This window comes from Cajanus cajan, chromosome 5 (genome assembly GCF_000230855.2).
Source record: "Cajanus cajan strain Asha chromosome 5, NIPB_CcT2T_4, whole genome shotgun sequence".
NCBI lineage: Eukaryota > Viridiplantae > Streptophyta > Magnoliopsida > Fabales > Fabaceae > Cajanus > Cajanus cajan.
Window position 1 is genome coordinate 67,620,185 of NC_138521.1, and position 144,179 is coordinate 67,764,363.

Sequence of the window (144,179 nt, forward strand, 5' to 3'; positions counted from 1 at the left end):
TTTCTTTGTTTGGTTTGTTTCCAAAGAGTCTTCCAGATTGGATTGATATCATAATGTTGGTGGGTCCCATTTTCCAAGAGGGGCCTCTTCTTCCCCACCACCAGCTAGCACTAGCAGAATAAGTACATAGAAAAATTACTAGTAAAATCTCATAACACCCGGAGCCAGGAGGCCCATCATTTTTAAATCCTTAATTAATTTCATTGAATGATGATTTAGTCATAGGAATTAGGAATTAAACTATTCCATAATTTTGGTAGGATCATGGATGTGGTCCAAGAAAGACAACGGCAACAGGCATTCGCGTTCCCATTGCATTATGCATGAGTACGTTGACACGACGACCCAATTCGTTTTCCTTCATTTTGATCAAATCAATTAATATCAAAAACTCGATATGTTGGCTTAATCGATCATAATGTCGATCAAGGTTGGTCGATTATAGTTCCAATCGATTATATGTACGTTTCATTTTGTTATACTTGATTATAGTCTTACAACCTGTTGTAAAGGTTACGGGAAATATGATTGCCATTTACAAGCTAAGATTATAGGAAGGTAGAGGCGAAGATTCTCGAAAAAAGACAACAATTGAAATAGATGTATATAGGCTGTTAGTAAGTAGTAACCCAATGATGGCATGATTTTTCTTGTGTTCTTATCAAGACTGATATAAGTTCCATACCAATCTTATAACATGCTATCTTCACACTTTGTAAGAAACAATGTATCTAATAAAAAATATGTATTCGATTCCTATTGTGTGAAGAAAAAAAAACACATTAGACCAAGAAAATCATAACACTGGAAATAAGAATAATATATAAAATTAGTCAATTAATCAAAGTCGTAGTGTATTACAACATGTCGGCACGCGCAAGAACGTACGCATGGAAGAATCCAAGCGGCCATATTAATTATTTTCTCCTCCCTTGTCTTTCAACGCTGAAAGTGACAAACATATATAATGGGTATGTTTAGGCACGTTATTTTAATTCTAAGAAAGAAGAAATTGCTCCCAATAGTTCATTTTTATTCTGTCTTTCTAGAGTTATTTTCAAAATCTAATACGCATTAATTGTTTCTATATTTTTAATAAATTAAATACCCCCATTTAAATTGTGCCTTTGTATACAAAAGCTTTTTTTTTTATATTTTTTTTCATCCAATTCTCTTAAAATCTCCTATTTTTCTACTGTATAATTTATCACATTTTTTATTTTTATCATGTTCTTCTTTCTAATAAGGAAAAATAATTTTAAATTGTCTTATCTTCTTATTAATTTTTCAATTTCTTTTATAAAATAAATGTTGACTATATTTTATATTTTGAAATTCAATACATTTATTTTTGTAAATATTTGTTTACAATTTTAAAAGATTCATGAAAAAACGTTACTCGTTCAAAATTTATTACCGATCGACGCAATAAACAAAAGTGAATATATTTTTTATTCATAAAATATAGGGTAAATTTGATTTTTTTTATTCACATATTTTTGTTAATGAAGTTTGAAAAATAACTTAATTATTTAAGCCATTTTGCTCAAATATCTTTAAAAAATGTATCAGATAAAACTCAGCTGTGTTGTTAACTTTTATCCTAAAACATCAATCAACGTGTTTATTGATAAAAATATTATATTAAATTTAATTAATACTGTATAATTAGTCTAATTTATTTTTGTTATCATTGATATTACTAATGGTTTAAATTAACAGAATAAGTTGTTTTTATATTATAAAATTAAGAAATTATTTTAATTTTGAGAGACAAATACAGATTTATTCCAAATTTAAAAAATAAAAAATATATCTCACGATAATGAAAGAGCGAAGCTTCCTCCCTTTGGGGACCGTGGGGTGTATAGTAGAGGGTACACTCTCACGTTTGCTTCAATATTTGTACCAAGAAAACGCGTCCTTTGTCTTTCTATATATCTATATCTCAACGCCGTTCAAGGTTGTGTTCAGAAAGAGATTAAAAGAGAGAGAGAGAGAGAAATTCTGTTTTTATTTATTTATTTTAATGCATTCGTTTTAATATATACTCCATTATAGAATAATTGACATTTAATATTAGTGTATATGAATTAAAAATATTTAATAAATATAAAAGTTTAATGATAATATGTTATTTTATATTATCAACCAACAACTTGCAATAAATAACTGTATGTAATTATATGATATCGATATACATTTGGTTTATTCTTATTTAATATAAAATGTGAGTATAGTTTACTGGTACATGTGACGAAAAAAAATAACTCTTGGCCTATGTTAAAAAGAGAATAATAAATTCACTTTTTAATAGTTTCTGTAATTGTTAAAAATTATATGGATATATTTGAGTAAATTTTTTCATAAATATTTTTAAGAGAAAAAAATATGAAAAATAATTAAAATAAAATTTTCATAAATTAAAATTAGCTTACATATAAGTTAGTGATAAAAGTTTTCTTATATTAACTTTTTAAGATCTTATATTTATTTAATTTATGTATAAACTAATTTTAATTTATAAATTTTTTTTTCTGTCTCATAAAAGTTTTTATAGGGAAGCTCATCCAAATAAACTTTATGCGTAACTATTAAAGATTTGTTTGATTCAATAGAGGAGAACAAATGATGAGAATGTTAATAAAGAGGAGAGGAAATGAGTTAAAATTTATGTTTGGTCCAAAAGAAAAGATGAAAAAGATTTTAATAAAGAAAAAAAAAAATAACTCTTTTCTTAGTTGAGTAAGAGGGGGAAAAATATTTTAAAAATTAATTTACTCTTACTTCTTTATAATTTTTAAATGAAAAACACAACTAAATATATTTTAGACATTAAAGTAAGTATGTTTTAAAAATTTTCATCTCCCTTCCAAATCTCATCAATATTGAGCTTAGAGTTTAGAGGAAAGTTAAAATTAGATAATGAAGAATTTTGTTTCTCTTCATTTCTTTATTCTCTTAAAAATTGAACTAAATAAAAAAAATTATTAAAAAATTAAATTTAGTTTAAATTGCACTTTTGATTTTTGTATTTTAATTTATCGACATTTTTTATCTTTTATTTTAAAATATAAATATTTAGTATCTTTAATTTTAAAAATATAAAATTTAAGTTATATTGTCAAATCGAGATTTATTAATTATTAAATTTTAATATTTATTAATATTTTAGTGATTTTCCATTTAAAAATTAAAAAAAATATAAAATTAAAAATATAAATTAGATTTATTAATAAAATAAATATCAATTACTTATTAAAATAAATACAAACAAAAATATTTTGTAAGTTATTCTTTTAACTCTTATTCTTACATGTAACATCATTAAATATCATGTTATTTAAATAGTGTCATATCACCAAATAATGTTATAATTTAATAATCAACAAATATTTAATTGTTGATAGGATCAAAATTTTATGTTTTTAAAATAAAAAACTAAATATATTTATTTTAAAATAAAAAATTAAAATTATAAATTAATAAAAATAAAGACTAAAAATATAATTTAATATTAAATTTAATTATTTACTTTATAATGCATCTTGTGATAATGTGACGTGTTTAGTGTTTACATATTGTGCGTATTTTTTATTTTCCAAGTGAAATAAGATTGTAAAAAAAACTTTGAAACGTGTACCCCAACTTTATGTATTTTTGCTCTTGTTTTAATTCTTTAAATTTGTTGGTTTTAATTTTTATATATTTTAAAATTTTTAATTTAATCTTTTATATCACCAATAACATATTTAAAAGTGATAAATTATAATAATTATATAATATTTAATAAATTTAATGTGATATTTTCATTTATAAAAATATTAATAGATAGATTTTATATAATAATATTTCACAGATTTAAAAAAATAAGTATAAAAATTAATTTTTTTAATAATTACATAGATTAAAAAAAATTAATTTAAATTTAAAGAATTAAAAATTAAAAACATATTTATTTATTTATTCCTTTGAAATGACGCGCATTGACTTAAGAGAGAGAGTGAGGAAATGACAATGCTCCTCCCTTTTCCGATACTCCAAACAAATACCTACTCCCTGATTGACGACCTCTTTTGTTTTGTCACCTTTGCAGCAGAAAATAATTGGTACTAATAATTTTATATTTTTATAAATAAATCTTAATTATATGTAAATATAATAAATACTGAAAAATGTTTTCTCTATTATTTAAATAATATTCAGTTTCATTTGAAAATATTATTCTGAAATATAAATTAATTTTTAACGTTATTATTTTTTCGTATAGAATTCTTAAAATCTAAACTCGAAGCTTGCATGTGTTGCCTTTGTTTTCCATAAAAACATTTTCTGGTTCATTTATTGAGAATTGGACGTATATTGAATAAGTAATCATTCTTTTTCGATTTGAAGTTTCTGTAATTTGTGATGTTATGTGACTTTGTTTGCACTTATTAACATAACTTAAGTTGAATAATTGAGGGATATCCATCTTTTTTTAATAAATATTTCTCAATTTCTAATAATTTATCATGGTTCTTACACTAAATAACTTAACAATTAGTATTAGAAAGTGATTAAATACTTAAATTATGTATCTACAAATACCTAAATATGTATTACATGACATGCATATAAATGTAAAACAATTATACAATTATAATACTATATAAGTATAGTAATACAATAAATGTCAAATATATAACCTATTTTATTGTAAGTCAAACAACATCTAAATAAAAGCTACACAATAGTAGCACCAAAAGACATCAATTCCACCATCTGCTAAATAACCTTCAATGCTCACCTCCACAAATATATCTCTACTTCACTTTCATACAAAATTTGATCACCACAGTTCAATCACATGTAAACAAATAAGGATAAGCTAGAGTTAAAAAAAATCAACATATACAATTGAAATGTGAGTAACAAGGTATATCAACATATCTCACATTTAGTTAACATTTCACGTTGCAACACAATCAACATTATCAACATTTTATATGAACAATTAATACAACTAAATCAATATAGCATATGCGCAACCATCAACTAATGCGTTGTCATGTATTTTCACTGTGAAATTATCGAACCAATAACACGAGATTATCTCTTAGGGCTTGCTAGATTAACAAGAAATTTGGATATAAATTCACAACACTACATGATTTGTCGGATGTTATCATTTAAATTAGAAAGTCTAATATTTCTATCAAGATATAAGAACTTAGGTATGAACCTATTACGACATTAGTTAACTTAACTTATGAGATTAAGCCATTGACTACCTTCTATGTACTATGTCGATTCGATACTTAGTTAGGCATTAAGTCTCTGACTTCGTATTTTACTCAAATTGGTCACTTATAATTAGTACAACTAACCTTACCTTTATTTTATGATCACTTTATACATGTATGTCTAGATCTTACCCATATACGATACTAACTAAGGTCTTAGAGGAGACTTGACTATCCTCTTTAAGGGTCAACTTTCTATGAAGAGGTTTTCAACAAATTGGACTCTCGAAGCACCACAATACAATATTCTCACAATGAGATATGCAACCTTTAAAACAACCTTTTCTCTAGTTCTAAATCAATCAACACAACTTTCAACACGTCTTAAGAATTATCGACTTCACCATCTCAACAACATACAACATAATGCATCAAGCATATTCAACACAATTGCTTAACTAAACAACATACAACTCAACTCAACTTTCAACCACTCATCATCTATAAACATCATCCTAAATCAATGTATATAGCTTGAACAACATTTATTAACTTAAAATATTCAATAGATTACTCTACTTTACTCATGTTCACCATTTTTGAAGTTAAATAACAAGTTTTTATCCAAAAACCAGTGCTCAACGCCACTCACCCAACACTCGACGCCATCAAGGCAAGGAACATCCTGCCTTATCTACATCTGATGCTATACAACTTGTGTCTAGTGTGGGCAAAGTAGAGGCCTCTAAGACCTCACACCTGGCATTGCAAAACCCTACACCTAACCTCATTTCAGGCAGAAAGTCTCCACGTAACTCATGCTTGACATTACCATAGTAGCACCTGTCATCGTCTAGACAAAATGTTTTAGCTTGGTCACGCTAAAAGCCACTCAATTAGGGACTCGATGTCACCAAGTCAAAGATCTTCCAATGCTTTCATACCTAGTGCCACCAATCCTGCATTGGGCATAAATTGAGACATAGGCCTCTGGTTGGAAATGCACCCAATGCCATGAAGGTGCGCTAATTAGTGCAATGTGCGTTTTACTCTTATGTAGATTACAAATTTTGCTCAATCCACCTAAAACTCAACCAAAACCAAAAATGCAACTCATTTTCAGTAAGAAATTCAACATGCAAGTAAAAATCACTATAAGCTATCAAATTCATCTTCATCAATCCAAAATCTTAAGTTCAACTGCAACCATCAAAATCATGCAATTTCACCATGTAAGTGCAGTTATTTAACATCTCAAAACATAAAAATCACTTCACACCAAAACTCCAACAATTCAACAAACTCAAGGATTTAACTTTCCTTATCTCAAAAGTCTCTAAGTCAAGTAGAAGGAGCGAAGGAAGAAGAAGAAAAAGAAAACAACTTCGAGCGAATCAACAACTTGATTCAAGGTTCTATAGACCCAAATCAACAGACAACACAACTTAGAATGAAATTTTCGGGGAAAAATCACCGTCAAATAGAATTATTAAGGAAGAAGAGAACTTACAAATCAAAGCTCATCTCTTTAAGTTCCTGAAAAATGAAACTTATGAAACTCAATTATATAAACAGAAACTTTATATACCACCTTCCCTTAAGAGCTAAATTATATTTCTACTCAAAGAAATTCTTAACTACTTCAAAACTTATAATAAATCCTTGAATTTCATAGTTCCTCAATACAAAAAAACAATCAATGAAAACATATAATTAAATAAAATAAATTACAAGTCTTAAAACCTAGTGTCACATGATTAAATATATTAATTAGATAAACATACTCACAACTCAAGGATTAACGGATTAACTTGCACAATGAACCCTAAACTCAAGTTAGCATGTTATATACTTTTTTATTCTAGGATTAATAATATGTCCTTTACATTTTGTTTTGATATATGAAAGAAAAATAGAGGACGGAAAATGAAAAGAGAAATTGTATAAAGGGTAAAAGTTATTTGTAGTTTTTCTAAAAAAAAATAACTTTTGATCTTCTAAAATATCTTTTTTTATTAAATTAATCTTTCTAAAGTTAAATATTCAAGCTGATTTTTTTTTGTACTTTCAAAAGGACCGGCTTTGCACGCACATGTATTTTTTAGTAAATAAGGATTAGTCTCAGGAAATATCACTTTTAAAGAGATTAATTTAATAAAAAACTAGACTAAAAATGAATTGGTAAAGTTTTATAGAATTAAAAGTAACTTATACCAATAAGAGAAAAATAAAAAGTAAGGAGTGTGAAGTATATTTAAAATGATATAAATATCTATAAGTAAAAGGAGACAAAAGTAAGGAAATAAAAATATAAAAAATAAATATTGTATCGAAATTCAGAATTAATTTAAAATATCTATTAAATAAAACAAAATAAAATTTATGTTTTTTTTATTTTATATTTTTAGTCAAAAATCTATATTATATATATATATATAGGGAACATATCAAGTGAGAAGGAATTTATTATGAGAGGTGAGAGGGTTAAAATATAACTCTTAGATTAATCAAGTGAGAGGAAAATTGGAGTTTAATCAAGTGAGAGAAAATTAATCTAAGGCTTATATTTTAACCCTCTCATCTCTCATAATAAATTCCCTCTTACTTGATATGCTCCCTATATATATATATAGAGAGAGCATATCAAGTGAGAGGAATTTATGGTTAAAATATAACCCTTAAATTAATCAAGTGAGAGAAAATTTGGGATTTAATCAAGTGAAAGAAAATTAATCTAAAGGTTATATTTTAACCCTCTCACCCTCTCATAATAAATTTCTCTCACTTGATATGCTCCCTCTATATATATATATATATATATATATATATGAGTTAATTTCACTTAATTTTAATCTCATGTCTTCATTCCATAAATTTGATTTCCACGCTAACGCAATCACGCTACTGACGTGGTCAGACTATTGCACTGAATGAATAAATGAATGTGTAGAAAAAGTTTTAATTATCATAAAAATTACCCCTAATAGATAGGATATTTATCATCTCAGTAAGAGTATAATTACAAGTAATTACCAACAAAAACTATTGATCAAGTTAAAAATAATTAATTTCGCTCCAATTCATCTAGATGCTGTTTTTTGTTTGTATGTTTGGTTTAAATATTCTTTTGCCATTTATTTAATATTTGACATTCACCGTGTAGAAGCTAACTAAAGTACTTATAATGCTGCAAGGACATCAACATTCAACACAGTTTTCTGTTTTCATCAATCTAGATTCTGAAGTATCAACGCTGACAACACACAAAAGAAACAAACGATGTATTCACACAGTGTTCTTTCGAATTGCTTTCTGACTAATCACTAGGAATGCACATAAATACCCCCTTTTTCTGTATATATACTTAAACAACTGGGGCATGTAGTTTATTTCCTTGTTATTTTGTATGTATGTGTTTCGTTTGCATTTTGAAGTTTTAGCCAGATAGCACGTGAACAAACAAAAACTTGCCTTAAATAAAGAGAAAAAGTCAACAAAAATTAAATCTAGAAAAGAAAGAGAAGAAAATAATAGAAGGAAGTGGCAGAGGATGCAATACACTACAATCTACATTTGTTTGAAGATAATTAGCAATTGCTATCTAAAAAGTTTTGTATAAAGATTAAGAAATTAAAATGCAATTGATGTATTTTTAATTTTTCTATAAAAACTTAAATCAAAAGTACTTTAGTGGTTCTGAAATTATTTCTGGGATGTGTCGGGTGATGAAAAACGAAAAGACGTTTCATTCTGGAAGATGCCTCAAAGTTACTTTTCAAAATTTATCACCATCAAATGCTGGAAAGTCAAGAGGGGTAGCCGCGTCATTTTCCTTTAACCCAACGTAGACTTGGGATACTCGGTTCCCATTTATCAAATAAAATAATTAAACTCGTTCAAATGTTTGGGCTTTTCACCCTCGCCAAACCGCAACCACCTTTCTCTCTATATATATCTCAACAAAGTATAAAAATTCCATATAGTATTATTAAAGAACCAAGACAATACATTATAAGACTAATCAAAAAGATAGCAGAGGAAAATCAACACGCCTAGAAAAGAAGCTGCAAACCACACCATCTCTCTTCTTAGTTCCCACCTAATATATATACTCCCATCTACTTCCAAGCCTTCCTCAAACGTATATCTATATCTCTCTTCCTAGCTTAAGAAACATTATTTTGTAGCATAGGAGTCATTAGATTGTGGCTAATTCACAAGGATAAGTGTCATGAAAATCGCATGGGGATCGATCTTCTCGAGTTGTTTCAAGGGTGATGAGTCTGTGTCACCTTCTCCCAAGCCCACCAAAGTGGTGGCTACAAAAGGTGGTTCTTCTTCCAACAGGGTATCCATAACGGACTTGAGTTTTCCTGGCTCAACGCTTTCGGAGGATCTGTCCGTTTCTCTAGTGGGATCTAACCTCCATGTTTTTTCACTCGCGGAGCTCAAGATTATAACGCAGAGTTTCTCTTCAAGCAACTTTCTCGGTGAAGGGGGGTTCGGGCCCGTGCACAAGGGCTTCATTGATGACAAGCTTAGGCCTGGTCTTGAGCCGCAACCCGTGGCCGTCAAGCTCTTGGACTTGGACGGTTCTCAGGGCCATAAAGAGTGGTTGGTGAGTACCCTTTTAAAAATGATATTACTGTCATACTTTTTGGTAATTAATACATACCCTTGAAACTTTTGTGAACAACATAGACTAGTACAAATAATGTGTCGGATGATTTCCTTGGTTAAGAATCCTTTTCGCAATAAGTGCTAATTCTGAGTTCTGACTTCTGACATGTGACACAGACTGAAGTTGTGTTTTTGGGTCAACTAAGGCATCCACACCTTGTGAAGTTGATTGGATATTGCTGTGAAGAAGAGCACAGGCTTTTGGTGTATGAATATTTACCACGAGGCAGCTTAGAGAATCAACTTTTTAGAAGTATATACACAACCAACCACTTATTGTTACTGTTGTTTGATTTTGCATAGTGTGGAAGAGTACTAAACTTTGGATTACAGGATTTACGGCATCGTTACCATGGTCAACAAGAATGAAAATTGCTGCTGGAGCTGCAAAGGGACTGGCTTTTCTACATGAAGCAAAGAAACCAGTCATCTATAGAGATTTCAAAGCTTCAAACATCTTGTTAGACTCTGTGAGTAATCAATCACTTTCTCGATCTGCCAACTGGCATCCTCCAGTGATCCATTTGAACGATTATTAACTCACTCTCTTTATTTATTCTTCCAGGATTATAATGCAAAGCTTTCTGATTTTGGCTTGGCTAAAGATGGTCCCGAGGGAGATGACACCCACGTTTCAACTAGAGTGATGGGCACTCAAGGATATGCAGCCCCAGAATACATTATGACAGGTAAATAATAAAATTTATTTCTTTTTTATTATAACCTAAGTATTGGAATCCGCGATGATTAATCTGTGTTGGTAACCGCGTTTTTTCTATCCAGTAAAATTTGTTTTTCTGCTTCAAAATGTGTCAAAATTTAGTTTTAATTCTTAGAGTAAAATTGATTGCTAACTCAATTGTGACATGTACTTTTGTTTTTGCATATGTATAGGACACTTGACAGCAATGAGTGATGTGTATAGTTTTGGAGTTGTCCTTTTGGAGCTTCTAACAGGAAGAAGGTCAGTGGACAAAGGGAGGCCAGCAAGAGAGCAGAACCTGGTGGAATGGGCCCGGCCCGTTTTGAATGATTCTCGAAAGCTCAGCAGAATAATGGATCCAAGACTTGAGGGCCAGTACTCTGAGATAGGGGCAAAAAAAGCTGCTGCATTGGCTTATCAATGCCTCAGCCACAGGCCAAGGAGTAGACCCTTGATGACCACAGTGGTTAATGTTCTCGACCCACTTCAGGACTTTCATGATGTCCCAATTGGACCCTTTGTTTACACAGTTCCAGCTGATCAAGAGAGTGAAACACCTAAAGAGAGGAAGAGAAATCATCATCACAACAATGGCCATAAGCATGATGAGGTCAATAAAGATAATAATGCAAATGAATGTGAAGCACCTAGGGAGAGGAGGAGGGAAAATGGTCACCATCACAAAAGTCATCATCGCCACAATAATGGTCATAGGCATCATCCACTTAAATCGCCAAAGTCACCAATTTCACAATCAGAGAATGATCCACACCAAAATGGTAGAAGAAGTGGATCAAACTCATCACCTGATACATCCATTGCATCAGAAGGAGCAGGGAGCATGGGTTAGTAGACACATACATCATACTGTAAATATATATTTTCTGGTGAATTATTAGAGTTACATGGTGTGCCACGTACTAGTACTAGCCTTCAAGCGAATAAGAGACAAAAAAAGATGAAAAGAGAAGAAAGTGCAATTGTAAGGGTCCTTGCATGGAAACACATGCTTGAGTTTTTTTTTTTTTTTTTTCATTTGTTTATTTCTTCAATTTCCGGAGGAAATTAATTATTTTGAATTGTGTATATGAATTTTTTCCTTGATGAATCAAAAGACTAGTTCAATTCAATAATCAGACAATTTCCAACTACGAGTTGAACGAATTTAAAAATATCGCAACAAAAGCGAGTACAGCTAAGTAGTTTGACCAAAAGACAAGTAAAAAAAAAAAAAAAATCCAATTGCCAATTCCATATGATAGTAATTTATTTGGTCAGAGTGCAGGACAGTTGGAACGCCGCCCTCATAATTATTTTCTAGTTTACAGCATATAAAAGATTCATTTTATTTTTTCTTTTTAACTTTTATGATATGATGACAATTATAAAATAAATAAACAATTAAACAACGCTGTATGAGACAGCAACATAATTGATTAAAGAAAACAAAGGATCATCTAATAATTTAAAATTTCATTAGCAACTGGATATATTTGCATCATATATGGGCTACGGGCAGGTGTTATTTAAATGGAGAATAAATTAATCATAGGATTAAGTACAATTAATCCATCTTTATTCGAAACTTATCAAAACTATTTCAATCAATATGATCATCAATTCATCATTATGACCTTCATTGACTGAAAATTTGTTATTATAGAGTGATTAAATCTTGAAAATGGGAACTGGGTTTCTCTACCAAAATGAAAGATAATTGTGAAATTATGTGGTCCGGTAGGGAGTAGGGAATATCGTGCATGACAGAATGACACCAACTTCACCTAGTGCGCAAGTGGCAAAAAATCAGATGTTTTAGGCTCACAATAAAAGCAATGAGCCCGACATCCTGTCCACAAGGAACCAAACAGCAAAACTATATTATGTTGATATTTTCTAAATCTGATTAGATTTGCCAAAATAATCAAATTATATAATATTTGAATGTATGCGATGACCTTGGTGGATTTGACAATATGGGTTGCTTCTACAAATTACGTGGGTTTTAAAACATGTACGTGAATGGAATATTTTTATCTAACTTCGTTAATCGTTTAACATTATTAGTTAAGATGACAAACAGTTTGTTATTATTTGCAAAAAAAAATAATTCCACATTAGAGTGCTGCTAAGGGCTAATTGTCAAAATATTTAGGCATCTAGTCTTAGCATTAACTACTAGCATTTTTAAATTATTATTAGAGAGCAAGTGGTCATAAAATTGAAATGAAACTTCGTCAAATTTTATTTTCTTTTATTTTGAAATGAAGACAATCTTTGAGACAAAATTATCTGCTACGTACCGTGGCTTCTTTCCAGGTAAAAAAGTTAAACAAGTTGCCTTATGAAATGGTACACAATCACGATAAATGCTGGCAGTAATTTTTTTTTATCACTTTTTTTTATGTAGGCCAAAATTTATTAAAAAAATTATAAATTTTGATAAAATTTATAGTTCTGGTCAATAATTATAAAAAAATTATAGAAAAACCATGATGCAAAATTCCGGTCAATAATATTTTATAATTTATAGTTTTTTTTACTATTAAATTAAATTTTAAAAATATTTGTGTCTCTTGTATATTTGAGTTATTTATTTTTATTCTATTTTATTGGTACTTCTCGTTGATCCTTACAAGTAGTATACTTTAATTTTCATTGTGTTATTGTTCTTTTTATTGAGTTATTACTATGTTGACCTTTCTCCCATTAGAGTGGCATTAGAGCTATTTAGTTAAGGAGAATTTGGCTTGCTTGATGGAGGTACATGTGAAGATAATTTCTTTGAATGAAGCAAATTATCACACGTGGAAGGGAAAGATGGAGGACTTGCTATTTGTGAAAATTTTGCATCATTCTGCCTTTGTTTCTAATAAGCTAGAATTCAAGACTTTTATGATTATTTGTCCATTTAAATTAATGAAATGAAATATTAAATAATTTTAAATTTTTTTGAAAATTTGCAGAGTTTATATATGTATTAAAAACTTTAAATTCAACGATTGAATTATTAAAATTTGATGTAAAATATGAGTATTAAACAGAGTATATATATATATATATATATATATATATATATATATATATATATATATATATTGTAAAAAAAATCAATGAGCTAGGTATGGGGATGGGACAAGGAGTTAGATACCCAAAAATCGAACTTGCACCCATACTCGATTTCTCAAGTTGAGGAAAACCTATACCCTATCAATGGTTTTCCTTATCAAAAAATAAGTCGAGGTTAGATGGGTATCAATGGGTGCATGTTTAGTTATCATGCCTACTAAAACATGCAGTGAGTTGCTATGGGTAAAAAAAATTCTTGCAGGATCTTAATTTTATTCAAGATAAATATCTACTATTTGTGGATAGTCAAAGTGTTATTCATCTCGATAAGAATTTAACTTTTCATTCAAGATCCAAGCATATTGATGTGAGACATTATTGGATATGTAATGTTGTGGATGCTAAGTTGTTGAAGCTAACCAAAATTCAAATTAATGATAATGGTGCTGATATGATGTCTAAGGCGTTACCAAGAGGAAAGTTTGAAGCTTGTCATAAGATCATTGGTTTATCAGTCATCTCCACATAGTTATGAGGAGGAGATTTGTTGGGTTTTGAACTTCTTTCCTAAATGGAAAATAGACCCAAATGTGTAAGTTCATTATGTCTCACTAAGCAAGTGGAGAGTAGTCAAGTTAGAGTAGAGAGAGTGACTCATTTTTAGAGAAAACAACAACAAAATATAGAGAGAAGAGAAGAGAAGAGAGAGTTTCGTTGTTGAGTTTTATCAGGTAGCTATTTTCAATTTGAAAATAAAGATCCTTTCAATGTTGGATCAAATTGATTTTTTGATAGAAAGTTCATTGGACTTGATTCTTCATTTTCAACGATTGGATCATTGAATGAAGGTCTGAAGTGGGAGAAAAATGTCTCTAAGTAACAACTCTATTTTTTAGTTTTTTCATCTTATTGCTCACTTGTAAGCAAGCGTACTTGACATGATTATAAACACTATTTAATACGTTTTTTTAGAGACTTTCTTGTATCATTTGTTAATTATAGTGAAATTTTTCTTTAGTCTAGACAATTTGTATTTTTAACCTTACATACAGTTTTCTTAAAAATATTTGTATCTTTTATATGTTTGAATTATTTATTTTTGTTTTATTTTGTTCATGCTCCTCACTATTCTAGCAAGTAGAAAGATTTAATGTTCGCTGCCTTATTGCTCTTTTTCCATCACAGCTTTCGGCATATAGTGGCCTTTAGCTTCTTTTCCCCTCATTTACTCTATATTTTGACACAAGAAAAGTATACGATCCAATGAGCAAGATCACTTAGTTTGGTAAACACGCTTTTAATTATAGTAGCCAGCCTCCATGCCGGCATGGAGTTAGGGAGCCTTAACGACTTTCCAGCTGAATAAATCTGAACAAACAGTTATGCTTTTGCAAAAATATATATAAGAAAACGGAAGAATGGTATATGGTAGTGCATGTTTGACAAATATGATAACTGTTTTTGCAAAATCTGTGGGTGTCTCAACAGACGTATATGCCTACATGAATTATATTAAAGATAAATTAAGAGCTAGCTAGGTCGTATGCTCCTATTCAAATACTAATAAGGATAAAGATTCTTCCTCATGTTCAACACCTACTTAATCATAATTTAAATCATAACTTTCGTCAACAATATTATTTACATTCCTTATAAGTTTTAAAATATGGTTTTTCAACAAAGGTAGTAGTAGAATCAGGATAATCTTGATATCTGATTTACTTTCAGTAATTAGGATAATATTATAATTGTGATCTCTAGCTTTATGTTGGAATCAATAATTTTTGTCACAACTAGGAGTGTTTATGGATCAGTTTTTTGAAAAATCCGAACCGAACTAAATCTAACTGTTTTATAAAAGTGGATCGGTTAACCGATCTATTTTTTATAAAGTAGATCGTTTGGTTTTTTTAAAATATAGATTGGTTTTTTTGAAAATTGATCGATTCGGTGCAGTGCAGTTATCCACTTTTTACTTACATATGGATCGGTTTTTTTAAAAAAGCAAACCGATCCACTTTGTAAAAATGGATCAGATAACTGAACCGGTTTTATAAAATGATTCGGTTCAGATTTTTTTCAAAATAGATCGGATTTTTCAAAATGGATCGGATCAATTCAGATCAATTTGGATTTTTTCACACCCCTACCCACAACACAAAGGAATTATATATAATTTTGCTCATATATATGTAGTCCCAAATGCTTTTCCCATGGATGCATTGCATGTTAAATATGATCTTATTTGGTGTAGTTACTGACCTTTGAAATTGGATCAGCAATGACGAAACTGTTCCCTAAGTCCATAAATTCAACTTTTGGTCAAAACGTGGCAATCTAATTCAATCCCCATAAAAAAAATATATATACGTTCTTTGTTTGGTGAGAACTAAGAATGACTTGGGTGGCAAAGAAAGGAAATAAGTTATACATGTTTATTATTTAGAGGCACCCAGCTGCTGGATGATTTGTGCTTTTGTTACATTTATCAAATCACACAAGCACTAATTACTCGGATTTGGACTTCTAGCAGAAAAATAACAAAGAAGTAGGAGGAAATGAAAAGTAAAGATTGCATAGCTGCGTAACAATACATTAAAAAAAAATAATCTTATATATTAAACACAAATTTCTACTTTTCATAAAAATCTGTTTAGAATTTTTCTTCAACTAGATGATTTTTATAAATTCTTTTTAATTTCTTATCTAATTTAATTTTTATTTTATCATAATTATTTATGAATTAAATTTTATTTTTTAAAATAAATAAAATAATATTGTAATATAATATAAATTATTTATCATAAATTTAAAATATAATTTGTATATTTAAAATATGTATATTAATTTTAATTATAATTTATATATTTAAATATAATATTTATTTATATATTATTTATTATAAAGTTTATTTATATATAATAAATATTTAACTCGCACATTTCATAAAATAAAGTATCAGTTAAACTATTTTTTTCATTATCGATTTCACAAAATAAAGTAAATTCTAAACCCTAAACTTGAAATTTGTAAAGTACAGTATAACTATTTTTTTTAGCACCGATCGATAATCCATTATGAATGAGATATAATCAATTATTGATACTAAGGTGCACACAAAATCGTTTGTTTATAATTTTATTGATTAAACATTTTAAAATTTTACTTTAAAATATTGATTTTTATCTTATTTTATTCTATTATTTATCTTTATTAAATCAAACACTTTTATTTTCATTTTATTCTTCTCTTCTTTATTTTTATTCTCTCTCTCTCTCTCCTCAATCAATTTTAGATATATAGGTCATAGGTAATACCATTCATCTTAAATTAAGCTTAATGCACATAAATTAATAAATATTTATTAAATTATATTTTCACTAACTTTTTTTTAAAATTTAATATCATATCATTCCAATTCTATCCTCTCATTTTTGTAAAAGTACTTCAGTGAACAATTAATGAAAAAATTATATACTAAATAGGAGTATAATTGAGAATAATATATTAATTAAACTTTAAGATTCTAAAATGTTAAGAATTAAAATAATAAAAAAAATTAAAGATTTGGAACGGAATAAATATAATGTAATTTCCAGCTGATGATGTTCAAACATAAACGTCTTCAGAAAATTTAATTTCACTCCCACTGGAAACAACCAAGAAAAATCCAAACTAAATTTGAGAAGCATGATTGGGTCATGCTTTGAGACAATTGCCGATGTGGTTCGGATGTCTAGTGAGTAATGTGAACTTGGGATTAAAGTAATAAAGTATACTCATAATAACCTTTGATTAAAAAATTAACCTCGGTTTAATTAAAAAAAAATCTCCCAACTTATTATAATAATTAGCTATATGGTTTAAAACTGCAAGTCCTACGCGTTTTCGTTGATTCATACATATAGGTTTTTGTTCGGAGAATCTGGAGCATAACCAAATCCTTTTGTGCAGACTAGTTTGACTAAGCTTAATTTCAAGTAGAATAGCAGAACTTAAATTGCGATTTCAAAGGTGAGAGAGAACCACAAATAGCAAATTTATTTGTTCAAAACACTAACGTGTTTGTTTATTTTGCTATATTGCATTTGAATGTGACATAGCAATGTTTCTGGATGGACGTCTCAACATCACAATTAACTATGCATGATTTTCTATTACTTGAATATAGATTTTGTTGCTTACTGTTTCGCATAATTAATCGTTTCAAACGGTTTAGCTTTTTCTTATTTTCTCAACAAATTATACTCTCTTTTTTGTGGTTGGAAAAATACTCAAATATGTTGATAAGGAAAGAAACTGGAGAGAGTGGTTTCTCCGGAAAAACTCACCGACACCAACTACCTACTAGAGGAGAGGGTAAATCACTTAATAGAGTGAAAAAAGTTACGACCATTATCTTGTGTATTTCTTTTAATTCTTCATATTTTTCTTTTCTCCTTTAATTTAGAATTTATGTATATACTTCTTTGTTCTTACTAAAGTGACAAAGGAGTCATGATCAGCATCTTCTGTAATGTACTATACCGAGATGGAAGGCCAACCTCATTGGAAAATCTAGCTCGTGTTGAGGTTGGTCTGCCTAGTTCTGAAGATCATAATTTATACCAACCAGGTATGTAGAAGCGAGAAATCCGGTTCATGCTGAGGTCATAGTACGAGGATGACATGACATATGAGCTAAGAGCATCTGCAATGAAGGTTGCATATAAGCAACCCCATTAGAGATGCTCTAATATAACTGAGAATGTCGATGACACCTCAGCACACAAGTGACATCGAACATCGATGACACCTCGGCATGTAGGTTACATTGAATTTAACTGCTACTAACTTCTCATTGGTAACAGATATAGCAGTTACATCATAGAGAGATCACAAGGTAGGTAATTATATAGAGAGATCAGAGATAGAAATCCATATACTAACTTGATTGTCGGAATCCTTTTTGCAGGTACATCAGAGACACCTGGAGATTGGAGATCGGACAAAAAAGGAGAAAGACCAACCTGAGTTTGGTAAGAACATGTATCAAATACAATACAAAGAAGGAACGTTATGGTTATGAATTTTAATTTTATTCCTGTTATTGTACACACAAAATAAAATATTTTTTTAAAAAAATTGTGTCAAACTAAGATTGAAAGCTATAAGTGCAAATAATTCATCTTGCAGGCATCGCATTAGTGCTTCAACGAGTGTATACACACAGAAGTTGACTATATATAAAAAAAGAAGTATTGGTTGCTAATTTCATATTGTTACGTGGGACAAAAGGTAAAATATATTTTCTTTTATATCACAAGTATTATCTACGAGACAAATAACAATTTTGGTTGAAAGTGTAAAATTATTTTAAAACTCTTCTTGTATAAAAATTTAAGTATTTAAGTAGATAAAATTTGAAGTATAAAAGTAAACTTTAATTAGTGCTAATTATAAATTTAAGTAATGCTCATAAAAGTTAGTTCCTTCTATAGTTTCACGACAGAAACAAAAAAAAACGATCATAAGTACCAAAAATTGGTATAAGTGGCTTGGTGTGCTTATGTTCTTTAATCAAAGGCTAGAATTTTATCTCTGTTTAATTAGAAGTATTCCATTGTAAGTAAGCCCTTGACCAAGGGACACAGGCTGATAAAAGAGGTACTGCTATAGCATAGCAGACAGGTTCTGGCATTAATCTTGGCTCTCTCCACTACGCCACTACCCCTTTTCGTGTTGTGATGATCATTCTCATATTGAATTTCCATTCAAAGTAATAAGACCGTTTCTAAACCAAAACACAGGTCCTTTACTTTTCCCTTACTTTGTTAAAGTGTTTCTTCATTTGTTTGACTAATTGAGCATATCAGTCATATCAGGTTCCTACAAATCGTTAATTTAAGGTGTGTAGTATCGTTACTAATAAAAGATTAAATTAGTCCGTGTAGTTTACATTGTTTTACATATATAAATAAATAAAATTGGGAATTCTACTTGATCTACCACTTTTTTTCTAATTAATGTAATTAATTACAAAGATTAAATAACAAGAGTCATCCTTCTTGCAAGTAAATAATATAAGTCATGGGCAAAGAAACATTAATAATCTCTAAGTGACGGTCAAGTAATTAGTCTTCTATCTATGGCAACGCTTCGTCGCGTACTGAGTCGGCCACGACAAGTAAAGACCCCTAAAGTGTTGAAATCAACTAGCAAAGCTCAACCTCATCCTTCACGAAACCAAACAGAAGAATGCAAAGTAATAAAAGGTTTGAGGGGTTTTCCAGGAACTTGCTATGTTCATACCCCGAAGCCCCCAAGTTTCTTCCAATAAGCGGTATATAAAAAAACCACTACTACCCCAGGTTTGCATTTTAAGTGGTTTTTACTATATATAGTAGGGTACCACCCTTTCCCACAATATGTGAAATTGTGATTTGTTTTTTCTTTTATGTGTCTATTCTGGAAAGTAGAAACCTAGCCTTGATTTCCGGTGTGGGATTTGTGCAGGGTTTAAAAGAGATGAACCGTGACAAAAGTATAGACAAACCAATGAAGCCGCGAAGGCGTCAACGTCTTCCTCAAAGACTTAGAAACGATGGTGGCGGTGGCGGTGGCCACCATATTCCGGTGCTTGGCCTATGTCGCTTTATTCTCGGGGTCATCCTCTTGTCCTTGGTCTTGTTTCTCTTCTTTTATTTCATTTTAGCAGTATGAGAAAGGAATCTTATTACTGCTATTATGGGAAAAAAAAAAAAAAAAAAAAGCAACGCAAGAATAAAGATCTTTGTGATAATTGGACTGGTGGATCAAGTTCCATGCACTTTCAAAAAATTAAGAATTGAGAGGAGAGAGGACAGCAGGTTTCAATTTCAAAACGTCAAATTGTGTAGGTGGTGGGTGTGGGGGGCCTTCTAGGGCGGCAACAAGGTTAGCTAGATTGATACATACGAAAGTGTATGGACCTTGATCCACTAGATACCATTCAAGTATATTACATATAGATTTGGTGATTTGTGTATGTATTTGGTTTACTGGTTTTAGTTATTAATTCAGCAGCTTTTCAATGAGGATTCACTTTATCTGAGTGTCGTTGAAGTATTAATAATAATATAGCATGAGCAAAACAATTAATGGCCATGGGGGCTCAATCATGCAATGTTAATTGGTTCTTTCACTACGGGTAATAATATACAGTTCAACTTTTTCAAATTCATCTTTTCACTCTCAATAGTTAATTAAGCTGGTCTCTCTAAGTAATACGGACCATTATGTATTATATGCAATATCTTAATTTAAGTTCAGAAATCAATCATACTTTTAGTCCCCCATCATTTGATAGGGATGCTGATACAAAAGGACACAATTAGATAACGAAAAGATATAATATATAGCTATTAGCTAGTACATAACCCATTAAATTGTTAGACAAATCAACATAGAACCCACTCAAATAAAAGAGAAGAAAATCAAGAGGTTCAAACTGTACGACAGGGTTCTATTGCAATGCCCTTAATTTACTTTTTTTTTTTTTTTTCATTTTCTCTTCTCTCTCTTAAACTTTCAAAAATTAAAATCATATATTTGAATCAACAACTATATATTAAAGATAAACATCTCTTTTTAAGAACTTCTTTTCGACGAGAGAGTTTTTAAAAATTATTTTTATTTTTTATCTAATTCAATTTTTATTTATAATAATTATTTTAATTTCTCTCTTTCAAGTCTTTTAATAAACGTTTTTAACATGAACAAGAATAAGAAGTTGAACTATTCATCATTTATGTCCACATTTAAGAAATTCAATTTTTTTTATCAATTATGTCGAATTGTTTTTGATAACATACTTAGAGAACACTGTCTATTTTTACCAAAAAAAAATATTCAAAGAACAATAACATATGTAAAAAAGAATTGTTTTGTTCATAAAAAAAATTATTTCAATTTGAAGTTTAAATGTAAGGAATACGTACAATTAAAAGAAACATATTTGTGGGTAATTCTTTTCGCACACATTTTTTCCTTCTTCTTTGTATTCTTCCTTTAAAAAAAAAGACAATTTCTGAAATTGTTTTTTTTTATATATTTTAAAAACTAAAATTTAGAATGTAAAAAAAAAAAGGGGTGCAAATAAAATTACCTCGGTAATTTTTTATTCAAATGTGGTCAACCGTAGCTCTTCATGTGAGTATTTTATCTATTACCATAATGTGTTATCAGACAGTTGTTTAGTCACTCTGTACACATTTCTATTAGTTTAAAATTCATTTACTCTTCTTTTTTAGTTCTTTCTGGTTTTATTTCTTCTTTTTAATGTGAAAAAAAGGCTTCTTGTTGAACCCATGTTTTTCTATCGTTCTAGTGCATTTACGAATCCGTGTATATGTTTGCTCTGGGCCTACTTACGGAGAGGCCTAAAAAACCTTAAAATTAGTTGGCCCAATTGTTGGCAACCCATTGAAGCACCTGCAACTGCAAAGCACTAAATTAGTGGCAACAAGCTTACTGGACTTCGTGAGTTTTTGTTTCTTTTAATTAATAAATAAACAAGCTTAAATTCAAAATTCAATTACATAAATGAGTCTAGTATAAAGTTTATAGACTTGACTTTAGAAGTTCATAAGTAATTGGTGAATGTGCCCGTGTGTATCTTAGTTTTATATAAAAAAGAGACATAGTTAATAAATTGTAATTTTATCTTAAAGAATTATCATCACATGATTTTTATATTCTCTTTCTCTTCATTTAATCTCATTTTCTAACATGAAAATATTTTCAGGCCCCTCACAGTTCCGTCTTCTCTTAACTAGATTTTTATATTTTTCTTTATGTAAATATTTATAATAAAATAAGAGAAAAATATTTAACTTAAATTAACTGCGAAAAAATAATAGAGTATAAAAAAAAATTGATCCCAAGTTCCTGTTATGGAGTTTTGGACTTGAATGATTCCAAGAAATAAGGCCCAACGTATGGTTTTTTTGGTTTCAATTTCATGTTGTGAAAGATAGAAAGAGTAATCTTAAAAAATAAAAATAAATAAAATAGTAACGTCGCCTGAGAGATTCGAACTCTCGCGGGGAAACCCCATGTACTTAGCAGGCACACGCCTTAACCACTCGGCCAAAGCGACTGTTATGATGGTCATTCTCTAGTTAGTTATCATAAAATAGTTTTCGTAATCCATAACTTGCAAGATTTTCTTCTTGGTGAAATCAAAACATAATCCTAATTTGTTAATAGTGGGTCTATACAATTAAATCCCACACCGAAGTTAGTTTGGTTGATGAGTTCTAAACTAACCTATATTTACCAGTATATAATATAGTGAAAACGGGTTACTATGTTTTTTTTTTATGTATTTTATTTAAATAAAAATAAAAGAGATAGATGGTTATAATATCGATTCTCACAATTTTAAACTATTTTATCTCTTAATTAAAATTATATACCATTATTTTTGTTTTAATTATATATAACAAAATTTCACTAGTGCAATATATGTTTATAACATCAATTTTTTTATAATCGATTATAAGAGAATTGATTTTAAATGAAATATATTTATCAATCAACTAATTACATAAAAAAAATATCAAATTTCAAAATAACAATGTATTATTATTTTCTATTTAATATTTGACATTTTTTTATTTTTAAAAATAAAAAATAGTAAATAATTATAAACTTCACTAACTTAATACAGAGATCGGAATGGACTACCTCTTTTCCCTATAATAATATATAGTAATAAAGATGTTAAAACCTCTCATTATAAATAGTAGATTCTCTCTCTTCTTTTTTTTTTTTTTTTTACATAAATAATAATAGATTCTAACTTATTTAAGACAGTGAATACATGACTTCAATATCAACAGTATCGAATCCATGGCTGTAAGTAGGACATGTTAATGTTAGAATCACACTCAGCTGGCTTATTTAAATAAGACTAAAAAATGTATATGGTCAGAAAAAATAAATTAATAGTCTGATTTAATCGTGGGTATGTACAATAAAAACGTAGATACTTTATTAAATTGTTACAGTAGAACATTCTCCAAAATATTATTTTAATGACCGTAATATTTTTTTTTCTATAAATATACTTCACATATTGCTTTAAAATTGATAATTAAAAATTAATATACTTTTATTAATTAAACATTATTTTAACATATTAAAAAATATAAAAATAAGATACATCAGCATATCATTAAATTTTATGGCATATGTTAGCAACAATGTTCTTATAATCTATTAGACTGACCTTGAATAAAAACAAAATATTATTTTTTGTCATAACACATTGAGAAATATAAAAATAATTATAATATATGCAAGTTGTAACAATTAAAAATAAACAAAAGGATCTCTCATTATGTAAATAGGGGATGCACACCACTTGGTTGATTCATATAAACCCGTGACTAAGTGTCAGAAAAAGATCCCACGATTTTTGTTATTTTTATACAAGGGGACAAAACATTGAATGGGAGGCTTACAATGCAGTAGGGTATCTAATGTTGTACTTCATTTAAAATGGTTTTTGTTCATATATTAAGACATGTAAATACAAATACAATGTGATGAATTTCTTTTATGTATAGAGATCTCAAACTTCCATGTGAAGAGAAACTTTATGTAAAGCCGATAGACATTTTTCTTACTCTCCTCAACTTTCACTTATATATGTATGGGTTCTGTCCTCGTCCTATCCTGCATATTCGCATGCTGACCTTATATATAAGGAAGTTTAATTAGTTGTCTTGATTAGTTCTATTTATAATGTAGTTTTCTTGATTAAGTGAAAGTGCATTTATTTTCACAATTGTCATGGTTATACATTTTAAAAGGAATTTATGCGATTTCAAGTTTGAATTAAAAATCAAATTTGGGTCTTTAATTACTTACTAACCTTTTAATCTCACAACTTTTTATTCAAGCAAAATTCTATCATAAAGCAGTATAAAATATGATACATGGATGAAGCATTATTTTCAATCGTTGAATTTAACAATATAATAATCAATGGTTCAAATTTCTTACTTGTTATTTCAGAAAGAAAATTTTTGTATTTTACAGATTAATTCCTGTTTAAAGTTATTGTTTTGACTGTCTACGATGGGTGGTGAGGACGAGGAAGACGACGGGGAGGCCCGTATTTGGAGGTGGTGAGGTTTTGATTGTAATAGATATAGTTGACGACGAGAAAGACGAAAGAGAGACCCTAAGAGAATTGAACGACATGGACGACAAGGAGGAGGAGGTAGCGGCAGAGAAAGGACACGAGGCCAATAGCATCAAAGAGGAGGAACCCGCGCCTCCACTGCGCTTCTACTACCATCGCTTCAATAATTACTTTTTTTACAAGTAACTTTTCATTTTTTTTTTATTTTTTTAATATAATACATATACATGAAGTACCTTTTTCCTGTTAGTATATATAAAATGTATGCGGGTGCTTGTCATATATAGTTTTATTTTTTATTAATTCATTGACTAACTTTTACTTACATGTTCATTAAAAATATGCAACTAAATTAAAGATAACTTTTTTTTTTCTCTCTCTCGTTTTTACGTGCAGAAAACATTTTCTTAAAAAAAAATTTGAGAACAAGCATTGCTACTCAAACCTTTGATAAGTTTTCCAGTTTCGACTATGTATAATGTAGCTATCTTAAATATTCAGATAAAGATTTTCACTGTTTACATTAATCTTATCTTATTCGTACAAAATTATTTTTTATAGAAAATATTTATAATTTTAAAATAATCTTTAATAAGTTCCATCATTGTTTTACATATATAATAAATAAACGTTGCAGACATTTATAAGAAAGAGGGAAATGACGTGAAATAACATTTTAATTATTATTGTTTAAAGGGACATTTCTTTCAAGATATCAGGTTATATTTTTCGGAAATGTTATTCTCACGTTTTTTTTACGAGTTTTGAAAATTGATTTTTGAGAGTTCTTTCCTTATCAGTTTTTTACCTTTTTATCAATTTTATTCACATGTTGAGAGTGTGAAAATATGATATTCAAGAAATGGACATATGTAACTTCAGTTTTTTAATTATCTTTTATTTAAATTATTTTAAAGTTAAAAAAAATATTCTAGAGAATATTGGGATATAACCAAACATATTTTATAAATATACCAAAAAGTTAACATTCCGGTTAAAATATTTCTAAGAATGTGATTCCAAAAAATGTAATTTGACATCTTGATGAAACAAAACGTAAATTAAAGGACAGATTGATGATGAAAGGAAAAGACGAAAAACAATTTTTTTTCCTTTCATTTAAAAGGCTTTAATTCTAAGAAAAATAGAGGTATTCATTAATTTAGATCAATTCAACGATTCTGATTACCTAAATTGAACCAATTAAAATGGTTTATATTTTTTTTTCTAATTTAGATTGGATTCAAAATAATTCAATTAAAATGTGATGTTAATTAGTTCGAATATCAAATTTAAAATTTTGAAATTTAAATCAAATTAACTATTTATAGATTATTTTTAATTTAATTAATTAGTATATTAAATATTGTGCGTCGTTTTCTAACAATTATTTGCGTTTTGAAACATTCATAAACAAAACATCAATTTTGTGGTCCATGATGAATCCAACTAAAATGTATATCTTTGTTTGAACTTTACGTAGCACCTCAATCACATTATAATCCAAGTTTCGACTTTTTCTTTCTTCTATGTCTCTCTCAAATCTTCTTCCTCACCTATTTTTCTTAAATTAAAAATTCAAAAACTTAGAGCAATCTTGAAACATGATGGGATAAAAAAGCATATAATTGGGTTATATTCTCACAATATTAATTCATCATAATACATTAATATATATATATATATACGTATATTATAAATTTAGCATTTGCGCATCTTAATTTTTTGAAAATCTTTCTGATCTCACTTTGAAAAGTAAAATAAAATTGTGTGACTTGACTTTAATTTAAAAAAAAAAATTATTTTAACTCTTTGTTTATGTTCTTGTAAATGTAGAGGAGTTTTATATCCGAAAGTACTTTCCATAATGAGTAGTGACTAAAACACTGTAACATAACCTAAAATTATGTGAAACTTACTTTACTCTAAATCGGTTCTGGAGAGTACTACTGAACTTGATACCACAACATAATTTAATTAAAACATTAAGACATTAAGTATGTGAGTCTTTTTCTTTTATATACGGCTAAACATGTTCAACTCTAACCGACGTGGATGTACTTTATACTTTAACTCTAAATTGGCTTTATGACACTGGATAAGTGGGTCTTTCTCACTTATAACTTTAAGGTGTTGGATCACCTACCATTATTCAAACTTTCAGTACAAGAAATAATTCTACTCTTACATCTTCTATCAATTCCATCGTTGTTGGGGAGTCTTATATCCAGGGATACTTTGTTAGATCTCCAGCCAATTTCACTATTGTTGGAGAGTTTTACATTGGAAACACTTTACATAATGGATAGTGAGTAAATTATATAAGTGAATTTAACACCATTACATAACTTAAACTCTTAAAGCATTAAGTAGGTATATTTTTTCTACTGTTCAACATGTATAACTTTAATCGATGTGATATTTATTTTACATTCAAATTCCAACAATAAAATTATATATATATATATATATATATATATATATATGTGCGCGCAAAACTAAATCAAACACTATTACACTGTTCCACACATGAGTAGGATGTCAATTGTCTAACAAGAAAACTTGTGATTGGACAAATTAATAAAAACCTGTACATACATCATTGAGCTTCCTTGTCGTGGTGCTACTTTTTGCTTTCCTTCGTTATTATAATTGTTTCTTTGTTATTTTGTTGATTTGATTATGAAGCCCGTGAGCGGATATGAAAACAAAAAGAATTTAAAAAATAATAATAAATTACGTTATCCGCATAAAACAACGGAGCCTTTACTTAAATAATACTTGTTAGTTTTTTTCTTCTTATGTTCGGAAGGGAACGTCAAATTATACATTTCAAGAAAAAAAAAAAAAAAAAGGTTTTCATTTGACCTTTATTCATCTAATGGTTCCTTCAAAGTTCCACACATAATGTAGCAACCAACGAATTTTGTTTTTCCTATCACGCGGATATCTCTTAATATATTAGATCAAAAACAAATATTTCGTACTCAAGTATTGTAGTCTGTTGTTATTTCGAAAAAAATTTTCACATGAAAAAAATATATTGATCACGCGTTTCCTATTATATAAATCATTTTTACAATATGTGAATACAAAATACTTAACCACTATATCGTCTCATTAATATATGTGTAATAATATCTTAAAGAATGTAATAAGAAAAAAAAAGACATATTCATCCGGTTACAAATTATTATACAAGATAAATTTATTCATTTTGTTATAATAATTATCTCTAAAAATCATGTTAAGAATGATATTTATTGGTTCATTAAAACCATAACGTAACCAATAACACTCTTTTGGGAATATGTATTAAGTACTATAACAAACACAAATGAATTCTAGCTAAAGATTAATAGTTTGATGCAATATATAGTTAGCATCGTAGCTGTAAATTAAGAGAATATTTGATGGATATGATGAGGGAATTTAAGGAGCATAGTACAAAAAGAATTGACAGTGATTAATTTGCAGTAAATTAATCATCCTCTTGCATGAAGAAAGGACAGGAGGAGCCCCCACCTTGACGCGTTTCCAGCTGTTTACATTATGTTTGTTTTATTATTAAAATTTCTCAAATGTACGTACTGAAAAGATAAAAATAATTATTTTATATTTTAGTGCTTTAAAAAGTATATTTTTACATTTTTATTAAAAAAATAGTTTTCCAAATGCTCTTAATCCATGTATCTCTACATAATATGTTTGTTCTTTCACAAACTCCACTGATGTCATCCAAAATTAGTAAATGACGTTGTTGGTAATCAAGTACTTGTTGTATTAAGATTGGCGCACGTGAATTTGATATTCAATGTTTTAATTCTCCATCTTTTCCCATGGTAGTATCCAAGGTATGCATGAAATTTGGGTTTTAGAAAATATATAAAACTAATTTTTCAATAAATATTATCTGATTTAATAATGTTTAAAATAAAAATGATAAAGTAATATAAATTTAATGTTATAATCTCTAATTTATTTTGATTATATTATACAACTCTTTTAATTTAAAAAAAATAATTCATCTTATATTAAAAAGTGATTTTGTAGAGCATGCTTTGGTCACCTCACTTATCAAATAACATTGTTTTAAAAAGACGTTAATTTTGTCCTTCATCATTTTTAACCGAAAAATCTGTTATCTAATGTGTCACATATTTATCTAGTAGATTTTATCTGATGAACTTGATATTCTCAATTATCAAGATAGCCAAAATAATCGATTCTTATACATATTTAGTCTGTGTTTGGTTTTACGTTTGAAACATGAAAAATCACGTTTAACGTGGAAGCTAACGTGATTTTTCACGTTTCAAACGTGAAACCAAACACGCACTTACCTTATTATGGTCTTAATACTCTTAGACTATTAAAAAGTCGAAATGACCAAGATAGTCATGTACTTAATGCGTCATAATACAAATTATATAATTAGTGAAGAAAACACATTAAAAGTTAATCCATCATTAACAATTGTATTATGATAATCATAACCAAAATTTACTATATTCAAATCAATTTACTTATTTATTGTTCACTTAGATATTTGTTTCGGATCCTTATTTAAACTTGGAATTTTTTATTTTTTTATTTTAGATACTCCAACCATCAAATTCGTCGACGATAGTGAAGACCAGAAATCGCAAACTTCATAGGCTTAATAGTGCATCTTCGTACATGTACACGTCTTTTTTTCTCTTTCTATATAAAAGCTCACTCTCATACCTTACTTAAAACCCTCGTATAAAATAAATAAATAAATAAAGTAAGCTAGTTCTGACATTTACGTGTTTTTGCTTCATTCACGTGTTATTATTTCAATTATAATATTTTGAATATATAATAAACTTTGACGGATGAATTTTTGGGGGTATGTTTAGATAGGAAAGTTTTTCTCAAAAGAAAAAGAGGAAGGGAATACTAAATTTTAAAAATAAATTAGTGTAATATATTAGAATAATGTTTTGTGTTATTCATTCTTTTAAGAAAATCTCCCTGGCTATTGGTTAGTAGTAGTCTTGCTTCATTGACATTTGAGAATTTTGTCTCTCCTTCAATTCTAGATTGTAGTATGTAGACATGCATTTAACTGACAAAATAGTATAAGGGTAAGAAATTATTTTTAGTTAATGGACAAATATAGAGTTCATTAACTTTTCAAATATATTTTTTTAATCCATAGTAATTATAATGATAATAACATATTAATTTGTAATAATTATGATCATAACATAGCTCGAACCAGAATCATGTACATATTAACTTTATCCTCACTACTAGCCCTTTTTCAAATAATGAAAATAAAGCCAACCAATTATTAAAAAAAATGAAAAATTATTTTATAATTTCATTTTAGTTGTTCTTGAAAAATAATATTAATTTAATTATTTTCATTTGTTTGTTATTATTTTTAAAGTTTAAAATTGATAAACAGCAGTTTTAGAAACTGAAAAACTGAAAAACCCGGGATGGGATTTTGAAACAGGAGAGTGTAGAAAAATGAGGATGATGTTTATAAAGAGGCAAGAGTGTGTTGGTGTTGGTGTTGCATTGTAAATTGTAATGGTAATGGTGTGATTAAGCCATGGACTCAATTGCTTTCTCCTTGATTTTTTTCATTCTTCAAGTCACAATGCTATCCGCCAAGAAGACTTACATAGTACACATGAAACACGGCCACGATGCCTCCGTCTACCCCACGCACCGTGAGTGGTATAATGCAGCACTCGATGCTTCTTCTTCTTCTTCTTCATACGATTCCATGCTATACGCCTACACCGCTGCTTACAACGGCTTCGCTGCCACCCTCGACCCTCAACAAGCCCAGGCGCTGCGAGCCTCCGATTCTGTCTTGGGCGTCTACGAAGACACGCGCTACACGCTCCACACCACTCGCACCCCCCAGTTCCTGGGCCTCCAGGCCCATTCTTCTTTATGGGAAGACCTCCACCAACCCTCGCACGACGTCGTCATTGGCGTCCTCGACACAGGCGTCTGGCCCGAATCTCTCAGCTTCCACGACTCCCAAATGCCTCAAATCCCCACGCGCTGGCGCGGCAACTGTGAATCCGCACCCGACTTCGACCCTTCCCTCTGCAATAACAAACTCATCGCTGCTCGCACCTTCTCCAAGGGCTACCGCATGGCCTCCGCTAATGCTAGAAAACCTAGGGACCTTGCCTCGCCGCGTGACAACGACGGCCACGGCACGCACACTGCATCCACCGCAGCCGGCTCCTCCGTCGCCAACGCCACTCTCCTCGGCTACGCCACTGGCACTGCGCGCGGGATGGCGCCGCACGCGCGTCTCGCTGCCTACAAAGTCTGCTGGACCGACGGCTGTTTCGCCTCCGACATTCTCGCCGGGATGGATCAGGCAATCCAGGACGGCGTCGACGTCCTCTCCCTCTCCCTCGGCGGCTCCTCCTCCGTCCCGTACTACTTCGACACCATCGCCATCGGCGCCTTCGCGGCGGTGGAGAGAGGAATCTTCGTTGCGTGCTCGGCCGGGAATACCGGACCTCGCTCCGGTTCTGTCGCGAATGTCGCTCCGTGGATCATGACCGTCGGCGCCGGAACCCTGGACCGCGATTTTCCGGCGTACGCTACTCTAGGCAACGGGAAACGCTTCGCCGGAGTTTCGCTTTACAGCGGAGAGGGAATGGGAGACGAACCGGTCGGTTTGGTTTATTTCGACGACCGGTCGAACTCGTCGAGCAGCATTTGCATGCCAGGCTCGCTGGACTCCGAGAGCGTGCGCGGGAAGGTGGTGGTGTGCGACCGGGGGCTGAACGCGCGCGTGGAGAAGGGAGCGGTGGTGCGCGATGCCGGAGGCGTCGGGATGATTCTGGCGAACACGGCGGCGAGCGGCGAGGGACTGGTGGCGGACAGTCACGTGGTGGCGGCTGTCGCGGTGGGGGAAAGCGCGGGCGATGAGATCAGACAGTACGCGTCGTTGGATCCTAATCCAACCGCGGTTCTTAGCTTCGCGGGGACCGTGTTGAACGTGAGGCCCTCGCCGGTTGTGGCATCGTTCAGCTCTCGCGGGCCCAATTGCGTGACGGCCCAGATACTAAAACCGGACGTGATTGGGCCTGGAGTGAACATCTTAGCGGGATGGTCCGGAGCGGTTGGCCCATCTGGGTCCCAAGACACACGCAAAACGCGATTCAACATAATGTCTGGTACGTCCATGTCGTGTCCCCACATAAGTGGGTTGGCTGCGCTGTTGAAAGCAGCCCATCCTGATTGGAGTCCAAGTGCGATCAAATCTGCACTCATGACAACGGCCTATACCCATGACAACACCGAGTCTCCACTTCGTGACACAACGGGTGAAGAAGCCTTCTCCACACCGTGGGCCTATGGGGCCGGTCATGTGAACCCTCAAAAGGCCCTCTCTCCTGGGCTTGTTTATGATGCCTCCACCCAGGACTACATTGCGTTTTTGTGCTCCTTGAACTACACCCTTGACCATCTCAGACTCGTTGTCAAGCGTCTTGATGCCAATTGTTCCCTCAAATTTACTGACCCGGGTGACCTCAATTATCCATCTTTCTCCGTTGTTTTCGGAAGCAATAAGGTTGTTCGTTACACGCGCACCTTGACCAACGTGGGGGACCCAGGTTCTGTCTATGACGTGGCTGTGAGCGCGCCCTCCATGGTGGGGATAACGGTGAATCCTAATAGGCTTGCGTTTGGTGAAGTAGGGGAAAGGCAAACGTACACGGTGACGTTCGTGTCCAATAGGAGTCTTAACGATTCCGTTACGTCTGATTTTGGTAGCATCATGTGGAGCAATGAACAGCACCAAGTTAGAAGCCCGGTTGCTTTTACATGGACATATTTTTGATTCAGCTTGTCACTGTACACTCGTATTTAAAGCCCAACAGCATAGGCCTAGTGTTGAAAGCAAACGAGCTGCATTTGCTGTTGTCATCTGCCGAAATTGCAATTGTAATGACTGATTTAGTTGCACCCTAGGCTAGTAGTAAAAGCAAATGCAACATGACACCGTCTTTATCACGTTGCATAAATTGCTTTCAGAACCCACCATCAGACTGTTGTTGAATAATGCATCTACAGGGTGCGTTTCTTGGGATGATGGTTTGGTTTGGTTTGTTTACATGGACAAGTTTTTACTAAAACTGTAATAATGAGAAGCATTTGAAACTTGAAGGAAACGTCTAATGAGTACGTTTAGAGTTTTTCACTGATCCCGGGTTCAGGTGGCGAATTTCACAAATATGGAAACAGATCACGGACAATTATGTGCTTGCTCCTGAGCATCCCATGTGCAATGGATGGATTATTTTTCTCTTCCGGTTTGGTACAGGCGTGCAGTGAAAAAGGAGTGCCATGTTCTACCGCAGTACATACTACACACGGTCATTTCAAAGTTAACACTTCCTCTGAATTTCTAATTACTAGTTATTTCGAAGGGTCTTATTCCAAACGATCTCGGCCATGAATGGCTATGAATCGGTGTACCAAATGAAAAGACATTTCCTGTGTCCTGTGTCCAGTGTCAGTTACGCAGAAAAAGGTAGTTCACAGCGCTCACTTATTTTCCTGCCGTGCCATTTCATTATTTCGTCGATCATCATCTTTCTGGTAGGACCACAGGTTTCGAAACTTGGAGGAAAAAAAATCAATAAGACAAAAAAGAAAACACTTTTTCTTTTCTGTTTTTGGAGATAAAACGCTTTATCCTTATCATGTTGTTTTTAGGAAGCTGACAGGGGTTACAATGTGTAAAAACAACACAATCAAGGTCCTTTGCAATTAACACTTGTGCATTAAAAATATGGAACTAATATTTGATTAAGCAGATCAAAGCATGCATTTGTAATCAATATCCATTTTCTACTATTGCGTCATTCATTACACTTGCAACAACAACAAAAGGATCCAACTTATCTGACCCACAATTACAACCGGAGCTACTACATTTGCTTCAAGTATTCATATAGTGCACAATCTAACTTACAACATTTATAACCCTTTATATTTCCAAAATTTATACTCTAGCTATTTAAAATGCAATTATGATGACAAGAACTTCAGATTTCTTTTTTTGCTTTTCCTTTTGGAAAGAATATACTAGCAACATAAACAACAAGGTCTCCAACATGACTTTGTACAACAGCAACATGAGCTTACCTTTGGACAGCTTGGGCAAGAGCAAGTGCAGGTGCATTTGCAACTGCAGCAAGAGGGGCAAGATGGACAAGTTGGACACCCAAAATTGCAACTACTTGGAAAAGTACAACAATTTCCTAAACCACAGCTTTCTTTACAGCATTGTGATTTGGGGCAAGAGCAACAACAGCGCCACTTGGGTAAGGAGCAATTGATGGATGGAAGACAACTGCAACTGCAACTGCATGGTTTGCAGTCACAACAGCAGCGTGGCAATTTTAGTTGTAAAGATAACCCTTCACAGCAGCAACAGCAGCAGCAGATCCAAGAGAGGTTAAAACAGGGCATGCCACTGCACATAAAAAAGTTACTCATGAATCGTGATAGTTATTAAATAAGGCTTACTATGATAAGAGGTGCTACTTCAATGAATGAAATTTAACCATCTTCTTATCAATCATTGTCTGATGCCAACTCCGGCTTATCTCAGACATACACAAGCCACTGTTAGCTGAATGCACGATTCAGCAACGTTGTTTGATACAGAAAAAAATGACAAGGTAACAAAAATAACAGAATCTTTTAAATTAACCATAGCTCAAAAGTGTTGTTCCTCAAAGCTAAACCAGAGTCTTAACAGGAAGAGTCCCTGTCATTAGTCATTAATTTTGTTTTACAAGTAAATACTCAAATAAAACGGGGCAAGAGTGGACAAGAATTCATTTGGTTGAGACTGGTGCTTAACCTCCTATTTACTATATTTAATCAGAAAAGCAGATAGTTACATGTGTGTGGTATCGTTATTATATTTGAATAAAACATGTTTAATCTATTTGCATTGAAACCAAATTTTTGTAAATATTTTTGGTATAAGCAGTTTAAGTAAGGGGATAAACAAGCGGTACCAGAGCCACTTCCAGAAGCGACATGACCGGCGGTTCTTCTTGGTTCTGCTTGAAAGAGAAGAAGGTATAAGAATCATGTTCTCTTTTAAACACTAACAAATGATGAACGATGAGGACAGTTCTTACGAAGGTAACAGAGGATCCGAGTTTGCCATCACATAATCAGCAATCCTGCAATATTGTTGCATTCAATCAGCAAAGCACATTTGGCTAGCAATAATTCAAACATCCGAAAGAACTTCTCTAGTTTCATAATCTAAATGGCATATACATACTCTTCGCAGCATCTTGAAGCTGGCTGAAGGCCCTCAACAGATTTTAACTCTTCCTGCTAGATGCAAAATTGTCAGTAAATTTGATTTTAACACCAAAAAATGCCAGAAGGAAAGTTCACCAACTTAATCTCAATTGGCAAGTTTGACTGTAGTAGTACCATGCTACTAGTTCTTTAAAACCACATCTAATTACCGAGAGGGAGGGGAACAACTTATTCCACAAAAATGCTTTGTATATGAGTGAAAAACCACTCATTTCATCTCATCCTTCACCATTCATCAATCAGCAAAAGAAACGAAAACAGCACTTTTCACTTCTTAGGCTTACCAGCCACAGTAAATTATGTTAGAAAACCTGGAGAGGCAATGAATTGGTAGAAAGATTGAAAATTTTGTCTGAAAATTAAAAAATAAAAAAAGAGTCACACTCATAGTCATAGATAACCCATCTATATACCCCAAACCCTGACAGAGATCACAACATTAATTACTCTGCTTCATGAAGTGGCGATCACGAAAATGGCATGCCAAATACCAATTAGCATGTTATGGTGACACTCCCTCCATTCTCAAAAACGGAAACTTGAAGTCACAGAAAGGTTAGAATTGAAAAGGAAGGAAAACCCACCTCGAGAAAAGTGATTTCCCTCTCGAGCATGTGAACCCTGGCGGCCTCGCGGCGCTTGCCATACAAATCTGGGTACTCCGGCGGGGACTTGGGGGAGGGCGGAGGGAGGGAAGGGACGGAGGAGGAGCGGAGAGTGGGAGTGGCCATTGAAGAGAGAGAGAAAGTGAAATAGACAGAACAAGAAATGGCAGAAGTAGCAGGCAGTAATAGCAGAGGGAAGGGGGCACAAGTAACAGTAATGGTAAGTGACAAAGAAGAAGCGGCAAATGAGGTTAGGTGTGAATACCATACGAGTGTGGCAGAGGCAGTAAATAGGCCCTCTGACAAGGGATAATTAAGAAATTCAATTTAATTAAAAATGGATGCAAGAACTGAAAAGAGTGATAATGAGGGTAGAAAGAAGGTCATTATTGTGGAGTGGACAGGGCACGAGTGGGAGAAACAGATTAAATAAAACTAAGGGTACAAGAATCTGAAGCTCAAGGTAGTAGTCATTTTTAAAATATTTAAGCTTAGTGAGAGAGGCACATCGCATTGCATGGTGTAAGGGAAATAATAGTAATAGTAATAATGGTAAAGGGTGTTAATTATAAACAGTAAAGACGGCTGAGGAAAAGCCTGCGACTGCGAGTGTCTGTACGAAGCTATTTAGGAAAGTTTGATTGAGATTTGAGGATTTGTTATTAAGACTATGAAATGGGTTTGTTTTAAATTCAAATTTGTTTTGTTTTGTTTAGCTTGTGGTGGGTGGTGGTGCACTGAGTAGTGTTGCAGAAGGCAAGCGAAAAGCACGATGGGAATACCTCAGACCGCACGTGACCGCTGCGTAGGAAAGAGAAATAATCCTTGTGTTTGCTGTTTGGTGTTTGGGCGCCACTCTCTTCACCCACACCATTTTCGTAACTAAGCTAATGCCAACTATCAACTTTCAACTTCAACTCCTCAAATCAAATGCAATGCAACCCTTCTCACTTACTAAATTAATTTACTCTTTCAAATTTTCATTAACTATCACTTTACTATCTAAATTTTAATAAAAATGTCTTCAAAATTATAATTTTTTCACTTATTTTAATACTCTCTTTAATATGGTTTATTTTCTCCTTTCATACTTATATTACAGTGTAGTTTATAATAGTATTTCAAATATATAGAATAAATTATTATAACATTTTGAGGTTAATATAATTAATATTGATTTATATAAGTGTAACCATTTCTGTTTTTTAAGTAAATTATTCAAAATTCAATTCATGATTATAGATATGAAATATATTATGTTAAAAGGAAAAATACTTACTTTATATGTATTCCTAGTTTTCGATCATTTTTTTTATTGTGAATACTTCATATTAACATCATAACTAGAAAAAGACCCATGTGATATTGAGATACAATTTTAAGAATCAAAATAACATCACCATATCATTTCATAAACAAAAATGACATATCATTATAATCATATAAAATAATATTCATTTGAAACTTATATGTAATAGATAAAAGTATTAGTAAATTTTAATTTTTTTTTCTATTAATGATATAATTTTAAAATATGCTTCATTTAATTGATTTTTATTTTGAATTAAATATATTTTTAATTTATGAAATTTTTAATTTTTTTTTAATTCTTAAACAAAATTTTGACAGATTTTAATCTGGAAACCTTTTTTCCATTAATAGGTTAACTACCATGTTATGTGATGATGTAGAAGTTTTGTTAATAATACAATATCAATTAGTCTATAGACAAAACAATCATGTGTAACTTTTTATTGAAAATTGTGTTTTATTCTTTATATTTTTACAAAATTTATTAGTAAACCTTCAATAATTCTTGACATATCTTAGTTTCTCATTTTTTTTTTATAAAATTCATTTTTAGTTCATTAATATTTTTTTTTACCGGTCTCAAGTTTTTATATTATTTTTTTGTCATTGTATCAACTACTCAATTTAGTCTTCTAACAAATATCATTGTTAAAATCTTGTCCGTTCAAGATATTTTGTAACTTTTTAAGATGTTATAAATTTTTTTTAAAGTGTAAAACTGCTAAAAGGGATTTAAATTTTACAGAAAAAAATGTAATTAATCAAATCAATAAAAAGATAAAACATAAGATTAAAAGGGATTAATAATATATATATATATATATATATATATATATATATATATATATATTAAAATCGCACGAGAAAAGTGTATAATAACATTATCAAAAAATAAAATCATGTAATACACGAGATTAATAATTAATATATATAACCATGATTTATAATGCATAAATATATTTAAATTATATTATAAATAAATTTTATAATAATATTAATGTTAAAATTAATATTAATACATATAAATTAATGTTAACATTAAGACATATAAATAATAGATTAACCTATTTTTTATATGATATAATAAAAAATAATATATATATATATATATTATTAATAATATAATTAAACAAATAAAATTATTTACATGAAATCAAAAATTGAAAATAAAAATTCTAGTAATTGCATATCTTTTCCTTTGTCTTTATAATTAATTATTTAAAATATATGAAGTGCAATATAATGAATATTAAAAAAAAATGAATAAAATTATTATTTTTTTCATTATGGCTTGTGTTCAAGTGCATGTTAGTACAAATGAATATATATGAGTTGTCTGTCAATTAGTTTTTTTTTATATTTTAAATTCTAAAATTTAATAATAATAGAGTAAACTATTATTTTTATCATACAAATTAAAAAAAACTCATATGTGTATTTAAAAATATAATTGACTAATTTAAAATTAAATTTATTGACTCATTTAACATTATTAATGTAACATGCATACACTAATAAGATAAGTTAGACTTTTAAAAGAGTCATACCATGTTTATATAATAAAAAAAAATTATAATAGATAATAGGTTAATGTTAGACTTTAATTTTATAGAACAAATTTTACTAATATATTTAAAGTCTAATTTTAATTTTTTAGAATAGACTTAACATGTATATTTAAAAATTAACTTGAGTTATTCCTATCTTCTTCTTATGTAGAATGACACATATGTATTATTATTATAAATAAGAAAAAAGTAAGGATTTAATCAACCGAATTAAAGTTTTAAAAAATAAAAGGGGTAATTAAGTTTTTTATTTAAATTAAAAACTTATATCCAGCTTAACATGTAGGATTTACATACAAGATTTTTAAATTATAAAAGAAAATTAAAATACTTTTAAAAATTAAATATTTAATTAAAATTCAATAAAATTACAAGACTCACTAGTAAGTTTGACTTATACTAAATCCAAAAAATAATAACAAAAATGAATAATAAAACCTAACCTTATGCTGAAAAAGGTGAAAAGTGAATTTAATAAATATTTCAATGATAAAATGAAAATAAAATACACAAAATTAAAAATATGCTGTTAAAATATTATTTTAAATATTATCTTAAGAAAAACTACCAAGTACAAACTACTTTAAAAAAAATGTTTAACAAGATCCAACAATTTTTCGAGCAAATAAAAGAAGTAAAAAAATAAACTAAAAATATTTAATTAGTAAAAATACTTCACAACACTACTTAATACTTATTCAATGAAATTAAGATTAATTTTTTTTACTTTATATAATTTTGACTAAATTATACTTTTGGCTTTTGTCTTTTTTTTTATTGATTTTGATTCTTTATCTATTAAAATGTTCATTTTTGTTATTTATTTTTTTTATTTGAATTAATTTGATCTTTTTAAAACAATAATCATTTTTAATTTTGTAACATAATTTTGATTTAATTTTTAACTTATTCAAGATGTGAAACTTATAATATTAGATTCACCTATATGAAAATTATGAAATATAATTAACATTTTAATCCAAAAGAGATATAACATAGAAAAACAATGTGTGAAAAATATATCTATGAATAATTTAAAAAATAATATAAAATTAAAATTTTTAAAATGTTTTATTTTCATCATATTTATAATACATTTAATTTGAACTTCCCGATACTTTCATTAAAAAAAATTACTATTTAAATTAATAACTTATTAGTAACTCATCACATTTTAAAAAGCAATACATTGCATTCCATAATAAATACAAAATTTAGATACGTTTCATAGTTAAAATATTTTTTAATAATTTTATTTGTTTGAATAACCATTCGCATTTTTGCATAGACTATAATATTCACATAAACTATATATTTCAACTCATTTTCTTAGATGTTTGAAAAATAAGTTCGGAGCACCTGGCGTATATTGCAATTTATAAAAGGCAAAAACATTGTTTTGTTTAAATGGATAATGGACATTTGATTTTTTGATACACAAGTCCAAAAATCTGATTTGGACTGGAGTGATTCAATAATTGATGATTGGGCCATAAAGCTTAAAATCATCAATAGAAAATAACGCCCTCTCTTTCATGTTGTTGTTCTATCTCATCATCACCATAAGTTTGTCTTGGATTATTCAATATTAATTAGGGAACTGCTTTAATATAATCACATTTGAGACATGTCTTAAACCTATTTTGAGCTGTAGATGTTGAACAAAAAGATGTTGTTATTGGAAAATAATGGAACGTAAGTAACTCAATAGATAAAAAAAAGAAGTTATATATAACTCAAGTTCTAGATTTCTAATATTATTTGAGAAATTGAAAACAAACAAATTAATGAATGCATATACTTGTAATCAATCAGTTGTCATCTATGGAAGTTCTCCAAATCATGCCATGTTTTTCCATATGAATCTCAAACAACGTTTTTTTTATGGAAATAAAGAAAAAAAAACATATTATAAAGATTCTAAATCATTTTCTAGAGAAGCTAGAACCCCCACAGGAAGGGATAACTACAATGTTTGCACAGGACTACAGGAGAAGAAGATCTGTCCTGGTTGGCTAAGGTATAGGCCACACAATTTGTTTCATGGAGGATTGCCTAAAGCTCCACGTGTGAGTTCTTACAAAAGAGTTGTTGAACTTTTTTGATAATATCCTGGTGTATGTGAGTAGCACAACCTATCTCTCGCATCTGCTAAATAGCTTACACTGCATCTTATTGACAGTCTGTCTCACAAATATGATGGACCAAAGTTCATGATTCCACCCTATCTGTAACTTTCTCGAATGGCTAGAAGCTCAGTCTGAAGAGCATCACCACTTGGATAATGGTTAGAAAATCCAATCACCCAAGCCCCTTCATAATCACGCACAACCCATGCAATGATTCTTTGTTATCCATTTCTAGCCAAACAACAATAATTATACACTTTCTTTGTCTCACCTTCATCTCAAATCATTTTCTCATGGCTTCAACTCAAACAACATTAAGAATTATGGTATGTTTGTATTTAGATAGACAAGGAAAAGGAAAGAAAGATCAAATGACGTTATTTGATAAAATAGAAAAAAAAAATAATTTTATAGGTTATTTTTTTAAAAAAAATAATGGAAAAAATAATATAAACATCTTTAATAAAAAATAAAGTAAATAAAATTAAGGATAATGTATTTTTCTAATATTAAAGTTACTTGTGAATTTTTCGTCCAATTTGAAAAAGTTGAAAATATGAATGTATCCCACAATTTATTTTCTTTTGTTTTACTTTTTTAAGTTATACGTACACTTATACCATGCTATAAAAAGAATGAAAGTGTGGCTGTTTTTTCTTGCTGTTCCTCATATTCATCTTTCTTTCATGCCTTTTCCAAATGTAATGTTAAGGTAAATTACATTATTTTAAAAAAAATATATATAACGCAATTTCATAGGATATTCGATGTATTTTTTTAACATTTTCCTAACTTCTGCTCACTTCATATAATAACATTAAAAATTAAGGAAAAATTAGAAATATTAGCGTCAGTAAAGAGGTTGAGATACGGTATATATAATCAACTTATAAAAGAAAATAAATAAGAACTGTGTTAAAAAAGAAAAGGCACACCATTGTTAATTTGTTATTGTTGGGTAAACTGAAAATAACTTCTCTATAATTAATTAAAAGGAGAAATACACATGTGTATAATCTATATAACCCTAGTTATATTAAATACTTAGGATTATCGTATAATTTGTCTTAAGAAATATTAGAAACTTTATACAAAGGATTTAGTAAACAATTTCTCAATCTGTTATTATTCAAAAAAATCATAATAATTTTTTTTCCACAAAATGTCATAAATATTTTTTTATTGATAAGTAAACTTTTAATATAATGAATAGAAATGAAGTTAAATATTTAATAATAATTAAAATTATGTTAATGATATTACTCTTATTTTCTTTTGACTTTATCATTCCATTTTTCTCTTAAATTATGTTTTAAAAAAAATAGTATTATAACATGTGTTGCACATACATGTTTAGTATATATGATTAAAATTTATATATATATATATATATATATATATATATATTATGTCTGAATATATAAATTATATTTAAAATTAATATATACAAGTATTTTAGATTTATGATAAATAATTTATTATAATAAAAAAATTATTTTTATTTATTAATAATTTAACATTATAAATTGATTATTGACTTTTTTCGTAATGATTATGTATCTGGTACTTAAGGTGTGTTGTGAGACTCTAAGAATTAAGAAACTATTAAGAATCTAGTTAGTTTTTAAGGTTTCTGGTCAAAGGTCTAGTTGACCATGAGGGAGGAAAGTATATAATATTTCTTTTAAAAATTGAATTCCATAAGTTCATGTTCTTCAAAATCTAGAAAGAGAAACTTCTAGAGAGATAGACTATGATTCCTAAAACATTCTTCTTCTTTTCTTCCTTCTAGGTTTCTCTAGTGTGTGGTGATCATTGATGGGTTGTAGATTCAAAGCTTGAAGCTAAGAATCAAGTTAGTGGTATGGTGCGGAGTTTCCTTGAAGCTTGAAGCTTTCTACTTCCTTTTTCCTTTTTTTTTTTGGATTGATTGTGAGATAAGGGAAAGTATGACAAATTGGTTGGTTAATTTTACGAATTGTTTGTTGTTGTTTTCATCAAATGTGAGCATTTATGTGGTTGAAATCAGATTGAAAGGTGAAGGAAAAAAGTTTTTAATGTTTTGAGCTATGTAAGTGATTTAGGATGATTTCAAATAATTGGGGTTGCATGTTGATATGCAACTTAGAAATGAGTTGTATGAAGTGTCTATACTTGTTTGATGTTGTTGCATGCTTGGTTGCATTGTTTTTCAGGTCTAAGGGACGATTTTCATGATCTATATTGTGCAAATTATAATATCACAAGGACACACCTTCATGGCACTGGGCATGCCTTCAAACAAGGGTCTTTATTTTGCTCACGTTGGGCATATAGTTAATGGCATTGGACATGGGGAGAAAGACTCATCTTAGGTTGAAGTGGCGTCATGCATGAGGTGAAAGAACTACCTCTACCAAAATTGGTGTGGGACACCAAAGGAGTGATGATAGGTGTGGGACACTAAAGGAGTGATGACAGGTGTGGGAAGAGAGAATCATCTCGAGTTGGCATGAGGTGAGGCACGAGATTTTTCCACGCCAAGCATGAGGCCCCAAAGTTCCTCTACCTCAGCCATGTGGGGTGCGAGTTGAGTGATGTTGAGTGTAGGCAAGATAAATCCCCCTGCCTCAATGGTGTCGGGTGTAAGGTAAGTTATGTCGAGCGTGGATTGTATGATGATTTGTATGCTACTTTGTACATGATTTGGTGAACACAAATATAAATATTAAGTCTATTGCATGTTATGTGGTTGATGTAAATGATGTACGATAATAATGAGCATTGGTATGCCATACTTGTACAATTGGATTGGTGATGAACATTGATATAATATGTATGGTTGCTATATTATACTTATATGGTTGAACTATTGATAAACATTGGTATGTTGTACTTGATTGAGATGGTTGAGCATTGGTATGCTATATACAACATTGTGTGATTTGATCTCTATATACATTGACCTAGGGTAATGTATATAGATGATGTATGTTGAGGTGTTGGTATTAAGAATGTTGTAGGCACTAAAGCATTCTGATTGAATATTAGGTTTAGAGAAGGGAGTATTGTTTTGAAAGTTGAAGATCCTATATAGGAAATCTTCTTGTGGTGCTTTGGGGGTCAATTGTTGAAAACCTTCATTGAGTAGGTGTGCAACTCTTGAAGTGAATTTTGTTGAGTGTCCCATGAGTCCTTAGCCAATGTGGAGCAAAGTACAAAGTTGAGGGCTATCACCCTTAACAAATTACTAGAAATGTTGTATGGTTCCTCGATGGTAGTTAATGGGCTAATTTTATAAGTAACTTGGTGATCCATACCAAGGTCATTGTATGCCTATGTTCAGTTATACTAGTTTTGACAGAAGAATTGAACTTTTCTAATATAAATGGCAACACCCAAGAAATTAGAAGTAGGGATTGGTATCCCATTTTAATTGCCTATCCGGTGGGTACATTGGATGTGAAAGTGATTGAATTGATTTAATAGGATAAAACCACTTAAACTACCTAGATGTATTAAGAGATTTATGTAAGTAAATATGTAATGATGCATTAGTTATGGTATTTGCGTAAGATGTGGTGAGTTAATTATATTCATATGCATAACATGAATGCCTTGTTGTATGATATAATTGTGGTGTACCTTGCTTTGGTGTTTCAACTTTCAAGCATGGTGATTGTTGTGGATGTGAATCTTGTAGTGTATTTACTTGATTTACATGATGGTGTTAAGTATAGATGTTTCCTTTTTATACTTGTTTTTCGAAAACGATATATATATATATATATATCATTTCAATAATTAAGATATAAATTACAAATAAATAATAATTTAAATTAAATAGAAAATTTAAGGGAATGATTAAATACTAGAAGAAGAAACAAACACTCAATGTCTATACTGTATTAAAAGAAAAAAATTATGAAAATTTATTTTTGAGTAATTTTAAAATAAAAAAAGTGTGAAATAGTTTCATAATACAAAAAATAATCAAGAGATATTAATGGAAGAAAAAGTAATTTAAAAAAATTAAAAATAATAAGAAAAAGTTAAAATAATGTATATGAAAAAAAGAAGTAAAAATAATTATTAAAACGACACCAGTGTAACTTTTACTAAGTATTACACCGCTAAATAACTTTATATTAAATGTGAATTTTAAAAATCTAATTGTTATATTAAAAGTTCATATCTATTAGATTATATATACAAAATTTTATATTAATCCAAGATAATTTGATACTTCATTCTTATAAAGTAAAATTGACGTAATATATTCATTTCAAAATATACTAAAATATGAACACTTTAATTAATTTCAAGTTGTTCAATTTTAACAAAATTTGATATACACATATAAAATGATATAAACTTTCAATCTAATCATTAAATTTATAAAATTTATATTTAATATAAAATTATTAAGTAATGTAATATTTAATAAAAATTAAACTCGTGGGGTTTGAAACCCTCCTCTTGTATATTAGTATAAATTTGAAATTTGTAAGATGAAGGGGAGAAGCGCGTAGAAGGAGGGCCCACGTTGAAAGAGACATGTCATCCCAGCACTTGCCGCTCTTTCCCAAAGTTGTTACTTATGCGGCAAAAAGTTTAATTCAATCATCACGTCTCTCTCTCTTTTTCCGGCGCATGCTAGAATTCCCCAATCAACTTCAATCTAACGTGAGCCCGATCCTCCAATCAATCATTCTCCGGCTGCGTACAACGCACCACCCTCACACTCGTTGTAATTGTAAACCCTAAACTCACACTTACCCTCATTTTTGTAATTGTGTTATTAACACTAGACTTTGTATATAACTAATCTTTATTATCTAATTTAACTCATTATGTTTAGTAATTATTTATTGAATTTAAGCATTTGTAAGTAAAAAAAATATAGTTGGTATATTTAAAAAATTAACTGAACAATTACAACCGTAAGAGGCATACATGTTATATATATATAGTCTCATTGCATACTTTAAAAGCAAAAAAGAAGGGCATTAAGCGGTTTTTATTTTAATTTTTATTATCAATCAAGATTAAATTAACAGTACTATAGTTTGAAACTATAACTATGTGTATATTATTTTAATTCTTATCACTAGATGCAGTCCTAATAATTTCATAGAAAGCCAAACAGTGGTTTGGACAAAACCATCACAGTAAAAATAAACTAATTTTAAAACACAACCAATAAAGTGCAAAGCAGATATTCTAAACAAATATAAAAAATAAAATGTATAATTTAGCTTTTACTAATATTTTAACACTTGTATAAGATATATTTTTATTCTGTATAACAAAATTTTATAATGAATAAACATATTTTAATATATAAATTATGTTATAATAATAATAATAATAATTTTATCATATAAATTATATTTTAGATTTTTTATAAATATAAATTATTATGAATCAATATCTTTTTTAACTATTGATGATTTTTAAATATTAAAATTTAATTTAGAAATATAAAAAAAAGATAGATTAAAATATATAAAAGTTCCTAAAAGCACTCCATCAAAGAAAAATAGTTAAAAATATTTTCATTGAAGAATGACTATAAAGATATGCAAAAACTATTGTTTGAATCAAATAAACTCGTTATACCATATAAACAATGCAAATATAGAGAAAAAGGAAAGGAGGGAGAGAGCCCAAGAGAGATAAGAAAGGATTAAAAATACTTGAATAGTTCTAATAAAAAATGAAGAAAATAAAATATTAAAACTATCGTGTAAAAGAATAAACTAACCTCACAAAGAAGTGGGAAAAGGGTAAAGTTCGAAATATATTATGCAACATAAATAACAATTTTATAAGGAGTTGAATTTAGCTGTTTATAAAGTTTTGCAACGGAACAAATTAAACTAGGAATAGGGAAGATGGATGGGTGAAACTGTGAAGTCGGAGAAATGGTAAACACTTTGTCCCGGATCCGGATTCTCTGTGTAAGGAACACAGGGCCCATTACACTGATTGAACCTAGCAGCCCAATTGCAGCACACAATATTCCTCCATCACTGATACCCACTGATACCAGCCCTCGTGAGAAGAGTCCCAAGAGAAACCGACAGCAGCCTCACCATTTGAAGGATTACATTGTCACGTGTCCTTCATCACGCAAAAAGGGAAATTCTGTTAGGGGAAAATGATTATTGAATATTCCTTTATTTTACATATGCATTGTACTGCAAGGCAATAGCCATTTGGTGCTTATATAGCACTTTTATATATGAAAAAGGGGACAAGCAATAGAGCATTTACTTTTTCCTCTCTGAAATTCTCTTTCCTTTCTGTTATTCTTTCTTTTCTGTCACTGCAGCACCTTTCACTGGTGCTTTCATTGCTTACTCACCATGTCCGATCCACCTCCCCCTCATGAGGAGCTCTCCAAGCTCAACGTCAAACTTGAGCAGCTCCTTCTTTCCCACGCCAGCTTATATAATACACTCCATGACCTCTCCAACCGCACAACTGCTCTTGAAAACCACCCCCCTCCACCGCCAAACTCCTCTCTCCGCCCCCTCAAATTTGACCTTCCTACCTTCAACGGTTCCGACGCCCTCGGTTGGATCTTTAAGATCAACCAGTTTTTCGAGTTCCACCAGACCCCCCTGATCAACGAATCCAAGCTGCCTCTTTCTATCTGGAAGGGCAAGCACTTGCCTGGTTCCAATGGATGCACAATAACGGCCTCCTCACCTCTTGGGACGCTTTCCTACGTGCTCTTGAGCTTCGCTTCGCTCCATCAAAATTTGATGACCCAATCGCTGCGATCTGCAAGCTGACCCAGACCCAAAGTCTCCATGATTACCTCTCTGATTTCGAGACTCTGGCCAACCGCATCTCCGATTACCCTCAGAGTTTCTATCTGAGTTGTTTTCTTTCCGGCCTTAAACCACACCTTCGTCGGGAGGTGACCGCCTTACAACCACCGGATCTTTCCCACGCAATCGCACTTGCCAAGCTTCATGATGATAAGTTCCGATCATCACCCTTCCCACCTTCCCGTTTCGGTAACCCCGTCCGATCTACACCACCGCCCACACACACACCCATTTCCTCTCCTGTTCCTCTCAAAACCCTCCCTCCTCTACTTCCAACCCCACACACTAAACTACCCATTAAGAAACTCACTGAAGCTGAGATGCAAGCACGTAGGGACAAGAACCTCTGTTTCAACTGTGATGAGAAGTACACTAGAGGTCACCGCTGCAAACCTCAGTTCTTACTCCTCACCACGTTCGATTCCGACGACGCCGGTGACACCGCTGCAACTGAGGAATTGCAGTTTTCCGACGAGGACCCTCAAGAGGCTGGGTTGATCAGTTTACACGCCTTTTTGGGTCAATGGACTCCCCAAACCTTTCGGGTCACTGGGTCGATCCGTGGGTACGCGGTCCAGATCCTTGTGGACAGTGGGGCAACCCACAATTTCATTCAGAGTCGGGTTGCACAATTTCTTCATCTTCCTTCCAGGCCCACACCAAGCCCACTTCGAGTCATGGTTGGTAATGGTGAATACCTTCCCTGTTCTTCTTTCTGTCCACAGGTCTCACTCTCTTTGGGCCAACAAGCTTTTTCGGTGGACCTCTATCCCTTGGAGCTTTCAGGTACTGACATAGTGCTGGGTGTCCACTGGTTGTCCATGATCAGCCCATTTGTAATGGACTACCATGGCCCATTTATGCGTTTCATGTGGGAGGACAAGCTGATTGAATTAAGGGGCAATTCAGAGTCAAATCCTTCTCCTATTTCTGCAAACCAGCTTCGCCGATTGCATAACACTAATCGTGTTGAAGCTCTTTTCCAATTAACCTTGGAGCTCCCTTCACCATCCATAACACCCTCTTCCATGGTCACTCACAATCCTTCTCCAACTCCCTCTTCCCAACACCAACCCTTACAATCCCTCATTCAACAATATTCTACCCTCTTTTCCACCCCCACAGACCTTCCCCCACCTCGCACCATTAACCACTCAATCACCCTTGCCCCTAACACTCCTCCGATATCGGTTCGACCTTACCGATATCCCCATTTCCAAAAGCAGGAAATCGAGTCTCAAGTCCAAAAGATGCTTGATATGGGGTTCATCAAGCCCAGCACCAGTCCTTTTTCATCACCCGTTTTACTCGTCAAAAAGAAGGACGGTACATGGCGGTTCTGTATCGATTATCGGGCCCTGAATGCCGCCACGGTCAAGGACAAATTCCCAATCCCAACAGTTGATGAGTTACTCGACGAATTGGGAAATGCTGCTTGGTTTTCCAAGCTGGACCTCTTTTCAGGATTTCATCAAATCCTCATGACTCCTACTGATGCTGAGAAGACTGCATTTAGAACACATAATGGCCATTTTGAATTTAGGGTGATGCCATTCGGTCTCTGCAACGCTCCCTCCACCTTCCAGGCGACTATGAATGACTTATTTCGCCCTCACCTTCGGCGTTTTATTATCGTCTTCTTTGACGACATTTTGGTGTACAACCCCACCTTGCAAGAACATGTCATTCATCTGGAAACCACTTTTCGATTGCTGCTTGCCAATCGTTTTCACCTTAAAGGGAGTAAGTGCTTTATTGGAGTCCAAACTATACAATATCTGGGACATGTGGTCTCTGATAGCGGCGTCGAACCGGATCCGGAGAAGCTTGATTCTGTAAAAAACTGGCCTGTGCCTGTCTCCCTAAAGTCACTTCGTGGCTTCCTTGGCCTTACTGGTTTTTATAGACGCTTCGTTGCTCGGTATGCTTCCATAGCACACCCTCTCACTGATCTCCTTAAGAAGGACAACTTTCATTGGACTGAACAGGCGCAACAGGCTTTTGATAAGCTCAAACACTCTCTTATTACTGCTCCTGTTTTAGCCATTCCTAAGTTTGATTTATTATTTATTGTTCAGACTGACGCTTCTGGAACAGGTATGGGTGCGGTTTTGTCTCAACTGGGGCATCCAGTTGCTTATTTCAGCAAGCAATTCTGCCCTAAGATGCGGAACGCCTCAACTTACATTCGTGAGCTATGTGCTATCACTTCCGCTGTGCAGAAATGGCGTCAATATCTCCTGGGTCGCCACTTTATTATTCAAACAGACCAGCGTGCGATCAAGGAGCTCCTCATTCAAACGGTCCTCACACCTGACCAACAAAAGTACTTATTCAAACTTTTGGGGTTTGATTTCGAAATTCAATTCAAACCAGGAAAAACTAACAACGCTGCTGATGCCCTTTCGCGTCTGGATGGCTCCCCGGACTCAGTTCAGCCTTCTCTGTTGGTTTTATCCATCTCCCACTCACATTTTTCTGAGGATCTTAAGTGTTCGTTGGCCGCCAACTCCGATTTCATCACACTCCGTGATAACATCTCTGCACAACCGGATGAGTTTCCTCACTTCTCCATTCGGGATGGCCTCATTTTATTCAAGGGGAAGATTTGGCTACCTTCTTCCTGTTCCTTAATTCCTCTCATTTTGCAGGAATTCCATTCCACTCCCATTGCAGGACATACGGGTGTCTCTCGCACTTTAAGCAAGTTATCTGCCAATTTCCATTGGGACAGCATTCGCAAAGATGTTCAGGACTTTGTTGCCAAATGTGTCATCTGTCAACAAACAAAAATCCCAACACAGAGACCTCAAGGGCTGCTACAACCTATTCCTCCACCTTCTCGTTGTTGGGAGGATTTGTCCATTGATTTCATTGTAGGCCTGCCACCTTACAAGGGCTTCACAACGATTATGGTGGTGGTTGACAGATATTCGAAGGGTGCTCATTTTGGTATGCTGCCAAAATCATTCACAGCAGTATCCGTGGCCCAGCTATTTGTTGACACAATTTGCAAGCTCCACGGTTTACCACACAGCATCATATCCGATCGCGACCCTATCTTTCTCAGTCATTTTTGGCAGGAGTTGTTTCGTTTGAGCGGTACTAAGCTACGCATGTCAACTGCGTACCACCCTCAAACCGATGGTCAAACGGAGGTTGTCAACAAAGTTTTACAGCAGTACCTACGCTGCTTTGTCCACCACAAACCTACACTTTGGGGGAAATTTCTCTCTTGGGCTGAGTGGAGTTTTAATACATCCGTCAATTCCTCCACGGGGTTCTCTCCTTTCGAGGTTGCTTACGGTTACAAACCCCCTCTCTTGCCACCTCTTATTCCGGGAGACACTCCTAATGCTGCTGTTCAATCAGAGCTTATTTCGCGCATTGACATTCTTCGCAAGCTTGAGTCTAATCTCAAAAGAGCTCAGGATTCCATGAAGAAATGGGCTGACCAATCTCGCAAGGATGTGCATTTTGAGGTCGGTGATTGGGTGTATGTGCGTTTACGGCCCCGTCGCCAATCCTCCGTCTCTGGCACACATTCCATTAAATTGATGAAGAGGTTTTTCGGGCCATTCAAGATTCTGCAGCGAATTGGTGAGGTAGCATATGAGGTGGAGCTTCCTCCTACTGCACGAATACACAATGTGTTCCACGTCAGTCTCCTACGCCCTCATAAGGGTCCCCTTCCAACCTCTCCTCTGTCTCTGCCACACACAATCGAGGAAAATCAACCAGTTTTGGAGCCAGCTGTGTTACTAGATTGGAAGTGGGATAATTCTTCTACTCCCCCTCAGATTCTGGTTCTGGTCCATTGGCTTGGCATGCCCCTTGAAGATGCAACTTGGGAAATTTGGAGCATTCTGCAGCAACAATTTCACCTTGAGGACAAGGTGCTCTTTGAACCCGGGGGAGATGTAAGGAACACAGGGCCCATTACACTGATTGAACCTAGCAGCCCAATTGCAGCACACAATATTCCTCCATCACTGATACCCACTGATACCAGCCCTCGTGAGAAGAGTCCCAAGAGAAACCGACAGCAGCCTCACCATTTGAAGGATTACATTGTCACGTGTCCTTCATCACGCAAAAAGGGAAATTCTGTTAGGGGAAAATGATTATTGAATATTCCTTTATTTTACATATGCATTGTACTGCAAGGCAATAGCCATTTGGTGCTTATATAGCACTTTTATATATGAAAAAGGGGACAAGCAATAGAGCATTTACTTTTTCCTCTCTGAAATTCTCTTTCCTTTCTGTTATTCTTTCTTTTCTGTCACTGCAGCACCTTTCACTCTGACTTTGGGAAAAGAAAGTTATGGTAACTTAATACATCTCAACCGTTAAATGTATAAAAATAAATTAGATTGTGACACGTGTACAACATATATTTTAACTTAAATGTACACATGTCACAATCTGATCATTTATTACAAATCTAACGGTTGAAATGTATTAAGTTACCCTAACTTTCCCTCCACAAAGTCAGGGGATCCATTTCCCTTTGTCCCCGCTGTGTTTGTGCGCAAATAAGTGTGTTCGGGAAATTCATACAGTTAAGGGTCTCAAAAAACCAACCAACTACTCAAAACATAAGCAAATTGTACAAAATATATTATGATATCAAAAGATAGAAGAATAAGATAAGACAAAAGGCACATACACAACGAAATTACTGAAATATGGAAATAAGCTGAGATATGTGAGCTTTATACCTAACAAAACATAAAATCTCTACTTTTTGCTTCTTAAATATTTATTTTAACTAGATAAATAAACTTATTTTCAAAATTTATAAAAAATTTAAAATTATTACATGAAGGGATCACCTTACGTTACAATGGGACCAAAAATAATGATAAGCTTAAAAATAAGGAATATTCATATATAATGGTTACAAACATAATTAAACTTAATTTCTTTTATATTACAACATTTTATTTTTGTTTTTAGTTGTTGATAAGAAAAAATAACTTCGAACTTTGGTTAATCCAAATTAATTTGGGATACTTAATTAAGTAAAAGCAAAAAAGAAAAACCTAATACTTATTCATTTTTCCATTTACAAAATTTTAGTTCGTTTATTTTATGTTATTTTTCCTTTTTCGAAATCAAACCTTAGCTCCGAATCTCACTCAAACTAATAGGCGTTGGTTGGCACCACTTTTTAATTGCTTATTATTTTAATTTCTGAAATATTTATACTTTGTTAGTTTAATTCTTTGAGCAATCAAATTCTAAACACTTCAATTATTTCAACAATTATTCTTGTCGATATAATTATTAGAATGTAAAGCTAATTAAAATATTGTCGCCAAACAAAGAAGAAAGGATAAAATACTTATACCAACTCTTTAGAGTTGATTTAGCCTCCTTAGAATAAATCTTGTCTAAATTGTGAATCTATATTCTAAATCTTGTCTAAATTGTGAATCTATGCCAATAATAATATGATATAACTATTTGTCAAAAAATAATATGATCTAACTAATAATATGATATAACTATTTAGATCTCTCAAAAAAGTTATTTCATATTAATATTTATATAATTTTTTAAGGTTCTATAATTTAAAAAATCACTTTAAAATATCTATTTATAAAAAAAATATAAAATATAATTATTTTTTCAAGGTCCATCTCTAAAATATTTGTATCTTTTATTAAATAATATTATTATTAATTTAAAAAAAATCTCACTTCAAAAATTTATTTTAAGCTTAATAGTATGTTACAGCGATTGAGTTATAAGTAACTCAAAATTCTAATGAGATTTAAAAATTCAATTTACTAAACTTTTATGTAAAAAAAAAAAAAAAAAAAAGTTGAATAGACTCAACATGAAAGTGGCCCTTACAAGAAGCAATCTGAAAAGATATTGCGCTAGAATGAGCACACCTCACGTACGTACTTTCTGATTTCATGTTAGAGTTTTCAGTTTTCCAATCAAAAGTATATATTAACCCAAACAGTGCAGATGGTAAAAAGAATGTAAATACTCTTTAAACAGAAAACTTGGTCATTGGCTATTATTTGTCTGGTATATATTACACAGTATATAGTATTTGACAATTAATAATGATGACATAACTAGCTAGAACGATAAATATTTAATGACACAAAGCAATGTCTTGTCGTGTTTTAGGATCACCTAATAATGAATGTTATGATTAAGACACATGATGCTATCTTATCCAATAAAAAATGAAGTTATAGTCGTTTTAATTATATGGTCCAAGATTAGATTTATATATATAACTGAAGCAGAGCCACACACAGAGGATTCCGCTGTCACCCCAATGCATGGCTCAACATTATTCAGAATATTATTACAAACACTCTCATTTAATACTTGTTATTTAATTATTCTTTATCATGTTATATTTATCTATCACTGCTCACTGTTCTCTGTCATGGCATTTGATATCTACCAATGAAAGAATATTGGAAGAAATAAAGAGACACATGACGTGCTCAACAAGTTCTCGTATCAAAACTCAAAAGCACATCAATTATCCCTCTTTGCAGCATGGCACACAGCCATTTTCTAGAACACTGGAAACACTTTTTTGAAAACCACTTGTCATCTCCCCCGTCTGTACTGTGCATGCCATTGCCACCAATGAAAAGCTACACACATTTCCATTCACCTGGGACTGCCCTTACTACGCATTAAAAAACTCATGTTAAATAGTAATTACTTTTTCTTTTTTAATTATTTTTTAATTTTGAAAAAATTCTTAAATACCATTTTGCGAAATAGTTTTAAGAGAAAATGACCAAAATACAATCAGTCCGTGTTTACGTTTCTCTAATTACATTTTTGTATGGATCTTTAGTATCGAAATTTATTTATTCCCTTCTTTATCTTCTTTGTTGGTTACATTTGTTAATTAAATAATAGGAAAATTATTCTTTTTACTCGTATTTATTAATCGCAAATTATAATGAAGTCATGAAGACAATTTAAAACTTACTATATTAAACCCTTAATGTGTATACATGTTAATCTAATGTATTTTCTTATATATATATGTATATATAAATTGAGTTGTAAAATATTTTATTAAAATTTCATATTTATTGTATAGTCAGTATTTGATAATTTCTTAAAGCATTCGTAATCATCACGTATTCACGTACCATATCAACCCGTGTGTGAGAGAGACACGTGAAGCAATTATGATAACTATGCATAAATATAATCTTGCATACTCTGTTTTTATATCATTTTGTCTAATAATTAATTAATTATCTTCATAGTATAATTAAAAAAATTTTAAAAATATTGAATGATATTAATATTATAAATATATTTTTACTTTAATTTGTCATTAATTTTTTATTATTTCTTATTATGTAATCATTATTAAGTTCTAGGAATTCAACAAAATTGTTTTCATATTGGCGAGGAACGTGGTTAAAAATGGGGTATCTTTTTGGCATAAACAAAGCCAAGCTTTCCATATCCTCCACAAGCTATCTCAATCCATGGCTGTAGAGATTCTTCCACCTCCTTATTCCTTCCTCAAAACTTGCCAAACCCTTCAACAAAGACAAAGAAGGAAGAAAACTTGATCGTTTTTGTTTTCTCGAAAGAACTTGGAATAACTAATAATAATATTCGAGGAAGAGAGAGCAAAGAAAAAGTTTGTAATTCATAATTAAGTACAAATAGAGATAAAGAGAAAGATCACATGATTGCAAAAACAAACATGAAGCCTATCATTGGCAAGTTGTACTGTTCATCGTCTCATACGGTGCTTGTGGTGAGGAAGAGGCCACACGTGGTGAATGGTGGGGGGTTTGTAGTCATGGATTGTAGTGCTCAGAGGGTTGTGTTCAAGGTCGATGGTTGTGGTGTTCGTGGCAAAAAGGGTGAGTTGATTCTAAGAGAAGGAGATGGAGACACTTTGCTCCTCATGCGTCGAAAGGTGTATTTTTTTTTTTTTTTTGATGATAATCGAAAGGTGTATTTATTTACTTCATTTTGTGCATGTGAAAACTTTGTACATAATGTATACTCAGATGTCATATATACTCATATTAACATAGACAAACGTTGCAATTTGAGTAAGAAAATAATTTACATACTATACCATACAAGTTATTGATATTTTTTTTTATTAGAATTGAAGCTTCACTTTTGTATTATGTGTAACAAAAGATTTTGTTAAATATCAACTCATAAAATTCCAATTCTGATTAGAAAATAGTAGTACTTACTTATAGTATTGTATCTAAAATTTGTCTTTTGATTAATAGAATGTTTTGAAATGTGTAGGGAGGCATGGTTGAGGCCCTGAGCATTTACAAGAAGTGGAAAGGTTACAGTGTAGACTATGAAGGATCACGGAAGCTGATTTTCAGCTTGAAAGAACCCAATTCTTGTTTGGTGAATAACAATGCAATCAGAATCTCCACTAGGAACCGAGAAAGGGACTTTAAGATCAGTGGCTATTTCCCGGATAAGTGTTGTAGCATTGTTGACTCTAAAGGCAACGAGGTAGCTCAGGTAAGTTTACAAATTCGTTTGAGTTGAGAGTTACATACAGCAATAGGACATTATGAAAGTAACATTAAGTTGTTACTTAAAAGTGTTGATTGGTGATCAATTTATTAGGTGGGAGTGATGAAGGAAGTGGAGGAATTGATGGAAAGCAAGGATTTGTACCATGTGGTGGTGAAACCTGGGATGGATCAAGCTTTTGTTTTTGGAATCATCGCTATCCTTGATTACATTTATGGCGAATCCACCCACTGCTAAACCTATAACTCATCAGAGCATGCTCTGAGTTTTGTGATTAATTTTTTTATATGTAGGATTACTCTTTCTCCCATCACAGAGGTGTATGTGAATCTTGTTGCCAAATGGAGATTTGTCTTGTTTAATAATGATGAATATAATGTGATCTATTACCTATAAATTCATTCAAGTACTTTATCTCAACTATATAGTCCTTTAAGATAGTTACATTATGACATAAGAGTTTCCACGACTATACGATTTAGAATTGAATACTGGTGTTGTTAACTTTTACTACTATTTATTCTCATAGACTGATATCAAATCTTTGTGAGATTGAATTTGAATATATGTGAAGTTGGATATTAATTGGTGAAGAATGATAGTTGCTCATTAGCAATTTGAAAGTAAAGGACTGCTTTATTCGAATAAATTAAGCACGGATTTGACAAAGTTGGTTTCGTGTTGAATGAAATATTTTATTTTTATTTCTCTTCCAAACTGTGGTTGCTTATTGCTTGGAAAATTTTTAGTCTATCTCACGCAGAGTTTCTCTAAACCCGAACTCATTGAAGAGATTCTCTGGATGATGTTATAATCTTTACAAATTTGCTCTTTGCAAGTGAAGAAGATGGTTGGAACATGTATGGAATTTTAACCAAACTAGACGAGGGGTTCAGACCCGTTATTTTGCTTCCTTCGTGGTCCAGCCACATCTATTCCATTCTAGGTCTAAACTGGAGATCTAACACTAATCCTTAAACAACACAACTACACAAGTACCAAATTATTACTTTGTCTAAAATTTCATTCATACCTTATCTTTTTACATTCTTTCTTGATTTTTTTCCCACTTTTTTCCATGTCACAGAAAACGGTACAAAAGTAATATATTTATGCACCATTTTCTTAATTAGGGCAGTATAAAAAATAATAATATCTTTCTGCAATATTTTCTTACAATTTTCTCTTTTTGTTTTTGCTTTGTAATGAAAATATCAAATAAAAATAATATATTTGATATTTAGTAAGAAATTAAGAAATATTAAAATATATTGTAAGAAATTAAGAAATATTAGAATATATTATAAGAAATTAAGAAATCACACACGTAAATTTATGAATAATTTTAAGACACTAATTATCACACCCATATATTTCAGCCATTTTTAGTGTATGGGGAGTTTCTTAGACTATCACTACACTGTTGAGGCATTCACTTTCTTTGATCATTCACATCACACTAGCTATTCTGATTTAAAATAGATCAGAATCCTGCTTTATTGCTTCCTCCCCCCCTTTTCTTTGTAATCTTAATTTTCTATTTTTCTTTTCATTTAATTATTTAGAGTTAAAAGCTCTAGTTTTTTAAGTGTACATATGCGACAAAAAAAAATTGAACCAAAATATTTTTGTACAGATTACACAAATCCTTTATTTGATTTAATTATTAAAAAAAACCTCCAGTTTAATTTGGTTTTATTAAAAAAATAAAATTATTAATGACCTTTCATTCGTTTAAATTAATATTTTTAAAATTAATTTGAGTTACTAATAATTTTGTACTAAACAAAGTAAAAAGGTTTGCATTTCAAAGATTAATCTAATGTTTTAAATAAACTTAAGAAATTATTTATCAATTTTTTATTACATTTTTTTTGTACCTATTCTTTTGAGTTTTGAGGTTGCTTCCCAAAATCCATGAGTTGGATTGTTTGCAGGGAAATGGGTGCAACAACAAAGGGTTTGGGCTTTCTGAATGAGATTGGTTTGAGTTCAAGCAATGTGGGCTGCTACATTAATGACCAATGGAAAGCTTCATTATTTACCGCCATTTTTTTTTTGTTGGTTTGGGAAAGGAAAAGGGCTTTATTTATTTATTTATTTATGAACTGCTCTTAATTTGGATGTGACATGTGAAGGAGGAGAAGTTATATGGTTTTTACCAAAGTAGCACTAGTTTGAGCAATTATTGTTCTGAATTGACATTGGACTATATAGCTCAAGTGAAGCAACTCTGACACTAGGTTTTTATTATTATTTTTATTATTAGTTTATAATTGCATAGTTTTATCTGACAAAAAAAAATTGTAGTTTTATTTCGTAACATGGTATATGATAGGAATAAGATTGAACGCAGTTCATTATCTAATAATTTTTTTTCAAATGAGAGTGTCATAATCTTCTTGCGGGTGAGATCGTGACATAGATGGTTTATGCATTAGAGCATCTGCAGTAGAGGTTGCTTATAAACAACTTCCTGTGCCACATCAATTTTTTTTCAATTTTTTTTTAAGTATTGGAGTTTTTATAAGAACATAGATGGTTTATGCATTAGAGCATCTGCAGTAGAGGTTGCTTATAAACAACTTCCTGTGTCACATCAATTTTTTTTCACTTTTTTTTTAAGTATTGGAGTTTTTATAAGAACATCTACAATGGGAGTTGCTTATAAGCAATTCCCAACCACTTTAAATGGGTCCTACGTGCCACGTCATTCATAAGCAATTCATACTATATTTTTATAATTTTTGCTTCAATGAGAATTGCTTATAAGCACCTCAATTTTTTACAACTTATACTACACTTTTTGACACCTCACATTATTATAATAATTTATATAAAGAGGAAAGTAAAGAAAAAGAAAGCGGAAAGGACAACAGAAGCAGGCAAGCACCGTTGCTTCTGCAAGACACGGAGCTAAAAAAAATTTTCTTTCTTGTGCCACGTAAGCCTACTCCAATGGGCATTCCTTGTTAGAGACGGTGCTTATAAATACGAAACTGGGTAAGCACCCTCCGTTGGAGGTGCTTTAAGCAATTTTGCTAAAATTGTTGTTTATAAACAACCCCTACTGAGGGGCAAATTCGACCCTATGTGTAGGCTAGTGCTGCTAAAAACAAGGAAAAATGAGTAAACAATTAATTTAGTATCTAAAATATCACCCTCTTTTTTAACGGCCTTTAAATTATTGAAATTGCATAAATAATCCTTAAAATATTAAAATTATGCTGTATAGTTCATCTCTATTGAAAATTCTTTTTAGACTTGTCCCTCAATACTGGTAAAATATATTAATTGAGAGACTAAATTGTTATATATTCAATATTTTAGGGACTAATTATATAATTTTATTAATTTAAGAACTATTTAGGAAAGAAAACAATACTTTAATGGCTAAATTGATAGTTTATTTGAAGAAAAATTCTTCCAAGTAGGAATTGGGGAGGTTCAGTATATGGTTCAAAAGAATACAAGTCAAATTTTAGTGTAGTAATGCATACTGTCGTCAGGGGCTCCCAAATTTGCCTCTTTCATTGTTCTTATGAGGTTCTATTCCCAGTTGCTGGAGTAATATTTGGGTCTCTCGATGTTCTTAGTAGTATAAAAGGGATTGGCAAATTGTTGGTTCATTATTTGTTTTATATGTTTATGATGCGAACGATTGTCTTTCGTACATATCATTAGTATATGACACAAATTTGTGATATTGTTTGGTTCAAATTTTCAACGTGATTTATCTCTTAAAATAAAAATTATTAATTATAACTTTTATATTTTAAACGTTATTTTTGCTTTGATTCACATTTTTATGAACGTTTAACTAAACACGCAGATAATCTATTATATGATGTGTATGAGTGTGATTGACTGCTGTTGGGCAAAGCAGACAACGGAATGGATCAATTATGCCATCTGAACATAATATTTATGTATAATATATTGATGCTTGATTTTTACTTTACAATCCTTCTAATGAGATATTTATTTGAAGTATTTACCGATAAGCTTTTGTTAATTTTTTTAAGAATAAACTACACCAATACTTCTTGAAATTTCATAAAATCATACATATACTTCCTATTTTTTCTACTTTTATAATAATCTCTTTTAACTATTTAAAAAAATATTACATCAATACCTCTTTTATATTACTTTTAACTCCTTTTAATAATTTAAAAAATATTATATTGTGATCTCTCTTAAAGGTGGTTACTATAAACCTTAAAAAAAAAAAAGTGTTAGTGTGATTTCATAGAATTTCAGTAGATGTCAAAGTAGTTTACTCTAATTTTTATCCTACTTTCTCTCCAGATTGTTCTGAGTTTATGTTATTGTTTTCTCCGTATGTTTCTTTACAAGTCCAGATAATATGATGTTCGAGGTTGTATTTAAGCTATGATTATTTACTGGTGTGAGGTATAAACTTTAACTGTATTGACAAGTCTAGGGCATGTATTTTCTTGTTACTATCTTCCAGTTAAATACTGTAGGTGTTTAACCTTCTATATGTGATTAGTAATTGCTAAATAGAATATGCATCTTTTAATTTTATATGATTAATGTGATTTTTTTTTTGTGTGGAAATGTATTACTAGATATTCTTATAAACAGGGAGAAAATATCCTTACAGGGGGATCTGTATTAAAGTCAGAGGGAAATTTTGTACACCAACAATTATTGAGGTTTCCCCAGATGCTCCTACAGTCAAAGAAAATTTGTTTGGAAGCTATAAACTATATGTTATGACGTTTCAGTCTGTATCAATTTTTTATTAGCTTTATTTCGTTTTGAGTTTAGCTTCTGGTTGAACTTTGTGATTATGTTATGTGCAAAAACATTATTTCCCCTTCACATAGTTTGTATTGAAATATGCTTATCAAAATAGTTCTTATTGAGTAACATGGACATGAAAGTTCAATTTTTAGCCTAGCTATTGTTGTGTTTGAGGGAAACCATAGTACCATACAGGTGCTTGCTATTGGATATAATGAACCTGAGAAAATAAATGAGATATGTTGGACATACAAACTAGTAGAATCCTTTCCCGTACAAGTAGAGCTTGAATTTCTTCTATGTTTCACATTAAAAACTTTCTAGTCAGAATATGCTGTTCTAAGACAAAATATGATGGCTTCCACCGGAGAGATTCCTTCTATTTGATTTTTTTTTCTCTAGGGTAAGCTTCTTCAAAAGTTTCCTTTCGCTGGATACCAGAAAGGGTTCTTGGAAAAAGAAAAAGGGTGCCTTGGTGGAATGACCCAGCACTGTTTGTGCGCTGAAAATTGGGTTTTGATGCTGATTTTACAATGAAAAAATGAAAGGTATTGAAAAGTCAAACTCTTCATGATGTTCTTTAGATAATAAATGGTATCTGTGAATTACCAGTACTGAAGTAGCAGAGTCTTGCTCCTTACATGTCTCATGCCATGCACATCATATGGAGGATTAATGTAATGAATTAACCATATGGAGGATCGAATTGCTCAAAATTGTCTTTGCTTTGAAGTTCTTGGCTTTCACCTTGCATTGATGAGGAGTCTTATCTATTAACCATCAATTTGAACAAAGACACTGATTAACACTGAGATGTTTAATCTCCAAAATCTAAGATATGGGGATACCACACATACAATAAGATCTTGTAAAAAAAATATTTTACAATATAATCATTTTATCTGGTTATAAAGAAAATCTTAAAGTAAGATGAATTATCCTTTGGAAAAGATGTATTCACCTTCTCAAAACAATTTGCTAAGATTCACTTTCTTTTCTAAAACAATGAGCCTCACAAAAGAAATGTAAAAAAGTCATTATTTTATATTTTTGTATTATATTTTAAACTTACCTTTTTCTGAATGTTAAATAAAAGTTTCAACATCTGTTTATAATACCACTGCCCTTGAACTGTTCAGGCATATGCAAGTGTTGACTCAAGTGTTTGAACTATATAGAGGTGTGACTCAAGTGTATGAATTGACAAAAATAACAAGCGTAGGTGATTCTTTGCTCTTTATATATTTATTGATCCTTGTGGTCAATGTAGGGTCATAAAAAATCACGTAAAAGAAAACCCATGATGATTCGCACGTTTAGTTCCTGTTTAGCAGCTGAGGTACTAGTAGAAAAATGGGGACAGAAGTTGGCAATGCTCTTAAAAAGCTCTGCCTTATTGGATGAACTAGGCCATTTTTCATTGAAGGTGGACTTGCACGAGGAATAGAACGTAGATTGATTTCATGAGTACTACAAGAGGGGTTAGGTAAACTACCTTTTAAACAAAGTGCATAATTGGAAATTATTTCGGTGACCCATGAAATGATGGATTCCATTGAGTAAAACACTTGACTATTTTGATGATTGAGATATGGTGATAATTTATGAGGCAATACAGTAGCAGTGAGGACAAGTTTAACATATGGCATTGGTTCTTTCAAAATAATCTTCTTCAGATGGAAAATCATTATCTTTTTGTTGGTTCTGATTTTCTCAATCTTGTTTTACTTGAAGTTGCTACTACTCCCAAGTTCCAACTTGGTGCAAATATCTGGCAAAGGCCTATAATTCTCATTTAAAGAATATATAATATTTTGTATTTGGTTTCTTCTGATTTTGATTTTGACAATAGGAAACTCATTTCACTGTTTCTTAGCTTCTAACTTTCGTATCTCTTCTACTTTCTAGCATCAAATGACTTCAAGATCTGCCTCTGAGAAATTATAGTTAGACACCACAATACGTGACCTTATAAGTTGTTGACTCTCTTAATTTTTTAATGAACCTACATGTAGCAAAATAGTAGATGATTTTGATATTTTGCTCTAACAAAAACACGTAAACACAAACTTTGAAAATCTGTAAGTAGCAAACTTAATAGGTTGGAAGAAACGTAGAGTGAATGAGATCTTATTAATTTATTTTTATCTTTTTGATGTTCGAGTGAATGAATTCCAAGTCTTCAACAAAAACACGCAAATGGAAATAAAACGACAAATAACATAATTAATATTGATCCTGTGTGTAAACTGTCCCCACTCCCTCTCTTTGTCGGTTTCGATAAATATTATTAGTATGTCACAATTTGCAGAAAACTCCTGGAGTAGATGCATCCCGAAGGTTCACATCAGGCACAACCATCTTCTTGCAGAAACTTTGGCTCGCATACACATACTAACTGGAGCATGGAAATGCTTTACTTTTCCAACAAAAGTGATGCCACTTTCACTCAGGGAAATTTCCCTGCACCTTCCTCTTGTGTCAATATCCCGTATGCAGAATGCAAATGCCTCAATTAATCAACTTTCCTTAATATCTGTATATATATATATATATATAATTATTAATGAAGTTATTGCTGTTAAACGGCCATGCTGAAAATTGATACAAACAGCTAAGCACACCTGGAATTATTAGTTTGGAAAAAGGTTTAAGATTCTCTCATATTCTTTTATGCATACAGCTATAGCCAATGAACACAAAATTGTTTCTTTTAAGGAGTGCTTGAGCCTTGAGCCAGCCATCATAATGGCAAGTTTGCGCTGTCTTTTTGTTCTGATTCAAACTCATTAGTTACTATAGTTTTTAGCTTTATTTCCTTAACAACAAAGCCTTATATCCTACAGTGAGGTGGCCTACATGATGAATCATACACGTCTTCTTTCCTATCAGTTAAAAATCAAAGTTTCAGATATATTATTTATCATGAGATTCCTCTAATCAACCCCCATACCGAAATAAAAAATTTAACAACTTAAAGAAAAACAAAAAATTGAGCAATAGAAATCAGCTGGAATATTCAGGAAGTTTTATGGTCAGGAAATAGGCATATTCTTTATCTTCCCAGAAGATACAAGAAAGATAAAGAAATTAGAAGAAGTAAATTTTAGAATTTGATAATGAGTCTCTATATACATTGAAGATCATAGAAAAAGGAGCTAGTACTGAAGTCATCATCAGTAGGCCTAGTAGGCCCAGGCCTCATCAAATTTCTAACACTATGAGCACAAGGATCAATTCCCTCAATCAATCTAAACCGAAAGGGCAAATGTTAGAGAGCCTTTGTTATAGATTTCTAACACCTCTCACAATCATAGAAAAACATACTCACAGAGAGTTCTACTTTCTATGCTTCATGCTTTACCTGCAACTGCAAGAGTCAAAAACAAAACAAATAGACCTTTAATTTAACCGGAGATGGTGGAGAAGCAACTCTCCGATCGAATCAAGTGTGGGGCGCGAACTCCATCGACGGAGGGAAGCGCCCCACTGGAGTTGGACCGGAGAGGCCGGGGAGAATCCAAGCTCCTCCGGAGAACGCGCCCCATGACGAAGATGGGGTGCTCTGTTTTATTTAGAACCGTTGATGATCTGAACTCTCTGCAGAAACTGATGTGGCGGTCCAGAGCTTCTTCCGTGGAGATGACACTATCTGATCTCACCACCTCGTGTTGCACAGCCTCCACACAAAGACCGCATAGCCATCGACCCTGGTACCTCTGACGCACCCTTGAGATGTATGCAGGGGTGCACTCTTCTGTGAAACCACACGAGTCGCATTTCACACACTCAACTTCAACCTGTGCCACGCTTTTCACTGAGGAACTCTGAGTCTCTGACCCCGAAATTGCCATCTCTAACCCTCAACTTTGCAAGATCAATTCAATTCTATCACCCAACTCTCTCTCTTTCTCCCTTGCAAGTAATAATATAGGGAGAGGCAGTGAGTCAACACAGATTTATGTTGTCCTATGCTAATAAACTAATGTTAGAAAACTGTGCCACATAATAACTTATATATTAGTATTTTGTTTATTTAGAATAAATAAGCATGATATCAGGGTCCTTGAAATGGATTAGACATGAGTCACTCATGAGCTTTTAACCTGTTATTTTGGTGTTTCTTCTTGCCACGTGTCACTCCATGCATATGGCAGCATGGAAAACTAATGTGATTGGCTGGTAGTAGATCGCTGTCATTTGTTTGATTTGGGCACTTTTATCTAGTTTTCAACCATTCAAGTTTATCCTATTAATCCAAACTTTGTGCCACGATGAAACAAAACGGGGTCGTTGCTTGGCACCCTCCAAACTAGTGCCATCTCACTCCCCAATGCCTTGCACATTTTTGGTATTTGCCAGTGCTCATCTCAAACTATAGTGTAATTAGGTATGTTTCACCTTGCTGAACGTGGAATCAGTTTGATGTCCATTCTACAAAGCATTTTGACTCAATTTTGGTCCAAATTCGTTTCACTTGGTTGTCGATTACAATCTACCATCATTCTTAATTACTTGTACGTATATGCCAAGGAAATTTCTTTCTTTTTTTGAATCCGTGATTGTATTCATTGTTATTTGCTAACTTGTTGGCATTGATTGTCAATTATTTTGACATGTGAAAAGCAGATTGTTGTCTTAATGTGTTTTATGTCTCTTCAAGACTGACGTAGGTGTGCAATTAAACATTACATACATGATACATACATAATATTATATATGTGTATGTACCTGTGTTTATTATCCATGTATGGATTGTGTCTTTACTTTGGAAGTAGTTTCAGTAATTTTTTGGTCCTTAAGGTAGTAGGCATGACCTGTCATACAAAAAATTAGTGTCATTAACTGTTCAAACTGCACTTGATATAGTAAATTTTCAGCTGCACCCGCCATTCTATTCCGTATATCCACGTGCTTTTAAGTGTCACATTGTTCAATTAATATACGTATGAGCAAACCATCAAATGATTAGAGGAAAATAGTTCAAATTACTGGCTCTCTACAGTTCAAATTAAGATTACTTGGTTTTGGGGCTAAAACCAAGTAGTTTCCATGTGCTGAACTGTAGATTCCGAGATAGGAAAAACATGGACTGTCTAATGAATAATATTAATATATGTGTTAACTTTCCTCAAGGCAGAACTTCATTATGTGGCAAAGGACCCACCCAAATGAGAATGGATTCAACCTAAATGATTGCTGAACTCCCAAAAATAAAAATGTTATGTGACAGCATGCACAGGCTTGGTTCTGGAAGTTTCATTTGGTCTCACGTTCCAACTCTTCGGCTTCTCACCCATTAGTTCAAGTTTACTGGAGATGCCTCATCCACTTTTATCTTTAGCTCAAGGTTAAGCAGATGATATCACTATTTTTCGTTTCATAGCCTAAGTTATAGTCCCTGGCTTGCCAAATATTTATGAGCGAAGTGCTTGCATGTTTTGATAGTTTTGTTAAGTTATTTTCTTTCAAGTTTATACCAAAGGACTCTTTTACTTACTTCGGTGCATCTTAAATGTGACAATACGTTAAACATGCCTTAAACAAGTGGTATTTGTGGTCATTGAAGCGCGGGACTCATATGGCTCCTAAGTGACTATCTCATTCATTGTATGAAAATGACATCGCAATGACTCAAAATTAACCATGTGCAAGTTTCGACATTTTTTCTAGAGCGACGTTGACACAAGTGACAAGTGGTGTCGTGATATTGAGGTGTGGCTGCTTCTTCTCCGGATTGGAAGACCTCACTAGTAGAAGTGGCTAGTCTCTTGCAATGTCATAAACAAGGTTTGAATATCTACGGAGAGAGGAGTCCAAGTTTAGTACTCGACTCGAACATAATTAACTCGAAAAGAAGATATATGTAAGAAAAATAATAAGACCTGGGACTTAATCCACTAACAAGAGTAAGGATGTAACCTATAATAAGGGAAAGAATCTTTTCCGAATGGGACCAGTGGCTACAAATGATACATCAAAGAGTGGTGCCTTTTGAAATGCATGCATAAATATTACTTTAATGACTTTTTGTTCCTGGTTGGAGACAAAATATTGAAGTTGTATGTCTGTCGCGATTCGTGAGCAACCTGCACTAGTCTCTTTCAACAAGGTATTTTAGGAAGAGTCAAAATCTGGAGTTAGTGATTTCCTAGCCAATATAGGCATGAAATTGAAGGCTAAGCCACCACTGGTCCATGTGGTTGGTCCCATGACTGCAACACTCATCATATCCAAAACCTGCCTCTGCTGCAAATGAGTTTAGCGGACAAGTAAGCTGTTATAGTCTATAGATTTTTAAGGCTTTACTTGAATCTTCCTATTTTACACGCAGCCACTAGCTGTAAATCTTTCAAATGGTTGATCCAAGTTTAGTGATGATGTGACAGAAGCACCACTCAATGAATATATGTTTAACTCTCGAGTGTTTTTGCACCAAACTTGGTCTCCACTAAATTTGAGTATGTTTGGATCACAGTTCTAGGGTATGTAACTCACTTTTTTTAGTTCATCATGTTATAATTATGCAATGATATTTGTCTTTGAGGAGATATAAAGAGAAAATGATTATATCTTTATTATTTTTATTGGATTATTTCATGCACAACTTCACATTAGTATAAATATTTTTTTGTTTTTGAATTAAATTTTTATGATTTTTTTTTGTCATCATCCAAAAGGTCTCTCAACCAATAAAATTTTATAAACTCTGATTTTTCTTTTTATTTTAGGATACGATCTTATTTGTATCTTAACAATTCTTCTCTCAAAGAAAGGACTTAACCTCCTAATTCAATAGACCTTGTACATCATTATATCATTTTTTTGTTATAAACATGAGTTATTGATTGTTACCAAATTTAACATGTGGCTCTAATACCACTATTAGGGTTATGAGTTTTTTGGTCATTGTTTAATGGGATATATATTTATCAAGAGGAAGGTTATTATATCTTGTTATTTTTATCAATGTATTTGAAATATTTGCACGCACTACTCTGTATTAAAGTGTGTTTGGCTTCTCATTTCAGATGCACCAAATGTCTACTTGTTCATTCTAAAGCAAAAAATGGAGAAGCAATAACACTAATGTGTTAGGATACAATCAAAGTCTCATATCGTTAAAATAATAAAAAAAAAGAGTTTATAAAAATACATATACTTCATTGGTTGAGAGACCTTTTTAATGATAACCAAAAGAAAAATCACGAGAATTTAAATCCAAAGTAGACAATATTTATATTAATATGGAATTGTGTGTGAAATAATCTAATAAAAATAACAAAGATATGACTTTCTTCTCTTGATAAATATATCCTCTTAAATACAAATATTATAACATAATCATAACAGTGGTATTAGAACCTGGTTAGATTCTATTAAATTGTGAGGTTAGGTCTTTTTTGAGAATATTAAGATATAAATAAATTCTTACATTTTAAATTTTGATGTGCTTGAGACTGGCTTATAAACATGTATGTTTATAGAATAATAGATGATTCTCTCATTCTATTACCTCATTACCCTCATTAGTATCGACTCAAATTTATTAAAAATTACGAATTTTATAAGTCTTGCATCTAATTTAATAAATTTCTATCTTTACATAAAGGCAAAATTCATCCAAATTCGTATTTTTTAAACAATAATAAAAAGAGTAAGCTTAATAGTTATATCTTTTGTATCTCATCTATGAATTTTTACTTCTCAACAGTTTTTCAACGCACTTTGAAAGTAAGCTTAATTCTTGATGAGATTCTCGTGTCCTCTCTTGTTGCCTGACACCTTAAAAGCAGTGCTATTTTGTGTTATTCTATATTGATAGGCAGTGTATCAAGCTTTCTGACTTATTTGCTCCTGATGGGTCTTTCTGGGTCACTTAACTTCAGGTAATGTTAATATGATTTGTTAGCATATTTAAACAATGAAGGACCAAACATGAAGATTCAAACCAGTATAAGTCATGGTGTTGAATTGGTTTTCTTCGATATCAATTCCACGGCTGACTTTTTGATTCTAAAGGATCAGTAGGATTTATGCACAGCTCCATGGTATCCAAACAACTAGTACTTCATTTCCAAGCCTAATTAATTAAGCTGGACAATGATTATGCTGGTGAATGTAGCAACATATTGCGAAGATAATCAGATAGTTTGATGATCATGTTGTAAGGTGATGTTTTCTGTGCCTTCAGTTTTTCAACATCATTAAACCAGAAAAAGCAAAACTAAACATTGTGGGGTGCACAGAACTGTTAACTGACAGCTTCAGCTTTTCATTGAAAAGGGTGTGTCTTCACTTTGTATCAGGCATCTTCTGACATGAATGATGCATGCATACCGTACTACCCTGATATTTAAATTATTTTGTGTCCCTTTTCTCCTAGCCAGTTCCGGAACTAGATCTCTGTGATGAAAAAGAAGTTTGTAAAGTCCCTGGAAAACAACCTCGGTCAATTGGCAACATCATCTGATACTACTCATCGTAACAAGAAAAATGAGATAACGTAAATTAAGCAGTGTTATTCCCCATAACATAATACCTGCCAATTCTGTCTCTACCCTCGACAAATGTGAAACTCTATGCAAGATGTATGTATTCTCACAAAATGGAATGAGGAGAATTTGTTTTTAGAAATCCATGAAGGATAGATAGCCACACCTTATAATTAAGGTTTGTTAACTTTCACATGTAAAATTAGCGGGATCCAACAATAATCAATATACTAAAATGCAACAGCGGAGGTGACAGAAAATCTCATGCAGAAAGTAACAGCTGATGCAGATCGGGTTAAGAGTAAGGGAGACAAGATGAAAGAATGACACATGATTCCTATATAAAATTCATCTTATACAATATTAAATTAGAGTTTATTTAAAGTGCATAAAAATAAATGAATAATAGAGTGAAAATAAAGAAATAAAAAAATATTTTTCAAAATATTTTTTAAATTAAATAATTTATTAAAATCTTGATTAAAATCAATAAAACACAATCGTTTTTTCAGTGAAAAAAGATTGACAACCGATTTAAAGTTAACTTTTTATCTGTTGGAGTATTTTTGTTTTTATACTTGTTATAATAGATTTTCTTAGTTGATTTGTAAAAAAATATTAAAAAAATGAGAATCCATACGATTTTATTTCTCTCTTTACTAATTTCTTTGATACTAAATAGACGCACTTTCCATTTTCAATATTTTCTCTTTCTTTTTTCTCCTTCTATATTTCTTAATTTGGTTGCTCTTATAACAACTTCATTTCATACAGATAGAGATTCACTAATTTTGAGAGATTTAATAATTCATATTCTTCATTAAATTTTAATAATTTAATTGTTAAATTAAATTTTTTAATAAATAAATAAAATTATTAATTTTTATAAATTTTGAAAATTATATAATATTTTATTATATATTCAAATCAAAATATAAAATATTTTTATAAATTTACATTAATTTGAATCAGTATAATAAAATATCAAATAGTTTTTTAATTTTGTAAAAAATTATAAACTTTATTTATTCATTAAAAACTTTTAATTTAATAGATAGATTGTTAGTATTTAATATAGACTATGATTTATTGAGTAAAGTGACTCTATTAAGAATTTTTATTTGAATAAATGCTTATTTGAACAAATAACTTACTTAAGAACTTATATTATAAGTGTTTAAAATTCAATAAAATTTTACATTTGGATATACATGTTAACAAAGACCTGTGTAATTTAAAAATATTTGGATGTATAATTATTTAAGCAAGATGTTATCTCATTTTAAAAATTAAAAAATTATAAATTAAATTTTGACCATAAATAAAATAAAAAGTAACTAAATAGTTTTTAAAAATGAGATTATACATCACAATAATATTAAAAATAAAAAAATAACTAATCACTATTCACCTAATTTTAGTTTATAAAAAAAAGTTATTAACAAAATATGAGAAATCAATTATATATAACTATGATTAAAAATTAAGAACCATAAATTTTAAAAATTGAAAATAAATTCTATATATTTCATAAAACTATGGTTAAAAAATTATTATATAAATATCAACAACTAAATTATTCTAGATGTGATAATTTAAAGAAGAGAAAAAAGTTACGATATTTTTTGATAATAGGAGAATATGGATTTTAGAAGGAAGAGATAGAAACAAAAATTAAAGGAGAACAAAGGATATCAATATCACTTTTTTTTTACCCAATTTATTCAAGAACATCCATAATCTCAACTGAACATCAATCTACTTAAATTCAATCGAATCAGCCATGAATCACATATTTGATGATGATTCAACTACATGCAACTCAAAATATAACAATTCAAGCTCTAGCTAGCTTCCTTTATCTCTTAGGAAAAACAAAATCAACCAAGAGAGAAAGAGGGGAGAAGAAGCTCTGCGTGGATCTGAGCTTGGCTTTGCAATATAGCTTGAGGATGAACTCTCACAACTACTCACCAGTTACACAAAGAAGGGGAAGAAGAAGAAAAAGATCTTAAGAATAAGGAACAAAGAGTCAACTTCTCTAAATCTAACTTCACTATTTTAAGAACAAGCTTATGGAACCCCTTCCCAAGCCTTAATGTTACAATAAAAGTCATGTGGTATTTAATTAAGATAATTAATTTTTTAAAAAAATATTAAATGTAGTAATATTTAATTAAAATAATTAAGATTTTTTTAGGAGTACGTGAAAATTTGATAATATTCAATTAAGACTTTTTTTCACTTTAAAAAAGTTTGATAGTATTGAAAAACATAAAGATTGAAATGAATGAATTTCATGAAACTTTTTAATTAAATTTATATATAATTTACTAATTCGACAATCTTACTAAAACTATTAAAAATTTTGTATGACTTTTTTTTCTCGTTTATTTTTTTCCTTTTTTTCTCTCTCACCTTTTTTGCTTCTCTCATTTTTTACTCTCCCTCATCTTCTCTATCTTAGATATTTTTTCTATCTTTCTCCTCTCTTTCTTCTCATGTCTTCTATATTTCATATTGTCTTTCTATTTTCTTTCATCTTATTTATTTATTTATTTATTCTTCTACTTCTTGTCTTTATTTTTTCTTCTATCTTTTTTTATTTATCAGTATTTTTTGTTATATTTTTGTCTATTAATATTGATGTATAATTTATCAATATTTTTATTTTTTAATTATTAAATGTATATTTTTTTAAAAAAATTTATATATTATGTATCGTTATTTTTTAAAACCATTAAAATTGAACAAAACGCTTATTTTTATATTTTTAATAAAATTTAATATTGAAATATCGAAATTTTAAACATATATTAAAAATATATTTTTACAATTCTATAGGTAATGAATATCATAAATTTAAACATATGATTTAAATTTAATAGTATGAATGAGAAAATAAAAATGCATAGATGATTATATGTAGAGAAATGTTAATTAAGAGAACATGAATCCATACTCAATTATTTATCAAAAGATTGAAAAATTTACTAATTATGTTTTCTTTATTTAAACCTTGTCATTTTTGTGTGTAGAAAAATTGTATTATTTTAAAAAATTCATACTATCCTTTAAAATCTAGTAAAATCCTTTCAAATCTTACAAATTCTTAAGATACAAATTCATTAAAATGTATATACAAAATCTTGATTAAAAAAATGTTTTAATTTTTTTTTAAAAGCCTTTATAGTAAAAAAAAAGTGTTTTAAAATTCACAATATTTTTTATTTTAAAATAATTTTATAAAATCTCAATCCAATACATATTTTAAATGTGTTTGGTGCAATGAAAGTAAAAGAAGAGGGGCAATGAAAGTAGAAGTTAAATTTTTAAGTGTTTGGTATAAAGAATTTGAGGAGAAGTTATGGAAAGATTGAGCTTCATATATTTTTTTTCTTACCCTTTAATATTATAGGATTAGATGGAAAGATAATTTTTTTTAAGTAGTCAATTTTATAATATAAAGAAAATTGTGTAATTTAATTAATAAAATCAATTTCAATTCTTTATTTAATCTCATACAAATCAATTAAAAATTTATCATTCGCTTACTTTTTTTAACAAACAATAAAAATCTTTACTTTATTTCTTATTTATTTATTTATTTACTCTTTTCTTCTTTTTAATTCTTTATTTTTTATAAAAAAAATATTAATTTCCTTATTTTAATTAAAATGACTTTAACTGGAAAATAAACTAGATATTAGGAATGATTGTTGTTATCCAATAAAAGATACTATTAGATCTGGATGCAGAGAAGAAAAACACGTAATTTTTTTTTTTTAACCTTTTTTATACAGTAAAAAAGATATTAACTATTGAATTGTTAACGAACGAAGTAAGCCATCAGTATGACCAAATAAATGTTGATTAATTAGTCCATAGAATGGAATGCGTCGCATAATAATAATACAAATATCAAATTAATAAACAATAAATGACGATATATATATAGTTCATGTCTAACCGCGATCTCCGCTGTTTTTTCCCTTATTAATTATTCAGGCTTCAGGTTCAGGGTTTCCCATATTCCTTTCTCTTCAACCACAATTCTCATTCTCCTCTAACTATTAACTATTTAATCTTCCTCACATTCTTCTCTGTTTCGCATCTCGTTTCTTCCAGATTCAGCCAACTTGCTAATTGCCACTTTTCGTGTTCATCCCAATCAGGTGAATTTCTATCAACCTCTCAGATCCATTGATAATTAATGCTGTTGCTCATAGGTTGCTACCTAGCTCGCTCTTCAACTTTTATTTAGGTTTATTTTGATTTTAGGGTTTCTCTGCACGTGTCATAGTTACTTCTACTTGTCCAGATTTTGATACCGCAAATTGTCCAACCCGAGCTAAAACTTTTTTTTTTTTTTTCCCTGGTGTTTTTGTAAATCTGTGTGTTTTTTAATTCTGACAAATGTGAAGTGAGAGCTGGATGGAGATCATCGTGACGTGTATGACTTTCACAATTGAGAGGGTGGAAGCGAATTCAATTGCACGAGGGGGAGGGAGTGAAAACTATTTATTAGCGGTTCGGGGTGATTAAACTAATAAAAACACAGTATTAAGGTTAAACTGTCAAATAAATGGTTGTTGCTGCTTTCAAGTGTGTTGTTGTTAGCAGTTGTCGGTTTGTGAGGATTTACTTGCCTTTATAATGTGAACTTGCTTTTATTGTCTAGTCTCTGCGTGTGTATATCTGTTGGCTGAAAGGGAAGTTTTTTGTTCTTTCTTGTTAGAACATTGTTTATTCTTTTTTGCTATTTTCATAGATTTTAGGGCACTGAGAGCTTGAGATTGAATCATTCAACTCATTTTGAAAAAGGAGAGCTTGTCCTTCACTTCTTTTTTATTTGTAATTTCATGTTTATGCAGGATGAAGGTAGGCTTTAATGGATTAAGGGGTAAAGAAATTTCGCTTATTTCCATTGTTCTCATGTCTGGAACTATCCTTTTATGGTCATGGGAGAAAACACCTGGTCTTAGCACCTTTATTCCTCCTCAAACACCACCACTGCAGCTGTCTTCAGGTTTACTTCCATTTATAAAACTGTTTTCTTTGAAAAACATTGATATGGTATCCTGTCAATATGACAATTTTTTTTTATCTTTATATACATTTGTTTTATGAAGGTAAAAGTGTTGTTTTTGAAAACTATTAATTGCAGATTGAACAACTGTCTGGCGTAGAATTTGTACCCAAGTTTGAAAATTCATGCTGAATAATGCCCTTTGCATTGTTCTCAGTACTGTTTTTTGACGGGTGCTGTTTTACATGTATGCAGATCATTTAGTTAGTGGTCGTTCAGTCCAGGTGCTAGCACCAGATCCACGATTGGATGAAGATGGCTCATCACTGGCTAAGAAAAAGACGACCAATGAGCAAAAGGAACCACATCTCGAGAGAGCATCACTGACAGTTCCTGCACAAAGCACTTCTGGAGAGAACAAGGGTGAAGATGGCTCATCATATACTGAAAGTAAGATATTGCTTTCTTTAATCCTCTATGGTTTTAAAGGGTTTACAATGCCTTGTGATGTGCTACCATCCTGCATCAAATGAGCACGTGAACATATGTGACCTTTATATATGGTGCCTTGTTTATTTACTTATCCAGTTATTTGCTTTAGTGGTTGGAATGCTACACTTAACATTGCACTAAGCCAGATTGATAGGGATAACCGGATAAGTTAAAAGTATTCTTACTGTGTGTTTGGATCCTCATCAAGTAGGATTGGTTTTGGATCACAAAAGCAACTTATAGTTGCTTTTATGTCAAATTCAAGTACATAACATGAATTTGGAACAAATGTGGATCTATGATGCTCAACCAAGCACGCACTTAGATATAGATAATTTCTTCCAAAATTACATCTATTAGATGTCACCATCCTTTTAGCAATAAAACCATTATCACATGGTCTGTGTTTGCTTTCCCTCTCTGTTTATCTCATGTTGTCTTATTGGGGCTTATATCTTAAACTTCATTGAGATGGTGTAGAGATTCCTTCAAGTGTGTCAGATGAAGAAGCAAAACCTGAAAGCATCTTGGAAGGTGGGAAAAACCATGGCGTACAGACTTTTTCCAGCTCAGGTGAGGTGGAGAAAAGTTTGAAACAAGAAGAACACAAGCATAGAAAAGATTTTGTGACAAACTCTCCACAAATAAGCTCTTTAACTGGTGCAAAAGACGAGTTGAATAATGTTACTGAGAGTAAAGGTACAGGTTTTTCCGCTAATCATCTATAAAACTCTATTGGCAAGTTTCTCTCCTTTCGATGAGTTGAAGAAAGTTGATACATGCTTTTAAACTTGTTTTATGAAAACAAGCTTCCTTTTAAAGAATATCTCCGGATATTTCTAAGTAACCTTGTTTTTTTTCCCTGAAGAAAATGTGAAACATTAGGTCCATTTGTTTCAAAGTTGAGTAGAATTGATTTTGAAGGATCTAATTTTAACATAATTAGAATGTGTGCTCAAATTACTTTCAGATTCTGATTTTACATTAGAATGTGTCCCAATAAGAGGAATTGGTTATGAAGGCGAGCCAAACAGGCACATAGGTATAGGAAATAGGAAAATTGATACACATTCTTCAACTCATTTTTCAATAATGAGCTTCCTAATTAAGGGTATCTTCTAACTTTTGTAAGAAACTGTTTTTTATACCGAAGAAATCTTCAAACCTTTTATAAGTTAGAATGTTTACTGGTTTGTGTCTTCATTTTCAAGGGAATTACCTATTATATGGTAGCACTCCGTCACTATTACTTTGAGACTTGAGTAGGTGTAGTTATTAGTTAACAACATAATATTTTCCCATAGACTATTCCTGAGAAAACAAATTTCTCGTATTAGACAACCTGGCTGAAACTTTTTAAATTACTTTGAGAAGGTGTACTGTGTATTCTTCTGCAGGAGGGATGTACCATATGCACATTTATTGGACTATTGAACAATATTTACAAGTATTGATAACTAATGTATGTTCCCTTGTTGACTCTTTATCCAGTCTGTAACTATGCAAAAGGAAAATGGGTCCCAGACAACAAGCGGCCGTTGTATTCAGGTTTTGGTTGCAAACAGTGGCTATCAGGGATGTGGGCTTGCCGCTTGATGCAACGTACTGATTTTGAATACGAGAAGCTTCGATGGCAACCCAAGGATTGTCAAATGGAGGAATTTGAAGGTTCTAAATTCTTGAGAAGGTATTTCATTCTCTTGATCTATATATATATATATATTGATTTAACTTGTGTCATTGTACGATTTGGTGCTGAACTTTGTGATTTTTTAATAATTCAGTTCATTTTAAGCCGTAGACTCATTCAAAATGATTGAAGAGTATGATGCACTCCTCAATTGTCTTGAAATAGGGTTGGACAGTTTTAGTTGACGGCATGTGTAAGCATGGTAGTCATGTTACTACTTAATTTAGTCTATTTTTGTTCTGATCACAAGACTGATGCTTTTTGAGATACCTTTTTAGTTTTGTGGATTTCTTCTGGTTTAGGAAACAAATTGTTACGACTTTCCCATCTACATTTTCAGTTCTTTTATTGGAATGTTCTTGGGTTCAGCAGAAAAAATTCAAGAAACATATGATCACTGATAATAATCTTTGTTAATTTAGGATGCAAAACAAAACTCTAGCTTTTGTCGGAGACTCGTTGGGCCGGCAGCAGTTTCAGTCTTTAATGTGCATGATCACTGGTGGTGAGGAGAAGCTTGCTGTTGAAGATGTAGGAAGGGAGTATGGATTGGTTATAGCTGATGGCTCTGCCCGTCCTAATGGGTGGGCATTCCGTTTCTCAAGCACTAATACTACCATCTTGTACTACTGGTCGGCTAGCCTATGTGATGTTGAACCTATTGATGTAAACAATCCAAACACAGATTATGCAATGCATCTTGATCGGCCACCAGCATTCTTGCGCCAATATCTCCACAAGTTCAATGTCCTGGTTCTCAACACAGGTCACCACTGGAATCGGGGAAAGCTCAACGCTAATCGATGGGTAATGCATGTTGGTGGTGTGCCAAATACTGATAGGAAGATAGCAGTGATTTGGGGTGCCAAGAATCTTACGATTCACAGCATTGTTAGTTGGGTGAATTCACAGCTTCCAAAACATCCAGGTTTGAAGGCATTCTTTCGTTCCATCTCTCCTAGGCATTTTTTTGGTGGGGACTGGAACACAGGAGGCAGTTGTGACAACACCAAACCGATGTCCATTGGAAAGGAAATATTGGAAGAGGAGTCCAGTGATCAAGGTGCTGCAAGTGCGGTAAAGGGGACAGGGGTTAAACTCTTGGACATAACAGGTCTTTCTCAGCTAAGGGATGAGGCTCATATATCACGGTTCAGTATTACAGCGAAGCCTGGTGTGCAGGATTGCTTACACTGGTGTTTGCCTGGTGTTCCTGATACATGGAACGAAATACTCTTTGCTCAAATATAGTTTGCTCATTATGGTGCTCGGAGAGTATTTGGTCGGTGTTGAAAAGGTTACAACCATTCCATGGCTTGGAAAGGGTTACTCACTTTCAAATCCAGTTTTTCAGAGGACGCAGTCATGTGGTTGCAATATGTCCTAGCTGAGTTCGTACTTCAGAGCTGATCTGATGAGATATTTGAAGTCGTACGGTGCAGAGATTTGTTATATCGCATTGCCTTAAAAATAACTTTGACTACGCAAATTTTGAGGTCTTCTGTGGTATAACTTATTTGAGATGTAAATTAACTACTCCATACGGCCTACACATGGCAAGCGTTCAACTGAAAAGAAGGTAGATAGACAAAGATGCAGAATAGGATCATTCGAAGATTTTACCAGGAAGTGATGTCTTCACAATGTATTGTTGTAGCAGAGGTTGAAGTCAATAGAACAGGAAAACGCCCGTGCTCTCTATTTAAAACAATTTGGGCAGGGTGGAACATAATTTATTCATGGATTTTTTATATAGCATATACCGATTCATTTCGTGCTGAATGTGATATACATATATATTCTACGGACAATATTACTAGTGGGGTCTCTGAGTACAATAGTTATGCCGACCACTCTTTTATGTCCTCATCGATCAACTGATACGCCCATGATACGTTGCAACCGTATTTAATAGCGTGATGTTAGTTTGTCTATTAATAATGTATGTGCATCTTCTCTATACCACAATTGAGCAATGATATACATGCTACCTCTAATCCTTCAACTTGCTCGCTGATAATGCTGTTGTATATTTCCTTCGTGGGATTTAGTTGGGCTCGTTGGCACCCTCCCTCTCAACAACAAAAGAAAGTAGAGACCATTTAGAAAGTCTGACATCTTTAAGAAATGTTAACAACATATCTTCTTAACACATCTTTTGGGACATATATTCTTTTTACTATTAATCTAAATTTATTTGAAATCACTTTATTTCGTGAGTCACAGTTTTAATTTAATTTAATTTATTTACAGTTTTATAATTTTAATATCCAAGTATGGTAATTAGGTGATTTTAGTCTAGATGTCAATTTTTCATTAAAAACTTGACTGATTTTGCGGATATAATATTGGCAAATGACATGACAAATAACGCGGTATTGGCAAATCATATGACAGTGGTGTGTAGTAATGTCAATAAAATTGTCAAAATGGAAGAAATGATATTCAAATCTCTTTACTCTAAACTTTACCGACACTTTTGGTATGCAAAATCTTAATTTTCTTGAAAATTTTAAATAAAAAATTTTAGTTTTTCAAGGATAGATATTAAAAAGAATTTTTAAAAATAAATTTTTTAAAAAGTATTTTTATCACATTTTTTTTCATAAAAAAATTTCATGGGTGAGAATTTAACTTTTTTGAGTTAAGGAAATTTTTTTTTATATTTATAAAAAGATTATAATATTCTTTTTTAAGACAAAAAACTTCATTAATATATTTTTTATTCATTATCACATCAAATATGAAAACACATTGATTTTATCAACTAATTAAAATATAAATTAAATTAAATAATTCTTTAGGTATGTTATTTTTTTATCACTTTTAATTATATTATTTTTTAAGAAAATAAAATAAGTTTCATGTACGAACTTTTAATAAATTATTTTTTTATTATTATTATTACAAAATATTTTATTATGAATTATTTTTTTATCACTTTTCTTGTTATTCTAATAATAAAAATTAAATAATTATACAAAAAAAAAATTATAAGATACAATATTTTATACTCATTTAAAATTCATAAATTATAAAATTGCAATGCTAATTTCTTACTATCATTTTTAGCCTCTAAATTTATCAAATTATTTAAGCAAAATATTTTTATATATGTTTTTTCTTATTGTTTTCTAGTTTACTTATATTTTTATTTGATTTTTAATTTAATTTTTTTTTCTTATTATGGTAAAATCAGGAAAAATATATTTTATACTTTGATTTACTGTGATTTTGCATATAGTCTAATCATATATAAATTATTGATTTGTTGTTTTAAGCTAAATAATTATTAAATATAATTATTAAATTGTTGTTTTAACCAAAAAATTAATACTTTAACCAAACATGAGAATCTTTATTTCTTGAAAAATATATATTAATATTCACTGAAATTTTTATGAATAATCAAACAGATTTCAATCATTTTCAGGAATCATGATTCATAGAATTTGTAATTTCTATGAATCATGATTATCGGAGTTTGTAATTCACAGGAATCGTGATTTTCGGGTATAAAAAAACATCTCCCCAACCAAACACTCCCTTAATTACTAAGGTAAATAATTTCTTTAACATATAATTAAAGTTATAATATATATTTTAAATGAAATTTTAAATTTAAATTACTCATATTTATTACTAATAAGTAAAAAAATTATATATATATATATATATATATATATAGTTTTAAATATTATTTTTAAAATAATTACTACACAACCAACAATTTGACACATCCAATATTGATAAAAATTGATTCAGTTAATAAATAACAAACTCAATTCCACAAGAACACGAGTTTGATTTTCACAGCTAATATGATAATTTTATCGGGAAGTACCTCTCATTCATGACTTTAAAGAGCAATCAAAACGACTCACTTATATTTTTAAGCTCATTTTTTTTACATATAACATAACGTATAATTAAACAACAACGTCAACATATATACTACTATATTATAAACTAGTTCTTTAACTTATATAATGTTGCACCAATTTAGTCGAGGAAATGAACTCAACCATATATGTTACTAAGGTAACATGTTAATATGAATTCAGCTATAAATGTCATCGAGTTAATATATTGACCTATACTAATAATTAGAGAACATGCATAATCAAGTTAGTATATCAACTCGATATTTGTACAAAAAGGTAATAAACACAAAAGGTAGTATATTTACATGTCAATTATAATGGTTATAAAATCAATGTAAATGAACAATTACAATTAACAAGAAAAAAGGTGTATAACATAATTTAGGGTACACCCAACAAATTAGACTAACTTAATGATCAGACTTTTTTTTGCATATACCTTTGCTGCTAGGAAACAAAGATCAACAACCATGTGAACCAACATTAATTCACAAGGATAAAAAGTGATCTTACAGAAAAACATATTCATTCAAGTTTATCTTGATAAAAACAAATGCTTTAGATAATTTTTATTTTATACCGGTAAAATCGAGGTACTTCATACTTCTATATTTTATTTAATAAAAAAAATTTAAAATTATCAAGGTTTGTTAAATTAATTAGTGTTACACTTAATCCTCAAACCTTATAGTCTCGGATTAGTGTTGTATTTTTAAAGGTGATAAAATTTTAATATTATTTTTTATTATTTAAAAATTTAGAAATAAAATTATCTAAAAAAATGTATACATTAAATTAGGTTATAATCTTTATATATATATATATATATATATATATATATATATATATATATATATATTATAGATGGAAAAAAATTATAATAAATACATATTTTTTAGTATATATTATAATTAAAATTTATATAAATAAAATATCTTTAAATATATAAATTATATTTTATATTTATGATATTTTATTTCTATGTTTTTTCCCGAAAGCATGCTAATCCATATGTTGTATGGAGCTGCGCATCTTATTTGCTGGGTTATTTTAATTAATGATATTTTTTTTAAGAAAATTATACACGTAAAAATGATACATCGAAAAAGATAAAATATTAAGATTTTTTTATTTTTTTAAATGTTCTCATTAAAAGAAATCATAAAACCACTATGATCGAAGAAAAAGTATGTTTAGAGGGAGAAAAGGATAAATGATTTGATATCTTTAATTGCCTATTACATTCAAATTATCTTATATGTTATTTATCTTTAAATTTTTGCTTAATAACTTGCTAATAATTAAAAATAACATTATATCATAATTTAAATTATTTTTTTATAATTTTAAAATATAATTTATATATTTAAATATATTTATTTATCGCATATTTTAATTATAATATAATTTATATTCACAAGTGCTTATTTATTGTAAATTTTAATTTTATAAAATTAATAGTTTTATTAGATTCTACCAATAGAGTTTAACTAAATAATAGAGTGAATGAGTTTTGTAAATTCATCGTTACCAAGTTCAATTTTTATTAATAAAAAAATATATTTATTACTTTATTTAATACTATCTTATCAAGTATTAAATGATTGTATGGAGAGCCTATTCCTATATTAAAATGGGGGCAACCACCATACAAGTGTGATGAATTAAATAATTGATTGAAATTATTTTTAATCAATAAAAAAATATTATAAAGGACAAAACAAATATTTCACTTTAGGATTTTGTGTTAGTAGTATATGAGATTAATATTAATATTTAGATTAAATAAATAGATAAAAAAAATTTGATGTCAAAGTTTATTAAAGTAGTTGGATCATTAAAAAAAATTAATCAATTGTGAATTGATATAACTCTTTTGAGTTACAATATTCTCACTTTATCCATAAAATACAAAATATAGATACAAATTTATGTTTTGTAATTAAAATTGAATTTTCACTTTTATAACATCCATGATAAATATTCATGTAAATTATCAATGCAAAACTTTAATTTTGATTAAAATATATAAATATGAACTACTAGTAATAAAAAATTGAAATAATATATATAGAATATGATGTTGAAATCAAATTCTTATTATTGTAATTTTTATTATAAAAAAATACATAAAAGTATTGTATTAAGTTTTACCATTTATAAAGTACACAATTTAAAACATTATTATTATTAAAAAAATACAACATTTCTTTCAACATTTCTTTATGAAGAAAAATTCAACGAATTGAATTTAATTAAAAAAAATGCAAAAGATTGACTTGGGAAAGTGTAAAGTAGAGAACAGCCTAGTCCCTAGTAGAATGACCGTGCCAAGACATATAATAATCTGATGACAAATTTACAAGGAAGGGCCATCCCAACGGTCAAGTCGGAAGATATCAGATATATTAATGGGTATCATCACTGATGACTGCTGACTGCTGACAGCGACGCCCAATTCCAATGCCATAATTCTCATTACAATAACACCAATTAATCTCTATTAAGTATTAATACTAATTCAGCTAAACACATCAAAGTCAAGCGTAATCCCCATAATAAATCTGAATCAGTGTTCCATTTGCCGACGCCGTGTCAGCGCACGTGTCAGCATATAACTTCCTAACGGAAAACCTGGCAGCGGGGCCCACACTGCACTCCCTTGACATTCCCACCTTTCCTTCCTTCTATATAAATCCAAATATTCTGCTTCCTATTTACTCTTCACATTCCCAACCAAAGCTCATAGCTCATCTTCTCGCTTCCGCCATGACCGAGGATTTCTCCAAAGCCGTCCAGGACGGACTCAAGCTCTCCAAGCGCATATACTTCGGCAAGGACCGGGCCGTTGCGCCGCCCAAGCCGCCGCCGCTGATGGCGCGCTCCGCCACCGCGTTCCTCCCCTCGGCGCCCATGCTCTACGCGGTCATTCACGATCCAGGGATCGTCGACAACCCCGACATCCCGAGCTACCAGCCGCACGTCTACGGAAGGTGCGACCCTCCCGCTCTGATTCCGCTTCAGATGAACGCGATTCAGATGAACGCCGATTGTTTCCACGACACCGCGTTTGTCACCGTCGCCGGCACTTGGCGACTTCACTGCGTCATGGGAAGCCGCTCCTGCGATTGCCGCGTCGCAGTTCCCATGGCACACAAGGTTTATTCTATTTATTCTTATTTTTATTTTATTTGAATAATAATAAGTTTTTTTTTTTTTTTTTTAATGTGCTGCAGCTTTTGTGTTCTGATATAATTTGGCTAACAGGGTTCAATTCTAGGTGTTGAGGTAAGCGTTTCTAATAAGTCATATTCTACTCAACTGGTTGTTATGGAAGATCAAAACGGCAACGTTCCACCTCAAAACGGAGGGTTTCTCAAGTCCAACATATTTACTTTGACTATACCTCAGGTTAGTATTAGTCCAGCTGCTTTTGATTTCTTGATTAGTTTTATCGCTGTGATGCTGATTGCGATTGTTTTTCAACTGCTTGTGGTAGGTTGATGGGGGTTCCAATTTGTCGATTAAACTTCGTTGGTCTCAGAAACTCGTCTACTCCAACGGTCACTTCTCTTTGAATGTGCCGTTTAACTTTCCTGATTTCGTCAACCCTGCGGGGAAGAAAATATCTAAGAGAGAAAAGATACAAGTTAATGTGGATGCTGTTGCTGGTGGTGAGCTTCTGTGCAAGGGTATAAGCCATCCACTCAAGGTTTGTGTTTGTTTGGTTTTTTTGTGGCACCACTGTTGAAGGTTTACTTATGGAGCAAGTTATGACTGATTGGCTGTTTTGATCGTGACTGTTCAGGAAGTGAGGCGTCATGCTGGGAGTATGGGTTTATTATATGAATCCGATGTTCCCTCGTGGTCTAATGTTGATTTTAGCTTTTCATATGCTGTAAGACTCGTCCTTTTTATTTTATTTTTCCTAGCTTTCTGAACTTGAAAGGATTACTAATTAGCTTACTGTGTACATTTAGGTTTCCTCAAGTCATATAAATGGTGGTGTTCTCTTGGAATCTGCACCTGGGCATGATTTTGATCAAAGAGACATGTTCTACGTGTATCTCTCTCCTGGAGATATTCATAGTAAGAAGGTTTGTACTATAACTGCAAACTTTCTTGGTGTACACGCAGTTTGTAATATATATAGATATATAGTGTCCTTTTATTCTTACTTCTGGTATTACTTAATTTGTAGGTGTTCAAAAAGGAAATAATGTTTGTTATGGACATCAGCGGTAGCATGCGGGGAAAGCTGATTGATGACACAAAGCATGCACTGTTGGCTGCTCTCTCTAAACTTAATCATGATGACTCATTTAACATTATAGCCTTTAATGGAGAGACTTATCTGTTTTCCAAATCAATGGAATTGGCTACCACGGATGCTGTTGAGAGGGCCACCGAGTGGATTGATGCGAATTTTGTTGCTGGGGGTGGTACAAATATTTCACATCCATTAAACACGGTACCTCAAAATACCGTTTTCCATTAATATAAATATTATTGAGCAGTGATTGATACTGAACGAATGTTTACAATGTGCTATACACTGAACAGATAAATCAATCTTTCCTCAGCTCGAATGTTTATTTTTCCTATGCGAGTTTTGTTTTCTGCTTTCTGTCATTGTCTAAAATGCAGTTTATATATTTTTTCCCTTTCTTTTCAGGCAATAGAGATGCTATCTAATGCTCAGAGTTCAGTTCCAATAATTTTCCTAGTTACAGATGGAACTGTTGAAGATGAGAGACAGATTTGTGCTATGATCAAGAACCGTATGACCAATGCAGAGTCAATATGCCCTCGAATTTACACTTTTGGCATTGGTATGTTCCCAGTATTTTTAGCCTTGATCAAAACATGCAACTTCTCATTAATTTTAACACCGTGACATTCTTTTTATTTTATGTAGTTAAACCCGTTTAAGATTTTGCTCTTAGTTATTCTAATCTATTTTAAGTATTGGTAAAAATTCTTCATTTTATCACTTACATATGTTAAACTCATTAAACCCCAGGTTCGTTCTGCAATCATTACTTCTTGAGGACCCTTGCAATGATTGGTAAGGGCCAATATGATGCTGCAGTGGATGTAGGTAAGTTCTGAATTTAACATAAAAAAATAGCATTGTCATTATTTATCCTTCTTTTCCGATACAAGTTAACTGACGTTGCTGTGTTTTAGACAAATATTGGTCAACTAACCATGTTAAGGCATCCTATTTGGGTCACCTGGTTATTGCCCCTAGCATGAACTTGTGAGTTATCTGCAATTCATGGAAGAGTGTATTGATTTTACCTTGGGGTATAGGGGAAGGGTTGTGTTTGGCCATTTGGAAGCTAGTGTGAAACTTATTTATATACTAAACATGGATAAATAACAGTGGATTTTGTGTGCTAAGGCTAGGCTGTTACTCGGAAGTAGCACGTTGTATGGTTGATGTACAATGTTAAATGAGCTAAAGTTGTTGCATTTGCACCTAGTTTGAGGAAAGAATAACATGGGTGTTATAATTGAAAATAAAGTGTGGTGATATCATAAATCCTATGAACCACAAGATTGGAAGCACTTCTGGAAGAAAAGTTTTGGGGAGGTTTGAAAGAGTTGGTTCAAGGCCTATCGCAAGAGGGGATCTAAATGGACATGTTGATACTTGATGGTGAGGGCATGAAATTTACAGTTGAAGAATTAATCGCTTATTAAGATTGAAGGCTCAAGGTCACAAATTGATTTCTTTTTGGTGAGAAGTGGCGATAAAAGAATTTGTAATGATAACAGGTGATTCTAGGAGAGAGCCATACAACCTAACATAGGGCATTTATCCTTGATGTTTGTTAGGAGTCATAAATAAAAGACTTGACAAGTTATAAATTTAAGAATCAAATAATGGCAGCTCAAGGGAGATAAACATTTGATTTTTAAGGAGAAATTATTAACAAAGCTACTTAAGAATTACAAGATTGTGTTAACCTTATTTGAGATAGGATGTCTTGACTCTGGAGGATTAGAAAGGTTTGTAATTAATGAAAAGGTACTTATTGGGTTAAGAGATAAAGATCTTGGTTTTGAAATGAAAGTATGGGACAAAATGCAGTATGTTAAGCCCTTAATGGATGTTGTAATGCTGAGATTTTGGCGAGGTAATGAAATGCCAGAAATGAGAACGATAACATGGCATTTTTCAAAAAATTCTTTGTAGGTTTTCACCAAAATTTTAGGACAAAGAATCAAGAAGGTAAAATATTTAAGCCTGCTAGAAATAGAGAAAGGAGAACAAGAGAATTGAATAATTAAATGTACTAAAGATAAAGAAGGGGGGTAGCTTAGGTTATAGATCAAGATATCAAAGAGAGAAGGGAGAATTTAATTTAGAAGTTTTTCAATGATGGACTTTGATTGACTTGTGATATGGAATGATTAGTAATCCCAGAAGACGTATAAATTTGGAAAACTACAGTAGAAAGTAACAATAAGCCCATAAAAGGATGGATAATGATACAATTGTTGGTTCTGATGGTATTCCTATTGAACTTTGGAAATTTGTACGCAAACAATGTATCATTTGACTCATCAATTAATGAAATTTTGAGATTGAAGAAAATGTTAGATGAGTGGCAGCTGAGAACTTTGGTTGCTATATTTAAGAAAAAGGAGGATATTTAAAAATATGTAAATTAAAAACTACAAAGGAATAAAACTTGTGAGTTGCATTACGAAATTATTGGAAATAGTGATAAAGCATTGATTAAGAGAATGAGAATCAATTTACTTCCATGCTAGGAAGGTCTACAACAAAAACCATTTGTCTTTTACAAGAGTTAATGGAAAGGTACTGAACAAATAAATAGACTTGGTATAGAATTATTAATGACCTGGAAGATCATATGATCAAGTGCTCATAGAAATAGTGGTAGAGAATCTATAAAAATAAAGGAGTTTGTTCGAGTTATATTTAATACATGCAAGACATGAATGATGAGTGAGAACTACTATTGTGAGGAATTCAGTTTCCTACATGGATATGATTACATTAGGACTATTTGAGCTTTTCAACACTCTGAAATCGAATAGTTTTTCTTTAGTAGTAGGTGTAAGACAACATACGCATTGCAATTTTGGTAAGAAATACGAGGGAAATGAATAGGGAATAAAAGTAGATGTTTAAATATCTAGGATTGATATCACAAAATGTTGGGAAAATCAATTAACATTTCACACACTGGATACAATCTGGATGGTTAAATCGTGGATGGATTGTGGCTACACGAGTGAGGATAAGATGCAAATTAATAGTACACAAGGAAATATAGGTATGATTTCAATTGAGGAAGATATGGCAAAATCACTTAAGGTGGTTTGAATATGTACAAAGAAGATTAATAGAAATTTCAATGAGGAGAGTAGATTGAATGGTTTTTTTAGCCTTGTGTTGTGAAAAGGGAGCGAGAGACCAGGTAAGACATTGGAGAAAATTGTTAAAAGGAATCTTATGAATGATATTACTGAAAATTTGGTATTTAACCGAACCATGTCGTTCGACTACGTGGATCTCACTTAGTAGGATAATGGCTTTTGTTGTAACGTTTATTCTCATGCCCTCTATTAAATGTTTATAGGTCCTGGAAGTTTTTGATTTTTTCCAAACATGATACATAAACTATTTAATAATATCATGACTAGTCTTGAAGGATTTTTTTTAATTACATTTTATCCTCGATGTTTTAATGATTCAAGTGCCCTTGGTTGGAATATAATGTCATTGTTGGAATTTAACCAAGCTTAGTTTCACTCGGCTAGTTTGAAATGATGTTAATGCTTATTGCATTTAAATTAATTTGATAAACTATCCCTCTTTCTTGAATTGACAGATTTGATTGAGACTCGAATGATGACGTTGTTTGATAAAGCTTCATCTCTCATTCTTGCAAATATCAAAATGGACACGTTGGATGATCTTGATGATCTTGAGGTAAAATTTTAGTGATTGATGATTATTATTTATTACCGAACATGCTTTGTATTATACTGGCTTTCTTTTGAAGATTTTGATTCTTTCCGTTCAGTTCATCTGTCATAGCCTATTTATGACTAATGCTGTCACTATCGTAATTTGTGACTAATGCTTAATTTATCCTTCCAACGTGATAAAATGTGCCATGGTTCTCTATTTCCTATTTATTCTTGTCCTCCCATCCTTTTAAATACTGTAGTTCCATAATAGCTTTGGGGGATTTGTGGTGAACTGTGTTTTTTTCCTATAATTTTCATCACGCAGATGATCTTTAGATTGACATTTGAAAACGAAGATTGACATGTGATGCTATGGCAAACCCACATGCATTTATGACAATTTATTTTTTTTGTTACACATACTACTATTTGCTGAAGTTTGTCCGACTTCGATGATTTCGTGGCACTCTCTTATGGGGTTAACTGCAATATTTGTTATAGGTATACCCTTCTCATATTCCAGATCTTTCAAGTGAGGGTCCATTGATTTTATCTGGGAGATACAGGGGAAATTTTCCCAAAACTCTTAAAGTCGAAGGTATATTGGCTGATTTCAGTAATTTTGTGGTAGATATGAAGATACAAAATGCTAAGGACATACCTGTACAAAGGGTAAGAATTATACTACTTAGCATACTTGCAATTCACTTTTTCTTGTATTTGAAATTATAAGTTTATAACTACAATTTATGATAGGAGGTTCTAGTTTTGTTTATGGGTGTATTTAGTTCTTACTTGTAGTCCTTTTTTTTATATTTAATTTTATATAGCAAGCTAATAGTTGGGTCAAATCTTACCATTGGAATGGGTACGCAAAGAATCATGGTTTATTGGTCTTTATTTGGCATGCATGTGAAACATAAATATATGTTAGCTTCATCATATTATAACAGTCGCTGTCCCGCCATCTTTTGATTAGATGCTGGTTTATAAATAAATATCCACAATTTTTACAATTCTGTTTCATTTATTATTATTATTATTATTATATTGCTGTATTTTTTATATTAACAGGTCTCTGCAAGAGATCAAATAGAGCATCTTACTGCTCAAGCATGGCTTTTGGAAAGTAAACAACTAGAACAGAAGGTTTGTTAATACTGTATGCTATCACTCTACTCAATGTGTACACGGCATTATCAGTGTCTTTTTATTATTAAATAATTTTTTTATTCCGCTTCATTAAATTGGCAGGTTGCAAAATTGAGCCTGCAGACTGGCTTTATGTCCGAGTATACACGAATGATAATACTTGAGACCGATCATCTGAAGAAAGTCAAGGAATCAGCCGGAACGAAAGAAGTAAGTATCAACTTTGCGGATTTTGAACTTGAAAATAAGCCAATAATGCTTTCATTTTGGAAAGCCTATTTTCTGTCATTAATCCAGGAAAGTAGTCGTTAAATATCTAACAAGAATGATTTCTATATAGGTTGTTTTGTGGTGGTTTGCTTATATTGTTATGAAACATGGATGAAATCTCACGTAGAAACTGTTCTAATCAATTATTTTCTCATTCATTGCGAACAGGCGTCGAAAAAGAGCCATCCTCAGTGTGAGGCACCCGTCCAAGGGCAGAGAATGATTTTACTACCACATTTGAATATCGGCTTCGGCAACTTAAGTGCAACTCTTGAAAATACTCCTCCCGGATGTGAAACGAAATTGCCTGAAGTGCCTGAAATCTTTAAGGCGGCCACAAATTGTTGCGAAACGTTGTGCAGTTATTGCTGTTGCATGTGCTGCATCCAGTGCTGTACCCGGTTAAACAATCAATGTGTAACTACATTGACTCAGCTCTGCATTGGTCTTGGATGCTTCGGCTGCCTCACCTGTTGTTCAGAGATATGCTGTTCTGGAAATGAAGGCTAAAATCTCAATTTTGTTTGTTGTATCATTGTTGTATTATACTTCATATAGAAATCCTTGTTTATATAGTTGTCATTTTCTTAATGTACATGACTAAGTCATATTGTGTCTTAAAGTGTATAGGTTTTTCTGATTTTAATCGTGCAGTTTTAAACTTGCAATAGATATTGAATACCATTGTACCAGCAAAGAAAAAAAGTGTACTATACCAAGTTCTGTCCGTCGTAAAAGAAACATTTTTTTCATTAGCGGTGTTCTTTGTATGCTTGAAAGTTGTTACCTAGAATATCGTCCCACCCAATGGAAGTTTAATCTTATACATGTGGGATTTACAATTGTAAATCTACTATATTCTTCAAAAGAAGCATTTTAGTATAATATAATTAAGATTTTAGACGGAGTAGATTTTGGTGGATTGATTGTTGTAAAAAAGAAAATCTCAATTTTAATGTTCGATTTTGTTTGGTACATTTGAAATTAGAGTGTTTTTGTTTTAATAATAAGGTGAATATATGTTCTAATATTCTTTATATATTAATAAGGTGTGCCATGGTTTGATTAGGGGTTGAATCTTTGATTGATGTGCTTAGAAAAATATTATTCTTTGGAAGTAGTCGATCCATTAATAATTGAAACCTTATACATATCATTTTGTAGAAATTTAATAAGTGCTTTAATTGTTTTTACACTAAATTGCATTTTTTTATCTCTATATAACATTTAATTCATAATTTTAACTTCTCATGTTTTAATTTTTTATTTTAGTCTTACAATTTTGTAAGTATTTATTATCATAAGAATAAAATTATTCAACATTTATATTAAATGATTAAAATATTTTATAAAATACATTAAATATTTCATAACTAATATTCTCAAAATATCTAATTAAACTCGTTAAGTAACAAATCCTTATAGATTAATGTTATTTTATGTATGACCTAACTCAAAATATTATTGTTTGATAGAAAAAGTAATATTTGTATTTTTTTTACTAAATTATACTCTTGGTCCTTTATCTTATTTTTTTTAAACTTTATTTTGATCATTTATCTTTTAAAATGTTTATTTTGGTCATTTAATTCTTAAATTTAGGTCAATTTAGTCATTTTTAATCTTTTTTTGTTAATTCAAGATTTAAAACTTGTCTCATAAAATTATTGAATGCAATTAACTTTCAAGTCAAATATGTTATAAACATGGTAAAAATTAAAAAAATAAAAAATAATTTCATATTATTTTCTAGTTGTTCATATGATATATTTTTTACACAATTTTTACTATGTTTATAACCTTTTTATATTTAAATATTAATTACATTTCATAGTTTTTATATAAATAAATCTAATATTACAAGTTTGTAGTCTAAAATCAATCAAAAATTAATTTAAAATCATATTGCAAAATTAAAAATGATCTTTGTTTTTAAAGGATCAAACTAATTTAAATATAAAAGATAAACGACCAAAATAAATAATTTAATAGATAAGAGACTAAAATAAATACAAAAATAAAATAAAGGACTAAAAATATAATTTATCTTATTCTTTTTTTTGTCTCATGCCTGATATATTTCATGCGACAAACATGTTGTTATAATTTAAATATAAAATATAAGTAAGATTTTGTTTGGAGTCCAGACCTTTATTATTGTTTTATCTACATCTTTGATTTTTTATGAGATAATTAACACTTACGTTATAATATAATGAAAAATTACTTTTTTTAACTAAATATGTATTTGTTTTATTTTTTTATATAAAGAGATATAACTTATTCTATAAAAAAAATGATATTTTTTTATAAGAATAAAATGATATTTAAGCTTGACAAGAAAGAAGGGTATCAATCCTCATGGTTAGGAATATATTATTAACATGACTGACTCTCCTGCATGTCCATTTGGCAATATTTCTTTTAGCTATTTAAAATGAGTTGAGGTGGAACTTCCAAGGTGGAGATTGGCAAGTTTATTTGGCTCTTTCGATCTTATATTGACCCTGGTCCCTGACCTTTGCTAGTTTTGGAGTTTGTTAACAAGTGGGTTTGTTGCTTATGATTTATTTTGCAGTGGCTATGCGCTTTGCACCTTCAAGGTACTTGTGCAGTTGTGTTGTGGTATTTTTAAAACTAGGGCAGCTTCTTGTGTCTTAGTATCTTTTTTCAATTTTATAGCATTCATAAGTCATAACTTTACGAACAAATAAAAAGGAAAAATGAATATAAGATATTTAGAATGATAATTTTGATTAACCCATTAAAAGTATATTCATGAAAAAAATATAGTACATTACACTTCCTCTTATTGTTTAAGGTCTTATTTTGAATATAAGATTTCCCTTCACTTTCTACTCACCCTCATCCATCATCATGTACAGTCACCTCAGTCATTCCTGTACACGATCGAAGTTCACTTGGGAAAAGGGAATTGCATGCAAGCAAAGAACAACGAAAATCAGCATTTACTCTTACCATGGGACAAATGAGATAAAGATTGGTAATAGTAGGAGAAAATTGTTCCTGAAAAGTACAACAAAAAAATTGAAAACAGGATACATCAAAGGAGAATGAAAATGCAAGAGAAGATGCAATCGTGTGAGGGGATTAAGATGAAACCTGAGTGTGATTCTGCAAAATCCTCTCCCAATTCAGCCACTGTAGACAAAGATGCGAGGCCTTGTAGACAAAGCTTTAATCCTTTTGCCACTATTTGACTACAATTCCTTCTCCTTTATTTTCACAATCTTACTAATTCTTTGATACAAGTATTTAAAAGACACAAGAATTTGCATGACAAGCCACCAACCCCACACTAGAAACTTTCTTATTGTTGGTACCCTATAAATAAAAAGCCCCACATACCCTATAAAACAAAATAACCCCACAATTAGGACAACAAGAACCATCATCAAAACCCAGAAGCATGTCTTTAGAGTGCGCAGAGGATCATCCTCTACCCTTATCTTCCCATAAGGTGTTACCTTGAACTTGGTCATGGAACCAAACATTGTCAATTTTCCCAATATCATTAGTCTTCTAAAGGCTATTGTTTCAAGTAGATGCTCTTCAGAAATTGATTTATCAGTTCGAACAATAGATGCCTTCATTTTCCCATAAGATTTATTCAAGCTCATAGCATCTTGCTCTATTCTCCTCAGTAACTCTTCCAATTCAGGATTGTAGTATTCATCCTCCAAGGATTCTCCATGGCTAGAGCTTGAAGCTTCCTCTATAGCTGAACCCTGGCATTTCAATAGAACAATGGTTACCCTCAAGTTTGTTAACCAAGAGCCAGAGATTGAGGCTTCATTGCCGGTCCAAAATTCCCACGAAAGTTGGTTTTGCTTCCTCAATACTGCTTTGTAAAATGGATCTCCTACTTTTATCTCCAACACTCCCCAAAAGCGTCTTTTTGTAGCTCCTCCCTTGTCAGTGTACTCTAGAAGAATAGGCATGCCTATGTCCAGCCCATCTTCCTTCATTAATTCTACACGTGCCCTTAATATTCTTTCCACTAATCCACCTACACTTTGTATTTCTTCAGGGTAAGAATCGACAATATGTTTAGGTACATTCTCCTTTATCATCTCTAAAACTTGTACCACATCCTCAACAGATTCTTCATGTTCTTGCTTTAAACTTGCCCCGAAGTTAGAGGCTAAAGCTTCTGCTCCAATTTCAGCCTTAGCATTTCTCAAGGACCTCAAATATACATTTGAAGACCTCACTGGACCTTCTTCTGATTCTAATAGAGGCAAATTCTTGCTAAACATGTCTCGTGGATTAAAACTTTCCAGCATATGTCTCATTTTCTGCTTTGGAGATCCTTTTGGAACCAAAAGTGATGATTGCATTTGCAAGTAGTCCCTAGTGGAGCTGGGAGTGGGAAGCCTGAACTGGATATCATCCATGTTTGTTTCTTGCTTGTGCACATAAACTCCCCAGTTATTCAGAATCAAGCTTGAATCATATTGAATCTGAATGACCTTCCAATCATCTCCAAAACTCGTGTCAATGTCATTCCACTCTTCATCATTAAACAAAATGCGTAGATCACACAATAACACATGATCTTCCCCAACGTTGAGATAGTGGTAATCTCTACCACATATTTCTTGTCCATCAATAAACAAGTGGAGGCTAACAGTGTGCCAGTGCACAACTCCATTCAACGATTCTATAGCATCTTCAATTTCAGACACAGTCTCTTTTGATTCCCTGAAAACTAATGCTAAGGAAACAATGGGAAACTTTCTGCGAGCCCAGAAATGCGGAATCTCTTGAGTGCAAATGCAGTCAAACCATTCAGGTATTTCCTTTCTCAGCATCGGCATCACAACTTGTCTTCTTCCATTTGAGGCCTGTCACAACGAAAGACATTAGTGTGTTTGCTTCAACATACTATTTACGGAATTACAGTATCTTGTATTATAAGAATAATGGAGAATGTGGTTAAACCTTAGACCATAGCACGCTGGATGCCTCTAAAGTTAAGGACAGACAATGTCTTGCATCTACTTTTTGAATACTTAAGGGAAGCTCTGGAATTTCCCTAAGATTCCTGCAAAAACTCACATCGAGACTTTTCAAGTGAAAAGATCCTTTGATGCATTTTGGTAGGGCTACAAATCCATTATGTGATACATTTAAGTCTTCCAATTTTGGAAAAATTTCAAGAATGGCATAAATATCTTCACCTGATAGATTAGCGTCACAGAAATGAAGTTTCACTAAATTTGGACAGCCATTTGCCAATGAATGGCTTTCTTTGAACTTTTTAAATGATCCTCCAAGTTGAGAGCATTCATCAATTTTTAAAGTGGCGAGTTTTGGAAGCAATAAGAAGCTACTTGATAGACTTTCAAGCCCTTTGCATATTGACATGTCTATATGCTCAAGCCCAGTAAGATTACCAATGGATTTGGGAAGCTCCTTAATGGCAGTACTCATCATGTGTATCTTTAATGGCTTATCCATTTTTTTCATTACATGTGGAAAGTGTTCAAGTCTTCTGCACAAATTAAATGAAAGGACTTCGAGAGAAGGAAAATACATTTTTGGCACAAAACTTGTGAGCACAGTGCACTCTGAAGCACTTAAATACACAAGCTTAGGCATAAATCCAATGGATTCATCAAACCTTACCAGTTTATGACACTTGTCAAGTATAAAAACTTTTACATTTTTAGCTCCAGATAGGTCAGGAATTTGAGTTATGGATTGACAATGGGAAAGATTGATGAATGTTAAATCCTCAAATTTCTGCAAAACAAAATATAATCAAATGATTAGAGCATAGTCCTTTATATTATGTTTTTAAATCAAGTTAGTTACAGCGACAGTTTTGGCACATGTTTAAAGGGGGATAGAAAGTGAAAACAAATGTAACCACCTGAAATGGCTTTCTCAATATCAGAAAACTATGAGGTAACTTGAAGTCAACAATTCTATGGGGATAAAAGTCTAGTGGAAAAGACTTTGATGGGTAACCCTTCCAATCAAGTAGCCGTAAACTATTTGGTAGATAACTAGGACCAAAGGAAAATATTGTATTGCGAACAATCAAAATTCTGAGGTTTTTCATCTTCTTGAAGGCTGTAAAAGTCCAATGATCTATTTTTTCTTGTTTCGGGGGATGAAGCATTATTCCTTCAATTCTAGTACTTCCCTGTGGAAATACATGCAAATGCAGAAAATTAACACTAAAAACATATGACAAAGTACAAAAACATATAAAGTAACTAAAAAACAAAAAAGGTCGAGACTCTCACTGAATTTTCTTCAAGTACTTCATGAACTTCTTTATGAAACCATAATCTACTCCGGTTACCAGGGTTTGATGGTGATTCCTTCCGAACAATCTCTCTACCCATGTCTTGTATTAGATCATGCATTTCCAAGCAGCCATTTTCATCGATAGTTATGAGACATTTACTAACAAATACTCGTATATTCGGGTAGAAATCACAAGCTTCTAGTATTCTTTTGACATAATCCCATTTTTCCCCTTTGAAGAAACAAGCAATGTCCAGGAAAACATTTTGGTCCAAGTGAGATAGGCTATTGTAGCTTATTTCCAATACACCTTGAATTTCATCATCTGGAACCTTCCTATATTTCTGCAATTCAATTTGCCATTCCTCTGCACTCCTACCCTTCAAATTGGACCCTATTACTCTTAATGCCAACGGAATACCCTTTGCATACCTTACTGGAAGAGTGGAGATGTTTGCAAAGTTTTCTGCGGGTCTGCTCATATTAAAGGCATACCAACAAAAGAGTTCAAGAGATTCATAATAATTTAGCTCCTCCAGCTTATATCTTTTGATTTTAACTTCATGCTTATGTAGAACATCTTCATCTCTTGTTGTTATAATGATTCTGCTACCTGGACCAAACCAATCATCTCTGCCAGCTAGTGATTCCAATTGTTTTACAGTATCAACATCATCCAGAACCAGAAGAACTCTTTTAAGTCTAAGCTTGCGTTTTATTTCAGAGCTTCCTCTAAATGTAGAGCCCATAATGGTTTGTGTCTCCTCACCCATCTCAGACAAAAGTGTCCTTTGGAGATCTTCCAGGCCATTAATGCTTTTATTTGATTTTTCTCTGACATTAGCTAGAAAACTTGCAGCTTCAAATTGATGTCTGATCTTGTTATACAAATCCACAACAAATGTGGTTTTGCCTATTCCTCCAACTCCATAAATCCCCAGCATGCAAACGACATCATTAGAATTAATATCTATCAAAGATTTCACCCGTTCAAAGCGAGAATCAAGTCCAACTAGTTGCTTAATTTGTAAAGGCATGGGAGGTAGTTTAGCTGAGGTGTCTTTAACAATCTTCTCAATAACATCGGTTTCATACCTGCATAGGCACACAGTGCTCTTCTTTTTCATGCCTATTCATTTTAGAGATATGTTCTGACACACTCTTTTAAATTTTCATTCTAGTTAGTTAAAATTTATTAAAAACATAATTCGGTGGAATCTACAAAATTTAATGACTCTCTCCCCTTATTCTAAAGTTTTTTTTTGTAAATTTTAATATATGAGAATATGTGCTAGAAAATATGCCGCTAGCATTCCTCATTCATTTTATAGTAAGTAGTACTAATAAAAAAACAAGAGGAAGTTGTAGTATTATGTGATTAAAATCCTACACTGTAATTGGAAAACGGGTCAGACACTAACATAGAGTTAAGTAGTTAACACATTAAAAATGTTTTACTGACCATATTACTCCAATAATAATAAATTAAAATTTCAACATATATTTGAGGGGTGCATTTACACCTCTTAACTTTAAGGACAGTACATTGTTTTGAGTTATGAGATTTTTACTCTTTCTAAATTTATATTTTGAATCTATCGTCCCTAATTTTTTATTTATTGTTAATTTTTTTTTTTTGTAAAGATAGGAAAGATTATAAATATAGTCGCTACGAAAATTGAACCTAGGTCCTCATGCTTCTAACTATCTTAACCCCTCTCCACCTAACTATTAGGCTAACCCTAGTGGTTAATTTTTGTTTTGTATTGGTTAGTTTATTTCTTAATTTTTTTTTCTCTTTTCAGCTCACTTCTCACTCTTGATGAATGCTTTCTCTTTTTTATGTAATATTTATGTCTTGATTTACACACACTTATATATAATAATTTATTATTATTTTTCAAATAAATTACCCACTGGTCCAAGATCCTAGATCCATCATTAATCAAAAACTACCATAATAAGTTTGCTGACTTATATAATAATTAATTAATGATGAAGATTACCGTAATCTAGTATGATAAGTGGTTTATGATGGACCACAATTTTCAGTCATAAAATTAATCTTATTTTATAAGTCTTATTATATATGTATGAGAACCTATTATTTTTCATTCAACTATCTATCCATGGATTCTTCCACTCACCACCATTTGATGGCGACACCCACCACCATTTCCTATCAACCACTATTTGTTGCCACCGTCGCGCCACCCAACCACACTGACGAGGCATGTCACCACATTCATCATTTTGAAGTATGTAAAGGGGTTTCTTAGGTGCATCATAATCATAGAGATGGTAGGCGACAAAGATGGGATGCAATCACTCATAAACTTTATCATTTGTTTGTCCACTCTAATTTATCCCACCATTCTTGTTAGCCTTTAAAGGTCTTCAAGTGGGATGCCTTGGTGTCCAATGGTAAAGTTTTCAACTTTGGAAAATTATTAACCCTCAAGAGTTCCTGAGAGGATCAAGCTAATGTATGGTTGAAGCATATAATTATAAAGTCAGCAAAGTTAACCATAAAAGACATCTTTAGTTTTGGAAGCACCTTCTTTTCCCTTCAAAAATGTCTTCTCTTAGTATGATAAGTTTTTCAAATTTTGAACAATCTTCAATTTTGAACTTTTGAAGTTCAGAAAAATTTTGGATTACTCATTATTGCTGAAAATTTCATTAGAATTTTGGTGGAGATGTTCCAAAGAGAAGATTGAGAGGGAGAAAGAGAGATAAAAATTGGGTAAAGAAGATCTAATATTAAATCTCATGCAATCATAAAATCTAATAATTCAAAAAAAAAAAAAAAAAAAGGACCATGATAGATTATATTGCTTGATCACCTTAAAATATGTCTTTTAATTACCTTATGAAAAATACTACAAACATAATATTAAACTCATTTTTTTTATTAGTTAAAATTTTATTAAAAATTATACAAATTTACTAAATGTCACACCATATATAATGAAAGGTTATATTGTTAATTTTTATGATATTTACCTTGAAAGACATATATAGAAATGATGTTTTTTTTATTGATAAAGAACATTAAACTCTAATTAAACTCATAAGCATAACAAGAATAATTAAGAAATAGATGTTGGAACTTACATATGGTTCCTGTAATGTATTCCAGTTAGGTCGCATACTCTTGACAAAGCTGATCGCCATGCTTTTACCTTCTCGGAGTCCATTCCGTATCTGTTTTCATGTTTAGTCATGGCAGTTGCATAACTGTTTTTCTGATACCGCACATCCGAAGGTTCCACCAAGTAAAATATCGGTAGAACATGTTTTCCTTTGTTTTCATAACAGTGAATGATCTTAACGAGTTCTTCAAGGCACCAAGTGGAAGATGCATAGTTTTGACAGAGCACAAGAACTGAGATTGTGGAAGTTTCGATTGCCTGAATCAGAGAAGGAGCGAGTTCATCGCCGCTCCTCAGACTCTGGTCGTCTCTGAAGGCGTTGATCCCGTGACGGAGCAAAGCTCGAAAGAGATGATCGCTGAATGTGTAGCGGGTCCCGTTTTCACCCTTAAAACTCAGAAAAACATCGTATTCATCATTCGCCATCAATATCATTCATTCTAGTATGCTTAATTGGAGCAAGACTTCGCCTTTAAATGAAACCTTCACCTTCCAAAGTCAACCACCGGGTTGCATTGGAAAAGAAACGGCAAGTGAAAGCCAGGGGTCATATACACACAAGAATATATTCTAGTAACTTTATCTATACTTATTTCATTCAATATCTCATGTTCTACATCAAATTTTAACAATCCAACAGTTGAATTTAACCACCAAATTTTCTCTCACTTGAAATGCTCCATATATATATATATATATATATATATATATATATATATATATATATATATATATATATATATATATATATATATATATATATATATATAAGTTTAGATTAAGATAAATCATCACCTACCTTGTGAAAAATCAGATATATTTATCAACTTTTTTTAGAATTTTCAATGAGATTATACACCATACATCTCATCTACACTAAGAGAAGTTAGGTTCAATTTTAAGTCCTTTCTATCATCATTGTTCTAATTAGATTTAGATATATATACTCTCTTCTAAATTAACTATAATTTTGATTTTTTAAAAAATTTAAAATAAATGATATTTTTATTTATTATTTTACAAATTATTTAATCATCATAATTAAAAAAATATATATTTATTAATAAGATTATACTATTTTAGTAAGATGACACGTAAACCAGAGAACTAACTAGCAATGGCCAATAATATTGCTATGTGGTTCGTCAAATTATGCACGAATCATGCTTGTCTTTTTTACAATTAGATAATTATTTAACTTAAAAAATAAATTAAATTAGGAAAAGTGACGAAAATCAACCCCATGTTCAATTTGGGCAGTAGAATTCGTATCCCATGTTCTTCGTAAATAAATTATTAGAGATTTTGTACCGGTTCTTCTAGAGGCGTGCTAAATGTTTCGATTTCTTTTACGAAATGTAGTACGAAACTGCTGTAGTTTCTTTTTTTATTAGTGCAAAATTTGAATTATAAAAGAAAATAATTTGTCAAAAAAAATAAGAAAAGAAATCATGGGAGTTGATTTATGATTTCATACCTTTTCATAGAAAAAAAAAAATCCATATTATTTAGCATTTTGGTTCTCTATGTAGCATGAGAAACTTTATTATTTAGTGAAAAATTTGGGGTTCCTCGAGGAATAGAATTTAAATAATATACATAAAATCTTAATTACGAATATTGTTACAATTATTATAATATTTTTATTGATTAAAAATATTTTAATCTTTGATAATAAAATGTTTTTATTCCTTTTAATTTAAAATTATGATTGTCTCAAATTTTAAAAAATATGCTTATTTTGTGTAAAAAAAAAAAAAGGCTTAACTTCAACTAATATGATTATATCAAAATTAAAAAATTTAAAACCCAAAGAATTGTTTTAATGATCCTTATGAATTAACCTAGCTTCAAAATTTTTAAGTCAATTTAACCTAATCCGCCTAAGTCAAAATAAGTGGGAGGAGATAGAAGGTCTAGCCTTCCGACTTATCTTGTTAGTTTGACAAATTTTTAACAAAAAAGGTTGACTTGACCAACAACATTTATTTTTATTTATAAATATATAATGTATTTTGAATTTAAGCGTTGCATATTAATGTATAACCAGTTATTATTAAAAAAATGTTTGTTATATGTGTGCGTAAAATTTAGTAACATTGGAAAGGAAACCTTAAATGTAATATATTAAAATTTTAAGTTTCAAAATATAGTTAAAATTTTTCTAAATAAAGAGATAAAAAAATAGGTTAATTGTAATAAAGTATTAATTTATTTTAAATTATTTATCTAAATTTATCAAATTTTAACTTGGTATTAAAATAAAAGTCTTGGTTTTTTTTTATTTTTGACAAACTATGATTTTTAATTCACTAACACTATCAGTCCACCTCACTTTATTTCTAGGAGTTAGGTGGAATGGGCCAAAAGTGGACAAATTGGTTCACTTTACTACTCTAATCAGCATTTCATAATTTCATCACTCTTTCAAAGTACATAAATAAACTTAATAAAAGGATCAAGACAAAAAGAAAAAAAAAACTCATTGATTCACTTTACCACCCTTAATTGGTATCTCATAATTTTATCATTGTTTTAAAGTTGAAGACGTCAACAAATTCAATAAAAGGACCGGGACAAAAATGAGTTGCCCCATTGAACGGTTAATATTTTTTAAAATCATATCTTTTATGAATGATAATCCTTCTCAAATTGGACATGACCATAGTTTTATTTTTATAGTTTTAAATCATACTTTCTAATTTCTCTCTAAAATCTCTTAAAACATGAATATATGAGATTCACATCTTAAGAAAAACTTTATATATCCTTCTTGAGACTGAACCAACTTAAGTATACAAGGGATATTGTCAGAGGTATTCTAATTCTCAAAGTCCCTTGACTCTGAGTTTTAAAACAACAATCATAACAATATAATAATATTTAATCATATAGTAAAATTAAAATATTTAAACTCACGGTGTTACAACATGAAAAAGAGTACTTTGAAGTGACATTTTCAATGCGAAATTTTTATTTGTTGAATACCTTATATTGAGTTTCATCATCTAACTACAACGACTTTATACTTGGTTTTAAAATCGGTATTATGATGACCATTGTTGACTTTCAATTGTTCATTTCCCGTGACAAGGATCATTGTTGGAGTCAAAGTTGCTAATAATTTGAATCTATAAAAGGTTTGAGTTGTGATCAACATGGACAAAGGTCATTTTACATCAAGAGAAGAAGAAAGTTCAATGAGTAAGAGTAGAACGTCTTCTTCAAATATCACTTTATTATACATGCAAAAAAAAAAAAAAAAAAGACAAAGCTATATACATCAAGGACATAGAAATTTTGGACAAAAATTACTAAGGTGTCTTAATTACAACATAATGTAATTTTAATTTCTACTATCTCAATTCCTATATACAAGATCCAAATATCTGATTCACAAAGATTAAGAAAAGTATTTATTCTAGTTCACAACAATTAGAGTGTATGTCCTATACTATTTTTCTCTCATAATTAAAATTGTTTACTCTTCTAGCCAATTAGAATGCATGTCTTTTAAAGAGTGTACATTTAATGTGTTTTAATTAATTAAGAAAACATGCTTTAATTAGGAGAATTATTATATAAAAAAATAATTAATACATCAAACATTATGAATTGAGTCAATTGACTCTTATATAAAAGAACAAATAATTGTTCTAAATTGAGCCCAAGAACGAAGGTAGTAGTTAATTTCAAGTTCTACTATTGGTGTTTTCAATTTTTAGTTACTAGATTTTTCATTTGGGTTCTTGAAGCATGAAATATAAAGTTGTAGATAGTTCATTTGAGTGGATGGGATGACATTTAAACATACTCCTTACATCTCATACGAACAATTATTATGAAAAATATTAACTACAATTATTCATATAACATGCATAAGATATGTTTAGAATGAGAATATTTTTTCATCAACAAATTACATATAAAAAGTAATCACAACTATTCAAATGACATGTAAGAGATATGTTTAGGTGTCACACATCCACATATTAAAAATATCCACAACTCGACCTCTTGGGATAAGAACCCAAAATTAAAATAAAAAAACAATAGCCACGAATTAAAAAAACACTTCCAACAAAATCTGAAATCATTGGTAGTTAAAACTACATTACTTATAATTAGGACATTTTAGTAATTTTTGTTATAAATTTCTTAAACATTAATTTATACAATATATAATATAAATATAGGTTTTAGTTACTAAAATATGCGACATATCCAATACTTATATGTTTTTACTTAATCTTGTTGTAATATATTTATATATTAATTTATCTATTAATATGCAAATAAAACAAATACTATTATTTATGTTAATTTAATAATAATAATTATTATTATTATTTAAAAAATTTATTCAGTAGCACTGAATCTATGTGAAATTTTAGTTTCTATATATATATATATATATATATATATATATATATATATTATTTATCTTTCATTTTTTATATTAAAAAAATTTAGTAGTGTGTAGTGATTAAGTACATTGAATGTAAGAGTAGAGGGATCTATTCCCATGTGCAAGGATCCAAAGTGAATTTAAGTTAATTTAAAAAACAACTTTTCAAGCTCACCTTTTATTATACCGCCTCAATTTTTAAAATTAATCTTAATTTAAAAGGTTAGAGGATTAAATATGTGCAAGTAAAAAAAGAAAATCAAAATCGTAAATTGAAAATTATATAAAAATTAAAAGTATAATTAAATATTTTTACTCAACAAGTATATACTTTATAAAAGATAATCTTATTTAAACTAGTTGACCCATTACAAGTGTCAAAATAATTCTTCATTTCGACAAAATAATTATATACTCGAGACTTGAGGTTAATTAATGTAATTAACTTTGCATATGTATATGATATTGTTTGGTATATATTTACAATTTATGAAGTCTTTATATCATCATATCTTGGATTTTAATTAGAAAATATTTTTTTTTGTCTTTATTGTATAAACATTTAAAAAAGAAAACAAAAAACTGTTATGATATTTTTATACTTATATATATATATATAAAGCAAAAATATTTTTCACAAATTCTGCTTAAATCGTTTATGTAGTTAAAATTGAGATTAATTTTAAAAATTTAAACGCAAGTACATAAAATTGTTAGAAGTATTGCAGCCCAAAGCTTCCGTGCTATGTCCCTTACTAACCAACCGCTGTTGTGTAACCTACTTTCTGAGCTCAAACATGTCTGATGTACATAACACAGTAGCCACATTCTTATAAACGTGTCGAGTTAGTGTTGTGAACTTGTGAGATATGGAAATTATAAAGTGGTTATATCGTATTTATTTTTGAAAATTAATAATTTTTATTTAAATTAATTAAGTAAAATTACTTTATCATCCACTAAAAAATTGTAGTTATTATAATAAATAAAGGGTAAAAATATTTTAAAATTTGTGTACACAGAAATCATGAATCTTTTTTATATATTGTTATAAGTTATAGATAACTCAATCCCTAAATAACCATGACTGCTTAAGATTTTAACATATACATTACAAAATTTAATAAACATTATTTTTTTATATAGTTTTCATACAAGATAGTCTTTTATATTTAATATATTTGATTACCAAATCTATTTTCTGGCTATATATCATTTTGGATATATAACTGTCTTCATCTCATCAATTACTCTCAGTCTGAATCATGCAGAACCTTGTGCATTTTAGTTAATATCTCAAGTAGCATGGAAGTTCAACTTCGGATGTATGGAAACATGGAAAGGTCACAAATTGGAGGAGTATCGGAAAAAAAAATCCATAACCAATTTCTGGCAGCATGATTAGAAAAATAATGGCTCATATTGTGATGAAATATAATAAATTACGAATTTGTTAAGATTTACTTCAATTTATTTTCATCATGTTATTATTAAGAAGTATACAGTGATTTTACTGATGACCAATTTTCACTCAAGAACTTGCTATATTTTTAGTAATACTCAAACTTAAAATGTTAAGATATTTAAACTGTCTCATTCGAATCACCATGCATGTTAATACTTTCTTAATCTTTTAATCAAGAGTTATAACTTTACACCTTTTTTCCTAATACTAAGGTCGAGCGAGGGGTATCATTCCTTCTGAAACATGCTACATTTCCTTTACTCTATAAATGAATAATAGACAAGTAGATGAAACAAAATGAGTATGATTTCTGCCAATAAAATATTTGTCATTCACATAAGACGATATCAAATGGTAATGAATATACTTAAAAACTATATTTCTACATCCTACATACTAATCCTAAAAGATTGGTCGACTAGAAAATAACAGAGCCTCGCATTTGATAGGTCGCAGGTTCGAGTCTGCATTCATTTGATAGATTGTAAGTGTTGTTTGAGTTTAGGGAGTTTCTCTGCCTCAAACTGAGACATCATCCCCTTCCTCTAAATTTTTATTTAGTGGAAGAAAAAAGAATGTACGTCCTACAGATTAAGTTAGTGAAGAATCAACCAAATTAATTTAAGGACGTGAACTATAAGCATAAGCAGTTATAGTTGGCAAGGTTTAGTACTAGTCTCCCTATGGATAGTAGGAAGTAGGAAGATAAGAAAAGGTGAAATTGATAAGGCAAGAAAGACAAGTAGAAAGGCGTGTAGATGTTGATTATTGTGTTCTGAAAAGCAGTAGAGATAGATTACTCGGGGAATGTGAGAGCAGTGACGAGAGGGTCCAAATGGGGGAAGCGAGCGAGGAGGTAGGAGGGTTTGGCCAGCTCAAAGTCCTGGTACTGAAAGGCAGGTGCACAGGTGCATCCTACAAGAGAGTAGTTCCTCTCGCTGTCTCTAGGAGCACCTTTTTGGAACACCCCATCCACAGAGAAGGTAAAGTCCTTGGTAGGAAATGAACCAAACCAGACGTTGGGAGGAACCGTGTACTGTGGCACCTCATTCTCACTCAGATCGGATCCAAGACAAGTGAACTTCACACTCCCATCTTTCTCATTCAATTCCACAACCTGAGGGGTTATCAAGGTCAGGGACATATTAGGTTAAAAAAGAGAGGAGAGGAGAGGAGAGGAGAGGCATACGGTGAGAGGGTCGCCGATGTAATGATGCCAGGTTTCGGAACAGGGTATGCGATGGAGGCGAGACACGCTCCCAGACGGAACCAGAAAATATATGGAGGTAGACACAGGGCGATCCACTTTGTCTGTTGTGTTGTGTGGCCCTTCATCAGTTACTCAAATCACAAAACACAAAAAAACCAAACAAACAACTCACTTACATTCGGGGGGGAGCTGAGAAGTCGAAAGATTGATGGAATGATCTCGGAATGTCTCCACGTAGAACCCACCTTCGGGGTGAGGCTCCAGATTCAACTTCTTCGCTACCTCTGATGCCCTCAAACTCATCTTCTTCTTCCTTCCTTTCCTTCTCTTATTTTCATTTCCAACGCCTCTACGCAATAATATTTATACTACTTCAAAATTATAAATTATTCTTTTAGTCTATTCTTTATTTTTTTTAACAACAACGTTTTATTTTTCCTAAAATGTATTTACCAATTATCTTTCTAAACGTTGCGGGTGCCTCCGGAGGGACAGGATAACGGTAGGTGAAGATGGAATAGTCAACATTATCATCTACCAACCCTCTCTTTACTGCAATTAAATAATCATTCTATTCCTAAACTTCTTACCTGATTCCATTATTGCTTGCTATATACAAAACTGGCTACTATTACCAGCAAATGCTGTGAGAGACCGTTATTCCATTCGTAACATAAAGTCAACCAATAAACCTAAAAGCAAACCCTGCATCATTTTAATACATGAATAAACCAGGTGTATAATCAATAATTCATTGAAAATATTTATTTCTGCATCACTTTTGAAAAGATCTTCGCATATCATATACTCTCCATCAACACTGATTATTTAGTTTTAACAAAAAAATAGAAGAAAAAAAAAATTTGTTTCGGTATAGAGCCCACATCTTTGCATTTCGTCTATTATTCTCGCCTACCCCAACTGCAGAAAACATTAATTTCTGCAAATTTCTCCTCTCTTCCACCCTACATCACCTCCACCTCCATCAAACCCAACTTTAGGTGTCTATGCATTTTTTTCCATTACATATATAAGAGACATATGAAGAAAGTTCTTTGGTGAGAGGAAAAAGAGCAAATTCTTTGTATTATGAAATGATAATGGAATTATTTACAAGTTTAACATCATTCTGCACTCATGACCCTGCAACTCAAGCCGCCCAAAACGGACTAAATTTGAAGTAAATGGAAGATAACTAATTTGAAGTAAAATGAAATGTAACTAAATCACTACATGTAACAAATCAATGTCTCGAAGAAACATTGTTTGAAAGTTGCAACACAACATAAAACCAAGAGACAAGTGCCTGCCACCAGCAAATCTTCCCACCACGACTCATCTCCGGAAAACTTTCCCGACAGCTTCTGCCAGGCCGGTACCAACAGCTTCTGCCAAATACTGTGCCTGAAAATTATGATGAGTGAGAATTCTGGAAACCGAGCATGATGTTTTGAAATAGTTGAAATTTGAAAAACTTTAGGGACCAACAACAGTAACAAAATAAGAATTACCTCTTGAAAGGTTTTCTTTAAATCAAAGGCATCTCTCACTCGAGCATCCAAGAAAGCCCCTGTATCGCGGAAATCTGCCAGAAAACCATCCACAGAAGAATTGAGAGAGTCCTCACAAGTCACAGCTTTCCCGCATAAAGCCATAAGCAGCATGGGATGGGAAATAAAATTCCATTTTTTTCCCAACTCTTACTTCATCAAATTAATCATTATATATATTGTCGTGTAAGCAAACAGGACAGTCTTGATTCGAGAAAATAAAAATAAAGAGAACAGAAAATTGAATCCAGACAATATTTTCAAAGCCCTCACAAAAGAAAACACGATGAAAAGAATGAATGATTAAATAGTCACTACAATCATAGAACCAGAAGTTGACCACAAACGAAAGTTTGTCATAAAAAGAAGTGCACAAAAACATAAGAAAATGAATGGATGAAACCGAATCAAGCAAATTCTAAGAATGATTGTGTCTTAAAGGGAAAGGGAAGAAAAACAAACCAGGAGATTTATCTGACAGCATATAAATCTCAGTTGTTGAGTATATTCCTCCGAGGATAGTGCGCTTGGCATACCAATCAATGTCAGAGGCATTATCACCAGCAGCATGCCAGATCTCATCCACAAGCACTGCCCTCTGCTTAAAACTTGTAGGAACATTTACAGGCTGTGCCTGTAAAGAAATTATTTCCCAGAAACTCTGTCAGGTTTACAATTCAGAAAACTAAACCTTTAACAAGGAAAAAGGACATCCGCAGAGACCTGGATGCCAAGAGCTTCAGGCCATGTTGATATATATGGAACTTGCATTTCTAAACGAAATCTGATAAGCTTAGTAATACAGTCACTTGGTGTCAAATTTTTTAAACTCTCGTCTGAGTCAATTTTATCAACGAGTCTCTGTAAGCAGTCATCCATGAAATACTGAATGACATAACAAAAAAAAAGGTCAATTCATATAAACTAATAAGCACAAACAAAAGCCAATAATATTCAAAATTATGCAATCCATTAAACTGATTGTACTTAATTATAATAGATAATATAAAAGAGGAAGACAATTTACTGAGACCCCAGAGTCCAATACTGTGACTGATGCTAATGATCCAATATTGCAGCAGTTAAGCCATGGCCCCAAGATATGGAAGGTAGATTCTAGGGGAGAAAAAAGAGTGGGACATGTCACATGTGGAGGAAACTAAGGGACAGACAGTAATACTCGGTGAAAATAGCATGTGGCCTAGGAGAAAAGGTGGAAAGACGTGGTTATTAAGAGGGGTATGGCGTGACTTGGGGGGTTGAAGAGAGAAAATTCTTCTTATGGAAATTGGCCCTGGGCTTGGAGCAGGAAGTTAGCTTTCATCTGCTACTTCTTGTGTTCCGTACTATCTTTCTTATTTGTTATCCAATTTGTTTTAAATTTGATGTATTGTTTCCATTTGAGTTCAATACAGTTCCCTTCTATATCTTCTTTGCCTACATTCTAGGTCAGGTTTGTATCAGAATTCATGTAGAAACTAATAATAGAATAAAGCAACCCAAAAACACGGATAAACACCATTGACACCTCTTGAAATTGTAGCTTGTCAATGGTGAGATCATATAATAATAGGATGCCAGTGAGAATACGGGTGATCGGGCGTGCACACACAAATGCAAGACAGAAAAGAGATGTCTAACTTAGTAACTGTTATGAGTCACTTATTTCATATTTAAAAACAGAAAACATCTTTCTTCTTTGATTCAATTCATCCTTTCTTTTGGTGAGACATTTTTCTTCTTCCATTAGAGAGAGGATGGCTTGCCAACTCAAAATATGATTGAAATACAGTATAAATTGTTAGCAATTACGTCATAATATAGAACGTGTGAAACAACTGACAAACAGTACCATAGAGCATTCTACCTGACATAAGATAACACCAACAGCCGTAGTCCTCTTTTAACAAACTCTAGTTACTAAGCAAAGAGTAGTATACTCTAATAGTGCAAAAACCTATTTGACACTCTCCCAACATGTTAGAAAACCATTTTGAATACAACATGACGTTAATTTTTAGAAGGAACTAGGTTTAGCTTCAGCATCAATTTTAGAAATTGACTTGAAAGATTAAGGAATACATGCGTCCAAGACATACTGCCAAACACCCACTCCATTTCTCTCTTTGCTTGTCACGTCATATTATCTATTATATGTACACTTCTCTCCCTTTTTCTTTCTAGGTGTGTACTACCAATTGAGTGTTCATGGATCATTTTCCTTAAGATACGGTTTTTGGTACATAGAAAGTTTTTGTTTTCCCGAGAATCTAACGTCAGAAATTTTAGTTTTCCACAATTTGTTTGTTATTTAAAAAATAACATTTTTAGGAAACATTATTGGGAATAATTTTTATAGCTTTCCCACAAAATTATTCCCATAGGAGGTGAGAAACTAAATTTCCCGTGATAAAAATAGAGTTTTAATTTGATAAAAACATTATGTTACCTTTATTTACTTATTTAATACAGAAAAAATTCTGATTCTCAAGTAACATTGAAAAATATTAACATTTATGACCAACTAAACAGATTTTCATAATTTCTAAGAATTATGATTTCCGAACATTAAAAAAATTTGTCTCATACCAAACCTCCTAAAGGAAACACAGATCATCCATATCATAGAATAGCATAAATGACTGCACATAAAGAAGGTTTAACAAACACCTTCATCCCTCACAGTAGACAAACAGTTCAAAATAGTCACCACAATCATACAGTAAATAACTACTCTCTTACTCTACTCCAACTCCAATTATCGATAAATACTAACAATCACTTAAAAGAAGAAAAATTATGACAGAGTTGGAAAGACAGTGAAAATGATCGAGATGTCATAAGAACAAGATAGAGGAGGAAATGCACCTCAACCAGAGCTGCTTCCTTCCTGGAGAAAGATCCAATTATGGAAGGGGAAAGACCAACATCCCTTGCCCCTGCAATTAGCGCATTGTCGGTCCATCCCCGCTGTATCTGAAAACCACAATTTCAAAATCATAATCACTTATTGTTACAACAGTAGAATTCTGACATGCAATATGAAGATGAAGGCTAAGGTGGGAAGAGAAGTAAGTCTCCCACAGTTGATCTTGGTTTTTTAGATTAATGGCTGAGATTTATTCTTCTTTCTTCTTCTTCTTTCTTTTTTTATTACCATTTCCCCCTTCTTTTTCCTATTTTATCCCTTTTCTTTCTTCTCTTTTCTGTCTCCTAATTTGGCTTCTATCACCCTTCGTCGTCCTTCTGTGTCTGTTTGGTTTATTTTTCTGTTCTCTATTTTTCTTTTTCAAGATCTAACTGGCGACGGCGACAAAATCCACTTCCATTCTTCTAGGAATATGAAAGCCTCTTGGTGGAGAAAAAGAAGGAAAATAATCTAAAACCTTAATTTAAAAAATGAAACAGCTAAGGATGAAAAGAAATTTGAATTATAAGATGCAGTGGAAAGAATGAAGAGGAAGAGGAAGAGGAAAAGTATACGAACGACGTAAGGGAGCGAGGCCTGAAGCACGCGAGCTTGTTGGTCCTCGTAGTTGGGTCCGGTATCCTCATCGGTGGAGGTAGAGGAAGATGAAGAATAGTTAGGGTTTTGAGAGAGGGTGATGGGAAAGCAAGGATCGATATAGTGTCGAGTGTGAAGTGGATGAGTCAGGAACGTGGAAAAGCGAGAAGAAGGTATCAACATCTGAGGCTGAGGACGTAATCGGAGCGCAACGTTGCCATTATAGTACCTTGCACGCAAGAACAACCGCTTCGCCGCCGTTCGATACATTCTGCTACTAACAGTACAAAATCAGGGAGGAGAGGGGAGGAAGCCAGGATAATCCAAATTTCTTTGGTTTAGTATTCAAGACACTGTAAGTGTCAAGAGTAACGAAACACTTGACAAATATTTAATCAATTATTTAATTTAAAATTATTTTTTCTCTTCTCTATTTCTCTTAAATTAAACATTTATATTCTTTTTCTCTTCCCGTTTCTTTATATAATGATATAAATTACTTATTATAAATTTTAAATATAAATTATACATTTAAAAATATTTATTTTTTAAAATTTTAATCATTGTTCATATATTTAAATATAATAATTATTTAATTTGTGCATGATAGCTTCTAAATTACTATTTAACGAATTTAAGACTTTTCTTTTCATCTAATCTGAAACTGCGTGAGTTGTTGTGACTAGGAACTAGGAAGAGAGTATTTTTGAAGTAAAAACTAGTTTAAAGTTCGACGTAGCCCGTAATAGCTCTGCCACGTGTTGGACCATCCGCCAAGTAAAACTTAAAAATAATTATTTTTCATTTAAATTTTAATTATATTTCATTTCATTTTTCTATTAATAAAAACTCTAAATTTTATTCTCTTTCATAGTGGAAGAGTCTCACTTAATTTGAATAAAATTACTTAAATAGAAGATACATATAATGTATGATAATAATCTTTAATTTAGTCCTTTGATTTTTAAAATTAATACGATATTATAATTTTCGTTCAACTAAATTAGCATTGTTAACTTTGTAATATTTGAGGTTTTAATTTATATGTATTGGGAATTCAAAATTGTCACTATTAAAATGTTGTTTTTAAATTTTAGTCAAATTTAATTCTGTTTTATTTTAAAAATTGTGATGTTGATTTATATTTTTCAAATTTCGTCTCTTTTTTATAGTAACATCAGTGATTAAATATTAAAAATAGTTTTTGACTTATGTGAGTCTAGCAATTATTTTAATTGTAAAAAATGATATTTGTAGCAGTTTTTTATCGCTAAAATTGTAATATTAACTATTAGAAATTACATACTTTTTTTTAGTGAAATTTTATCTTTGTTGATTTCAACATGTGTGGAGGAGATTTAGAAAAATACTAATAATGAACATTTATGACATAAAAAAAATAATTCATGAATAGTTATAAATAGAGTCCAAAGGAGACTAGTAAAAAGATTATAATATAGAGATATTTAAAAAAAATTAATCTTTATATTTATTTATTTTTTGGTAATATGGTCCATATGTGTGTTTAGATAAAAGTTGAGTTCAATTTAATTTATTTTAACTTCAAAGTAATAATTTTATTATTTTTGTATTTCACATATTGAGAAGTAAAAGCACATATTTCAATAGTTTCAAACATATATAATTAAACACATCTTGTGTAGTTATACTTGTTCTGCCTATTGGAAAAAGACTATTGTTGTATATTGATGTTTTGGTGAAAAAAATCTTTTATTATATATTGATGTTTTGGTATGTACATTTGCTATGTGTATGAGCTTGGTTGACATGTACTTATTTTAATCGGTACAAAAATTACAATCAATAAGTTTAGAGCATAAAGAATCAAAAATGATTCTTTAAACAACTACCAAGAGACCAAAATGGTAGGATTAATGAAGAGAGACAAGGACTAATGAAGTTATAGGTGATTAAATTGATTTCATGAAATATTAGTTAGGTAGGGTCATTGTTCAAAGTCCATAACATATGTTGTACAACATGACTAGTCTTAGTTAAACTTTAAGGAGAATAGTATGGCTTGATTTATATTTTTGACAAATTTATTGTACCTTGATCGTAACAAACTTTTATATTGTCCAAAGTCAAATTCCAGACTTGTTGAATTTCTTTATACCATCTAGATCTTTCTACAATGTATTATATATAACAATATATAGTTGGATACATGAATACCTTTCACACACAAGTTTATGTATACTTATATTAGGCACTTGACATTGAGTTGGAGAAATTCGACAATTGAACTTAATATTTATAACTTTAGTTAACTATCATCGATCGACTTATAGATTATGTTAAATCTTATCACTGACCTCTTCAATTAGTCTTACTTATAGAGTTATAGTTGACATTTTATCTTTCCCTTTGATAAACATATTTCTTCCATTACATAAAACATATATCTCTTTGATTTTTATTCCTTTAAAATCAAATCAAACCAGCGTGTACATATTGCATGATATTAAATTTTTTTGGGAGATATATAGTGTAGTAAAAAATAAATAAATAAGTTAATCAATATTAGCTTGAACGAGGTGTTGTTCTGGGCCATGGTCACATGCATGTTGTTTATTAGCATCTATAGTCATTAAATTTCAATGTTTCACAATTAACAAATAAGTTACCTTGTTATTTCATCATATTTCAGATTATAAGTAGCTTTTAAACTTAGGTTACTTGCTGGTTTTATTAAGCATACCATTAATGTCAAAAAATGGCATGACAAATTAAGCAAACAAAAAATAAAGAGAGAAAAACATAGGAAGATGTTAGGTATTTCTCATACAAACTTGTATTAGCTAACTTAAAAGAAAAAAATTCTACAAAAAGAATATAAAAGGGGAAGAGGAAGGAGAAATCAAAAGCAAAACCTTTGATTTGATAGGAATAAAAGGGAAAATGGGTAAACCCAGGGTACAAACTTGTTAGTCATAAAATTAGGGGATAGGTTGTCTCAAAAATGGTTTCATCTTACAATTAAGAATTGCACATAATTTACAAGGGTAGTTGTTACGAGCAGAAAGAGGCACATTAATTTGTGAAGTTAGGTTGGAGGTACTTTAACATTTATCTTTCTTTAGAAGGACCAACAATAGGGAAAAAGTACTACTCCAAGTTCTTGAAACAACATGTCACCATTCTTCTTACTAACCAAAGTGATCCATAAAGCCATGCATGCATCTGGTTTTTCTCCCCTTAATTTTGCCTCTATTTTTCCCTCCAAATACTCTTGATCTCTTGCCTCATGTGTAGAATGCATTAATCCTAGGCCTACAAAAGCATCTTTGTACTAAGCTAGAATATTGACACAAGAGCTTTTAAACTTGAACCTCTTCTATCCTTCTAATGGCTTCCTTCATGTTAAGTCGTTGGTCGGGGTTGCTCTCTGTGCAAGCAGCCCCCACTTGGAGAAGTTGCAGCATTTGATTGATGGAGTTGGAGTGATTGGTTTTCAACTCTGGATCAATGCATTCTGCCTCTCTTCTCTCAGAAATCGCAGAGAACACCCACTGCACCACGTCGGTCCCACCCTTACCGTTGCTGTGATATTGAGAAGGGAACTTCCCGGTGATGATTTCGAGGATGATGATCCCAAGGCAGTAAACATCGGTCTTCTGTGAAACACGTTGATACGTCACATAATCAGGTGTTTTGTAGGCGAACATTGTTTGTACAGCGTAGTTGGGGTTTATTAATGGGTGAAAGGCGAAGTCCCCTAGGAAAGCCTCGTAGTTTTCACCTAGTAATACATTGCTAGATTTCAAGTTTCCATGTGGTAGCTCTTCGCTCGAGAATTCTGTGTAGATAAATCCCAACCCTCGTGCAATTCCTTTCACAATATTCAAACGGATTGGCCAGTTCAGCTCAGCATGACTGGATCCTCTATCACCTAATCAAAACACACAATAATTATAATTGTATATCAATATCACCTTGCATGCATGCACATGCATGGAATCTTATACAATATATATACTTACCATGCAACACATATAACAAGCTTCCTTTGGGCATGTACTCGGTGACGAACAACTTTTCCTCCCTACGGTAATGGTAAGCCAAAGGAGTCAAAATGTTAGGATTTCTAAGTCTTCCAAAGCGTCTCATCTCGGCGTCGAATATGTCTCTACTGACTTTATTCATCTCTCGCATTCGCTTGACCACCACCGACAAGCCATTCGCCATGGCAGCCTTGTACGCTGAGCCCAACCCACCGTTGCCTAGAACCTCTGCCGCAGCCTTCATCAAATCGGGCAAACCAAACACGCCCTTCTCATCGTTGACCATCACAAGGTCCCCCATGCCGCCACGAGATGAGCCTTTCTTGGATGACTCCTTCCTACTGCCCCCCTCAGAGCCACCCCTAGAGTGGTTAGAGCTAGGCACGTGCACCTGCACCACCTCCTCTGGCTGCTCCCTACTCATGACGCTAAAGTCATCGTCACGACGACGCTTGGACTTCACCAAGAGGAAAATGACCGCCACGAGGACAGCTAGAACAACAAGTATAACAACCTTCATCCCCCAGCCAGAGCCTTGTGAGTTGTTGCTTGGTGCTTCACACTCTTTGGGGAGAGGCTTTCCGCAAAGGGCTTTATTGTTGGAGAATGATTTGACGTCGAAGTGTTGCATGGTGGCGGGGATTTGGCCTTGGAGAATGTTGTTGGACATGTCTATGGATTTGATGTCTTGTTTGAATTCGGGGATGGGGCCGGAGAATTGGTTGTTTTCGAGGTGGAGTTCGGTGAGGAAGCGGAGGGTGGTTAGGGAGTTGGGGATGGTGCCGGAGAATTTGTTGTCAGAGATCCATACTTTTTTTAGGGAGGCTAAGCTGGAGAAAAAGTCAGGGGGGATTGGGCCGGAGAATTGGTTTCGAGCTATGTAAAGGGCCTTGAGGGCACCAAGTTTGTTGAAGGGAGGGATTGGGCCGGAGAAGTTATTGCTGATGAAGCTAACGGAGCGGAGGGAGGGGATGTTGAGGAGGGGGTCCACGTTGATTGGGCCAGAGAGGCCCATGTCAACAAGGTGGATGCTGGTGATGATGTTGTTGAAGCAAATGATGCCGACCCACTTGGCGGTGCAGGGGTTCTGGTTGGGGAGCCAAGACGAGAGGCGTTGGGGGTCGGAGAAGGAGTTTTTGAGGGCGAGGAGGGCTTCGTTTTCAGGGAGGGATAGGGAGAGTGGGAGGAGGAGGAGGAGGAGGAGGAGGAGGAATGGGCGAACAGCGGCCATCGCCGAGCCGGAGATCTTATGCGTCCGGGAGAGAAATGGACCGCTGCTCGGAGGTTGTCTATCTGAATCTATGAATTTGCCTTTTTTTGTTTTGTTGGATTGAAAGGAAAATGGGGGAGGTAGCTAGGTTCTCGTGTTTGAGGGTTGGAGCTTCCACAATTACCACTCCATTCTAACAATAGTAAACTCTTTCCTTCCAATGCTTCCCATTCATTTCGTCCATCCTTCACCCTGTCATCTCCATTTCAAGCGCCTTTCTTCTTGCGCCCATGCATGCATCATGCACCTATTCATTATTACTATTTATATTCCACTTTCTTTTCTCGTCTATTTAACTTTTTCCTTATAAACAAACAACACAAGTCCAACCTTTTTAAATCTTTTTCAAAATTAAAATATTATTATTATTTATATATTTATTTTATATTATGAATATATAAATATTAGAGTATATTGATATCTTTATTTAAATAAATATTTTTTATTTAAACTTCATTAGAAAATGTTGATAGTTAAAATTGTTATATAGTTTATAGTTTAGGAGGGTGGAGAAACGCTTGCATGCTCCCGTCTTTAAATCTGCTCCTCAAAGTTGATGAAAGTTAATCCATCCTAACTTTTATCGTATTTGTTAGACTCGTTTTTTCTCTCCAACGACATGTGGGATATTATTACTACTGAAAAGAAAAAGATGTGTTTTGTATCTCTTAAATTTTAAAAAATTATAAATAAAATAAAAGAAAGATAAAATAAATGAATAATTATGAATAATTAATTAAAAAAATATAAACAATTATTTTATTTTAATTTTTTAATAAATGAAAATATAATAATTCACTAAAAATAGAGATAAAAATATTATTCATTGTATAATTTTTTTTATAATAAATATAAATATAGATACGTGTATCTATGTTTTTTTATTTTGTGCATAGCAAAAATACAAAAAAAAAATACAAAATAGTACACTATGTATTGAATCTTTATATTCTTCCATTATAAACTTGTAGGGTTGCATTGAATATATATATATATATAAGAGAGAGACAAACAGACACAATGTACCGTTAATGTAAACCAATCACAAATGTTGTTAGAAAAAAGAAGGGTGATAAATTTATTAATTATTATACTTTATAAAAAGTTTTTCATTGATATCTCTACTCACAAATAATAATATATAATAAATTTGATGTCTTTTATAAATATTATTTTCCAATTCATTCTAACAAATATTTTTTGTTGACCAATAATATAATTTTTTTTACATTAATAATACATGGCCGTTAAATCGTATAAAAATATTATATAGTTATATTAATATATAAATATAAGAAAAGTTAAATATTTATATAAAATTTCACAAATGTCCTTAATATATACGGGAGTTACTATTTTACACTAACATAATTATATACAAGTTTACAAGTTATAACTAAATGTATTTTTTTACATTTAATATATATATATATATATATATATATATATATATAACTGTTTATTTTAACAACGCTCTCTCCTTTTCTCTCTATTTTGGAGAGATTCATAAATTTGTGGATCCACCTTCATTTTAATCTTTAGAAACAACCGATCATAAAATCGTAACCTTCTGTTCCCTTCCTTTTTAGATTTACGTAATATACACAAGTTTAAAAATAAAAATGTATTAACCTAATTGAACTAACAAGCTCGGCCAAGGACATAAGATATCAACATGAGATTATGTCATCTAAAGACATCGTTAAAGAATATAAGATATGGATATAATGCTCATACAGAAAAGATCACAACACTTACAGATAAGATAATCTTATATCTAAAAAATTACATGCATTAATAATAAGAAATATTTACATGATTGGAAACTAACTTAAGTATTGGAATCTCTTTTACAAACATTTTTTCATAAAAAAATATATCACCAAGTAGAGAAGAGTGAAGAATCTCGTCCAGGAAAGTCGAACCAAGACTATTCCAAATGAGAACAAGAAATATAATAATTTTTACACAAATTAATAAGATAATAAATAGTATTTATACCATGATGACATTTTAAATTTATAAAATAAGATTCTATCTAAATAATACCAAATCATTTGAATTAATATAAATGTCATTGACCGTATAATCAGACACATAAGAATTACTTAGAATAGATTAGTTGTTGCATTAATACTATTATTTTCACTTTAATCTTTTATAATAGTGTTTAATATTTTACATTAATTCAATTCAAGTGTGAGATTATATTCGGAATAATTATTTGAAGTTAAAAATATGTGTCATTTTTAAGTATATGTAAAATAAATATTAAACCAAAATAACACCTTCATGCGATTGTAAGAAAATTAAATTCGTACTAAATAGGTTTTTTCCAATTATATATTATATAGAAGTTTATGTTAAAATATGTATAAAAAGCAACTTAATCAAGCTAGTTGTTGTAGTATAAAGAAAGCATCAACGAACTCGTAAAAAATAAAAAAATAAAAAGCATCGATGTATCTGTTTAGAGAAGAGGACTAACCTTAATTTGAAAGTAACATTCCATAACACGCATACATCAATGACTGATTAGGGTGTAGTTCTAATGTTAACTTCAGTGCGAGCTTCTTCTTACTTTCAAAAGAAAAATAATGATATTTTGAATAACAATTTTTGTATTTTATAATTCTGACCGTTACACACATTTTTAATGAGAATAACTAGGGAGATGTGGTGCATTAAAGTTAAAGAGATGTAACAACTAACAAGTTTATGATGATGGAAACATATAACATTCCGTCCACACTCTACACATCATATCAATCCTCCATCATTTATACGTCGTCAATAACATTACTATGCGAAATTCTGACTTGAGTGTGGATTTTTTTTTTTGTAGTTTGTCCCTCACTCTACTCAATTGTATGAAGATATTTCAATTAAGGTTACATTTAAACATAATGAAAATTATTGGATTTATTAGACATGTGAATGAATGGAAAAAAAAAAAAAACTTTATTTACAAAGAGAAATCTCACTTCCATCATTTTCATATCTCAAAAGGAATTAATTTTCTATATATTAACATTTAAAAGATATTCTTGATTAAAATAAATAAATAAATAAGCTCCCACATATTCCACCGTAATTACACTTTTAGAAGTTAGCATAAAATAACTATAAATTAGAATTATTAATTTAGAAAATATAAACTCTTATTCTATTAAGTATTAACACTATCTTAGTAAGAAGTTACGATTCTCACACAACTTGTAAAGAAATATTTCTCTAGATAATTTCAAAGTATTTTTTTTATTTATATTTGATTTATTTAATTATCTATCCACTTTAATTTTAAAAAATTATATTTTAATTTTAATTATTTATAAAATTATTTATTTATTATGATATAATTTATAAATTTAAAATTATTTATTTATTAAAATCATTCATTGATATATTAAATGTGTTTTATGCTCCTTCAATAATGATGAACAATAATTACATAATTTTCTTTGTCGTTTTTGTCTTTGCCGGATAGTATTTGGAATAGAACCCTATATCAAATATTTGAATACTACTCGATTATTGTAGGATATTTAGTCCTTTAATAAGGTGTCGAAATCTTATCTAGTACATGTATTTATTTTGTGAGTATTTTACATTATTAAAAAACTAATGATAAGATATAAAACATAAAAATGCTTGAATAAACACTAAACCATAGATTATTTTAGGAACAACGATAAAAAAGAAGAAGAAGTTATCTATAATTAAAATAATTTAAAATGCAAAATTTAGACTAAAAAATAAGTGATGCAACAATCAAGTGACTAATTAATCTATAATTATAATAATTTAAAAAAAAATAAAAAAAAAAGAAGCATTTATCTTGTCTCACAAAATTATATTAAAATACTCCCACCTAAACTTATCTCATAAAACATGAAGTATAAGACCCATAATTAAATAGGAATAAATTGGTTTGCCATGTTTGAAGGTGGTTTTGATGTGAATATGTGTGGATCTAGAGATTTACCATTAGCACCTGCAGCTTGTCTGTAAAAAGATAGGAAGGGAAGGAAGCGTTCAAGGGTGGATGTGTTAGGAAATTGGAGCCACTGTTACCCCATCGTTGTCTTTGGAACCAACTTCCAGTTCCACACTCCCACCTTCCCTTTCAATTTACTCCATCAATTCATTTTCATCCTCACCCTTCTTTATCTGCCATACAATCCATGACTTGCCACTGACCCACATCGCCACCAGCTGCCCAATCCCCAACCATGGTGGAGACCTCCGCGCTCGGTCGCTTCCACCACCAAAGGCTCGACCTTCGCCGCTGCTTCCCCACATTCTTCACCTCTCACAAGACCCTCTTCACCCTTCTCTGGATCGCCGCCTTCGCCTCCGTTTTCCTCTGGCAGAGGAACATTGTCGGCGACTTCTTCCTCTTCGCCGGGCCTCCGCCGCGGCCCATGCCCAAGCTCCGCCCCGTCGCCTTCAATTTGACGGATTTCGGAGGCGTCGGCGACGGCGTTACTCTCAACACCGAAGCCTTCGAGAGGGCCGTTTCTGCCGTTTCCAAGTTTGGGAAGAAAGGCGGTGCACAGCTGAATGTGCCCCCCGGACGGTGGCTCACGGCGCCGTTTAATCTCACAAGCCATATGACTCTGTTTCTAGCTCAAGATGCTGTTATACTCGGCGTTGATGTTAGTTCTCTTTCTTTCTTATTCGCTCTTAATTTTCAGCTCTCTCTATGTGTTTTTATTGTTATCGCCAAGAATGTCATCGTGATGGTGTAAGTCAAATGGAAACGAGACCCCTGCGAGAGAATTAGTTTTAGTTGAAAAACTATAACGTTCTTAAAATTTGATGGTGATTTGAGTCGTTCCTGATTTTGTTATAAATGACTCTTTTTTTTCTTTTGGTGAAAGGCTTGGGCTTTATCATCACGGTGCATTTGTCTTTTGTCTCTTGAAACTACGATGTTGAGTGTTTTTCTGTCTTACGGGTCGGGGATTGTTGGAGATCTCGCGTGTATATAAGTAGGCATTCATCCTTATTTTACAAACCGATTTTAAGGTTTGAGTTAGACTTCAATCTATTTTCTTAAGATGTGTAAGGTTGAGTTAGGGTTCTAATTAATTTTCTCAAGATAGTATTGGATTCTATGCTAGTGATTATTGATTGTTGCTTATTGGTCACTCACTACTCGACCTCTATCAGACCACCCGCAGATTTTGGTTCTAATTAATCCTTGACGTAACGGACGTGTGTTGGAGGTCTTACATCAACTAGTGAGACGGTCATACTAGTGTGTATAAGTGGAAAAAGATATGCTATTTTAAGAGAGATTTTGGAGGGTAAGTAGAATTACAGGACAGATTGTAAAGACAAAGCTTGGGAATATGTATTCTATGTTTGGAGTGATAAGGTTGAGAATGTATGTGACAGGCTGATACATGACGAGTAGTAAAATTTTGGAGTAGTTGATTCTCCTTTCAAAGTACAGTGGTGAATACTTCTGTACTGTTTCAGTTTTTTAATATTATGCCACTGTCTTAGATCTGCTTGCTAGCTTGTGAAATTAAGCCTCACATTTTAATAATTAGATGTTGCAAAGATGAGCATGTTACAATGATTGAGTGGTTACACAAGACAAGATAGGATTAAAAATACAATCATTGGAGAGAAAGCTGGTGTACCTACCATTATGGAAAAAATGGTAGAATTTTTCTTGGATGTTTTAAGCATGTGGGGAGAAGACTTTTGAAGAAGCACTAGTATCATACCATACAAAAGATAGTCCAATAGTTAAGAGGTAGAGGCAGAAACAGATGAAAACTTTAGCACATACCATTAAGAGAGATTTAGAGGTATACAATTTAGCTTTGCAATTAATATACGATAAAACATTTTGGTCTTGTATGATCTATGTTGATGACCCTAGCTAGTGGGAAACGGCTAAGTAGTTGTTGCTGTATTGCTGGTTTGGTATGTAAATTTGCTTTGTTGTAGGGGGAGCATGGAAAATAAAAAATATTTCTTGATTAATGAAGGTCATCAAGAACTAAGATCTAGGTGATCAAATTGATTTCATGAATTGAATACCTCTATATTAGCTGGCTAGGCTGCTGTTCAGACTATATGTTGTACAACATGACAAGTCCTAATTAAGTTTTAAAGAGTAGAATATGGCTTGGTTTATGTTTTGACAGTAATTATTGTATCTAAAATCTAACAAACTTTGATGTTGTCCAAAGTCAATTTTCTAGCTTGTTGAACTACTTGATAACAGCCATATTCCTATATAATATATATCAACAGTTGGAAACATGGTACCCATCATCGAATATTCCAGAAATTATGAGTATATATACACTGTGCACTTGGCATTGCATGGGAGAAATTGGATATTGATTCATTTGAAGTAGGTTTGAGCCTCAAAAGTTGCATGATTTGGTTTATAATAAATATAACCACCGCTTTGACACTCATGATATGAGAGATGGGAGTAATGAACTGTTAGTGGGAAAAAAGAGAAGAGATGGCGAGGATGCTAAAGATGATTTGGTTTTTGATGATGACAGCAACTTGACCTGGGGAGACGTTGCCAATGTAACTTGTGTGGTTGAGACTTTAACATACACTAGTCAGCAAATAAAACTGAACCGAGCTTCTGTTCCTACAAATAGGACTTCAACCTCTAGAAGAAGATTCTGAAGATGCAGAAGAAATTGAAGTTGAAGAGGAGGGAATAAGAAGAAACCTACAACTGTGATAGTAGTGAAAATGATGAAGAAGACTTAAATTTAGAAGATGATGATTCCTATCCATGAATCGTTTATTTGAATTTTAATGTTTAGACAATTTAATTATGAAGCACTCATACTTCAATTTGCTTCTTATATTTGTATCTGACATGTATCGTATATTGATATTCTTAGATACTTCACCAATATGCATATGTGAAGTATCCAAACCTTTAGAAGGTTATGAAAATCCAATACAGCTACATATGAAACATAGAACACATGTATAATATAGAGACATAGAAGCATTCCCTTGATGAATCAAAATGGAAATTGTCTTATTTATGGATGGTTTCAAGAAAGTAATGAGATTGATATTGTTCCTATCTGTAGACAATAGGAAGTGATTTTGATGACAATGATTTATAAATTTTTTATTGTTTTTAGTAATGTCCAACAAGTATTTTTTTAATTTGGATTTGCCAAATTGTAATTATATATTTATCATGTTTTTTGAATTTTTATGTATATCTAGATATGTATTTTACATGACTCAGGATCCTAAAAGTTTTTAGAATAATCATATTGCCATATGAAATACACAGTGCATCATAGGTGGCTGGCTACCATGACTTCTGTTGGTATTTACTTATGACTTCTTATTGTGATTATGAATGTCATTAATTTTGAGTAATTTTTATCATTTTTGAGAATTTATATGTATATTATACATTATATAAATTGTATTAAAAAATTAGAATAGCCGCCATCCCATTATCCACTATTCTTTAACTTTTTTGGGCCCACTGCTATGCGCTGCTTATCCAGGATTGGTAACACTGATTTGGACTTTATATATATGATTCTAGTTAAGTATCACTGGATTATGTATTCTGCTAAATCTCATCATTGATCTCTTCAGTCATAATTACATATCGTTGTAATTATTTATCTCTTTGATAAATCTATTGCTCTCACTACAATCTCTTCCACTCTCACTCTCACATAATTAAGCATGTTACTTACACTAAATTTTTCACCTTACCTGATGGTTAACAGGATGAAAAATATTGGCCGCTGATGCCTCCATTGCCTTCATATGGGTATGGGAGGGAGCATCCTGGGCCTCGATATGGCAGTTTGGTTCATGGTCAAAATCTTAAAGATGTTGTGATAACAGGTGAGGATTTTTCATCCTGATTCCAATGTGTGTAGGAGTACAAAAGTCATCATTCTTCATGACAGAGGTCTTTACTTAGTATCCAATGTCTTTGTTAGCACATTCGAGTCTATGTTGCAATACAATCTAACTATTGCATTTTGAGGAAAAAGAAGGAAAATCAGTAGTTTTGCTCTCAATCTCTTCATTTTAGAGTCTCAAAAAGAAAATAATATTGTCCAGCTTAACTTTAGTTGATATATTTTCAAAGGCTTAAGGTTATGGTGAACAACACTTAGAACAGTTCCTTATTGACTAATATTTTGTGAAGTTAAATTTCCAAGTGTTTATACTGATTTGAATCAATAATGTTTCAATATTTGTTGAGAAATCAGTTGCTGTAGCCTTTATTTATACTTAGTGTATTGCCATTAAAGGGGAAAATCTGTGACCAGGATGTAAAAAGTGCGCACTAATTAGGATGCTATTGTTATCAGGATAAGCAAAAAGCTAGCACATAACTGTTCTTTTTTTATTCCCCCCCACCCTGGTTTGTGTTATGCTTAAGCCTAATTTATAAATGTCTGATTCCATCTATTGTCATAACTGTCAGGGCATAACGGTACCATAAATGGACAGGGACAAGCATGGTGGAAAAAATATCGCCAGAAGCGTCTCAACCACACCAGGGGACCACTTGTTCAGATCATGTGGTCTAGTGACATTGTGATCACTAATATTACTTTGCGTGACTCTCCTTTTTGGACACTTCATCCATATGATTGCAAAAACATTACAATAAAAGGTGTTACAATACTGGCTCCTGTGTTTGAAGCTCCAAATACTGATGGCATAGATCCTGGCAAGTATTTTCTATTGAATACAAAACTTTATTTCATATCTTGATGTATGATTTATAATTTTATGATTAGTTCCATCCCTATCATTAAGGAAATAGATTTTGATGATGACATGAAGATAATTTGATCTTGATAGTTGGCAATGGCAAAGAAGCCAACTTGAAGAGGCTACATGTAAAGGAAGTGGCATAGTAGGGGATTATTATTATGTAAGGTGGAACAATGGGTGAAAGCTCAATCCTGTTAATAATTTGATTTTTCTGGCCAACTGAATCATTTCTCAGTACAAATATGTCCGTGAATTAATTCAGTGGGAAAATTATTATACAGGCAGGAATAGGTTAACTGATTCTTTTTCTCTTTTGGGTAAGCTCGTGTGAGGTGTCAGTTTTTTGGGAAATGTGCTTCATGCCTGTGGTTAATTTTAGAATTTAGTTTCGCATAACATGTGCAAGATGTTTCTGTTTGTGCACCAAAAAGATACACTTAATTTAACCTGGTACCTGTTATATTTTATTTGGTTTGTGTTTCAATTATCAGCCTGAGAAGTATCTAACTTTTACTGGGATGTTCGTCTAAATTTTATTGTTTGTATGAAAATTTTTTAGTAGGCACTAATGTCTATGGTATGAACAGACTCTTGTGAGGACATGTTGATAGAGGACTGTTACATAAGTGTGGGAGATGATGCAATTGCGATAAAAAGTGGTTGGGATCAGTATGGAATTGCTTATGCAAGGCCTTCCATGAATATAATGATCCGAAACCTTGTTGTTCGCTCCATGGTCAGGTGAATCCCTAACTCAACCAATTTGTTCTTTTTTCTGGATGCTTTTCAGCATCTTTTTATTTGGGAAAGAATCACCTTTTTCAGGCAGCTTCCTGAGAGAGCTTTTAAAAAAGGTTTTTCCCATTATTTAAGCTTTCCTAAACACATGAAAGTAACTGCTTTTAAGTATGCCTGCATAAATTTAAGAGCCTAAATGAGACTTGACTTTTCTCATCATGTCTGCACGAAGTTGTAAATACCCTGGAAACTCAGGTTTCATGTCATGTCTTGCTTTATCCATCACCTGAACTTATAACAGTACAAGTTATGAAATTCTACACATTCTCAAGAGACCAGCATATACATGTTTGTCATTATGCCATACCTGATTTGGTTTTAAGGTTTTGTTTTTCTACCACCAGCATGAAATCATGTGTAATTTGTGCTTTTGTTTGAAAATTGAAATCATCTTTGGAACATCTCTGTTTCTGTCTATCTTTAATGAAATAACCTCACTCGTGGAATTTCAATACTCTACATATGATATGTGGTTCATAGGCTCCAGGTAAATCAAGGTCTTTGTCTTACTGATGACAGCTTTTTCAAGTGATGTACTGGATATATATAATTGGATAATATTTCTAGTCAATTTTTCTTTGCATAAACCTATCTTATTTAGCTTTGACAGCTGCATATTAGTTTGTGTTTATCTCATCAAGCATTGGGGTCTTCATATCTTTAATGATATTTTTATCAAATGAAACAGTGCTGGCGTCTCCATAGGCAGTGAGATGTCTGGCGGGGTATCCAATGTCACGGTGGAGAACCTCCTTGTGTGGGATTCTAGGCGTGCTGTGAGGATCAAGACTGCCCCTGGACGAGGTGGATATGTACGCCAAATAAGTTATCGAAATCTAACATTTGAGAATGTCCGTGTTGGAATTGTTATGAAGACAGATTACAATGAACACCCTGATGATGGATATGACCCAACAGCACTCCCATTACTCACAGACATAAGCTTCACCACAGTCCATGGCCAAGGAGTTCGTGTGCCAGTTCGTATCCACGGTAGTGAAGAGATTCCTGTGAGAAATGTGACTTTTCGAGACATGTCAGTCGGTCTAACCTACAAGAAGAAGCATATCTTTCAGTGTGCCTTTGTTCAAGGCCGTGTAATAGGGACCATCTTTCCTGCTCCCTGTGAGAACCTTGATCGTTATAACGAGCAAGGACAGCTGGTTAAGCATTCTGCGTCACAGAATGTAACAGATATAGATTATGATTTTTGAGGTCTAAGGTTCACTAATTCCTCGCCTTGTTCCATTTACTGGGGCCTCAATTTATGTCTGTATTAGTTCATTTTTGTGGAGGTTGGATTGGAGAAGTCAAGTCCTACTTTTTTCTTTTCTTTTCTTAATTTTGTAATTTCACTTACCTACTCCATTTTATAGCTTTTTGAAGTGGAGTTGTAAATACAGAAAACTTTCATATGCTTACGTGAGTTTACTAGATTAAGCAATCGCCTAGTGCGTGTGCTCTCATGCTTTAAGTGGATTCATTGCCAGCAAGAGAATTACTTGTCACGTCAATATAAAAAGAACTGCTAATGCAAGTGACTTGATTCTGTCAACCGATGAAACTTAATAGTGTAACCAAATAATAATGGTTGGTTAGGTTGGTAAGCTAAACATTTTCCTATAACTTATCTGCTACAGACCTTCGATCTCTGTCCTTGGACTCTATCAGTTTAAGGTTTTCTCTCATCCATCCACATCCCTCTCACAACGTTAATTTCTTAAACTCGTCCGAGATATTTTTCTACTTGAAGAAGCGGTAGAAACCATGTTGGGTGGGGTATTCCTCAGCCACCACACCACACATTCAATGATTGTTTCATGGTTAAAAGTATTTGTAACATAGTTATTATCACTTTACACAATTAATAACTTAATATAAAATGTATTTTTTGTCAAGCTAACTTTAAATGTAAGATTATAATTACATGTTAACTTAATTATTTGTGTTGAATTTTGTTAAAATTAAATAACTATAAAATATAGTCAACGATTTTTTTATTTTCCTGTATTTTAAAAAATATAGTACATCAAATTTAATTATTTTTTATTAATGTAATATTTTATAAATATGATATATTTATATGTACAATAAAAAAATTTAATTTAAAAGTAGATTATAAGAAGAAAAAATATATATCAACTAATAAAAAGTTGGTGATGGTTCAAGAGTAAGTATAACTTAATTAGAATAGTGGAAGTTGATTTCTTCTCCAAGTATAATAAATTTACCTGTTAGTCCACAGTAACTAGAAGACATTTCCATGTAGGATATCCCAACCACACCTTATCGTCGCTTACGTGCCGTGATAAAAATCATGGTATGTTGATAATTAGTAGTATATGGGATTACTTTGATAATTAGTCCTATAAAAGGTGTATGTATGTAGGCAAACTACTTTAAATTTATTTTATTTAATGTTTCATCTTTAAAGTATAATTAAGATTGTATTTTTAATAATCATTTATTTTTAATATCAAGTTTTAAAAAATTGTTATTTTTAAATGAAATTAATGTAATTTAATGATATTGACTAACTTTTTGATTCGCATAAATTATTATTATTTTTTGTTTAAATTCAAGACTAGATGGAGTATTGAACATTCGTAACGTGGATTTCTCTTACCTTGCTGGAACTTTATGGGGAGAAAAAAAGCTACACAAAGTGTTTATATTTTGTAGGGTATATTGTTGTATTTCTATATCTATTACTATTTGTGCTGCGTGTAGCTTACACACTTGTGTCCACTTAAACACAATGAGTGATGTAGATTTGGACCTTGTAAATTGTGATTGTTTCGTGAAGGAGCATCAATAGAGAACAGTCACGTGGAGTGGAAGTGTAGAATACAAGTAAAAACAAAGGATGAAAAGTAGGTGTCATAACAAGTGAACCACTCCCTCAACCTCAAAACTCAGTCTTCGCCCGTGACACGTTCATTAAATCAATAATTCAACAAAGCACATGTCCCAACCTTTCCAACTACCCTTCTCCTTTCTTTTCTTTTTTTGACTTTATCAAACCAACCGGTTACCGACACTATGTCGATCAATAATATTATTATGTGTACAATATCTTATATTCTTTTTTAAATTATATATATATTCTAAGATGTTTTTTCCATTTCCAAAAACTTTGCATATCAATTCTCACTTTATAAATAAATAATAAAGTTTAATAGTAAGTTGTTGTGTATAAATATACATGATTATATATAACTTATATCTTTAATGGACAAACAAATGTTGAAGTTGTAACATTGTGCATTTTTATTAATAATTGTTAATTTTATTAATTTAAACAGTATTGTAATTAGTTTATTTGTTGTTGTTGAACATTAAGGATTTAAGAATCTTAATGAATTATGTTTTATTTGAAGAATTACTCTACATAAAGGTCAAGTTGACCAGTTCAGAGAAGGATATAAAGTTATCTTTAAAACTCGATGAGTTATGGAACAAGAATTCTTCTCTCTTCTTTTGACTTGACTATGGAGAGCTCTAGAACCTTTACCAGAGTGCTTTGTTGGTTATGTATTGCTATATTGCACGGCATGGCATGAGACAGTCATATCCCCGAGTTTGAAACTCTTTCAGAGTGAACACACCATGACCACGCCTTGGAGGCTTTGACATATGTGTCCACACAAACCATACATGTCTTTATTGCAAACACTTACAAAACTGACATGTTTTCATTGCGGACACTTGCAAATGAACAAGTCTTCATCTTGACGCATGTGGCCCAACTATTTGATATGCGGATTTGAGATTTTCTAATTATATATATATATATATATTGACAAAAACATAAATAAAGAACAGAAAAATTGATATTTACAAAAAATAATAAATCTTGATAAAAAAAAAATAAAAACAAAGAAAGGAGAATTCAATATTTAAAAAAATGTGGACTATGATGCCTCCTAATAATTTGTCTATGACTTAGTAAGTTATTGTCATATTATTTGTATTATATATTATATGTATGTCGTGTCCATGTGTCCTATATTTTTGATTTTATTATATTCTCGTGTCCATGTTTGTAGCATGTCCCCATATCGTGTCCAAATTTGTGCTATATAGGTGTATTGATTTGAATGCTCTAGAGATGAGAAGTTCACAAACTAGAAACCTTCTCTCTATAATCCTCTCTTTAAAATGCTAAGGAAATAGTTTACGAGGCTTCGTTTAAAATATAAACCTTATATACTTTTTCTTTCAAGATCAAACTGACTATTTTCTTAGAGAAACTTCCAACATTACAAAAACTCTTAAGAGATTCTCAAATCGTAGAGTCTCTCAACATAGATTAACAACTCAACTCAACATCATAAAATAATTAAGAATAATTATAACACTATCACAACTTATAGTGTTTATATCAATTTTTAAAAAAAATATAATCTTTTTTAATTCTTATTTATTTTTTATTACTTTTATAATTAAATAAAATTTGGAGGCCATCAGTGGTCACCCCCTTATTTTATTTTATTTTAATTTACCTATTTATTTATTTATTTTTCTAAATTAATTTTTATTTAAAAATCATAAATAAAGATAAATTATTTAAAAAAAATCAAAAGAATATGCAAGATTAGTTTAACAAATATACCAAACTTTAAAAAAATATATTACTTTCTTCTTTTCATTTTTCTTTAATTTTATATAATATTTGGAATTTTTATTACTTTTTTATTTATTTTTTAATAAAATTTTGGAGGTTATTGGTGGCCATAATGACTCCCTCCTCTCTTTTTTTTTTTTATATATACAATTTACATATTTATTTATTTGAATTTTTTATTTTTAAATACTTCATAAAAAAGATAATTTATTTTATAAAATTAAAAATATACATGCAAGATTTGTTTAACAAATATACCAATTTTTTTAAAATATATTACCCTTTTTTCTTTAATTTTATGTAATTTTTGTGATTTAAATTTTTTAATTGAGTGTTTTATTTTTTTAAACCCTAAATGAGCATCATGAAATACATGTTACTCAACCAAAGAAAGATGATAAAGAGTTGGTGGAAATGAGCACTAATAATTTTTTTTTGAGAAATCTCCTGCTAATCACTAGTATGACTATCAAAATCGTGAGCGTCAACATGAGAAATGATTAAGTTTTACCATTCATTGAAATAAGTTTTTGTGGCCATAACGACCCCTTTCTCTCTTTTTTCTTTTAATTTGCTTATTTATTTATTTTCTAAAAAGAAAATTAATGGTGTTGTAGTCTATAATGACTTAAAAAAAATTATATACGTGATGTTTAATAAATCCCTACAATTGATAATGATCTTGTAGGTATTATTATTGACCATAGTGACATTAATATGGCTAGTTCAATTTATTTTAAAAAAATACATGTATTACTTAGATCGCTATAGATCATAGCCACACTATAAAGGACAACTCCAAAAATATTTAAAAGAAAATATAAAACAATCTTACTACATAAATAATTTTAAGAACTATCTAAAGGTTATAAATCACATAAGTGTAATACTTTATAGCACTTGCATTGATCGCATAGATGTTTATTATTGATGCAAAATTCCACCTTGAAAAGGTTGTTGAGATAATTATCATGATTTATTTATCTACTTAATTAAAGTTAGAATCGATATAAATAAGAGTTAATATTGTAAACTTTTTAAAAATTAGTAAAAAAAGATTACGATGTCAACGATGAAAATCACCTATAAATCTTCATACATCAATCATAATAACCCTAAACCCTATCATATCATAAGTAATATGAATACGTAATACACTTTTTTAGTACTATTATTCAAAATTTATTAATAGTTATAAATTTCAGTAAATATCAGTACTAAATTAGTAATAAAAATTCATTAAACAAGCCAAATACAAATGATATATATATATATATATATATATATATATATATATATATATATATATATATATATATCATTGTTACATAACCAGTAAGATTACACTGTAAAAATTATTTAAAAAATATATTAATATTACAAAAAAATATATTTTCAAATCAATAAATACAATAAACTAATAAAATATGTAATTATGTGACAAACACTTATTGTATTAACATGTATACAGTAAATAAAATATAATATATATGATAAATAAAAATAAAATATTTTTACATACCTGAATTTTTTTATCTATATTATTTAAAATTGTGAAAAATTAATAATTGATAATAATTAATATTTTATTACCCTATCCGTTTGTTTATATAATAAATAAATTTTATTTATTTATCTTTAATTGTCAACTTTGGAATACTGGACAATGTTCATGAACAAACAAAAAATAATTAATTTATAAAATTCAATAAAAGTAGCTAAGATAATTAATTTTCATTAATAATGTCATATATTTAAATTCCATTCCAAAAACATCTTTTGAATTTATTTATTTAAATACTAGTTACATTTACCACACTACACCTAATTTTAAGAGATAACTTTTTTCATCAATAAATATAACATATATTTGTTAATGCATCAATAAATCCATTAGCATTAGAATATAAAAGAAAATGATAATTAATATATCTTGAAGTTGAAGTATGTACCTTTTTTCTAGATTACTATTAAGATACCTTTTTTTTTAATTATTGATAATGCTCATAATAACACTATTTATAATTAATATAGTTTTTATGTAAAAAAATCAATATAGTTTAAAATTATGTTGCAGGGATATTTAGGTTACAATTTTTTTACGTGAATTTCAGTTATAGTGTCTTATACGTGAAATTTTGTATACGTAAATTTTATGAAACAAATTGTAGTGTATTTTTTTTTTTTGTTTATACTTATTTTAAAGCTATCCCGAATTAATAACTAATATAATTAATATTTTATTATGTTGTTGCAGTTCCAATTTTCTATAATTAATTAATATTTTTTTTTGGGAAATTACAGGAGAAATAATGTTTTAAAAGTTGTTTGGAAATAAATATTTGAGAAGTTGTTCTTTATTTATTTATATTTATATTAATTTTTCCATAATTAATAAAATTAATGTTTTATTATGCTTTTATTTACAACATTATTTATGTTGTTAATTCAATTTCCTATAATTAAATATTTCTTAAGTCAATTTTCATTATAACTTTTACGTAAGTTTTGTGAAAGAAAGTTTTGCGTAATTTTTTTTCTTATTTATATAACACAAACTTGTGTTACAATTTTCTATGGGTGTGACACTTTCTACCCAACATATATATATAATAATTATAAAAAACATCTTTTTGGGTTAAAAAAATCTTTAGAATTAAAACAATGGTTCCACTAACATAAGAGTAGATAATTCACGTTCGTATGGTCAAATGCGAAATTTATAAGAAGATGAAACATGAGTTTTTCCAAAACAAAATAACAATAATGAAATCCTAAATTAAGCCTAGCTATGCCCCAATGTCACAAATCCTGTTAGAGCATGCCCAACTGAAACCTAAGTCACCTGCAACACAATTTAAACACATACAAAGAACAACAAGGGAGTGGAAAACATCTCACTCAGATTCAAGTGCAGAAATAAAGGTTAGACAGCATATACACAACAAATATAATACAAGTCACAAACACCAATCACATATAATAATACACATCCACATTCAGTATCACATGCACATTCATTTATCATGCAATGATGTTAGGGACTCGACTCATAAATGCATATATATATATGTGGCACCAATCACATATCACATATCATTGGTGTGCTGCCTAAACAACACACCTAAGGTAGTTTAGGATTACATATAGGGAGCTACCCATACACTCTCAACTAGAAAGATGTACTGCTAGGGTTTGGTTGGGATAGCGAAGCTGCGCAAGTTACGTCTCGTGCTCACAAACGGGAGAAATCGAGACATCCAAACCGCACTATCCCCTAGGACTCCTCCAAGCTGTTACACAAGATGACATTCCCTAACGATGTACTTCATATCGTATCCGTCACATAAAAGCATATGATGCATGTCACACACATTCACAATTCATGGACTCATCACTTTACTTGTCATGGAATTTCATGTCTTATCTCATTTTATCACGTTTCACATTCTCATAGTCACAGTATTTACAATAGCACGTAATTCATATCATGTCTCATGTCACTTGTTCACATTTCACGTTTCTCATAATCATACTCATAAGATCATCATTTGGAGATTCTTGTCTTCTCATACTCATAAAACACATCACTAATGTTAACACGGAAATAAGGCATCCCCACACATTTTGCACCATCAAATAAGACATAAAACATGTAAATCATCATAGGGATCACGCTTGGCGCGCCCCAACTAGCGCCCGACACATTAAATGTCGCACCTAAAACGGAGCATCACACCTGGCGCGCCCTGAGCGCGCCCAACGAATTTAATGTCGTGCCTAAAGCAAATAATTCCGCCCAACGTAGCTTCACACGCGCTCGACATGACTTTCCTGCGTCCAATGCAACTTTCTTGAGCTCGACTCAATTTTTCTGGAAAACTATTAATTTGCGCCCAGCCCGAAGAACTGCGTCCAACACCTTTAGTTCGAACCTACACCTCGCAATCAGACAATTTTTCACAACAAACATGTAATCATATAAACTAATCAGTAAAAATCCTCCAAATAACACCTATATCATAAATCTATACTCAATTTTACATAAAATACCTCAAATCTTGTCAAAAGATCACACTCCTAATTGTTCCTCGTAGGATTTCTCACAAGAACCCACATAACACTTTAATTCATATCAAAACTTATATATTTTTGAAATTAAACACATATTCACGCATCACACCCAACCAGGAATACAGCAGAAAACTCATACATCAAAACAAAAAACATTCATATTTTGCCCGTTCCTATAAGCATGCATCAGGCAATGGATTGGGAGTCAATCCTACTACCAACAATATTCTCACACTTCCGAGCGAGGTTTATCACTCCCCCTTACCTTGATAATTGGAAGACAAAACACAAACAAAATTCGATTGTTCCTCTTCTGGTTCTCCTTGTTCTTCAGAGCACAAAACAGACAGCACGTAATGAGGAATGAGAAGAAGTGAGAGCGTGAAATGAGAAAACCCTTAATAACTTATGATAACTTCTCTTAACCTTCTTTTTCTCAACTAATAAAATAAATATTAATAATAAATATCAAAAGACCTCTACATCCCTCTTTCCTTTCTCATAGATAATAATAATATTAAACATACCTTCTCCCTTTTATAAGATAACTTAACATAATTATTAATAATAAAATATATTTCATAAAAATAACTCTTGCTCCACTAATTAAATAAAATATAATAACAAATCATGTCACATAATTAAAATAGAGCTTATATAATTAATTAAATAATATAAAAAATACTAAAATAAATACATTAAACATGAAAATAATTTCTAAAATACTATTTATTATAAGATATAAAATTCAAGGTGTTACAACGGGTGAAATATTTTTTGTAAAAATTTCTTTGGCGTAATTTTATTATTTATGTTCATTTTAAAATAGTTTCAATTTGCTATAGCTAATATATATATATTTTTGGAGAAATCTCATAAGAAATAATACTATAATAATAAAGAATTATTGCATATAGATAATATAGAAAAAGAAAAATGATTGCACAGAAGATTTATGAGAAAGTTGTTGAGTTATTTTAAGTAAGATAACACATATAAGTGTGATGATCCATGAATCCGAATGTTGTAAAAGACGTGGCTAAGGCTAACATTTGTGGAGTGTAATAAGAATAATAGGAGGTGGCTTGCCGCTCCATGCAAGTATCTTGTTCTGTATACGCAACATTCGATTTATTGAAATACACATACGTATATAATTGAATAGAGAGGGTTTGTTCATGTGATACGTGCCTTGGCAACGGTTCACAAAGTGGGAAAACGATAAAGTAGGCACATTTAATGACAGACAGAGTCATCGGGAAGAGAACAACCTAATCGCGACAACCTTTGCCGCTGCCGTTCACTAAACGCAAACAACACGTGCTTCAAATTACTCTTAAGTCTTAACAAAATACCAATAAAGTAGTAATGTCAAACCGCAAGGCAGGTCATACGAGGCAACCACGGAAACAACCCATTACCCAACCCAAAAAACAAAACATTTATTAATAAATAAATAAAATAACAAACCCACATATTCCTCGTGCCTCAATTTCATTTTCCCTCCTCCCAATTAAAAATTCTCATTCTCACCATTCTATTATATATAATAACTTAAGCCCTTCTCTCTTCACCGTCGCTTCTGTCTTCTCAAAATTTAATTCGCCAACAACCATTTCTCAGAGGGAAGAATGTCAAGCTCATCGGAGTATTCAGGTTTTTCCGGCCACCGCCCGGCGGAAAAGTCAACTTTCTCTCAGACTTGTAGTCTATTGAGCCAATACCTCAAGGAAAAGGGCAGCTTCGGAGACCTTAGTCTCGGAATGAGTTGCGCCGTCGAACCAAATGGTAACAATTTCATTTTTTTTTTCCTAATCAACCCTTTTTTTTCTTATTACCCCCTCGTTTGTTACCAATTTTATTCTATTAGAAGAAAGCAATTCGAGAAAATCGTGGGTTTCGATAAAGTTTTATTTTTTTTCCCCTTATTCCTAGGTTTGAACTTTTATCTAGGTTCAATGTTTTTCAATTGCTCCACTTACATTGGATACTAAAGTAAAACCGGATCTAACACATGGTTTTCAAGTTTTCCTTCTTATCCGGAGGGCCTAGAAAAAAAATGTCAAACGAAAATATTTTGCTTTTGGGTATGAACCTAACTGTCCAGATTTTTCTCCTTGAAATGTTGCGGTTTTGGATTTTTTTCTCTCTCTTTAAATTTGGGGGAAAATGATAGAAAGGTGAGATTAGTTTTAAGACATTTTTGAGTGCTGAGAATATTTTTGTGTCGAGATAGATGGTTATAGAAAATATATGCCCCAAAACTGCCATGGACTTGCGTGTTTTCTCTATGAGGTTTCCTGAACCATCATGTGTCACAGGTTCCCCTGAAACATCGTGTCACTCTGCAACAACCATGGAGTTGTTTCCCACCATCATGACGCAAAGGAACCCCACTGCCATGGATTTCCTCTCTCCGCAAACTGCTTTTCCTCGCCACTCTGAGGTTCCATCCATTGTTAAACCAAGGTGTGTTGTTTTGCTTGTTTAGTTAGTTGTGAAGTCAGTGAACAGCTTTTCAAATATTTATGAGTCATGCCGGGAATGGATTCTTTGCATTAACTTTACCATAAGATATTCTAATTCTTCGATAAGTTTTATTAATACAATACGGGTCTTGCTAACTTAGTAACTAGAACCCTAAGCGTACTGATTAAAAAATTAATATGGAGAAAATTTTCATTGAAGACTACAGTAAAATTACACAATAGAATCTTCGGGATACTAGATAGTAGATAGCATTTTCCATGTAATATATTTCTGTTTTAAAATTGAGCTTTAAATGAATCAAGGATAGATCATAACATTTGACCATGTAAAGTAGTTTATTTGTTCCTAGTCATGATTGCATACAGTTTCATAATGATTAACAAGTTTTTTTTTTTTTTTTTTAATGTTCTACAGTTCATTCAAGTCTATGGAGAAGGAGCCTAAAGCTTCTCAGTTGACAATCTTTTATGCTGGGCAAGTTGTTGTGTTTGATGATTTTCCTGCTGATAAAGTGGAGGAGATAATGTCATTGGCCAGCAAGGGAACACCCCAAAAAGGCCAGAACTCATCTGCATATGTTCACACTCATAACCAGCAAGGGAGTCATCCTTCGTTTGTTCCTAATATCACCCCTCAAACACCATCCAGACCAATTGCTTGTGGTAATTTCTTTTGATCTTTACTATTTATTAGATGATCAAAGTATATACTTTTGTGTCATGGATCATGTTTTTTCTGATCATAATTTTCATTTCTATACAGATCTTCCAATTGCTAGGAAAGCTTCACTTCATCGGTTCCTTGAGAAGAGAAAAGATAGGTATGCCTCTCAAACAAGGAAATATTTTTTTGGTGAATCTTCTTCTGTTTATAATGAATTTTAAGCCCTTCTGCTGTTTCTCATATGCATAAAAAAAAAAAACTGAATTGATTCACAATTTAGTCAGGGCATCAGATGTCTGCATCTTTCAATTCTTTTCAAAAATAATCTTTTACCATTCTACTAGTGATTGATCATTTGAAACAATCGCACTACCAACCAGTTTGTGTAGTGAATGTCTGACCTTTTTGTGGTATGTTTATGTCTGGTTTTTGTGTCATGGGAACTGATGCATCGTGTTAGTTTGTTAGTAAAGAAGGGATTTATCCTGTGCATTGTGCGAATTGATTTTCCTCTTTTCATGTTGCAATTATACTCAAAACTATACCCTCTGAAAATTGTTGTTGTGACCTAATAGATTAATTTTGTTCCTTTTTTATGCTGTTTGCAGAATTGCTGCCAAAGCGCCATATCAAACAAACAGTCCCAACTCTGCTTCTAATAAGGCGGGTGAATCCATGTCTTGGCTTGGATTAGGTGCTAAATCAACATAAACTTGAGCGCAGTTACAGTTTTAAGTAGTTGTAACCAGTTTTTTCCTTTCCTTTTTGATATATTATTCGCTAGAGCTTTGTCATTTTAATAACTTGTTATCTACCACTATGACTGATAGATCTAACATGAGTCGTCTTAGATGTTGGCTCCAATTATTATGATTCCAAATATTTCCTGTAATTATAGTATTTCAAATTCTTGAATTCATTATTCTCATTTCTTGTGTATTACCTTCCTTCATTCGTCGCTTTTCTCCGCACCTTTTCTCGCTACGAAATAGAATCAACGTAAAACTGAACAGCCAAAACAATCCCCATCAAGTTAATAAGGAAAATATTTTTTTTAATAAATTTGAATTGGACTCTTGTGCAAGAATGGCGCACCATTTCAAGACGAGAGAAATAAAATGATTTCGTTCTTTTTTAATTTCTAATTGTATTATGTTCACGCTAACCATTGCATCAAATTCTGGAAAAAAAAAACAGCCCACAACTTCATTTTTCAAAGACAAATATACAACGAAACTATTTATTGACTGAAATTCCTGCTGGGGTCATACATGATTAAATCAATCCTTTGGAGAACATGTTTTCAGGAATAATATTATGTAGTTGTTTCACTTGAATTCATAAAAAAACGAAAATAAAGATATAATTAGTAATAAAATTACAATATTACTTTTTCAGAAAAAAAAAATTTATTTCCATAAGCAACAGTTTTATTCAAATTTGAATAAATTGTGTTGTTTATTCAATACACAAGTTTATTCGAATAAAATCGTCTCTCCAGAGTGGTGTTATTCAAATAAATATATTGTTTATTTGAATAAAATCATTTCCAATGACTTTATTCCAATAAAAATGTTATTTATAATTAATGTTAATTATTAATTATAATTATTAATGATAAATCATTTTTAGTATATAATTATTGTAACGACCCGACTGGTCACTACACACCACACTGTACACCTGAAACCGGACAGAAAAGAACAAGTGCATACATATAGTGTCTAGAATATACATATATACATGTCCAAGTCTGACTAGATTCAAAATGAAAAATACATCCAGAGCTACTACACCAAGTAGCAAAAACACCAAAACATCCATAAGAAGTAAGCTCTATCTGCTAGCTACAGACCTGCCACAAGCCACCAACCTATCCGTGCCCTGCTCCCATACATAGTATGATCATTGCAGTCCAAACCACATGGAAACAACAAGGGTAAGCTAGTGAAAGAAACAACATACATATACATAAATTTAAGAATAGTAAACAGCTACAGCTATCAGAACATCAATTAGCTTAACAACATCAGCTATATATATATATATATATATATATAACAACACACATCTCACATCATTCAACAATAACAACAGTACACATCGATAAATAGTAGTAAACACACAATGCGTCGTCACGCATATCAGCTCGGAGATCTCCTACCACAGCTTAGCCTTATGGCCTACAACAGCTCCTATCAGCACGGAGCACAACACCGACTTAGCGGCTATAACAGCACTGACTTAGCGGCTATAACAGCACCACAATAGTGGCTAACAGCACCGACATAGCGGCTATAACAGCACCACAATAGTGGCTAAACACAGCATACAGCTCAGCAATAAACAGCACAGCAAAATAGCTCACAGCACAACACAACACCAAAATCAGCATACAGCACAACTAAGTAGTATTCAACACAGCTTACTACTCACAACTCGACTCATCATTCTAGAGCACAGCCATATTATAAATCAGCATTTAAAATCATCAATAACAGTCCAGCTCAGCATAGCGAGATACATCTATTACAGCTTAACATCATTTTTCAGCATTTACATCTAGTCAGCACAACATATTTATCAATTACATCTCAACTCAGCAATTACAACATAATTCAACAACTATCAGCATATAATTCAGCTCGACTCAAACAATAAAGTTTAGCATTAGCATCACATATCACAACTCAGCGTTACATTATTAACAACATACCGCACAACACAACTTTTCATCACACGGCATTGGCAACATTAATCAGCATAAACAACATTCAGCACAGCTTAGCTTAATAGTATAGCCTATCGTCTTACAGCACTTCTAAGCATCTTACAGCAATATACACCTAACACAGCTCAACATCCTCAAATAGCAATTTCAGCTAGTCATCGCATCATATTCATCAATTTCGGCTTAGTTCAGCATAAAATAATATTATCAGCAAATTTCAGCATATAACTTCACATCCTCATACGCGCCCGGCGCACTCATGGTTGCGCCTGGCGTGGCACAACCAGAGGGCTTCAGGGGCCAGCGCGTCTGGCGCAAGCGTGCCTGCGCCCTGCGAGACTTAGCCAGAGAGTCCAAAGCTCTCTCTCGCCTGGCGCAATACCCAATTGCGCCTAGCGCAGGCCAGGCAGAGACTCCAAGGAGTCTCACACGCTCGACATGCCCCAACCTGCGCCCAGTGCAGGCAAGGTAGAGACCTCCCTTGGTCTCGCGCCCAGCGCAAACCAAATTGCGCCCAGCGCCCTCGAGGCAGAGACTCCCAAGGAGTCTCACGCCCAGCGCGACAAGGGTCGCGCTCAGCGCAGCACATCAATATCATCATTCAGCTCAATAATCATTCATCACTAACAGCTTAAAACAACATGATCAACACCTAATGCGACCCAACCATCTTGTTTACAACTCATCTATCTTGTCAAATTACTCACCCAAACAACAAGAGTACACCTAAGCACCTAAAACAACTTTCAACTTAACTAAATCACTAAATGTGAAATGGCAACTATCACAGCAAACAGCGCATCAGGAGTTATACTACTCCTACCATGCTCATCCTTATCTCATATGAAAGATAATCAAATTTCCTACAACTCTCCTGAAGACACCAAGTCTTAATTCCTTCATCTATCATGTTAAAAATGATAAAAACGCAACAGTTATAAACAAAGCTAGCAGCTCGACCCCTCTTCACTAAAACAGCCATATCTAGAGTTCTAAAACTCCTTTTTGAGTGATTCCAGCGCCATTGGAAAGCTAACATCCAAGGCTACAACTTGCATGAAGACTATAAAGTCAAATTCTGAAAAGCAAATGCGCGCCCGGCGAATTAAAAGAGCGCCCGGCTTAATCCTCAACCAGAGACCTACAGAGGTCTATTGCGCCCGGTGCGGTTAACCCAGAAACTTCCCATTTCAAGTCGCGCCCAGCGCGAAGAACTGCGCCCGGCGCAAATTCAAACGAGAACCCTCACCTACTTCGAAAATCTCATCAAAACCTGCGAAAACAACCAGCAATCCAACATGCAAACCATCCAAAATACCACATTCTCATCCTAGAGTCCAAAAATACTATCTTTTCACCCATGCATGTAACAATCAAGAAAAACCCAAATTTCTCATGAACCCCAAAGTCCCCAAAAACTCAATGTGCCACCCAAACATCCAAGAATCCGAAATCAAAATCAACCACACGAGTTCTTAGACTCATTTCAGCCAAACCACAACAAGAAAACTAACTTCCCCTACCTCGGTGAGACGATTCCGAGCTCTGGGAAGAGAAGGGAGAAGAAGAAGCTTGAAGAGGAGCTTCGCACGGTTCAGCTAGCAATCCAACACCATTACTCAGCTCCTAAGATCACCACTGCCACCCAAGATCAGAGAAAAAAGGAAACAGGGAAAAGAGAGAGTAAAGGAGAATTAAGAGAAAGTGAGTTGAGAGGGAGAAAATGAGAAGAGTGAAGTGAGTAGGGAGAAAGAATATATGAACAGGGTCTCACGATTATTAACGGTTTATATATAATTATTTCTATAGTATAATTAATGTTTATATATTATTAGTGTACAACAAAGATATTTAGATTTAATATAGTCTAATTAAAATAAATAGTAAAAATACATAAAGTATGTTTACACTTACAATGCAATACTAGCGTAAAGATGATTAAAAGTTAAATTTAATACTTAAAATATGTTTCTCATGTACATCAATATTTTCTAAATTACTATTTCTCTTTATTCACAACCCTTTGACACATAAAATTAAATTAAATCAATAATAATTAGTGTACCAAACTAACAAAAAAATTGACAAATTAATATTCAATTATTAATTTAAATAACATCACAAAATAAAAAATATTTAAATTTATTGAATTATCTACAAAATATAAATATTTAAATTTATTAAATTATCAATTAATTAATTTAAATTTCATATTTAATTAACTTCAAAATATAAAATATTTAAATTACTAGCTATCATTCAACATGCATTCAAATAAAGTACTATTTTATTCGAATAAAAAGCCTCTCATTTGAATAAGCTCGCATTGTATTCAAATAAAAGAGTTATCATTCATCATGCATTCAAATAAAGTGAACTTTTATTTAAATAAAAATTTCCTGATTCAAATAAGTTTACACTTTACTTAAATAAAAAAAATCACTCAACATTTGAATAAAGTGGCCTTTTATTTGAATAAAGAGAGAATGAAAAGAGTAGAAACTCAAAGAGAAACTTATTTATGAAAGGTAAAAGTGTAAAGGCTATTCTTTACCATTTATCTCTTCGTTATTTCTCTTCTAACTCATTTTTGTCGAAACAAATCGCTTGAATAATTTCGTCGCACCATTTCCTCGTCTCTCACTTCTATTTCTTAGTCATCTCTAATGAATCAAACAGTGTGAATTTTGGTAAATAATTGCTTGCATAATTTTATAATGAAAATTCTAAAAAAATACTTTCCAAAATAGTGGTGTAATCACGAATCATTTATTTGGTGGTCCACCTAAAATTAACTGGCAAATAACCCATCATTTAACTTGTTTATGTAAAGTCTATAATAAAAAAAGTAGATAAATTTAAACTTCATAATAACAATTAATTTTCATAAGTTTCCTACTTACAACAATTTCTTAGCCACCAAGTTCTTCGGTTCAGAGCTGTCAAAAAGAAAAGGTTCTTTACCTTAGAAATTTGCATTTGCAAGGTCAATTTACACAAAAAAAAGAAAGTATTAGATGATTTTTAAATTTAAATATTTTGACAAAAGAGTAAAACGTGTTGTTTACAGCTATAAATAAAACAATAAGTATCCAAATTTAAGTATGATTATAAAATTATATGAATTATGTTACTATACTAGTCTTAAAAAAAATGTTACTGTACAAAAAAAAATTATTCACATTCCATTAAAAATGCTACTTCGACTATTTCTGGTTGTTTATAT

The 144,179-nt window shown here is 31.6% G+C and overlaps 13 protein-coding genes, 1 long non-coding RNA gene and 1 other non-coding gene across 19 annotated transcripts; 8 read left to right on the forward strand and 7 right to left on the reverse strand.

Annotated features, from left to right (window-relative positions):
- The first annotated feature begins 9,198 nt into the window (after positions 1-9,198).
- LOC109808208 (EPD1-interacting receptor-like cytoplasmic serine/threonine-protein kinase 5A) lies at positions 9,199-11,741 on the forward strand. Its single transcript, XM_020371101.3, has 5 exons — positions 9,199-9,843; positions 10,023-10,158; positions 10,239-10,375; positions 10,471-10,594; positions 10,800-11,741. The coding sequence occupies exons 1-5, from the start codon at positions 9,457-9,459 to the stop codon at positions 11,456-11,458; spliced, it is 1,443 nt and encodes a 480-aa protein (XP_020226690.1). The 5' UTR covers positions 9,199-9,456; the 3' UTR covers positions 11,459-11,741.
- Positions 11,742-19,501: 7,760 nt separating this feature from the next.
- Positions 19,502-20,744, forward strand: LOC109809972 (uncharacterized). The gene is made up of 2 exons (XR_002240710.3): positions 19,502-20,027; positions 20,173-20,744. It is a non-coding gene; the product is annotated as an uncharacterized LOC109809972 (long non-coding RNA).
- A 1,969-nt stretch (positions 20,745-22,713) lies between these two features.
- On the reverse strand, positions 22,714-22,795 carry TRNAS-GCU (transfer RNA serine (anticodon GCU)). The gene has a single exon. It is a non-coding gene; the product is annotated as a tRNA-Ser (tRNA).
- A 7,548-nt stretch (positions 22,796-30,343) lies between these two features.
- Positions 30,344-36,621, reverse strand: LOC109808034 (uncharacterized). 3 transcript variants are annotated; one of them, XM_020370839.3, is made up of 6 exons: positions 35,803-35,934; positions 35,368-35,570; positions 35,175-35,227; positions 35,026-35,070; positions 34,900-34,944; positions 30,344-34,346 (listed from the first exon to the last, which is right to left on the reverse strand). In XM_020370839.3, the coding sequence occupies exons 2-6, from the start codon at positions 35,428-35,430 to the stop codon at positions 33,956-33,958; spliced, it is 597 nt and encodes a 198-aa protein (XP_020226428.1). In that variant the 5' UTR covers positions 35,431-35,570; positions 35,803-35,934; the 3' UTR covers positions 30,344-33,955. The 3 variants fall into 3 exon arrangements, with proteins under 3 accessions (XP_020226428.1, XP_082931913.1, XP_020226426.1); XM_083075787.1 differs by having other exon boundaries at positions 35,368-35,529; positions 35,803-35,923; XM_020370837.3 differs by lacking the exon at positions 35,368-35,570 and having other exon boundaries at positions 35,803-36,621.
- LOC109808032 (subtilisin-like protease SBT1.8) lies at positions 30,438-33,069 on the forward strand. Its single transcript, XM_020370836.3, has one exon. The coding sequence runs from the start codon at positions 30,438-30,440 to the stop codon at positions 32,703-32,705; it is 2,268 nt and encodes a 755-aa protein (XP_020226425.1). The 3' UTR covers positions 32,706-33,069.
- Positions 36,622-55,131: 18,510 nt separating the features above from the next.
- Positions 55,132-56,610, forward strand: LOC109809726 (protein LURP-one-related 6). The gene is made up of 3 exons (XM_020373112.3): positions 55,132-55,594; positions 55,945-56,175; positions 56,284-56,610. The coding sequence occupies exons 1-3, from the start codon at positions 55,358-55,360 to the stop codon at positions 56,425-56,427; spliced, it is 612 nt and encodes a 203-aa protein (XP_020228701.1). The 5' UTR covers positions 55,132-55,357; the 3' UTR covers positions 56,428-56,610.
- Positions 56,611-63,969: 7,359 nt separating this feature from the next.
- On the reverse strand, positions 63,970-65,022 carry LOC109808952 (DUF1677 family protein (DUF1677)). Its single transcript, XM_020372153.3, has one exon. The coding sequence runs from the start codon at positions 64,815-64,817 to the stop codon at positions 64,371-64,373; it is 447 nt and encodes a 148-aa protein (XP_020227742.1). The 5' UTR covers positions 64,818-65,022; the 3' UTR covers positions 63,970-64,370.
- An 8,361-nt stretch (positions 65,023-73,383) lies between these two features.
- Positions 73,384-78,507, forward strand: LOC109808197 (protein trichome birefringence-like 16). Of its 3 annotated transcripts, XM_083075788.1 has the most exons (7): positions 73,384-73,473; positions 73,587-73,633; positions 74,333-74,487; positions 74,743-74,937; positions 75,451-75,678; positions 76,471-76,666; positions 77,092-78,507. In XM_083075788.1, exons 3-7 carry the CDS (start codon positions 74,334-74,336, stop codon positions 77,918-77,920), a joined length of 1,602 nt encoding a protein of 533 aa, XP_082931914.1. In that variant the 5' UTR covers positions 73,384-73,473; positions 73,587-73,633; position 74,333; the 3' UTR covers positions 77,921-78,507. The 3 variants fall into 3 exon arrangements, with proteins under 3 accessions (XP_082931914.1, XP_020226677.1, XP_082931915.1); XM_083075789.1 differs by having other exon boundaries at positions 73,437-73,633; positions 75,460-75,678; XM_020371088.3 differs by lacking the exon at positions 75,451-75,678 and having other exon boundaries at positions 73,436-73,633.
- A 4,764-nt stretch (positions 78,508-83,271) lies between these two features.
- On the forward strand, positions 83,272-90,686 carry LOC109807752 (inter-alpha-trypsin inhibitor heavy chain-like protein). Its single transcript, XM_020370356.3, has 13 exons — positions 83,272-83,712; positions 83,821-83,964; positions 84,053-84,265; positions 84,362-84,451; positions 84,534-84,650; positions 84,755-85,024; positions 85,229-85,385; positions 85,577-85,654; positions 88,428-88,528; positions 89,011-89,181; positions 89,584-89,658; positions 89,764-89,871; positions 90,100-90,686. Exons 1-13 carry the CDS (start codon positions 83,323-83,325, stop codon positions 90,439-90,441), a joined length of 2,256 nt encoding a protein of 751 aa, XP_020225945.1. The 5' UTR covers positions 83,272-83,322; the 3' UTR covers positions 90,442-90,686.
- A 2,185-nt stretch (positions 90,687-92,871) lies between these two features.
- Positions 92,872-99,975, reverse strand: LOC109807648 (TMV resistance protein N). Its single transcript, XM_020370219.3, has 6 exons — positions 99,331-99,975; positions 96,210-97,308; positions 95,831-96,106; positions 94,897-95,700; positions 93,055-94,799; positions 92,872-92,958 (listed from the first exon to the last, which is right to left on the reverse strand). The coding sequence occupies exons 1-5, from the start codon at positions 99,801-99,803 to the stop codon at positions 93,153-93,155; spliced, it is 4,299 nt and encodes a 1,432-aa protein (XP_020225808.1). The 5' UTR covers positions 99,804-99,975; the 3' UTR covers positions 92,872-92,958; positions 93,055-93,152.
- A 5,554-nt stretch (positions 99,976-105,529) lies between these two features.
- LOC109809037 (RmlC-like jelly roll fold protein) lies at positions 105,530-106,826 on the reverse strand. Its single transcript, XM_020372257.3, has 3 exons — positions 106,628-106,826; positions 106,431-106,552; positions 105,530-106,358 (listed from the first exon to the last, which is right to left on the reverse strand). Exons 1-3 carry the CDS (start codon positions 106,752-106,754, stop codon positions 106,038-106,040), a joined length of 570 nt encoding a protein of 189 aa, XP_020227846.1. The 5' UTR covers positions 106,755-106,826; the 3' UTR covers positions 105,530-106,037.
- A 676-nt stretch (positions 106,827-107,502) lies between these two features.
- LOC109806942 (ubiquinone biosynthesis COQ9-like protein) lies at positions 107,503-111,876 on the reverse strand. The gene is made up of 6 exons (XM_020369473.3): positions 111,489-111,876; positions 110,870-110,977; positions 108,725-108,886; positions 108,464-108,635; positions 107,963-108,036; positions 107,503-107,855 (listed from the first exon to the last, which is right to left on the reverse strand). Exons 1-6 carry the CDS (start codon positions 111,774-111,776, stop codon positions 107,787-107,789), a joined length of 873 nt encoding a protein of 290 aa, XP_020225062.1. The 5' UTR covers positions 111,777-111,876; the 3' UTR covers positions 107,503-107,786.
- Positions 111,877-114,383: 2,507 nt separating this feature from the next.
- Positions 114,384-116,875, reverse strand: LOC109809495 (pollen receptor-like kinase 3). The gene is made up of 2 exons (XM_020372826.3): positions 115,511-116,875; positions 114,384-115,419 (listed from the first exon to the last, which is right to left on the reverse strand). Exons 1-2 carry the CDS (start codon positions 116,760-116,762, stop codon positions 114,848-114,850), a joined length of 1,824 nt encoding a protein of 607 aa, XP_020228415.1. The 5' UTR covers positions 116,763-116,875; the 3' UTR covers positions 114,384-114,847.
- Positions 116,876-120,730: 3,855 nt separating this feature from the next.
- On the forward strand, positions 120,731-127,789 carry LOC109807959 (Pectin lyase-like superfamily protein). Its single transcript, XM_020370719.3, has 5 exons — positions 120,731-121,459; positions 124,562-124,682; positions 125,275-125,523; positions 126,158-126,311; positions 127,057-127,789. Exons 1-5 carry the CDS (start codon positions 121,034-121,036, stop codon positions 127,580-127,582), a joined length of 1,476 nt encoding a protein of 491 aa, XP_020226308.1. The 5' UTR covers positions 120,731-121,033; the 3' UTR covers positions 127,583-127,789.
- Positions 127,790-136,599: 8,810 nt separating this feature from the next.
- JAZ1 (jasmonate-zim-domain protein 1) lies at positions 136,600-139,161 on the forward strand. Its single transcript, XM_083075791.1, has 5 exons — positions 136,600-136,857; positions 137,391-137,538; positions 137,974-138,221; positions 138,322-138,379; positions 138,831-139,161. Exons 1-5 carry the CDS (start codon positions 136,701-136,703, stop codon positions 138,931-138,933), a joined length of 714 nt encoding a protein of 237 aa, XP_082931917.1. The 5' UTR covers positions 136,600-136,700; the 3' UTR covers positions 138,934-139,161.
- Positions 139,162-144,179: the final 5,018 nt, after the last annotated feature.

Bases quoted from the DNA above. Each gene is read 5' to 3' on its own strand.
- LOC109808208 (XM_020371101.3), top strand. From the start codon at position 9,457: ATGAAAATCGCATGGGGATCGATCTTCTCGAGTTGTTTCAAGGGTGAT. The intron at 9,844-10,022 runs GTGAGTACCCTT...CATGTGACACAG, and splicing joins AGGGCCATAAAGAGTGGTTG to ACTGAAGTTGTGTTTTTGGG. The intron at 10,376-10,470 runs GTGAGTAATCAA...TTATTCTTCCAG, and splicing joins CAAACATCTTGTTAGACTCT to GATTATAATGCAAAGCTTTC.
- LOC109808032 (XM_020370836.3), top strand. From the start codon at position 30,438: ATGGACTCAATTGCTTTCTCCTTGATTTTTTTCATTCTTCAAGTCACA.
- LOC109808034 (XM_020370837.3), bottom strand. From the start codon at position 35,949: ATGGCCACTCCCACTCTCCGCTCCTCCTCCGTCCCTTCCCTCCCTCCG. The intron at 34,945-35,025 runs GTAAGAACTGTC...TCTTTCAAGCAG, and splicing joins TCGGATCCTCTGTTACCTTC to AACCAAGAAGAACCGCCGGT. The intron at 34,347-34,899 runs GTACCGCTTGTT...TTTTATGTGCAG, and splicing joins CGCTTCTGGAAGTGGCTCTG to TGGCATGCCCTGTTTTAACC.
- LOC109809726 (XM_020373112.3), top strand. From the start codon at position 55,358: ATGATTGCAAAAACAAACATGAAGCCTATCATTGGCAAGTTGTACTGT. The intron at 55,595-55,944 runs GTGTATTTTTTT...TGAAATGTGTAG, and splicing joins TGCTCCTCATGCGTCGAAAG to GGAGGCATGGTTGAGGCCCT. The intron at 56,176-56,283 runs GTAAGTTTACAA...TCAATTTATTAG, and splicing joins AAGGCAACGAGGTAGCTCAG to GTGGGAGTGATGAAGGAAGT.
- LOC109808952 (XM_020372153.3), bottom strand. From the start codon at position 64,817: ATGGCAATTTCGGGGTCAGAGACTCAGAGTTCCTCAGTGAAAAGCGTG.
- LOC109808197 (XM_083075788.1), top strand. From the start codon at position 74,334: ATGAAGGTAGGCTTTAATGGATTAAGGGGTAAAGAAATTTCGCTTATT. The intron at 74,938-75,450 runs GTAAGATATTGC...AACTTCATTGAG, and splicing joins TGGCTCATCATATACTGAAA to ATGGTGTAGAGATTCCTTCA. The intron at 75,679-76,470 runs GTACAGGTTTTT...CTCTTTATCCAG, and splicing joins TAATGTTACTGAGAGTAAAG to TCTGTAACTATGCAAAAGGA.
- LOC109807752 (XM_020370356.3), top strand. From the start codon at position 83,323: ATGACCGAGGATTTCTCCAAAGCCGTCCAGGACGGACTCAAGCTCTCC. The intron at 85,025-85,228 runs GTACCTCAAAAT...CTTTCTTTTCAG, and splicing joins TTTCACATCCATTAAACACG to GCAATAGAGATGCTATCTAA. The intron at 88,529-89,010 runs GTAAAATTTTAG...TATTTGTTATAG, and splicing joins ATGATCTTGATGATCTTGAG to GTATACCCTTCTCATATTCC.
- LOC109807648 (XM_020370219.3), bottom strand. From the start codon at position 99,803: ATGATATTGATGGCGAATGATGAATACGATGTTTTTCTGAGTTTTAAG. The intron at 96,107-96,209 runs GTGAGAGTCTCG...GTATTTCCACAG, and splicing joins AAGTACTTGAAGAAAATTCA to GGAAGTACTAGAATTGAAGG. The intron at 95,701-95,830 runs GTGGTTACATTT...TTTGTTTTGCAG, and splicing joins TATTGAGAAAGCCATTTCAG to AAATTTGAGGATTTAACATT.
- LOC109809037 (XM_020372257.3), bottom strand. From the start codon at position 106,754: ATGAGTTTGAGGGCATCAGAGGTAGCGAAGAAGTTGAATCTGGAGCCT. The intron at 106,553-106,627 runs GTAAGTGAGTTG...ACAACACAACAG, and splicing joins TTCTCAGCTCCCCCCCGAAT to ACAAAGTGGATCGCCCTGTG. The intron at 106,359-106,430 runs GTATGCCTCTCC...ATAACCCCTCAG, and splicing joins ACATCGGCGACCCTCTCACC to GTTGTGGAATTGAATGAGAA.
- LOC109806942 (XM_020369473.3), bottom strand. From the start codon at position 111,776: ATGTATCGAACGGCGGCGAAGCGGTTGTTCTTGCGTGCAAGGTACTAT. The intron at 108,887-110,869 runs GTGCATTTCCTC...TATGTCATTCAG, and splicing joins AGGAAGCAGCTCTGGTTGAG to TATTTCATGGATGACTGCTT. The intron at 108,636-108,724 runs GTCTCTGCGGAT...ATTTCTTTACAG, and splicing joins CTGAAGCTCTTGGCATCCAG to GCACAGCCTGTAAATGTTCC.
- LOC109809495 (XM_020372826.3), bottom strand. From the start codon at position 116,762: ATGGCCGCTGTTCGCCCATTCCTCCTCCTCCTCCTCCTCCTCCTCCTC. The intron at 115,420-115,510 runs GTAAGTATATAT...TGTTTTGATTAG, and splicing joins CTTGTTATATGTGTTGCATG to GTGATAGAGGATCCAGTCAT.
- LOC109807959 (XM_020370719.3), top strand. From the start codon at position 121,034: ATGGTGGAGACCTCCGCGCTCGGTCGCTTCCACCACCAAAGGCTCGAC. The intron at 125,524-126,157 runs GCAAGTATTTTC...TGGTATGAACAG, and splicing joins TACTGATGGCATAGATCCTG to ACTCTTGTGAGGACATGTTG. The intron at 126,312-127,056 runs GTGAATCCCTAA...CAAATGAAACAG, and splicing joins GTTGTTCGCTCCATGGTCAG to TGCTGGCGTCTCCATAGGCA.
- JAZ1 (XM_083075791.1), top strand. From the start codon at position 136,701: ATGTCAAGCTCATCGGAGTATTCAGGTTTTTCCGGCCACCGCCCGGCG. The intron at 136,858-137,390 runs GTAACAATTTCA...CATGTGTCACAG, and splicing joins TTGCGCCGTCGAACCAAATG to GTTCCCCTGAAACATCGTGT. The intron at 138,222-138,321 runs GTAATTTCTTTT...ATTTCTATACAG, and splicing joins ATCCAGACCAATTGCTTGTG to ATCTTCCAATTGCTAGGAAA.